The sequence below is a fragment of the Melanostigma gelatinosum genome (genome assembly GCF_949748355.1).
Source record: "Melanostigma gelatinosum genome assembly, chromosome: 14".
NCBI lineage: Eukaryota > Metazoa > Chordata > Actinopteri > Perciformes > Zoarcidae > Melanostigma > Melanostigma gelatinosum.
The window spans coordinates 24304362-24434222 of NC_136647.1; the positions used below are offsets into that span (position 1 = coordinate 24304362).

The 129861-nt window shown below is 42.0% G+C and overlaps 3 protein-coding genes and 1 long non-coding RNA gene across 8 annotated transcripts in view; 3 read left to right on the forward strand and 1 right to left on the reverse strand.

The window, feature by feature from the left end:
* The window catches only part of LOC306788248 (RAC-beta serine/threonine-protein kinase-like), a 15448-nt gene extending 14465 nt beyond the window's left edge, over positions 1 to 983 (forward strand). For all 3 annotated transcript variants that reach the window (XM_079283685.1, XM_079283687.1, XM_079283686.1), the window contains one exon: positions 1 to 983. This exon is cut by the window's left edge and continues 1173 nt beyond it. The gene's annotated coding sequence lies outside the window, so the exon portion shown is untranslated.
* Positions 984 to 25805: 24822 nt separating this feature from the next.
* On the reverse strand, positions 25806 to 27074 carry LOC306788436. The gene is made up of 3 exons (XR_013772601.1): positions 27003 to 27074; positions 26582 to 26684; positions 25806 to 25943 (listed from the first exon to the last, which is right to left on the reverse strand). It is a non-coding gene; the product is annotated as an uncharacterized lncRNA (long non-coding RNA).
* A 4953-nt stretch (positions 27075 to 32027) lies between these two features.
* amot (angiomotin) lies at positions 32028 to 106036 on the forward strand. 3 transcript variants are annotated; one of them, XM_079282989.1, is made up of 13 exons: positions 32028 to 32263; positions 43177 to 43234; positions 44002 to 45013; positions 47188 to 47731; positions 48296 to 48440; positions 54206 to 54298; positions 54556 to 54701; positions 72474 to 72623; positions 73278 to 73474; positions 84213 to 84341; positions 88106 to 88344; positions 94513 to 94767; positions 104958 to 106036. In XM_079282989.1, the coding sequence occupies exons 2-13, from the start codon at positions 43177 to 43179 to the stop codon at positions 105089 to 105091; spliced, it is 3102 nt and encodes a 1033-aa protein (XP_079139115.1). In that variant the 5' UTR covers positions 32028 to 32263; the 3' UTR covers positions 105092 to 106036. The 3 variants fall into 3 exon arrangements, with proteins under 3 accessions (XP_079139115.1, XP_079139116.1, XP_079139117.1); XM_079282990.1 differs by having other exon boundaries at positions 94612 to 94767; XM_079282991.1 differs by lacking the exon at positions 43177 to 43234.
* A 10880-nt stretch (positions 106037 to 116916) lies between these two features.
* Positions 116917 to 126760, forward strand: smfn (small fragment nuclease). Its single transcript, XM_079282959.1, has 7 exons — positions 116917 to 117324; positions 118289 to 118372; positions 119339 to 119416; positions 124064 to 124175; positions 124254 to 124362; positions 124582 to 124635; positions 125114 to 126760. Exons 1-7 carry the CDS (start codon positions 117064 to 117066, stop codon positions 125229 to 125231), a joined length of 816 nt encoding a protein of 271 aa, XP_079139085.1. The 5' UTR covers positions 116917 to 117063; the 3' UTR covers positions 125232 to 126760.
* The last annotated feature ends 3101 nt before the right edge of the window (positions 126761 to 129861 follow it).

Here is a 129861-nt window from a genome sequence, read left to right on the forward strand (position 1 = left end):
TTTTGACTTTCAATTTCCCCAAAGTACTTGCACGGTTGAATGCAGACAACATTTAACAAGAACTTTGGCTTCTATTTTGGTTACATGAAAAAAGTAAGTAGAAACCATAAACAGTAGGTATTAAAGTATATCTACTGAAACTCAGATGTTGTATCAGCACTATTTCTGAAAAAAACACCAAGCAAACAAATTCACAGTGCTTTCAGACCACATGTTCATATTTGGAGTGTCATCCTTTCTTACCATTCAAAGCTACCCCTGTAATATTTCCAGTTCCCGTATACATGTTTTATAATGTATGTTTGTAGACTTTCTATGAAATTAGTCTTTCCTCAGATCATAACTCACCATTTGATACTTAACCTGTTTGAAACTTTACAAGTTTGAATGTCCTCCTGGCTATTGTGTATGTCATCTCTTTGTAAATCCACACCACTGCTGCTTCTCACACTTGACCAAGCTGGAGAGCTTGGTCATCCAGCGAGCTGTGTATATCATGAACATGGTCCATTGTGAGATTTTGTGTTTGAGTGCAATGACTTGCAAGTATGCCTTTTTATTATTTCCAGTTCTTCCCATCTATTATTCATTGCTGCACATCATTAAATGTTAAAAAGGGGAGGTTCACCGTTAAGATTTGCAATACTGGGTTTTATACTGTACATGAATATGTGCCCAACATTGTATTGGTGCTACACTGATGAGTCACTGGTAATAAATAAAAGAGCTGGTGCAGACAACCTGCTTCCTGTTGCTCACAGAGCTTCTATCACATGTGCTCTTTTGAAATCATTTCAGTTTTTGTTTTGGCTCTTTTCCCGCTTCCTTCCTGTACTCTGAACATCCTTCACTGGTAGTCTCTAATTTAGGAAATTCATAATGGTTGAAAGAATTGTATGTGGTTTCAATTATTTTCTATTTGTCTGTGAATGTAATGCTGAAAGACAGTGATCCAATACACATTTTTTAACTGTCTTAATACATCCTCATGTTTGTGTCTTGATTTTCTTTTCATCCCTATGCTGTAAGTTGCTGAAGCACCTGTGAATATCAAGCACATCAAAGCGGTGGTAGGTGAACAACCGTTTACCTTGAGACTGGAAGTGTTTCGTTCATCCTGACTTCTTTGCCCAAAGCAGGTTTCCTGACTTGCCACCTTTCACTCCTGTGTGTTGGAACAGCATGCTCACAATACAGGTGCATCTCAATGAATTAGAATATCATCGAGAAGTTTATTTATTTCAGTAATTCAAAAGTGAAGCTCATATATGATAGATTCATTACACGCACAGTGATATATTTCAAGCATTTATTTCTTTTAATTTTGATGATTATGGCTTGCAGCTAATGAAAACCCGAAATGCAGTATCTCAAAAAATTAGAATATTACATAAGATCAATTAAAAAAAGGATTTTTAATCCAGAAATGTTGACCTACTGAAAAGTATGTACAGTATGCACTCAATACTTGGTTGGGGCGCCATTTGCATGAATTACTGCATCAATGCGGCATGGCATGGAGGTGATAAGACTGGCAGTGCTGGGAGATTTGACCCGATTGACTTCAGATTTGGTCAGTATGCTGTTGAGACCTTGGCATTTAAAAGTTACTCAAAGATCAAAAAGTTATGGTAGCCTACTATGTATCCGTGGCGTCAAAAAACACCATTCGCCATGAAAAAGGAAGTTGTAACTCGACCGTACATTTTCTAATCTTCTCCAAATTTCTCATATGTCATAACATCCTGACCCGGAACACATCTATAAGACAATTTAGAATCATAGTCCCACCTAGTTGTAAGTTGTGTACTTTGACATCCTGCTCCTCATAGATTAATCAGATCCCTCTAAAGTTTTGTCAGAAAAGTCTTAAGACCTTGAGAATGCTTCAGTGTGAAGATTGTAAGAAGTTGTTGAAGGGCGGCGACGTGGCTGCTCGGCAAATTTCAATCCTTCGCCATGAACAAATAAATGAATGTAACTCAACTCCACATCATCAGATCTTTACCAGATTTCACATGTTTTATTAGAATCCTGAAGACATCTGCAGGCCAATTTTGAATCATAGTCATAGTGCCACCTCCTGGTAACAGGAAGTTAAAGTCTTTATACCTTGGCTTGTTTCTCTTAGGAGGTAAATCAAATCAATACCAAATTAGTTCCACACAAACGTAAGAAGTTCATAATGCCAGTTCATTAAGCTTTTGATGTTTTGTCAAACGCCGTTGCTGTGGCAACGCAGTCTTCGCCGTGAAAAACGAAGGTGATCTTGAGGGGCTAAAAATGCTCGAAACTGAAGCAAACTTGGGATACACATTCAAAGTAAAAAATATAGTTATATATTATGGTTTTAATGCTTCAGATTGGTAATTCGGTTCGATATCGCCCCCTACACAATTTCGACGAAGCAGCCCTCACAGTATGTTTCACATAGATTTACACAATTTGGTAAGCACATCATGTAGACTTAAAAAAAAGTCTAAGGGGTCCATGCTCTAAACCCAACCGGAAGTCAGCCATTTTGAATTTTGTATGAATTTCTCGTGTTTTTTTCCATTTCCAGATGCTGTACTACGAACTCCTCCTAGGGAATTAATCCGATCAACTTGGAATTTGGTCAGAACAATCTAAAGACCTTAGCGATTAAAAGTTACTAAAAGCTTGAGGTTTCATTGAACAACATGGACTTGGTGTGATGGCCATTTTACATGGTTCACCATCATCCATCAAGCTTTTGTAACTCAACTGTACTTTGTCAAAACTGTCCCAAACTTGACATGCTTGATTACTGTCATGATTTTAGGACTTCTGGATGCCAATATTAACTCATAGTCATAGCGCCACCTACTGATAAGCACGGACGTATGCAGGATTCTATAATTACAGCGGCCCAAACACTGAACTTATTGAAAGGGTTTGTGGGTACACCATGAGAAAAAGACTTCTCTGATCTAAATATGTGCAAACTGAGATGTTTGGAGAGCAACAGTTAGATAACAGTGGATCTCAAACCATGTCAGTGGGCATGAGTATAAATGATCTGTCCAGAGCTTCTTCATGACAATCAGGTTAAATCTTATAATGAATGCTTCACACTAAAATCTAAACTTACAGAAGAGCTTAAAATGAAAACAGTGTTAAATTAAAGTGTTCAAGTAACAGCAAATGGCACCACTGCTCTGTTACATGAAAGTTAAGTTCAAATACAATCAGCAGGACACTGCAGGGAGTTGAACCCCATCCCAGTAAACTGACAGACTGTTATGTTACAAACACTGAAGCGCATTCACACACATTCATTTTCTTAATGATCTTTAAAGGCTTACATGTATGATTGTATCGGATGTACACTCAAAACATTTGAGGCTTAAGACCTGGCAACATGATCTTGCTACGGTGCTGGTCTACGCAGGAAACGCAGGAAATATTATCTAACTCATGCACGCAGTGTATGTTGGTCACAGAAATGCATGGCCGCGTCAACCAGAGTCCTTTCAGTACCCTCAACGAGCGTGAAGTTGTGAGGGCCCGATCAATACTGCTTGCAGCTTTAATTAATATTAATCTTGGTTGTATAAATTGAGTAAAAACCACTATGTTTTTAATATAGACCCTCACACTTCAATTATTTACAAGCGAGCGTTATAGTTATGCATCCCACTGTCGAGAAGAGTTGAGATCCCAGAAAAAGCCGCCTTGGATACATGCTACACGATCAGGGGAAAGTCAGGATATAAAGGCACGAAGCATATACTCAGAAATCAATAGTTAAAGTGTAATCAAAAGATAAGGTTTATGATCATTATATAACGAATGTGTAAACAGACAGAGTGATTTAACAAATGTAAAAACTGATTATAATAATGCTCTGTGCAACAGAGTTGAGATGTGAAAAGTGTGTGTATGAAAGAAGTTTTGGGGAAATATGGAACCTTCCAGAAACAAGTGAGTCAGGAACAGATGTTTTGGGCGTAGGTCGGAAAAACAGACACGCGGCAGCAAAGTCTGTTGCAAGAGATGACTCATAGAAGCAAGAGGAGAACTCCGGTACTTTCCATACATAAGCACACACACATAAGGGTGGGATGAAGATCATGTGTTCAGAATAGGAGGGGGGGAACAGACAGCCCAAATCAAGGATAAAAGGAGATGCTTGCGATACGCAGGCTGGGATTTCTACACGAGCCGTCCAGACGCTCTGAGAAGAAGATACGGACGATTGCAACTGAAGTATTCGAGGACTTCATCTCTGTTCACGAAAAGAAGACCGCTGTTCGTGGACAAAGATTGAAAGACGGAGATTTTCCTCTCCCCACTGCTCGACTTTAACAACTGAACAACGGAGGAACGCGGCAGTCCTAGAAAGACTTTGTACTGAGCCTTGAGGACTGTTGAACGGACTCTGCTGCGGGAGCAGGAGGGCCGAGGGTCTGGCCAGACCTTCGCTCCTAACAACTCCAAAATAACCTTTTCATTGCACCATCGAAATCCAGCTCCCACTGGGCCGTCTCTGCATCTATAAACCAATGAGTATAATCTAAAGAAGAAAATTAAGATAACGAATCAAGTGTAGTAACATTTTATGTGAGCTGTAGCTTAACCCTTGCTAACTAACTAAATATAACCTGCAATAAAAATCTAATCTGCATTTAAAGTAAATTTCTCAAGTGCATTTATTTGCTTAAGTAGTAAAAGTTCCTCGTGGCAGTAAAAAGTTAAATCCATTGTATGTCTAACAACTGAGTTCTGTAAGGTTATCCGAGAGACCGAATCCACTTAACAATCCCTTGCGGCTTTAGAAGTAATCCTAGCCGTTAAAACCTAACCTGGCATTTACCAAGATCACGGATCCAGAAGAGGGAAGCTGCCATAACCGACGCGACTGGTAGGAGCGCCCGGGGCCAGGGTGGCCTCTCGGCCGAGTGCACTGAGACCGGAGGAAGTAGGGTAGACGTCGGGATTAATGGCAGTTAGCAGAGCCAGGCGAGTTCCCTCGCAAGAACACCAGCTCGACAATCTTTTAATGGAGAGCTGAGTCAGTAAGTAGCCCCGTATCGGGCCAGAAGTACCCCAGGATCTAACACCACAAATCATTAAACTCACTGCTATGTTGCTGTGGCAGGCAGCAGTGTTGGATGAAGTCCTCACATATTTGATTTAAGTAAAGGTAATAATACCAGACTTGAATAAGCTATGCCTATCGATCAACTTTATATATATGCAGTTCAATGCAAAGCTTTACCTAAGCTTTTCATTGAAAATGTTGAATTACATTTAAATGTCTGTTTTTCTACGATACTTATTCTGTAAAGCTACAAAAAGGAAACTATTGCATAAAGTAATTAAAAATCTGAATGCTTCTTTAATATCCTTAGTTGGGGCTAGGTCATTTGAATCTCTTATCTTCAGATTTTTTATGTTTTTATTGTAATGATTAATGAAATGGAACAATATTGAAAGATACTTTTATGCTGGTTATGCTCAAAATAATGAATGTATACATTGAATACAACTGTGACGTTTTAAAATATGGAAATGGCTTATTACTGGCCCAAGATTAAAAAGAAAATGAAAAGAGAAATATTTACTTACCATGTTCTTTTTGACCTCTTCCTTGTTCTGTTCCATCTCTCTTTGGACTTTGAGCATATCCTCCCTGGTGATGTTCATCTCTGCAGCAGCTTTTTTCATGTTGGCTTTTATCTCACTCATAGTCCGAATGGTAGTTAATGTGTCTTTTAGCTTTAGTTCCACCTCTTTCCTGTGTTGTTGTATCTTTACCTTTATGATTTCTACCTCATCCCTCTCTCTCATGGTCCTCTCCAGCCATTGGTCAAGTTCTAGTCTCTTTTTTTTCACTGTAAAATTCATCCACTGGATTTGGCTCTTTTCTTCTGTAAAGTTCCTCCTGCTTCGCTTTGCATCTTCTCTTACCCGACACAACATCTTTCTGATTTCTTCTACTTCAAGAATCCCTCTCTTCATGTCAGTGTTCACTTCATTCTTGTTGCTTGGGTCTATGGTGTTTTCCTCAAAGTGATTTTCTTCATGTTGTATTTTGTCTCTGGTTCTGTCCGTCTGTTGAATCTTCTGCTCATCAAATCTGTCCTCGATATGTTCTGACCTCTGATCCTCAGTCTTAGCTTGTCTTCCCTCCATGTCTTGTTTAGCAGGTTCAGTCTCTTCCCTCATCCTACTGAACTCTTCCTTTGCTTTCCTGCTCATTCTTATGATTTGACCAGTGTTCATCCCTTCCATCTCTATTATCTCTTTCTTTGTCCTTTGTAAGTTGTCGTCTGGCTTCGGTGTTTCCATTTCAGAACTCCCCTGTACAGACGTCATTGCATTCATTTCTGCTTGAGCTACCTGCCTGTCTATCTCTATGTTTTCACTGTCAGTGGGTATTTTAGTCTTGATGTTTTGTATGTCATCTTCTTCAGATTGGACCTGTGCCAACTTGTTTTCTAGGTTTTGATTTTGCTTCTGCATATCAGTCTCTATCTCCATTTCCCAGTGTGTTGTCTTCATGCTTACATCTGTGTTTTCTCTTTGCTTTTGAGAATCAGATTTGATATTTTCCATTCGTCCACTGTCTGTCCAAAGCTCCGGCTTCTCTCTCACAGTCACTTCCAGTTGTAGTTCATCCTCTTCTAGCACCTCCCAAATTGTCTCTATCTCTTCCTGGATTCTGCTGAGATCAATTTTGACAGTTTCAGAGTTGTCTTTGTCTTCTTTCTGCCTTTCCCTGCTTTGAGTTTTGGTCCACCCTTGCTTCATCTGGTTGATATATACATTCATAATATGTTTAATGTGGTAAATGTGATCTTGATGTTGTGAAATAACTTTTTTATTTCTCTTTATCTCTTGCTTTATGTCTGCCGTGATTTTCTCCACTTGTTCTTTTGCCTGCTTTGCTTCAAGCATTATTTTCTTATTTTCTTTAATTCGACTCAGCAGACTGTCGGCTATCATCATCTCTGTTATCTGCTGGGCTCTCTTTATCTGCTTCATGCGTTCCTTACTTTCTTTCGATTTTGTATGATCATAGTTGGTCATTGTGAACTTGTGGCGCTCATTAATGAGCTCATAACGTCGTCTTTCCAGAGTTTCCCTCTCTTGGTATATTTCAGACTGCATTTTCAGAAGTTGCATTTTTTCCTGAGTACCTTCATTTTTACTCTGCTCGAGTTTCTCAACAACATTTTCTATCTGAAATCTCAGTCTCTTTATTAATAAGTGCTGCTCATGGTTTTCAGCTGTCAGTCTGTCAACGTCCTCCTGTTGTTGCTCTGTATTTGTCTTCAGGTAGTTCATTTCATCTCTCTCTCTTTGTGTCTCCTCCAAAAGTTTTTCAATCTCTCCCAATACTTGACATGTCAATTGTCTTTGTCTTCTCATAGTGTCCCTCTTGGTTTTTCTGACGGCTTGTGTTTGTTTGTCTTCTCGTGTTCTGTTCTCCATTATCCACTTATGCTCGGTTTGGGTCATTCTGCTGTTCTTTTGTCTTTGCTCTGTTGGTCATGAAAAAAGAACAGAATATCACTTGCCAGTGTACTGCATCCGATACTGTGTTAAACCAGGCCAGAAAAAAAAACTTTCATTTTGACAACAGATAAGATGGTGGTACAGAGCCAACTGAAAAACAAATGTATGTCCAGCATGTAATCCAAGTGAAACCAAAAGCACAGGAAGAAAACACAAATAAAGGCAAGTACAACAACATGTATTGTATTGCCCCTCTCGGCCATTTAGACACACCAGGGGCGTCGTTCGGCCTATTTTAGGGGGGCTGAAGTCTTAAAGTAATCAAACACAGTCAAATTTGAGCACAGTTTAATTTCTAAGGTTAAACATCGTGTATGAGATCTGTTTAAAATTATTAATCACATATTTCAAAAACTAAATTGTATTTTAAATGCCACTGAAATCAGTAGTTTTTTGGAGTGTCCGCTCCAAACCCAAATATTTGGTTAAAAAAACAGTGGGGAATGTGGACTAAGAAGAGTTATGTCTTGGCATTGCATATACCAATGCCAAGGTATACAATTTGCACGCTAAGATAGCGTGCAAATTGTATTACCTTCCACCTTCTCTTCACATCTCTCAAACAAAAACACACACACAGCGAGCAACTCGGTGCTCAGCCTTAATCCCTGTAACGTCAATTGTTGCAATCCTCAGTCCAAAAGTAAAAATGTATTGAAAAAGATGGATGTAATAATTCGCTAAATTCACAAAATGTTTTTATTTAACGAAATAGTCTGCTTTAATTCATATATGTTGGCATTTAGCCTTTCAGAACTTACATTTGCACTGCGGTCAAAAAGCAGTTTAATCTCCCGCACGCACTTAAATAACATGGCGGTCTACCACCAATCTAACAGCATTTCAATTATATCTATATAACCACAATAACACAAAATCTTATTTTTCCCAATTTCTTCAGGATGATAATGTCATAAAATATGACAACAGACTTCATATTGAAAGTTTCATTCGAGAACACAAATCAAAGCTTTGTGTGTAAAAAACATAGTATTTGATAAAGCCTATCTACTGCCAATAGAGTAGATTAGGAGGGAACCAGATGGACTGCTGAACTCTAACCTCTGTTTCTAAAAGAGGAGGCTGTGGCAGACGGGGGCCAAGAGAACACTCCGAGATGCAAGTGATTCAGAGTTTAGATCATAACAGAGGAGGGGCGGCTCTCCACAGCAACAAATGAGACAGCAATGGCATTTCAATGTGTACAGTAACAAAATAATTACATTTAACTGACTAGTATTTCTAGTTCTAGTATTTCGCTTCATTCCCCACATCCCTAGGTAACAAATTTAATTTTTTTTAAACTATGCTGATATAGGGCTGGGGGCTATGGCCTAAAGTTAATGTTACGGTATAATTTTTAAGCACGAATGGTATCATGATATATACATTTTTCCTAAAATATCAATATACTATCATATATAATATTATAATATTCTGAAGGGGTAAGGTAATTGCATGTCATAATTTCAACCATCCTAAAATCAATATAAACCGACAACAACTCTAAATTTGATCTTTTCACATAAAGGGCTGAGATATTTACATGTGTAAACATCGTATGACCCGCAAAAAAAAAAAGAAATATGACACGGCCGATCATCTGAAAAACGGCCAGTTTTGATTGGCAGCAGATGGATCGGTCCATCTCAAGGCTCTACCAATCAGCACGGTACAGTCAAAAACATTACCATATGGCAAATTCATACTGGTGTACTTACTATATCTTCTATACCATCCATGCCCACCATATCATGCTGAAGTTTAACACACATATTTACAGGTTTGTCTTACCTAAATAAGCTATAAGCTCAGGTTCCTCCTGTGAAAGGATCTGATAGAAATGAACTTTGGATTGGGATGTTCCTTCTTCCACAAGATGAAACGAAAGTTATGACTGTAACTACGGTTCTATGAATCCTGGATGACCGCCAGAGGCAGTGCTTCACACTGGATATCTTCCGTCGCGCGCATGCGCAGGTCGAATATTTATATCAACAAAGTCACGTGTGACCTCAGATGACCCCCGTCGTCTATAAGTTCCGGTGTCATCCTGAGCTCAGTCCTATGGAATCTTCTCGCGAGTTCACGGGATTCCGAGTGACCAAGAACTCTGGCGGTCATCCAGGATTCATAGAACCGTAGTTACATTCGTAACTTTCGTTCTATTTCATCCTTACTGACCGCCAGAGGCAGTGCTTCACACTGGATGACTTATACCAAAAGAGTCACGAGGAAGCACAGTAACTACCTCTTATAGCTCCGGCAGAGAAAATTGGCCAAAGAACCCTCCCCAGTGGGTGAGGGTTGGCAACGTTAACTCTGTAGTGTTTGGTGAATGTGCTCGGTGATGCCCATGAGGCCGCCGCACATATATCCCCCACAGGCACACCACTCAGGCTTGCCCTCGGTGTGGAGACACTCTTGGTAGTGACCCTTCACCCCGGATGGCCGAGCGCAGCCGCTTGCCTTGTATGTATCGGCAATGGCCTCCACTATCCAGTGGGACAGGTGCTGTTTTTTCATTTTTAAAAAGGAGCACAGCCCTTCTTAGGCTCACCATAACTGACTATGCAGGCGGTGGCTTCCACATAAGCTCTGAGGGCCCACACTGGGCACAGCAGCCTTGACCTCTCCTCTCCCGATGGGGGAGGGGTCAACTTTGCCAGCTGGATAGGCCGGTTTATATGTGAACGTATCCACCCCCTTGAGAGAAACACTGCCTTATGCCAGAAAGTGACACCCAAGCCATCTGAGTTCCACCTCAGACATGATTCTTCCACTGATAGGGCATGCAGCTCGCCCCCACATTGAGCTGAATTGACAGCAAGGAGAAAACCGTCTTGCCGATAGCCATCTCGGCTCCGCCTGTGCCAGGGGTTCAAAAGGAGACAAGCATAAGGTGTCCAGTACCAAGGGTAGGTCCCATGCAGGGGAGACCGGCCCTCATCCAGGAGGGACTGTAGAAACTCAGTACAGCAGGCACGGGGCGCTGTACTGGGACCTTGTTCTGAGCCACACACCAGTCGGAGAACAGCTTCCACCTGTTTCTTGTACTGCAGGCAGGTAGACCGCGCACTGGCATTCAGAATAGTCCGTCAGACTGGTTCTATGCAGCCACTCAGCATCCGGTCGGGCCCTCCCGTGACCCCTAATTGAAGGCGGCAGGGATTGGAATGCCAAATCCGACCCTCTAGTTGCGACAGGAGATCCCTCCTGTCGGGGAAGAACTCTGACAAGCTTATAGCAAAAGCAGAGGGAATGGTGGAAAGGCATAAAGAAGATCCTCTGGCCACGTGTGAGCCAGGGCATCTTGGCCCAGAGGGCTGGTCCCCTCCGTCAGGGAGACCCAGTGGGGGCAGTGGGTTGACACGTCTGGATGCAGCCGCCACTCTCACGGTGGAGGCTTGTAACGGAACAGGAAAACCACAACCTTGTTCCATTCTCCTGGTGAGTACATTGCCCACAGGCTGGTCAGGCGAGGGGCCTCCCAAGTCAGAAGGCCACGGTGATCCCCGTAGCAACTTCTGCAGATCTGGTGCCCCATCGATAGTTCATGGGAAATCACAGCAGAGGTGCTGTCCACCGGACAAGCACATGCTTTCCCTTCAAACATGGAAGGAAGTGCTCGAGCGCTAGCTCTAGAACCTGGACCTGCGGTCTTTCAGCAGACAACTGCCCCCAGGCTGTCCTGTTCTGTCACACTGCACCCCGCCTTGAGAGGCAGGTATCTGTTGTGACAATCTCCTGGTGGAATGGAACCGAGCCTGGGACACTGTTCGCCAGATATGCACTCCCTCCATGGGGATAGTGAATAGGCACTGTTTCGATAATATTATTGACCTGTATCTGTGCCACTTGGCATCCAAGTGAAGGCTGTTCAGCCAACCGCAAACCCAAGGGAACGACAGTTGAGGCAGCTGTCAGTTTACCCAATAGTCGGAGAAAAGGATGTAGGGCAACCCTCTGCCCCCTCGGAAGAGGGAGAGGTTGTGGGGGCTGTTGGCCACATGCTGGGGCGACAGACAGGCCCTCCTAGGGCCACACTAATGAAGGTTATGCTCTGAGAAGGGCTCAGGTAGCTCCTCTCCATGTTCACCTTGAGGCCCACGTGAGAGAAGGCGAGCAGTGTCCTGTGGCGCCTGAAGCCAGGATGGCGCCTAGGTCAGCCAGTCGTCTAAGTACGGCAGTATGTTCACGCCCTGCGATTGCAGGGGGAAAGGACAGCAGTAACACACTGTGAACACCCATGGGGAGATGGGAGAGTCCGAATGGAAGCACCCAGGACTGAAAGTTGTGGTGATGCACCATGGGAACATGGGAATAGGCGTCGATAGACGTGAACCACTCTCCCTTGGAAATCCGCTGATGGGAGAAAGAACCCCAACAGCCAGCCTGGAGACATCTCCTGGCACCCCTGCCGGGGGGACGGGGACGTAAGTAGGGTTGTATAGGTAGCGGTCCGGCCTCTCAGCAGGACGCCGAGGCCTGTTGCGGCTACTAGGGTAAGCTGGAGGCTGAGAAAACGGCCTTATGGGGCCAAAGTGGGACCCCTAGGTCTGGGGGTGCAGGCATGTCCCTGCAAAGACCAGAGAACTGCTGCCTGGTCTGGCTAGCTCTAACAGTCCGCTGAAGCGCCTGTATAGTAGCTGACTCGAACAGCTCACCAGGTTCCACTGGGACAGTACAGAGGGTCCTCCTACATGTCTCAGATAGGGGTGACTGCGCCAGCCAAACCTGGCGGCGAGTCTGAACCAGGGTGGACATCATACATCCACGTTCCCTCGATATGAGCGCAAACGCCTGCAATGAAGCATCACTGAGCAGAAGCGTCGAAGTAGCCCGCTGCAGAGAATCTGCGAGGGAAAGCATGAGGTGGGAGAGGCAGTTGTCGATACGGTGCACAGCGCTGCTGTGTCATAAGCCCTGGATAGCAGGTCATCTTTGACCCGACATTGGGTCGAGGGCACCTGGCATCGGGCCTCAGAGTCTGCTCAGGGGAAACTGATGGACGCCATAGTCGTCTAACTGGCTGGCATACGTGCAAGGCCAGATTTGCCACCGCCTGCATGGTCTGATGTAAGGCGGGAGAGAGCCCTGGTGTCTCCACCATGCCCGCAACTCCCTCAGATATTCCTCGGAGGGAGGAACAGAAAAGGTGGTGAGGGCGGGAAGGCGCCTGAAGAAGGCACTCACAGGTGGATGTTCCAGCTGCTGTGTATGCCAGGCGTGCATACAAAGCGCCATACAAATGACCAGGGTAGGTTGGGCTGGATTCAGCTGCCCTGACAGGGGGAGATAGACCTCCCGCATCAGGTGTTCCACTTCGGCCAGCCTAGCAGACCTTACTGCTCAAGGCGTGACGCCGCAGGTCCTGCCTGGGTTCTCCGAGAGGCCCTGCCTCAGAAGCTCGAGGCTAGGGAAAGAGGTCAGGGCCGTCCTCCGGCTGAAGAGGAGCTATACAGGTCCTACAGCCGGGAGAGTTTAACATGGCCGCGATTCTGGTGGAACCCTTGTCCCACTAGTTTATGCGGAATTCCAAATCAGTCCGAGCGGGAGCTCTCTGCTGAATGTTGAGAGAACAGGCAGGGGGCAGTCAGTGGCGAGTGATCCTTTGGACACTCTTCCCTTGGCCAGCCGCTGCGGATATTGGTGACCCACCAGTTAGCCTGAGCGAGAGCACTCTGCTACTGTGGAAACAGGTCAGGCAAAGTCCTTATAGTGAGAGGGGCGAGGACACTCTCTAAGCTCACTCTCTTCACTAAGATAGTTGCTGGAGATATTAGTGTCCCACCAGTTAGCTTGAGCGAGAGCACTCTGCCACTGTGGAAACAGGCCAGGCAAAGTCCTTATAGTGAGAGGGGCGAGGACACTCTTCACTAAACTAGTTGCTGCAGATATTGGTGTCCCCCCAGTTAGCTTGAGCGAGAGCACTCTGCTACCGTAAAAAACGGACAAAAAAGAACACAGTCCGTACAGTGAGAGGGGAGCGAGGACACTCTCTTCACTAAGATAGTTGCTGCCGATATTGGTGTCCCACCAGTTAGCTTGAGCGAGAGCACTCTGCCACTGTGGAAACAGGCCAGGCAAAGTCCTTATAGTGAGAGGGGAGCGAGGACACTCTTCACTAAGCTAGTTGCTGCAGATATTAGCGTCCCACCAGTTAGCTTGAGCGAGAGCACTCTGCTACTGTGAAAAACGGAAAAAAGAACACAGTCCTTACAGTGAGAGGGGAGAGAGGACACTCTCTTCACTAAGACAGCTGCTGCAGATATTGGTGTCCCACCAGTTAGCTTGAGCGAGAGCACTCTGCCACTGTGGAACAGGTCAGGAAAACAGTCCGCATAGTGAGAGGGGAGCGAGGACACTCTCTCCACTGGGATAGTTGCTGCAGATATTGGTGCCCCACCAGTTAGCTTGAGCGAGAGCACTCTGCTACTGTGAAAACGGACAAAAAAGACCACAGTCCTTACAGTGAGAGGGGAGCGAGGACACTCTCTTCACTTGGACAGTTGCTGTAACTCTTGGTGTGCTACCAGTTAGCCTGAGCGAGGGCACTCTGCTAACTGATATCCGCTACCGATATGTCCATAATGTTTACAACAATCAATGGACACAATCCGAGTATTAGCTTAGTCTAGTTAGCCGGAGCGAACTCGACAGCCGTAATGCGTAAAAACCATCAATGGGCACAACCTCAATGTTGATTTAGTATAACTAGCATTCACCGAGTTAGCCTGAGCGAGCACATTCCGCTAACTGTGATCGTTGTAATGCTACAAAGTTGATGGCCACAGCCCCAGTACCAGCTTTGTTTAGCTAGTTTCCCACTGAGTTAACCTGAGCGAGGATGCTCTGTTAACTGTGACAGCCGTAAGGCTACAAAGTTGATGGACACAGCCCCAGTATCAGCTTTGTTTAGCTAGTTTCCCACTGAGTTAACCTGAGCGGGGACGCTCTGTTAACTGTGACAGCCGTAAGGATACAAAGTTGATGGCCACAGCCCCAGTATCAGCTTTGTTTAGCTAGTTTCCCACTGAGTTAACCTGAGCGGGGACGCTCTGTTAACTGTGACAGCCGTAAGGATACAAAGTTGATGGCCACAGCCACAGTCTCAGCTCTGTTTAGCAAGCTTTCCACTGAGTTAACCTGAGCGGGGACGCTCTGTTAACTGTGACGGCCGTAAGGGTTACAAAGTAGATGGACGCAGTCCCAGCTAGCATCTCACCAAGTTAGCCTGAGTGAAGACACTGCTAACTGCGAATTACGTCAGATGTAAAGATTAAATCTCCATGGACACAACGCCAATGCCGATCTAGTGTCTCACAAAGTTTGCCTGAGCAGGAACACTCTGCTAACTGTGATAGCCGTAACACTGTGAAGGGCGGGCCGACAGCGTAATTCTACGCTCTCGTTAGCGCGCCACTCGATTAACTAGAGCGGAAGCGCTCTGCCAACCGTGGAACAAACAACTGTTATAGAAAACAATGTTAATCGATCTTACCGATTGCTGTCATCACGACTTAGCTGGCCCTTATCAGACTGGTGACGACCGATGATAGGGGCGTCCACCAGTCCGGGTGCTCGATGTCCGAACGGCGAACACACCGTTCCCTCCGAAGAGGGACAGCTCGTCGCAGCCTTTGGAGGGCGAGAGAACCGCAACTCCGACCGGTGGTCACAAGGCTACAGCGACGAGCTCTAATATGTCTTGATCGTAGACACATCCTTGTTTATGCTACCATGGTAGCTAACCTGCGTCGCGAGAAGATGAAAAGGACTGAGCTCAGGATGACACCGGAACTTATAGACGACGGGGGTCATCCGAGGTCACACGTGACTTTGTTGATATAAATATTCGACCTGCGCATGCGCGCGACGGAAGATATCCAGTGTGAAGCACTGCCTCTGGCGGTCAGTAAGGATGAAATAGAACAGCGACCTGATTTGCTCCTGTGGTGTCAGAGCTTCAGTGATGGTTGTTGGCTGCTGTGAGATCCAGACCTTTATGATGGCTCCAGCTGATTTCACCCCAGCAATGATCTGCTCCCTGAAGTCCTCCAGGACGTTTTCCACTACAAATGAATTCGAGAATGTGGTGCAATCTGTGAAATGTTCCTTCAGTTTTCAAGGTAGGTTTTCACTTAATCAAACTAAAAAAGAAACTATTCTTTCAAACATGTGGAAGTAGATGCATCAAAGAGTTGCAGTGGAAGTTTGTAACATTTGACAGTATGTTTACTGATGATCATGCGTGAGTAAGAATACATGCATGTGTATGGTTGAGAACCAAACGTAATCATTTTGAGGATGAACATAAACTTACCATGGTCTCTTGATTAATATGTTTCCATATTACAAATTCAGAACTGTTTTCAATGAGATCACAGGCTTGAGTAGGAATGCAATTAAAATTTAGAGAATTATAGAAAACTTGCATTGCATTGCAGAGTTATATTATAAATTTATATATATACAAAATATATAAATATATATATATATTTTTTTCTTACCTCATCCTCCTTTTGTCTTGAGTTGTGGCCAAAAACACAAAGTAAACCACGTAAGGCTCAAAGTCCTTGGCACATTTTAGCTAGTCATTTGAGGGCTGTGCTTGTTTGCCTCGTTGTTAAACTCGGGATATCTGTGGGGATGGGGCAGTCTTGTGCTACTATCTTCAAAACATTGTATATCTCTTCTCTGCAGACGTTTGGTGACCACCAGGTTGGGTTGTCAGATAGATGTTACACCCAGAAAGTTGTTAATTATTGGATGGATGGTGGTGCAACATCATGCTCTGAGTCTGGCCTCAGCAGATATGGTTGGGGTTCATTTTTTTGGGCTTGGTGGGTTTCCCTCACCACTCCTGATGTAAACAAGCATTGGATAATCACGGATGAGCAGGCAGCAGCTCCCATACTTGTGCATGTATTATATAGTAGTACAAAAAGGTGGCATTAATTCTTGATTTTCAAATGTAAATATGGTAATAAATTGGCATTATTGAAACGGTTTCCATCAAACATTTCGCAAATAATATGCAGCAGTCTTGGTTTTCAAAGTAATCATGCATCAGAAATACCAAAAGAGGGGAATATGTGGAAATGTTGGGATTGAACCTCACTTTTTGGGGACCGTGTATGGAAATAAGCTGGGTCGTCATGTCCATATAACTAACAGGTCAGTATAGCACATCGACTTACTTTGGCCATTGGTCATTTAGGTACATTTACACAGAAGTTAACCTGACATTTCTTAAAAAGAAATTGTGTCAGATTAACTTTCATTTCACACTACCAATTCAATTCAATTCAATTCAATTCAATTCAATTCAATTCATTTTGTATAGCCCAGAGTCACAAATCACAAATTTGTCTCAGAGGGCTTTACAATCTGTACACATGCGACATCCCCAGGACCCTCACATCGGAGCAGGAAAAACTCCCCCAAAAAACCCTTTAACCGGGAGGAAAAAGGAGGAAACCTTCCGACGAGCAACAGAGGAGGGATCCCTCTATCAGGATGGACAGAAGTGCAACAGATGTCATGTGTGCAGACCGCTCATCTCGGCTTCATTTTACTCCCGTGCTTAATTTAACTGTAACTTCCAATGTACAGCCTACTTTAACCGTCAGCTCTTTGATGAGCAGCTCAATCATTTAAGCAATGAAATGAAATGTTCATGAATGAAAAGTGAAAGTTCTGAATAATATATCACCGTCACTGCCACCGTCTCTCTACAGCAGTGGCGGGCCGTGCATTTTATACCTGGGCCTTCACTGCTGTCCTGTGTGGTGGAAATGTATCATATGGTTCTTTTAGTTATAACTTGTCTCACTTAAACCTGCATATACCAGCCTAATGCTGCGTTCACACCGGTCGCGTTGATTTTTTGACGCGCGTCAAGATTACATACAAAGTCCATGCACAGACGATGGCGCAGCGCGTTGGACGCGTTATTGCAGTGCGGTGGACGCGGTGGACGCCGCAAAATCGCCAACGCGCGAGTTGACATTTTTCAACTTCAGCGACATAATCGCGTGACGCTGTGGCGCGATAGCCTATCAGCGTTGAGTTGCTCCCCCTGTCATCACTGGCTTCCTGCCGTTGTTGAATCAGGAAATAAATCCTGTAGCCGTCTGTGTTCACCCAGAGCTCTACGATACCTCATATCAACAGAGACCGGACCAAACTATGTGTATACATGTGTGTGTGTAAACCATACGGTACAAACAATGAATAGACGCTGCCGTATTTACGTCTACGTGACGTTATTGAGTGCTGGTGGAGCTGCTACGATGTTAGCATAGCCTAGCACCGATCCATCAGAGCTCCATTGAGAAGACCAGTAACCTACAAATCGGTATCATTACGTAGTTATTTCGGAGTCCCTTTTTGTCGGAGAAGACAAGTACAAATCGGCATCATTATGTAGTTATTTCGGAGTCCCTTTTTGTCGGTTTATTGCCGTTGTATCACAGCCAAATCAGTTTATTTTGTGTTCCTACAGCTGTAGTAAACAGCGACCGGTGGCTTGCTAGACAGTGAATACAGCTCGATACAATCCACGGAGCTCCTCTGAACAATATTATGAACCAGACATGACGGCGTTTGGCATTCCGATGTTTGAGGGACTTCCACAACACGTACAAAGCAGCAATTGTAGCGGAAATAAATGGCGGCCAGGTGAACAGCTTCCAGGACGATAAACCACGCCCCCTCTCCGGCGCTACGAGATTTTGCGGCGTTTGGTGTGAACACGACCGGCGGCTCGTTGGATGCGATTGTGCAGTGCGTTGGACACGATTTTGCAGTGCGTCAAAAAATCAACGCGACCGGTGTGAACGCAGCATAACCCTGTTCCCACGAAAAGGCTGGGAAGCTGGCCTTGGTGGGTGAAGCGGCCGACAACATCTGTGAGGGGGAGGGTGAAGGGAGAGGACACGAGATAACGCACATATATACTCTGTTTTGTCTTTTTACTGTTGTTAGATCTCTGAACCATCCGTGGGGAAAGAGCTCTATCCATTCAGCTGAATTATTATTGAAGTGTCTGTTCATTAAATATGTTTTTAGTACTTTAAGAAGTTCCATCGTGATTATTTCTCACAGAGAGGTTAAAGAGATTTTTTTTCCACCACATCCTGCAGCTGACACACAGCTACGGTTGTTATTTGTTTCGTGTAAAAATGAAGCCAACACCTGTAGATACACTAACTGCTATTGATGTTACGAGATGTGCCGACGCTTCGAAGCGTGTGTCGAGTAATGGAGGGGGCGTTTCCTCGAAGCGCGTATCGAGGCTTGCTTCATTTAGGGGAGGAGCCAAAAATGATGACGTCCGAAGCATCGCTGCCCGGCTGTACCACGTGACTGCTTAGGGAAGTGGTACAGATTTTGCCGGGAGGTTTGACAGCAATATAAACCCCTCAGGCTCCATTCAAAATGTGGGTTGTTGGTGGAGAGTTGCGGTCAGTTGAGAGTTTGGATAGTTTGGACAGCGTTTATATAGTTTGGAGAGTTAGGAGAGTGAGGAGAGAAGGATAGGTGATAAGATGGAGCCAGCTAGGAAGAGGAGGATTTCTCCTGTGTGGGAACACTTTGATTTGATAACTCCTAATAAGGTAAGCTAAATCTAACTCTATTTCAGACACATTAGGTTTGCTTATCAAGAACTGTATTTTTCACAGTTTCTTATTTTATTCAAAGGTGAGGTGTTTATTGTGCTCCAAGGAGTTGGGGTACAGTAACAACACCTCATCCATGTTAAGGCATTACCGTGCCGTGCATGAGAATAAGGAGGAAACTGGAGCTTCACCCAGCCATGGTAAGTCATTACAATATTACAAATGCACCATCACAATTTTTCCCTGTTCACTTTTGTTTATTGTGCAAATAAAGACAGGTAACAGACACTGTATTTATTCTCTTTTAACCAGCCACCAGAAAACAAGAGCTGGATGAAGCCCTCGTCTCCATGATAGTGAAGGACACACAGCCCTTCAGTATTGTGGATGATGTTGGATTCAGGGCATTTGTGTCCAAACTGGATCCTAATTATGTTATCCCTACAAGGCAGGTATGTATGGGTGCATGCATGAAACAAATGAGTACTTTATTGTGTCTCACAGTTCAGCACGATATATTTTTTCCTTTAGGCTCTGAAGGCCATGGTGGAGGCCAAGTATGAGTCAGCTAAGGAGAAGGCTAAGGCTAAAGTGGAAAAGGTGGCTGCTGTTAGCCTTACTTCTGTATCAAAATTTATATCGACTTGGTCTTGCGTTTTTGTGCACGCCAGCATCTTCTGTACCCTGTGAAAGGGTGTTTTCAAAGGCCGGAGAGGTTGTGTCAAAAAAAAGGAATAGTTTAAAACCAAAAACTGTTGAGAAACTGTTATTTCTGAATAAAAATTAATACAATGTCCCCTGTCCTGTACATCACTGTCCAAGTTACACAAGCATATTCAGTCCCCGCTTCCTAGTTCCACAAGCACTTTCACTGTCCTCTGCCTGCTTACGCCCATGCCATTTTCCTAAAGTGACATAACATTATTACACAACCTGCCATATCATATGATACTACCATTTTGGGAAAATTTACACACACAGAATACATTCAAAAAATATTTTATTATGCACATGTGTGATAATTTATGGACAGAAATTATTTGGTCATACATTTTTGTAATTCATAGTCATTCCCAACAGCCATAACAGACACAAAAATTCAATGCATCACATTATGTGGTTCAGATACAGCTGCCTGTGATTATACACTTGGCCAGTAGGTGGTTTCGTGTGCACATGAAGCTTCGAGAAATGAACCCTTTCTCGAACCAATTGGTTGAAGTGGTTCGATGCCTCATGAGGCTTCATCTCACCATCACTACTAACTGCCGAGAGTGCGTCTCCTCTTTGCTCTGACTGCAGAGCGAGGCTTCTGTGGGCGGCGGCGGAGGGGCTCACGGCAGCTCCCGCTGCTCGTTCACGACAGTGCAGAACGTACATGCTTTAACGTCAAAACACCAGAAAATTCTCCATTAACACCAGAACAAGTCGCTAGATTTGTCACTAGTAGCTTTTGACAAAAAAAAGTCTCCATGAGGGTTTGGAAAGTCGCCAGATTTAGCGAGAAAGTCGCCAAGTTGCCAACAATGCCACCTGCTAAATATGTCCCCAGAGCAACATTGAACATAACAATGGTTCCTCTCACATATAAAACCAAACAAAAATCTTCATAAAAAGAAGTTGTACAAATAATAATATATAAACAAGCCTATTAAAGCTACTGCAGATGTAAAAACAAACGCATTTAACATACCAGAGCTGCTGTTCACTATTTAAAGACAAAGTGCGTCCTCCTTTCTTTGTTAACAAAGAGTTTAATCTCACGGTTGTTCAGTACATCCATGCGTTTTAGTTCCAGTAAGAAGTCCTTCTCCATTCATGGACGCCAGTGAAGACAGTCGAGCCTCCCCACTTGTATTTCTTGAATACGTTTTAATGTGTTTGAGGGCTCCACAGAGGCAGCAGATATTGGGATTGTCACCACCAAACACGTCAGGCTAGCCCACTGACCAATCACGTACTTGTAGGCCAGCTAGCAGGCTCTGGCACGTCAAAGAATACGCCCAACATGTCAAACTAAAGATCTGATTGGTTGAAGAATATGACAATCAACAATATCGTCCCCATTCACTTAAAGTGCACATGGATTCACTTGAGAGTCTGCAGGCCTCGGGCCTCTCTTCTTACCTAGAGACACAGAGGTTGTAGAAGAAAATCAGCATTATAACTGTGAATTGAACTTGAATTGAACTGAATGCATTTGGGCTCACACGTAAACAGTTACATAACGTGTTATTCTGGTTCTCAGCATCGTTTTTGGGAAATGATTCTCAGGGCCAGATAAAGAGTGATTAATCTCTCAAGTGCACCAAAACAACTCCGTACATGGAGTTGTGTTCTGTGTGCCCAGAACAAAATAGGAACCTGCCCAAATTAGGAGTCCAGATGTGTCCTGTTTTGATTGAACAGACAGGTTTGAATGATGCAACACAGCAGAAGAGGCGTGCATTTAGACTATAAAAGTGGTCCTCGGACAGTAAGATTTTGAATCTGTTTCCATATGCCAAGTTCGTGTGATGTTAACGAATGTGCATTAAACGATTCCCGCTGGTTTGCAACTCCAGTTCGTCGCCTGTCATCTCCTCATTTTCGCTACGACATAATGAGATCTGATTGGATAAAAGCTCTACTTAAAACAAGCTGCACTGGAAGCAGAGCAACTGAGGAAGACAGTAGCTGTGCAATGAGAAAATAAGATAATGGGAAAAATATTTTTTTAAATTATAATACATATGGTGTATTTAAGAAAAATTATTAAATTATTAAATAGATATAGCTTTGTGATTCTGTTTAGGCCAGCCGAGAAGGCCTTGCAGGCCCTGACGGCCCACCACTGCTCTACAGAACATGTGAACAAAAAAACAGTGCAATCACATTTTTTCCTTGACTTTAGCAACTTTAGCAGTTTGCTTTTCTATAATCCACCCTCTGCTGGACACATTTTAGATCTAAAAAGTAAAGTTAAATATGATTTAGTTAATAAATTGTCGCACTAAATTTTCATCATTATACATTATACTATATTTATTTTTATAGCTTTACTTACTTATTACTTTATAGATTAAAATTGTATTTAAATAGTATGCGCGTCACACTGTACCTGAGATGGTAGTAAAATGGTGCTCTGAAACACTACCATGTTCATTCACAAGGACCGCCAAAATAAAAACAACATGAAGGTTCTTTGCAGTAGCTTTAAATAATAAAATGATTTCAAGATATCTTAAAGAGTAAATAAACCCCAGAGTTTTGACTGAAGTGCCTCTACCCTGGTAATAAAAAACAAAAACGCCTCTATAACGTGAAAACATAGGCAGGGCTGGAAGGGGGGCAAAGACACACCCTGTCCGGTGTATCTTTGGTGCATTTTCCCTTACCAGTGTAGCATTAAAATCACAGGACAGCACACGCCTCTTCTCTCTTTCCCGTGGACTTAGAATTAAGCCATTCATGATTTGCTAAATCTTGTGAATTGGTGTTGGAGACTCATTATGTGGCGATACCATGTGTTTTAATCCTACATTCTTCATTTAGGGAGCTGGCTAGTTATCAAGCTAGCATGCTAATTCCTTGCTATATTCACATTACAATTATAGAACATAAAAAGCACCACATGAACTGCTGAGCTTGGTTTACTTTACGTTAACATGTAGACATAAAACATTTACAAAAATGTGTCTCCATGACTTTACATGCAATGTTGGAATATGTGTATGCTAGCAATTAGCATTAGAGCTAGTGGTTAGCATAAGCAATTACCAGGCTAATTGAAAGGGCAACGGCTACTCTTAACTGATACTCTTCTTTCCACAGTCTGCAGAGACGGGTGTCGGAGTTTGATTTATCATAATAGAGTAGCACCATCAATTATATCCAAATGTTTAAAACTCACATATATGACATATGCATACTGAAAACTAGTGTGAATATAGTGTGGTTTGAATGGTTTAACATATAACCTGTTTGATGTAGTAAGGATTAAACGTTTTTTTTAAACCACTCTCCAGTAACCCTATAGCTATTGGGGTCTAGCAGGTGTGAGGAAGGCTGCTCCAGGCCGGGCTGGAGTTTTTCAACTCCAATTAGAAAGATGTTATCTAGGGGGGGGGGGGGTGGGGGGGCGGAAATCAATACAGCATAGTATCGCAAAATCTTGATCTGGTATCGATACACCAAGGCTGATATTTTAATATATAAAAATAATGTAAATAGAGATTGCATTGTCAGGGATGGGTGACTTAAAAAGCATTAATGCTCCTCTTCAGCTTGCATTTTTTATACTGATTATAGGTCGATAACAATGGGCAGTAAAACTTTATTTCACAATTTGATGGTGTAACTGTGTAAATGTTCACATGACTCCCTGGTAATTTTTTCTATCCAAAATGTTTACACATTGCCAATTGAAGGCACTTTTTGGCAGATATAAAGGTGGAGTGTCGCTCTGACATTATTATAGCGCATTATTATACAATGCTTCAGTTCTCTCTCTCACACACAGCAAACCTGCGCTCACACACATGTAACGTGACTCACACAAGAGGAGATTTCACTGCAAGTCATGGTCCCCTTGACTTGGTCAAATGCCAACTGTGTTGTTCCTGCAGGTCTGAGTGAAAATGCCCCCTTCTTGCCTTTTTCTACCACTTGAAATTATATTATGTCTGGTCATGGTCTTTCCTTACTTTTTGTTACTATACTGTATAAAATGCTTTCTTTTTATCTGGGATGATAATATGGATAATGAAGATGATTTTAAATGATTTATGTGTCCTGATTTTTGATGTAATGTTTTACATTTTTGACTCATTTGTATTCAAATATTCATCTTTTCAATAATTTGTCATTTGTTTCAACAATGTAACTTTTCAATCATGAATACTATAAAAGTGATTTTAGTTGTAATAAAACTCCTACTCTGCACTGTGTGTTATGATAGTAATTGTTGTATACAATATGTGTGCATAACTGTTCAATTCCATGCATCCGGTGGTATTTTCAAAGTGATTGAAATGAGATGAATTTACAAAACATCCAACGGGTGGTATACACTCAAAATGGAAATTTAGGAGCTTTAAATGCATAATTTGGAGTTGTTTAAACATATCTTATTGTAAAGGACATAAGTACAGTCCCAGATGTGTTGACATCATTGATGTGTATCTTGGCGACCCAGGAACAACTTAATATCCCCGAAAAACCAGCAGCGCCCAGTTCTTAATTAAGAGGATATAAATTACTCCAAACCGGGACATGGGCAGCACATGGCTAATTCATCGGAGTTAGAATCTTTTGCAGACTGAGGTAATGGCAAAGCTAAAGTTAACAATTATTATTAGCCCACTCTCCTCTGCTGCCCATTGCAACCTGCGCAATCTAGGGATTTTCTTTGATCGATCCATGTCGTTTGACCCCCATGTTAAGCAGCTGTCCAGGTCATGTTTCTTCCATCTAAGAAATATCACTAAACTGAGATCTGTAGTATCAACACCTGAATTAGAGATGATCATAAAGACGGAATAAATGAATGAACACAGTCGAGAGGTTTATTTTGAAGCCTGGGATCTTAGTTCATCACTGGAGAGGGGCTGTCAATATTCACTCTGTAGATATAATTCACCATTCATTTATCTCTTCTCGCATTGACTACTGTAACTCACTTTTCACATCACTCAGTGTATCTGCTCTTAACCGTCTGCAGGTCATCCAAAAACGCTGCTGCCAGATTACTCACCAGGACAAATCGACGGTCTCATATCACCCCCGTACTCCGATCTCTCCACTGGCTCCCTGTAGCATCTAGGATACACTTCAAAATTCTCACCATCACTTACAGAGCACTTCACGGTCAGGCTCCGACTTATGTAGCTGATCTACTTCGCCCCTATTCACCCGCCCGCACTCTCAGGTCAAACGCTCTAGGTCTTCTGTCAGTCCCACGCACACGATTTAAGACCCGTGGTGACCGAGCCTTTGAGGCAGTGGCCCCGAGGCTCTGGAATGCTCTGCCTGCAACTCTACGCCTCGCAGATACTGTGAATACTTTTAAAAAACAGCCGTTTGAGTAAAAAGTAAACCCATGTCCTAGACCTGCTCTTAAAATATGTTTTACATTTTTATTTTATTTTAATATTTTTTCTCGGTGTATGTAATTTATTGACCCTAGGGTCACATTGTGTTTTTTATGCTTTTAAATTTCTGCTGTTAAGCACTTTGTGACGTTATGTCTGTGAAAAGCACTATATAAATTAATTTCATTCGTTCATTCATTCAATTAAAACTATAGTTAGAAAGAGAAGAAGTTAGACGTTGAGCTGAAAACCATGAAATCAACTCAAAACATGACATGATCATTATAGTGGATTATTATTGGAGTGTGTTTAATATAGTAAGTGTATTCCCTTTGGTGTACCAAAGAGAGTGATCATGATGTATTCACTTAAAATGTATGGCGAACAAGACATATTTTACATAATACATTTTTTGCTGATAATTCTTAAAATGTAGGGAAACTGCATATGAATAGATGTTGTAAAGCATTTCTGGATATACAGTATGATGCTAGCTCTGGGAAGTTATCCCTTTCTTATTTTCAAAATGTTTTATGTGCATAGTACAGAAAAACATGAAACATTAACAAAAAAAACTTTTATTTGAAAAAATAACTAAAACAATAACTACCAACACAAATTATTTAACATCCTCCTTGTGCTCCTCCCAGACCTCCATTTCATCCTCCCATCTCTGTTTGGCTGCCAGCATCACACACATCTGTACACAAAAATACAGACACATTTTTTGTGTTGGTTGCATTATAAAAGAATTAACATGAAAAAAGCAATGTCAAATTTAATATCAACACTGTCCATGTTACCCTCCCAATTCACACCCAATGTGCTAAATTGAGATACATTTGTTAGATATTCAGTTGTGTCTAATGTGAATTTTCCTTTTACTGCTACCATACTTATTTTTGCCGAAGAAGCATATCATATTGGGCTATGTTTGAGTTTGATAATTGAAGATTGCTTTAATATTCTACTCATTTTGAAAAAGTAACAGCCAGTGTGCATACTCCAGCCGACCAATGATGTAACTTCATTCGTCCCTCAAACAGAGACAGACTTTTGCGTGTATAGAGCTAGCCAGCACTTTCCTGCAGTCCAAAAATCTAATTTGATCAAATACAATATTATTACACATCAAAGGCTGTACCTTAACTTATTTTATACACAACACTTGTGCTACTAAGGTTAAACGTTTTGTAGCACGAGGATAAAATGCTCAAGTGAATCCACTGCCGATGTGTTTAGGGCGCCTGCAACATACAGTATATGTCGCACTGTACAGCCCTGACAACCATCACAGTCATATCTTTGACAACATTCAAACTACAAAAAAACACTTACCATCAGCTGCATAACCTCTAAGCTGCAACTGCAACACCTCCAGCTCAGCCTTGCTGGCTGTCAGCTCCCTCTGCAGCAAAGCCACCTCTTCCTCCGCCGCCATCTGACAAAGACAAAAACAAGAAAGAGATTCGCAAGAACCAAAATCGGTTCTTTATTTGAGTTTGGTTCTCTCGCTTTTTCATTTTTGGATCCAGATAACAAAAACGGAAAAAACGGCTGTGCATTTCCCTTTACTCCGTTTTTTTCGTTTAAACGATAAAACAGACGTAAAATCAAAACGTACACGAATGAGATACCATTACAGTAATGCATTCCTGAAATTTGCAGTCACACAAAGTGGAAAAACACAACAACAATTATTTCGAAACAACAAACATGATTAAATAAAATACTTCATAAGCAACATACGCTTACTTACAAATATGCCTGCTTTCCGCTGCTGAGTGAGATCTCCGTAGAAAAAACAGCGTGTCAAACCTCTTCTTCTTCTTCTGGTTCTCCGGCGGTTGGCATCCATCTCATTGGTGCATTACCGCCACCTTCTGCTCCGGAGTGTGGATCAGCCAATAGACTTACAATATTTCCCCCAAACAAAACGAACTAAATAATAATAATTAAACAAATAAAAATGTCTAGTGTTTTCTATCATTTCAGTGTTTTGTTTAGCGCACTATGGCAATTTAGGAATTTAACCTGACCTCCCTAATTAGACATTCTTGTGCCTGACTGAAGGACTTCATACAGTTTGTCTTGACAGCTGTTCAAATGAAAATACCTTAAACTTGCTAGGGCTGAAGATGAGTAGTTGAGAAGATGAGCATATCAACACCTTTTCCTATTTGTTTCCACCCATCGTGGAGCAACCAGCACTGCCAGCATCTCCACTGTGTAAACCCCGAGATTATCGGATGTTCTTCTGTTGATTCCTATTCCTTTAGCTGGTATTGCCACCCCATATCCTGTCACTTCTGTCTCCGATTTCTTAGCACCATCCATGCAAATCTGTGTATAATCACTGTACTCTTTCATTGCATAACCTTACCAATAACATTACCAATAAAAATATTTGGCTGCTGATCCATATGTAAGTAAGTAAGTCAAATTAGTAGTCACAATTTGCTGAACAGGAGCAGAATTACAAACACAAAAGCACAATGTGGGCCAATGATTTACATTAAAATGCACAAAAACAGAAAGTAGAAATGTAAAACATGGTTTAAAAGCAGGCTTAGGACATGAGTTGTTACACAAAAAACAGTCTAAACAGGTGTGTCTTGAGCTGATTTTTGAATGCGTTGTGGGACGAGGAGCAATTTAGTACAGATAATGAAGATGATTGTTTATATTAGGACGAGCCATTTTACTGTGTAGACAGTAATGACAGCCTATAGGCTGTCATTACCTGTCATAATCTTCTTCACTCCTATAGGAGTGAAGAAGATTAAAGGAGATAGTAGTTTGACCTGAGGATCGACTTCTATGAAATTCATTGAATGTAATGCCCTGGTCATACAATTAGGTGTTAGATGCACCATATAAAAAACAATGAACAAAAAGACCAAAACGAATTAAATATACAGGTTACATGGCTCTCTGTGGCTCTTAATAAGCCGATGGTATTATTTCTTAAGTGCAGGTCAATATACACACAGACCAGGACAGGACGCTGCACAGAAACAGGTCATGGAGGGCAGGCTGCAGGTGTGGATCGGGGACGGAGTGATTAATTGGGTCCATCTAGCTGGCGCCATGAGTAGTTGTCTGATATTCAACTTCATGACATGTTTTTCTCCTTGGCACCTGCATCGAACACCAGGGCCTCTGTATGACATACGCTCGCGTGTACAGCTCTTATATCATGCTAGGTACACGTGATACTGACACACACATACATAAGACACACGCAAACTTGTTAATCACCTTTAACTCATTTATGTTAATTTACTATAATCATTATTGCTTGGGGATGCGACTCTACCTCGAAAGACTGTAGAGCCGACAAACCTTGCTGAAAGAGTACATATATTTCAAAGATTACTCTGGTATTTACTCTATGCTTGGCAAGATTGTATTAATACAAGAATCTAGATTTCTAACCATACAGGTGCATCTCAATGAATTAGAATATCATCGAAAAGTTAATTTATTTCAGTAATTCAATTAAAAAAGTGAAACTCATATATCATATAGATTCATTACACGCAGGGTGATATATTTCAAGTGTTTATTTCTTTTAATTTTGATGATTATGGCTTACAGCTAATGAAAACCCCAAATTCAGTATCTCAGAAAATTTGAATATTACATAAGACCAATTACAAAAAAGGATTTTTAATCCAGAAATGTTGGCCTTCTGAAAAGTATGTCCATGTAAATTAAAACACAGTAAAACGGCTTTAGCCGACCCACTTTAGTCAGCTGTAGTTCGCAAGTAGTATGCTCCCCAATTGGCAGGAAAACTGATTCTTCCAGACCACAGCGAGATCTCGACCGCGGTCTGTCAAACACGGAGTACCAATGTAAGAACAATCCAGAGGGCATAGTTAATTTAAATGGATGGTCCGTTGCCAGGTTTAGTCAGAAATAAAAAAGCCAAATTATGACTTGTGAACACAGACTTTGCTACAGAGTGTGCATTAATCAGACACATTTTAATGGGGGAAGACACATGTCGTCATCAGCACAGGAAGCTTTGGGGGTATGTGCGATAGGACGGATCACTCGTGCAACACGGTACAATGCTGCCGTAATCCATAATAATGATGAACAACTGGCTCCCCATTCCCGACCCTACCAGTCACACATCTCATCACATGTTCCAACCCTTTCTAAGTATCTCCTATACATCCTTAGCTTCATCTCATTCTTGATTATTTTCCCGGTGAAAAAGACCATTTGCGTTTTTTCAACGAGAACCTAAAACCCCAATCATACCCGCACTCCACCACCTCATCAATTGCTTCTTGTAATTTTCTGACTGCATGTTCCATGTTCCTTCCTTTTTTCCACAAGGCCCCATCATCAGCAAAGAGAGACCTACCTATATCTACAATCTGAATCATTACTGCCTCTTTCCAGAGAAAGGGCAAGCTCAAATCATGGCAGCGGCAGCTAGTAGAGGCACTTCCTGTTGCAAGCTCAGTTGCCGCGAAGTTGTGGCAGCTGCTGCCACAACTTCTCTCGGCAGTTTCCACTGTTTGTGGCAGCTGCTGCTGTTTGGGAGAGGTGCCGCAGCAGTTTAGCCTTTATTTGTCATTATTTGACAATATGTGACAATACATTAAGGTCCTTGAAGGTATGACTGTTGGTAGTTGTAATTGGTTTAGTAAATAAATGCAGAATTGTAATAGTATGGAGCCTCGTTTTTATTAAGCTAAGCTAATATAGGCTAACATTCTGTCTCAGTGATTACAATTACATTTATTTTACTACTTAACTCTGGAAGTTGTTACTCCCATACACTGTGATGCGCCATTATTTTTACATCATGTCGAGTGGGTTTGTTTTAGATTGCAGAGAAGCACAACTTTGAAGTTTCTCCTCATGTGCCTAAATCTGTTAGGATTTTAAACCCCTGTAGTCTGAGCCCAGCTTCAAAATATGCAAGATTTACTGTAACCTAAATTTGTGCAAGATTTATGGAAGATTTACTGTAACCTAAATTTGTCATTTACTGTAACATAAATTTGTCATTTTTATTTAAAGGTGTACGATACAACACCAAAAAATAGTACAGTTTGCAATTTGTGGCCTGAGGATATCAGCAGGCAAATTAGTACTCATAGACATAGCGCCATCTACTGGCAACAGGAAGTCAGCGTCATGTGACAAACAGCAGACAATTTACAATACATTTATATTATGTGGACTGCACTTGATATCGAGCAACATAATGCATGTTTAGCGCTTGTTATGGAGCAACATAGTGGTGGGATATTGCAATACATAATTTCCAGCCTCACACACAAATTTCTGCAAGTAGCGATGATAGTGCAAGGGCTTTAATTATTAGGGCCCGATGACCGACCAGTTGGCAAAGGCCCTATTGAAAATGCTTAGATTAGTATAAGGGCCCAAGCACCGGCCAGGAGTCGGCAAAGGCCCTGAAATCGCTAGGATTATTATTAGGACCCGAGCAGTGAAAAACGGTCTGGCTGCGAAGACCTTATTGAAACTGTAAAGATTATTATTAGGGCCTTAGCTCTGACAAAGAAGACCTATTCTTCTTCTAAGGATTATTACTGGTGTTCTTTTATGTCTTTGAACACAAAAGCAAGGTGCTTGGGCTACTGGAAAACTTTGGTTGCAAATTTGGTGCACAAGTCAGTTTTGGCAAAACAGTCGTTTGATATGGGTATTGAGCTCAGGTTTGACAAAATGACTTGATAGCGCCCCTTTTTGCGTAACTCCTACGCTGAGATTCACCTAGCTCTATGAAATTTTATATGTAGAAGAGGCTAAAATGATGAAGAATCACCTGCTAATTCAACAGTCTGTGTCTGTGTTTTACAAAAAGCTTCAGCATAATATTTTATCATTAAAAGTAGGCTAGTATAATAATCACCATAATTACTGCACCACCCAATGAATAGATAAACCATTGCAACTGATTTCCACATATGGCGCCATGGGGCCGTCACTAGTCTTGGTAGTGTCCATGTTGTTTCAACATTACAACTTAAAAGCTAATGAACACACCGAAATTGGAAGAATGACTTTCCAACTCCAGAGATGGGACCATCCAAGAAGCATGTGAATAATACGTATGACATGAGAGCTAGCATTGCAGTTCAAAAAAATGAATTGACTTAACATGAGAGTCTATCAGTGCAATCTGGGCAATTTTCATTCAGACTGAAATCCTCTGGGCTCAAACTCACAAAAGCCCCTTAGTAATTTTTCCTTTTTCCTCCTTTATATATATTCATTTTTTTCTAGTTCAAGATGAGCCTCAAAACCGACATAATAGCTAGATTAACTAGATTAACTATATTAACGGACTCACTTTATATTTCTCAGATGTCTTTATTCTTTAAAAGATCACGTAAAACAAGTTAGCATCCTAAGTGAGCCTTTTAGTGTTGAGAGTTTACTGAAATTTGACCATAGAACACATTTGATTTGATTTTATATTTAGGCACATTTTTTGGCTAAACCCACTTAGTGCTTGAACTCAACCTATAGTTTAGTCTTGTAGGCTATCTGTTACTTCAATAAACCGGGTCTGATAAACATCTGTTTTATAATAATTACATGTATTTGATGAAAAAAACACACTCGAGAAGATGGGAGGAGGAGGGATTTCCGTACTCCAAAAAACTTTTCCTCCAGATTTCATTAGCTGCGACGAAGAGGCGGGACTGGACATTCTTCTCATACTGCAGACCAGGCAGGCAGTGGGTGGGGGCGCTTCCTGTTCTCTCTGTTACGCTAAAACATGAGCTTTACATGGAAAGACGAACACTTTGTGGCAGCGAACACGCTCCTTTTCCCGTAGCAAAGATTATAACTCGCGGCGACACCCTCCATTGACCGGCGGCAGCGAGTTTTCTTGTTGTAGAGGGAGATTATCTGCAGTCGGAGGAGTTGCTTCAGTCCTCAGGAAAGGAGAAAATGACCGGAGTGATGTTTCGCTGAGATGAAGGACCGCGAAAGTAAACGGAAGAACTCCACTGAAAGGTAATGCGGTTACTGGCATATTGTTTGGAAGTTAAAAAAGTTTTCCCCCACGCGGAAATCAGGTTTCACGTATCTTATGTTCCAGTAGCAATATTGTGATAGCAATTTTTCTTTGGTATCAGCAAGACTACCAGGACGAACACGCTGTTTCAGAAAATGCTTGAGTTTTATCGATAGGCCTATCTAATCTTCATGTCAGTCACACATGGTTCATACTTCATCCTGTGATGGGTGCTACGAAATAACTTGAGTATTTTTTGAAAATACTGAAGCTAGGAGTATAAGTGTAGGTGGGTGTATCCATCACTGCATCCTTGCCTTTGTTGCCTTCTGTTAGCTGTTTATTTTGCGTCAGTGTGAGTGCCACATTAGTGAAGTGGTTCCAGGGGTTTGTCAGGGAGAAAGAAAAACATTCAAGTTGTTTTAGTTGCCACTGGTATTACAAGGTGTCCCTGTGAACCTTCACATGCTCAACTGGAGAGTTATCAGTAACTACAGTAGACAGATGTAGTTCAGGGGTGTAAGTAGATTGAAGTTCTTACTGGTTACTAATACCCCCTTCATGGCTTTATGTTGTTCTCCTCTCCTCCTCCTAGCTGCTGTAAAGTCAGCAGATACTCTAATCTCTGTGGTCAAATCAGCCGACACTGGCATTTTAGTGCACCTAACGTTATATACTAACATTCATGGTAAACTCTTTCAAACGGCCCAGGTCGGGAGCGAGCAAGGGACGTTAAGAAGTTAGCTGAGGGATCGACGTGAGACAACTTCCGGTTTTCAAATTAAGATATCAAGAAAGCATATGTGTGTATATATATTATTATTATTATTATTATTCTTGATATCTTATTTTACATATATACATATATACATATATACACGTATATACATGTATATACGTGTATATACATGTATATATGTGTATATACGTGTATATACGTGTATATACGTGTATATACGTGTATATACGTGTATATACGTGTATATACGTGTATATACGTGTATATATGTGTATATACGTGTATATATGTGTATATGTATATATATGTATTTATGTATATATATGTATATACGTATATACATGTATATACATGTATATATGTATATATATGTATATATATATATATATATGTATATATGTGTATATACGTATATACGTGTATATACATGTATATATATATGTATATATATGTATATATGTGTATATACGTGTATATATATGTATATATGTGTATATACGTATATACATGTATATATATATGTATATATATGTATATATGTGTATATACGTATATACATGTATATACATGTATATACATGTATATATATATATGTATATACGTATATACGTGTATATACGTGTATATACGTGTATATACGTATATACGTATATACGTATATACGTGTATATACGTATATACGTGTATATACGTGTATATACGTGTATATACGTGTATATACGTATACATGTATATACATTGTTAGATCCTGGGGTACTTCTGGCCCGATACGGGGCTACTTACTGACTCAGCTCTCTATTAAAAGATTGTCGAGCTGGTGTTCTTGCGAGGGAACTCGCTTGGCTCCGCTAACTGCCGTTACTCCCGACGTCTACCCTGCTTCCTCCGGTCAGAGCGCACTCGGCCGAGAGACCAGTCCTGGCCCCGGGCGCTCCCACCAGTCGCGTCGGTTATGGCAGCTTCCCTCTTATGGATCCGTGCTCTTGGTAAATGCCAGGTTAGGTTTTAACGGCTAGGATTACTTCTTTCTAAAACCGTAAGGGGTTGTTAAGTGGATTCGGTCTCTAGGATAACCTTTCAGAACTCAGTTGTTAGACATACAATGGCTTTAACTTTTTACTGCCACGAGGAACTTTTTACTACTTGAGCAAATGAATGCACTTGAGAAATTTACTTTAAATGCAGATTAGATATTTATTGCAGGTTATATTTTAGTTAGTTTGCAAGGGTTACGCTACAGCTCACATATAATGTCACTACACTTGATTCGTTACGTTAATTTTCTTCTCAGGTTATACTCATTAGTTTTAGTTGCCGAGACGGCTCGGTTGGAGCTGGATGTTCAATGGTGCGATGAAAAGGTTCTTTTGGAGTTGTTAGGAGCGAAGGTCCGGCCGGACCCTCAGTCCTCCTGCTCTCGCAGCAAAGTCCGTTCAACAGTCCTCAAAACTCAGTACAAAGTCTTTCTAGGGCGGCTGCGTCTTCTCCGTTGTCCAGTTGTTAAGAGTAGAGCAGTGGGGAGAGGAAACCTTCGTCTTTAAATCTTATTGTCCACGAACAGCGGTCTTCTTTCCGTGAACAGAGACAAAGTCCTCAATACATCAGTTGCAATCGTCCGTATCTTCTCATCGGTGCATTTGGACAGCACCCGTGTTGAAATCCCAGTTTGCTGTTTGCAAGTCACTTCTTTTATCCATCATTTGGGCTGTCAGCCCCCTCCTGTTCAATACATGATCTCATCCCCCCACCCTCTGGAAAGGGTGTTGGGTTCGAACATGTCCGGACATGTCCAGGCTTCATCCTGTATCATGCCTCTATGACTCATCTCTTGCGACAGTCTTTTCCTATTTTCTGCAAAGTCATCCTGACAAAACACTTTTATCGCAGCTCCGGTTACACAGGACATTTGTTAAACACTTATTACAATTGTTAAATCACTCTACTTAGTACACATTTGCTTATCAAAAGATTATTGATCTCATCCTTCATCATTATTGTGCTTTGTGTCTTTTCTTCTCAACCATCATTATTTCCCCATCCCTTGAAGCAAACACCCTGCTTACTTCCTCTTTCTCCGTACTTTCTACACTCAGACTGCACTATACTCAGATACACTTATTATTATTATCAGGTTTACATTTGTTAAATCACTCTATGTATTAAACATTTGTTATGTAACGATCATACACTTTATCTTTCGATTACACTTTAACTATTGATTTCTGAGTATATGCTTTTTAGATGTACATATACATGTATATATACATGTATATGTATATATACATGTATATGTATATATACATGTATATGTATATATACATGTATATGTATATATACATGTATATGTATATATACATGTATATGTATATATACATGTATATGTATATATACATGTATATGTATATATACATGTATATGTATATATACATGTATATATACATGTATATGTATATATACATGTATATGTATATATACATGTATATGTATATATACATGTATATGTATATATACATGTATATATACATGTATATATATATGTATATATATATGTATATGTATATATATATGTATATATACATGTATATATACATATATATATATGTATATATATATGTATATATACATGTATATATACATGTATATATACATGTATATGTATATGTATATGTATATATATATGTATATGTATATATACATGTATATATACATGTATATGTATATGTATATATACATGTGTATATATACATGTATATGTATATGTATATATACATGTATATATACATGTATATGTATATGTATATATACATGTATATATACATGTATATATACATGTATATGTATATGTATATGTATATATACATGTATATATACATGTATATGTATATGTATATATACATGTATATGTACATGTATATGTATATGTATATATACATGTATATGTATATGTATATGTATATATACATGTATATATACATGTATATATACATGTATATGTATATATACATGTATATATACATGTATATGTATATATACATGTATATATAAAAACAACAGTATTTTCTAAATAATTCCAGACAATGAATCAGATGTACAGTCAGGGTCATAAGTATTTGGACTATGACACAATTTGTCTAATTTTACGTATTTACACAACTCCAATGGATTTTAAACTAATCAGTCAATATGTGGTTGAAGTGTATACTTTCAGCTTTAATTCAATGTCTAAAACAAAAAAAATCACAATAACCGTTTAGGAATTACAGCCACTTTTACACAGCCATCCATATTTTCAGAGGCTCAAAAGTAATTGGGACAATTGTCTGACAAACAGTTTCATGGCCAGATGTGGCCTATTCTGTCACTATTTCATGACAAATGATGCCGACAACAGGATTCAAAATGTTATATTTGCAGTTCGTAGTTGGTCCTTGGAACTCTCAGCATGCGGACCAAAAAGGTGTCAATGCAAGTGAAGGAGGCCATTATTAGGCTAAAGAAATTGGTACAATTTGTCTTGAAGAAAAACCCCTTCATAACATCTACCGAAGTCAAAAAAACTCTGGAGGAGGTACGCGTGCCATTGTTAAAGTCTACAATCAAGAGACGCATGAATCTAAATACAGAGGGTTTACAACAAGTTACAAGGTGCAAACTAGTGCTGGGCGGTATGACCAAAAAGGCATATCACGGTATTTGTAAGATTCTGGCGGTTTCATGGTATATCACGGTATTTCTTTTCCGCATTAAAGCATTAATTAACTAACGCCGAAAAGAACCGGCCAGCGAGCGGTGAACAGCTGTTTGTGTGGCGTGTCTTCCGTTCCGCCACTTCAGTGACCCCAGTACAGCTTCTTATCACCCTCTATGTAACAACGTGCATTTATAACAAATACCACACATATTACACGGTCTGACCAAAATACCTTTTGTTGTTCAGTCTTTGTTCATCCTGCATCGCTCTTTTCTGTTCTTTAATGTAATGTTACTGGAGCGACAGAGCCTCTCCCAGCTGACTGTTGTTAGCTTGCTGTACCCAGCATGCAGTTCGGCGGGGACATTTTATAAATTTACACATCCAATCAATTTCAGCAAACATCCCAGTATGATTTAATGCAAAAAAAATGTAGGTATCAAACACGCATTACTGCTTTGCAGTTAAATATTTAACCTTTATTCCAACATGAAAAAAGCAGTAAATAATACTTTGATAAACACATCAGGACATCTTATTTTTGTCACCCTCACAGGGAATTCAGTATAATATAATAATATTAGTGCTGGGCAACCATTACAATTGTTTATCGCGATTAATCGCATGGTTTTTTTGTGATTAATCTCATTGTTATGGCAAAGATCAATAATGAATTAAAGAGTAGTGTATTGTGCACTTTTATTTTAAAAGTACTGCTGTATGAACAAAAGGGCAATGACATTTGGTTTGTAAACACTTTAAACACATCAGCTGCTTTTTAACAGTAGTATTCCTTTTACACAGCAGCAGTTCTATCTCTTCACTATCTGTGCTCAGTGTGTGACTGTATGTGAAACGAAAAATGCTGGATCTATGCATCCCTAGCAAGATCCCGGAAAGACAGATTATTCAATTTTGCACATTGAAAACCGGGAATAAGGCCAGAGATAGCTTGCAGGTGAGGCAAAATTAAGTAGGTTGACAGAAAGGTTGCTTTGGTTTGAATTGCCTTAGCAGTGACCAGTGTGGCCTTTCAGCAGCTACGCCGAAACTGTTCCGTGAAGTAGAAATTGTGGTAAGTAATGGACAGCACCCCGAGACTGAATATGATGCAGGGAGTTTCCTGAAAGTGAAAGCAGAAAGTAATTGAACTTTTCCCAGATAAAGATGTTTTTATTGTCCGAGCAGCATCATTAATTGAATATGTAAAGACGAGATCGTCATCCTACCCATTGTGTGAAATTTTGGGAGCTTTCTTGTTGAACCTGTATCATCTACCTGTCAGTTCAAATACCTGAGGTTGGGTTCCCATCTATGTAATTTTGTAATTACACCACCCAGCTTGACTCATGTCTTTGTTTCTACTGGCTTCTGTCACTTTAGATGTCAATAACGCAGGCTCTGCACTCATCTTGGTGTCAAGTTTCATCCTACATCCTGAAAACTTTCCTACTTAAAGGCTAATTTCGGAGTGGGAACAACAATCTTTGAAATTGGTCCAGTGTTGAGCAAGAGCGCTGCAGCCGGCTCAAAACAGGTTGCAACGTCAATGCACATCTACTAAAAGTGTTTTGGCCACTGACGGGCTCACATTGTTATGTCACTCCATCTGGTCTGTTTGTTATTGTATCTAACCAAGCATTTTACTGATACAAACTTATCACTGGCTGTAAATGACAATATTTACAATACCAGTGATATGAGCTAAATCTCTCAAAAGTTTACTTCATAAATAGATTTTGACAGCCGGTACAATACAACAAACTGTCAAAATACACTGGGGCACCATGCCGAGGTCAGCAGTTTGAATTTGGTTTGTGAACATAAAGAAGAAAAGGTGCAGAGGTGGAGTGTTTCAACAAAGAGCTGCAGAAGCCTTTTACAATTTGGGCAAACTGTCAACATGTATTGACGCTGAGCCAGGTGTACGGCCTTCTTTTTTTACGGTCCTACAGACATACAGAGAGGAACTGTGCCAATTATATGAACAAGACAAGACGGTCATGATGGTGTGTCTGCCCTCAGGCCAAAAGACATAATAAAGATTTAAATCCACTCAACTCAGTTTTTAGGGTTATTATCAGTAATTTTCTGCTCCACAATAATTATTAAACAAATAATTTGAGAAATCCATATACCTTAAGACCATAGTGCATCCTCTGCAGCTTTGACTACTCTGTGTCCAAATGACAGGATTTGTATACAGGAGCTGTAGGTCATGTGACTGTATATCCCATGTTTTTCTGTCTGAATCAGCTGTCTATGTCATCATGTTAAGATTTGATGACTGTTTCAAGCACATGTCTAGACACTGTTTGCTGCATCAGATTGAAACAGTCTTGAACTGGACTGTCTTCCTTCTGAAATGAAAATAAACAAAAGAGTATGCGTAGTACAACAGCTAAGGGGAACGTCAATCTCTGCCTTAGACATATTTATTTTTTAATCCCAGAGAATAAGAAGGAAAAATTACCAAGTAGTCCATGTGGTTGTTGTTTAGGTCACAAGCAGTGAAAAGGGGAAGTTTCAGTCTAAAGTATATATGTCATTGACGGTTGGCAGAGTAAACGCCAGTAAAGCAGTTACACTGGTGCACAGGTATGAAGGAGTGGCTCAGTGCTGAATGGTTGCCAGATCCACCTGTCTCTACCTCCCAGCCCCACCTGTTGGAATGAGGTAAAGAGGGGGGTTGGAAATGGAAAGATAGGTGTGCTGCCTCAAACCTGCACAAGGTAGATGTTAATGAAAGACACTTGGTGAAGCAGATAAACTCTGGATTACCACCTTATTTTTCTCTACGGTTGATTTTAGGAGAATATACAGAATATACATACTTGAGGAAGACACAAAGGTAAGACACTTCTTTTAACTTTTGAGCCCGTTTTCGCCAGTGATTCTAAAAGAAATAGCATCAGGATGAATACAAATGTATGCTGTGGAAGTGAAAACAGTGTAGGAGGTTTAGTTTGGGCTGTAAGGTGTTCAAACTAAGTCAAAGAAAATGAAAAAGCCATCAATTAACTTGTTATGGTGTGACTAGAAGATTGAAACACTAAATGTATTTCAACTTAAGCTTTCATCAAAAACATGCAAATGTAAGATGAACTTCCATGTTTCTTGGAAACATTTTCATTTCCAGCACAAACAGGACAATATCAGTATGTTTACATTATCTCATGTATCTTGTTTTATCTGTTGTCATTGAAGTATTTATTCTTACATTCCCACTTTCTGTATTTAATTATTTTTAAATTTAATTTTTTTTCCAGAGCAGTCAACAATATGTTCTCAGCAAGAGTGTCTAAAATACTAAAAGAAACATCTGAAAAGTTTTGAAGAGAAACAATAACAACCAAACAGTAAGCCTAAGATTAAATGAGTGATGGCCAAAGAATGCAGTCGTGTGGAAAATCATGTGCATACTTGCAATTTAAGACTAACAAGACACCTGATTTTGGTTTTACATTTTCGATTCGGAATAAGTTGCATGCAGGTTACAGTGTTTTTCTAAACTTGTGGATTGACTTATTGAATGGATGGATATATACAGCATGTAGGATTGATACTCACAATGATATGTCCATGTTAAAAGCACTCTCATTTCAACTGTAAAAATATAATCCATAGTGTTAGTAATTCGATGTTTAAGTCTTAGGGTTATCGTGCGTAGATTGTTTCTGACACTTTATGATTGAGTATAGTGATGACCTGCAGGTAGAAATTGTTCTTGTGTCTAGTTCAGTGCTCTTTTGCGCATATTAGAGGGGAGAAGTTGAAACATGTTGTGTTAAGGGTGTTAGATAGATATGTACTTTATTAAGGGTATGGACTAGATTTTTCTGCTATTGCCTGACTCTGAACATGTAGTCATGAATGGAGGGCAGCTTGGCACCACTGACTTTTTTTTTTTCTGCTTTCCTGTTCTGTTTCAGGATTCACGATTAAACAACAAGTTGTTGTAACTCTACTACCTTTAATCTGACCCAAATATGACATGCTTCATAACAGCACAGGCCTTATGCCGTGTTCACACCAAATGTGGCGCGAATTTATTCGCGTACGTTGATAACATACAAAGTATATGCACAGACGCGATGATACTGGAGTGATGCAAATTCACTATCGCGCCACGATTGACGTGAATGGTGCGAGTAATCAATGTTTTGTTCCTTTATAGTTTCTGTGTGTGGACTTCACAATAGGTGTGCAGAACAAAATAAGCATTAATAAAGACAGGAAAGTCCCCCGTTTTGTGTCCATCGTCCTCCCTAAAGCCGCTCCGTAGGTCTGATAACCGCAGGACACGCCGCTCACTGACCGCTCCAATAACAGCTGCTTCCTCCGTAATAATGCAGACTTTAACAGCACAACAGCTGCTAGTAAAGACAACAAGGTCAGCAACGCCTGTAATCAGTTGTCCATGTTGAATTAACCTGGTAGTCGATCGGTAATCAATGTTGTTGTTTGTGATCGTCCGGTAAAGGGTCACATGATAGGGGAGTGACTAATCAGGGAAGGACACATCATGACTGCTAAGAACCAATCAAGTAGCGAACGCAGGTGTGGGCGTCATCGTTTCTAAACGTATCCATTTTTGCAGCCCCGGAGTTTTCAAACTTATCCGTCCTCGGGAGTGTTTTCAAACTCCTCCGTTTTCGGTGCTTTAAGAACACTTAAAGCAAAGAACTTTGGGCTATAGTCTTACATGAAAACAAAAATATTGAAGATGTCCAATTTGAAACAAAATAAAATCAATAAAAATAATACATTCAAGAATTCTGTTAAGTTTAAGTGCAACATGAGGTCTGTTGATATCCTCGTCCTTTGATCAATATTGAAAGAAAGAAACAGCCAGTGGGCTAGCTTCCACTGTTTACACTGAACTGAACTGCTCAGCAACAACTTGGGTATATGTTTACTTCCTGTCAGGTTATGCCATTCAAATACACAATAATGTTTACCATTACTGTGACATTATTTTCAAAAAGATGAGAATATCTCCATTGTCTGGGGAGAAGGTCGACCTTTCTGTGGTGACTGGAATATTATTGGGCCTGTCTAGCTTCACTCTGATACTTCTGTCAGCACCTGAACCAGGTGTGTGTCTGTGTGACTCTCACAGAGGGGGCGTGTCTACAGCACCTGCCCCAGGTGTGTGCGTGACTCTCACAGAGGGGGCGTGTCTACAGCGCCGGACTAAGAATCACTCCGCCGTGGTGAAAGCAGTCTCTACAGTCTTTTCCTTCTCATAGAGGTCTGGAACAGCTTCACACTGAGTGGGTGTGAGTGGATTTCGTAGCGTGGCTCAAGCATTTTAACCAGATTTAGAAATCCTTTGTTTTCTACACCGGAGTGTCCCCGTCGCTGACAGACGGGATGGTGGCTCTTCATATGTGTGGACATGCCGATGTTTTGCCGTTGTCCTGTGTCTTTCTCTTTAAATAACGCCGACATACCGTAACTGTTTTGTCCACCACCCTCATCCGTCATTATACGTTACAGGGAAGACAAAATGCTCCCAAACTTGCGACTTGCGGCTTCTGACGTTCCTCCGCTCGCCATGACTTCACCGTTGAATGCTTCTAACCTGCTCCGTTCACGTGAACACACTACTGCTTTATATCTGTTCACTGACACTCTGCATTGATATTCGGGGACTTGTTACTTGAACAGCAGCAGTAGAGCTTTACACACTATGATGATTACACTGTAAAAATAAAATTAAAAAAAACTCTTTTGATCCGCGGTTCACGAGTGATCTGAACCGTGAGGGCTGATCCGAACGGATCACGGATCGATCCGTGATCCGTGACATCACTAATATCTATATTTTTTATTTTTCAAACGTATTCGGTTCGTCATGCGTACCGAACCGTGAGCCTCGTACCGAACGGTCAATACGAATACGCGTACCGTTACACCCCTAACGTATATATTTTTTCTCTCATATGTGATTGTGGTAAGTCATTTTGTGCAGTTAATGCCTTGACAAGTTGCTGTGATATTAAGTATAGTTATGTTGACCACTATGTTGTTTTTGTATTTCTTGGGTAAATAACAGTTTCTTTCAACAACTCCTGTTTCATTGTTGCCTCACTACTTGGTCACTGACAGTTTGCAAGCCTAAAAGTTGGAGAACTATCCCAATATTCGAGCAGCTAAGCAAAACATCACAATAGTCCGGCCGAATGAACGGATGCGGCGGCGTAGATGAAAGCTTGTAAAAATCTCAAAATGAAAGTTTCTTATTGTGTCTTTAAGAACGCCAAAGTGTATCTGTAATGGAAAGGTTTGTAACCTTGGAAGTTTCCTTGTTTTCTAATGTTTAATTTTGTGATAGTCCCTTTTTTGGGAATCTGAACTTCCTCTACCCGTCCCATTTTACTGTGTAAATAAAATTTTTGTCTTTTGTCTCTTCAGCTTGAAGATAATTGACCAGTAGCTAACATGTTTCCTTTTGTCTCACTTTTTCTTTTTTACAGATGTTTCGGAAAAAAGCATCTTCCTCCTTGAGAATGAGAAGAATGCTAAATGAGAAAGGTGCTAGATGTAATAATTTCTTTAATCTGTAGAAAAAGATGTAAAATTGTGTAGTTAACATTCAGTGTTGTCAGAAGAAACCACATGAATCAACTTTAAAACTAAAATTAAACATAAAAATAAAGAAGGCATATGAAGAAAAATGTAAGAAGAATTTAAATGTATGTTAATAGGCAACATCACTTTTTTCACTTGCTTCTCAAGATTGGAAAGAAGATGTTATAACAGGCCCCTTTTTAAAGGAGTAAATTATCCTCTTTGATTTGTACCGTCACAGCAAATAAATCCCAGGTGGTTTCAGCTTTGACAACATATGCAACTGAGAACACATTGCTTGTTTTGTGGCCGATGTGGTGTTTCATTTAATTTAAGCCAAATTGCAAATTGTTCTTTGGTCCCAGCTTCTCCAATGACAGGGTTTGCTACTTTTTTCCGTTTTATATTGGCCAAATTGTAAACTTTTGGTTTTGGACTCATGATTAGACAAAACAAAAACAATATTACATTTGATTTTACCTTGTGCTTATTGATTGATTTTTTGTGGTATGGGTCAGAGCTGTTGGGTTTTGTTTCGGTTTGGTTCACATGCATCTTTTTCCCTGGTATTTTTTGCAATAAATTCACTCTGTCTTTCCTGTCCCTCTCTTGGATAATTTATCTTTCCATTCCTTCACATTCTTCACCCTTGTAAAACTCTAATTCTCATCCCTTTGTCACACTGCTTCCCTTTCCTTTTTCTCTGTCTTTCCACTTTCTCCTCTTCTCAGGGAGTGTTGACCGTGGGCGGAGCTTGTCCTTCCATGAGGTGCGTGGACAGCGTCAGGCAGAGATGAGGGCCGCAGCCGAGGAGTCGTCCAACAACAGTGTTGGAGGTTGTGGCAGCACAGTCCTGCAGCGCCTCCTGCAGGAGCAGATGAACCGGAATTACGTGCTGCAACAGCAGAAACAACAACAAGGAGGAGCAGGGTCTGGGATCGGAGGAGGTTACTCAGGGCAGGGACAGATAGGCCCCTCTGATGATCACTCCATGACCCCGCACATTGCACGTCAGGAGCCCCAGGGACAGGAGCTGCAGACAGACAACTGCTTAGAGAAACTGGGCTCAACCCAAGTAGGAGAGGGTGGGAGCAGTGGAGGGGGAGGAGGTTTAGTGACTGGAAGTGGAGGAGCAGTAGGTGGCAGCAGTGGAGGGGGTGGGAGCGTCCAAGGGCAGTGCCCAAACCTCGAGGACCTCCCTACGTACGAAGAGGCCAAAGTGCAGTCACAATATTTCCGTGGGCATGGTCCTCCTCCTCAGCCTCAGCAGCAGAACAATCAGCCCCAGCAGCCTTCTCTCCCCGCTTCAGTGGGCACCGCCTTCTACGTCACCGGGCTGACCAGTGCCAAGGTGCGCACTGAGGGTCGCCCCATGGTGCAGCGAGTGAGTGGAACAGGGAGGGTGCACCAGGATGATGGGCTGAAGGATCTGAAGCAAGGACATGTTCGGTCTCTCAGCGAAAGACTTATGCAGCTCTCCCTGGCCACCAGCGGCGTAAAGGCCCATGCCCCTGTCACCAGCGCCCTGCTCTGCCCCCAGCTGCCCCGGCCAGGGCCGCCAGGCGACTACTACAAGCCGCAGCACTGGGGTCCGCCTCCAGACTACCCCATCAAAGAAATAGGCTCTCCTACCATGCAGCAGGAGCCTGGAGGCCATTTTTACCAGGAGCAGAGAGGGAGGGAACATTCGAGGGAGGTGCCCCACGTCAGATACCAGCCCCCGCCTGAGTATGGCTCGTTTAGGTAAGGATTATATACAGACACCCAGCCCTTCACCTACACACAAATATATGCACTTAAAGATGCTTGAGAATAAATATTTGTACTATACTAAATAATACTTTCACAGTAAATCAAATATCTGCATGTAATGTGAAAGGTGTCTCATAAAGTTTTAAACCCAGAGAACAATGGCACAGTTAATATATTGTTCATAGTTAAAACGTTTGAAGCTGTAGTTTGAAGCAAAGTGTTTTGTATTTATTTATATTTATAGTATACTTTAAACAGTTAATATATTGTTCAATTTGAAGAAAGAAGTATCGGTTCAGGCACCGTTTAGGCACCGGTATCGTTTTAAAAGTATCGTTTTAGCACCGGTATCGGAAAAAACCCAAACGATACCCAACCCTACCTAGGATAGTAATAATGTAATAACATGTTTGTATACATAAATGATTGAAAACACATTTGAAGTTACAGAAAATGGGACAGGCAGTGAATACAGTGGGTGAGAGAGAACAGTTGCATGAATATGTTTTACACTTTAATTAAACACTTTCAGGATTCATTATCAGCTGTTTTGGGATCATTTTAGCCTTTTCTAAATTTTCAAATTGTAGTGTGGATCATATATTGCAACATTTAAACTGATTCACATCTCGCAATGCTGTCAGATCATTTATACTAATGCCCACTGACACGGTTTGATAACTATTCAAGAAAAAAACAACATGCAGTACATACACACAGACTCCTTTCCATCATAATTTGATTTTGGAATTCTAGCTTTCTACTAGTGCTGGGCAACAATTTCTTTTTTTTTTATCGCGATTAATCGCATGATTGTTTTGCGATTAATCGCATTGTTATGCGCAAAACTCAATAATGAATTCAAAGGTAGTGTATTGCGCACTTTTATTTAAAAAGTACTGCTATATGAACAAAAGTGCAATAACATTTGGTTTGCAAACACTTTAAACAAATAAGGTGCTTTTTAACAGCAGTATTCCCTTTACACAGTAGCAGTTAAAATAAAGTTATAATGATTCTGATAATAGATATTCAGCCGGTGTTCAAAACTTTATCTTCATGTGTGTAAGAGATGCAATTTGAAATATACACCTTGAAAACTGCAAAGCTATCTACGTCACGTTTTTTTTGTTCAATTCTCAGTAGTGATAACTAAATGATGCTTATTCTACAAATTCCAAACAAAATAACTTTAAAAAAAGAATTTAAATGAATCATTGCTTTTTTGCTTTTGTTGGTATTTTGGTCAGACACATGTGCAACGCTGATTACCGTAATATGTGTGGTATTTGTTATAAATGTACGTTGGTACATAGAGGGTGATAAGAAGCTGTACATGGAGGGACTTAGGACCCAGGGGAATGTAGGTGAAGGAAACAGGAAGAGACGCCACACAAACAGCTGTTCACCGCTCGCTGCCAGCCGGTTCTTGTTAAAAATGTCCGCTTAATAATAAATAAATAAAAAACTGCATTAACGCGCGATAAAATAATTGTCGGCGTTAATTAATGAGTTAACGCGATAATAACGAGTTAACTTGCCCAGCACTACTTTCTACTATCTTCTCTTTTGTGAAAGATGCTGTATAGATCATGGTTATTATTATGTGTAGCGCACTGAAATATGTCATTTCATATTTCTTGCTAATTTACTATCAGTGTGTCTATGTAAAATCATTTGGTTTAAATATGTGTTTAAGTTCATTCATATTTGTATTACTTCAGTAGGTAATGTTATTAACTACTGAACTATATGCTTGCTAACTGTAAAGGGAAGAAAGTTTGTGTACTGACCCTTTCGAAGAAAGCGCTTTCGCTTTAAGAGAGAACGTGATGTATGCAGGCTGAAGGCAAAATGTGCTTGTGCTTAACCGTGGGGTTTGTAAATAAAAGTTGCAAAACGAAGACGGACGTGTTGTTGGACGGTTCATTTTAAGGGTGCAACATATGCTTAACTTATGGCCAATGACGCACCAAACTCTTATTGTTTCTATCAGTGAACAAAGAAAAAGCACCCACAGTCCACTTTTGCAAGCGGTTTTCTCTTTGAGTCAAATTTGATTGAAATTAGCCAAAACAGCTATCGTCAACCTATAACACTTACATCAACACAAGACACCAGCTAAGGTTGAAAACGGTGTAAACACACAGCTGATCTCTCCTCAGGTCCAGTAAGGAGAGTTCGGCTTACATCCAGAGGCCCCTTCATCAACACAGTCCCACCTCCTCTGTGGGCTCCTTGTCCCGCACCCAGTCCTCCACCCTAAGCAGCATGCTCAGTGCCACCCACTCCTCCCATTTCTCCTTCCCTCACCAGCACCCCCAGAGCCAGGGAGAGCCCTTCCCTGGTATGGGACTCCATAGTCTGCAGATTCCCAGCTCCCACCAAGCAGGCGAGCTCTTCAGCCTGGGGCCCATTCACCCGACACAGCTCGGTTTACCTCATGACCCCTACGACTCCACCCCGAGGGTGCACCATCAGTATCAACAACATCAGCAGCAGCAGTTCCAAGGACCTTCACCTCCCCAGCCCCAGACACCAGTCCAGGCCGGACATTTCCCTCACCCGTACTCCTACTACCACCTGCAAGGGGAGCCTTTCAGCATGATGGTGCGCGCCCACCAGATGGCAGATATGCTTAAGGAGGAGAACAGGATGCTCAGGCAGGAGATGGAGGCCTGCCGCGAGAAAGTCAACAAGTTGCACAAGGTAAGCTTTAAATGATCATAGACACATTCTCCCTAATTTAAAAGTGATACTGGACACATTTTTGATCTTGCGAAGTAGAGTGGAAATGCATACGAGACATTGGAGCTGTGTCCTTCAAAGATCACATATTTGAGCAATAAAACTCTCATGCAAATTCACTTGTTATCGTGTTTGGAGTGCTGTTCATCATCCAAATTTGATGATATCATTTTCAGTGCAAAGCTGGTCTAACAGTTGAAGTTCAGTTGACCTGAGTTAACTCATTTAAAATAATTCACTCAACCCTTTTTTTTGGACAAACACAGAATTCTGTTTGACTTTAGATTCTTAGATTGTTAAGACCAAAACACCCAGACATGGCAGGGTGAATAGTGAAGACCTCACTATTGGTGAAGATCAGGCTGTAAACGGTGTTTAGGTGAGGCCAGATTTGACCCATGTCATTAGTTGGATGTGAATATGGATATGCAGTGTAAAAATAAAGGATGCAACATTTGGATAACAATTTTATACATCTCCCTGTCTCCACTCTTTTTCTTTCATTTCTCCTGTGTCTGTGGGCAGTTGGAGACAGAGATCCAGCTGGTGTCAGAGGCATATGAAAACCTTGCCAAGTCTTCCTCCAAGAGGGAGGCCCTGGAGAAAACCATGAGGAATAAACTGGAGCTGGAGGTGCGCCGGCTGCACGACTTCAACAGAGACCTCAGAGGTGAGAGAGCAAGGCAGTACAATAACCATGCAATAACTGTCGAAATCTGTCTTTATGCAAATTCAACATGTTACTACACAGGTGGAACAGGCATACATTATGCTTTGTTTTAAGCAGGAATTGAAAAACAAAATAAAAAACAAGATGTATTGGTGAAAAGGGTTGACAGGTTAAATGTCCCCATACATGAAAAACATTTCTACTGTAGTCACCTCTGAGAAGCTTATTGAAAGGTTTGTTGGCCAATTGTAATGAAGTAGGGATTTAAAAATACCATTGTTCTTTGTGTACATGCACAAGTGATGTTTTGATTTTATTGGAAAAAAAAGATACCATTTATTAAGTTGAAGAATTATTTAGGTTTATTCAGGCTATTTTTTAGAAACTGAGTTTTAATTCTTTATCATATCACAAACATCATATCATAAACATCCTATCATGAACATTCACAACAATTAAAAGAGGCAAGGTACTTTTTTTTTTTTTTACTCGTTTATCGCCTATGTATGAGATATTGTCTCATACGAAGTTATGTCATACGTACAAGATTATCTCCTATGTATGGACGAGATCAACTTTTTTTTAAGCCTGAAGTAAATTAATGAAGGTCATGACTTTATTTGTCAAAAAGCAAATTTGCTCTGATAAAACACACACTCCCTGCAATTCGATTAATCGCCTGCACTCAGGTGATGAGTTTCACACCCTCTTCTTCCTATTATAACCAGAGAACAATGCTTGGTAGATTAGGTCCGACAGCTTTCTATTTTTAATAATTAGCCATCAGTTTGTCTGAGAAGTGATGGAAGATTCACTGTGAACATGTGAGGTAAATCTCTCATTATTCTATTCCACTACATTGGACATTTTTCAGTGTAAAACGAGTTACTTTCAGTGTGGCGCTGGAAGATAGAAGATGTAAAACAGTAGTAAGGTAATTATTTCTGGTGAAATACACTGATAATAGTACAAAAGTAATCACAGTAATGGTATATTGATTACTGAAGGAGCTGTCCCCACACACACACACACACACACACACGTAAACCGATAAGGGGCAGCAGTAGCTCAATCCGTGGGGACTTGGCTTCACTCCGAAGCGTCCACCTCCCTGATGAATTGCTGGTGGGGGTTTAGGATAGCGAGAATGAGAGGTGCAACTCTCCCTCAGTCTGCGAAAAGCCTGATCAGTTTGGGGAGTCCACTGGAACCTAACATTGGGAGATTTGAAAGCATGCACGGGAGAGGCTAGCACTAAAGTTGTTTATGAACCGTCTACAAAAGTTAACGAACGCCTAGGAACCGCTGAACCAACTTTCGGCTAGTAGGCGTAGGCCAAACAGCACTGACCCTGTTATTTTACGGTGCAGCTACTGTAATTTATGTTAACTGTGTCTTATGATATATTGGATTACAGTATGTGATAGTATAATAATAATAATAAAAGTATTTAGGGTAATTTTAAAGTATATACTAGCATGTTACCCCATGTTTACAAAGGGTAATAACATCTGCTACTATTGCATTTAATTCCCCACAACAAAAACAGTAGGAAACATAATAATTCATGTACAATACAATATTGCTGTAGATTATTACATGTCCTCAATCATTCATACAGCTGACTTTGTAAAACAGATAATATTAGGAACATTTGTATTCCAAAACTGAAGAGGTACTGCACGTTTAGAAGAAAAATAAATAATTACACACACATTTTACACATGTAAATGTGAACTGCATGAACTACATGACAGTGTTAAGGAGAGATCAAAGAGTGAGAGAGGATTTGAATGCCTCACTTCTTCATCTTCTTAGAGACACACTTTGGCAACTCCAGGTTTCCACTCCCTTTTCAAAATCGTCTCGTTCCTTCTGGTTTGCAGTTCTACAATCAGCTCTATAATAACAGAAATAAAAACATCTTCACACTTGGTGATAAACTTTACTAATGTTAACTATACTGGTACTAACGTTTCTATAATTGGTAATAGTAATCGGTAAATGTATCTTCCTTTATCTGTTCATTGTTCACACTCACTTGTGTACAGAGTATTCTGTCGTTTCTCAGACAAACATAAGCACATGGCTAATTAATACACAGAATTATGGCACGGTCAGATATTTAATCCAATATTCATTCTTCCCTGGTTGTATTCCGAATTAACTGGGAAAGAGGGTATGAAGAGGTAAGGCCGACTGCAGGTGCTGATTCTTTGTTATTGCAGAAATTATTATTTTGGGCCGAGCAGAGGACCTATTCTTGTAATGATTATTATTATTATTATTATTATTATTAGGACTCGAGCACCGATGTAGTTTGAGCGGAAGACCTACTGCTCTTCTTCTGCGAAGGCCCTATTGAAATCGCTAAAATTAGAAGGGTTGACAAGGTTGGTGAAGGCCCTATTGAAATAGTTAAATTATTTTGGCCCGAGCACCGACCATGGTCGGCGGGGACCTAGTGAAACTGGAGGAATGATTCGGAACTCAGCACCAACTATGTCAGAGCAGAGGACCTATTCTTTTAATGATTGAAAATTGGATTTTTGAAAGGCCACGCCTCTCACCTCGTCTGCTTGACTTGAAATTGTACACCCATGTCCAGCTCAGTCTGCTCTACAAAAACACCATTTTGACCATATAACTCGAATTGAATTTTCTGCCATATTGAAGTTTTTTTTAAACTAACTAATCAAAAGATTGTTGATATCTGATGTAGTTTTTAGGATATTCACCAATGAACTTCAAAAGAGCATAAACTGTGTGGCTCAGCACAAAACCAGACAAAAGTCAACAACCCTTGGGCTAATCATCACAAATGTTTCAATATATATATATATATATCAATAAGAGTAGTACATGAAACATACCCTGAAAGTGTCAAGAAACATTAACCACTAGGTGCCGCAAAACCGAAAGGCACTTGCCACCCTCGCGTGATAAGTCTAATTGAGTTGAAATGAACACAAATGTCCAGCTGAATGTGTTCTACAAAATTGCAACTCTGAATTCATCGGTCCGCCCACTAGATTTTCCACCATTTGCGACCAAATTTTCTGAAGATGATTGTTTGAATAGCATTGTGTCAGGTTATCAAATGCTTTTTGATATCTTATGCAGTCTTCCAGATATTGACCAATGAACATAAAAAGGTCGTGGCTCATTACAAAAGTTGACCAAAGTCAGAAACCCTCGGGCCAATCACCGCAAAACATGTAGAATATGTCCACAAGAGGGACTGAAGCATACTCTGAAAGTTGTATTATAATCAACCATAATGGGGCCCTACAAATCCATAAAATGGAACTTGTTGCTAGTTATTTTGAATTAGCTGTTAAAACAACAGAAAAGCCAAGACATATGACCAGCGGGACTTTGAGTGTGCAATTACTGACAGGCTGCATACATTGTCACGATGAAACAAGAGTGTGATTGATCTCAGTCTTGCCATCAGTGTATGAATGGGGGTGAATGATGACATGTAGTGTCAAAGTGCTTTTAGTGTTCGGAAGACTAGTAAAGAACTATACACATGAACATCGAACAAAAAGTTCGGAAATTTGTGTTTGGTCGATTATTTCTCTGTTGTAACAATGCTTCTTGGCAATGAATTTTATACAGTTGGAAAGCCTGCTTCAAACGGTGCCCCATTTGTAAGGAACATGCATTTCTGGGATGAGCAGCACAGCTGAGTTGCGGCCATGAAAAAATTTGCCAAATCTTCTCTGCCGGTGTCGGCAACACCTGCACTGGAACCTGAACATGTGGAGGAACGTTATGTTCAGCGATGAGTCCAGATTCTGCTTAAGGAAGTTTGATCGTAGGGTCAAAGCGTGGAGAAGACTGGGAGAACGCTATGCTGATTGCTGCACCGATAGAGGAACACCTTCTGGTGGAGGCAGAGTGATGGTGTGGGGCGCCATCTCCATCACTGGAAAAACGAGGCTTGTCTTCATTGGAGGCAATCTCAATGCAGAGAGATATCGAGATGAGATTCTGCAACCAGTGGCAATCCCATTTCTCCACAGTCTGGGACTGAACTCCAAGTCTCAAAGATGACAACGCTCGCCCCCACAGAGCGGTTTATCAGAGACTACCTCCAGAATTTGGGAGTAGAGAGGATGGAATGGCCTGCCAGCAGTCCTGACCTCAACCAAGTGAACACTTGTGGGACCAGCTGTTCGTGCCAGAGTGACCAACACAACCACGTTGGCTGACTTGCGACAAATCCTGCTTGAGGAGTGGAATGCCATCCCACAGCAGTGTGTGACCAGGCTGGTGACCAGCATGAGGAGGAGGTGCCAGGCTGTTGCTGTGTATGGTTCTTCCACACGCTACTGAGGCTCCTGTTTGTTAAATGAAAATTGCCAATATGTCTTGTTTCTTCCTAGTTACTGATAGACTTCAATCATCCAATCCACCAAACAACACCAAACAAGAGTCGATGGCAGAATACGCTGTTTGGCATTGGCAGAGAAGATTTGGCAAATTTTTCATGGCTGCAACCCACATACTCAGCTGTGCTGCTCATCCCACAAATGCATGTTCCTTACAAATGGGGCACCGTTTGAAACAGGCTTTCCAACGGTATAATATTTATTGCCAAGAAGCATTGTTACAACAGAAATAATCTACCAAACACGAATTTCCAAACTTTTTGTTCGATGTTTACAAGTCCATTTCCCCTTTACCATTTAACACAACAGACTGTCAAAGTAAATGCAGGTCTCAAAATCTCTAAGTGTTGAGGAGAAATTAATGTACAGCTCCAGATGGGAAAACATTTGTTAGTGGTGAAATAAGTTCAGGCTAAGAAGGGAACTTATGTAGTATAATCTAAAATATGAATTAGGTTGGGTGCAGTTTGATTTTATTGAACAAATGTCACGTTGCAATAAATGACTTTACATTGCGACGTGGTTCCAACACGAACGAAAACAATTCACTTTAGTATTAATTAGTGCTGGGCAATGATGAAAATATTTAATCGTGATTTATCGCATGCATTTTTTGCGATTATCGCGCGATAAAATAATTGTCGGCGTTAATTAATGAATGCGTTAACGTGAAATTAATGCGTTAACTTGCCCAGCACTAGTATTAATGAAAACTTCATGTGCAAGGGAGATTTGAAAACTATTGATGTCCAATTTTTGTGCACATATTTAGATCAGAGAAGTCTTTTTTTCCTGGTGGGGTGCCCACAAACCCTTAAGTATCCTTAAAAAGGTTCAGTGTTTGGACCGCTGCATTTATAGAATCATGGTTGCCAGTAGGTGGTGCTATGACTATGAGCTCAAAGACATACGAGAATAATAATAATCCTTAGAAGAAAAATAGGTCCTCCGCTCCGACTTCGTTGGGGCCCGGGCCCTAGTGAGAAATAGTTTCTCCAATCAAAATAAAACTGGTGAGATATGTTGCATGATAATGTTAAATCACGTATGTAATCTATTTTGAAATCGCTCAATAGGTGGCGCCAATCGTTCCAACCCTGTGCATGTGAAAAACATGTCCCCATTATGCCAAGACTTCTTGTCTGGCTAGACCTTGAGTGTACAAGTACTGACAGGCTGCATACATGCAATGATAAAAGAAGTGAGTGAAGAACTGAGGTGACTTTCATCAGCTTAATGAAGCCCAAATCCAGCTTCATGCTTCCTTCTTTTGAGCGAAAAAAAAGGTTAGAACTCGGAATGGCCACTTGTGATTTTTCTGTGCGTTTGTCTGAAATCTAAGCATGTCTGTTGTTGTTTTAAAAGAGCGTATGGAGACGGCCAATAAGCAGCTCACTGCAAAAGAGTGTGACTGCTCAGAGGACAACCGCAAAAACATCTCCCAGCTGCTTGTACAGAGTGAGTGCCACATAAACACACACAGCCGTCACACTCAACATGCCATCCCAGGTGTTTTTCAGGCATGATGTCAGTGACAACGCATGTATCTGACTGGATGTGTCTGAAGAAACACAAAACATCTGATAGTTCTTATATCAATTTCTGTTGCATTCTAGCCATGCATGGATTAAAATGTAACAAGTGATTTATAGTGTGCATAACAATAACCTTAAAAAATATGGAGGAAAGACATCGTGTTTGTACATGTGTTCAAGACAAAGAGACAATCCGTGAGAGGGAGAAGCTGGAGATGGAGTTGAATGCGCTGCGTTCCACCACAGAGGACCAGAGAAGACACAGCGAGATCAGAGACCAGGCACTCAACAATGCCCAGGCCAAAGTGGTTAAGCTTGAGGAGGAGGTAACAGCATCAATCTTACTGGATATAATCCTGGTCGTTGGATTTGGGTTTGACTTCTTGTTCCCATTTTCATCAGAACCAGAAAATCCTGATTTAGATGAAGAAGCCTAAGTGAAGCTGAACAATTCCAGCCATGATGTGTTGTTATTAAACAAGAGACACAGAATCTTAACAGCTAACAGTAGTCTAAACTTCTCAGGCCAGTTATGTCGTGTTGATTTTATCTGAAATATGTATGACAACTTTTTACATCCTACCAGATGGGAGGGGCACAAACAGTTTATGTCCAGGGTGAGAGGGGTCATCTACAATCCTTCTTGCTCGCTTCAGGGTCCTTGAAGCGAACAAGTCCTGGAGGGACGGCAGATTGCAGCCAATCACCCTCTCAGCAGAACGAATGATGCGCTGCAGTCTGCCCTTGTCCTTGGCTGTGGCTGCAGCGTACCAGACCGTGATGGAGGAGCAGAGGATGGACTCAATGATGGCTGTGTAGAAATGCACCATCATTGTCTTTGGCAGGTTGAATTTCTTCAGCTGCTTCAGGAAGTAAACTCCCTCAAGAAGGAACTCTGCTGAGCCTTCTTTATGATGGAGCTGATGTTCAGCTCCCACTTGAGGTTCTGGGATATGATTGAGCCCAGGAAGCGGGGGAGTCACACAGTGATAGGGGCTGGTGGGGCTCCATTCTTCCGGAAATCCACAACCATCTCCACTGTGTTACGACCCGGCTCAAAAGGCCGCAACATGAGGGAGACAAGGCGAGGGGTAAAAGTAATAAATAGACATTTATTTAAAGAACAAATAACCACTAAAGCAAACAAACAACCAAAGAATTAATCAAACGAAGCCGCTTCCGTGAGAGGAGGTGAGGCTTCTTTTCCTCCCCGATGGGAGCGTGCAGGCCCGACACCTGAAAGTTCAGCACGTCGATGTCGGACGCTCAAAACGTGGCCTCCACCTTCACCCGCTCGTACAGGTGAAACTGCATCTTCTTATTGGCCATGGCCAGGAGATACTGGAGGAAACTCTCTCTCAGCACGGATCGCAGGTCCAGACACACTGAACAGCAGGACTGATCCTGGTCCAGGTCGACGCCGCGCTCCGGCTGCTGCTCGGCCATTTCTGGTGAGTTTGAAGTGTCTCACGTGCCGAGGAAGACATTCAGTCCGGGTCGCTTCTGAAGAGGAGCACCATGCTGGTGGAGAAGCTGAAGAAGTCTCTCTTCAGATGGACGCTTCATCTGCCTTTTACCAAGAGGAGGAGCTGGGGCCTTTATACCTGGCACTCCCACCAGGCTCAGGTGTGTGTTGGCAGCTGATTAGCAACAACCTGAAAGACAAAGACAAACAGGACATAGACCCCTAGTGGAAGGGATGTAGTCAGTCTCCCACCTGTAGGCGGACTCATCTCCACCAGAGGGTGGTGTCATCCGCGAACTTCAGGAGCTTGACGGACTGGTGACTGGAGGTGCAGCTACAGGGAGAAGAGCAGAGGGGAAAGAACACAGCCTTGGGGGGAACCGATGCTGATGGTCCTGGAGGCTGAGACGTGCTTTCCCAGCTTGACGTGCTGCTTCCTGTCAGACAGGAAGTCTGTGATCCACTTGCAGGTGGAGTCGGGCACATGCAGCTGGGAGAACTTGTCGTGCAGCAAAGACGGGATGATGGTGTTGAAGGCAGAGCTGAAGTCCACAAACAGGATTGTAACAGGCTCTCTGCTACCCGGTGGGTCTTGGGAGCACAATGATGCCAGCACACAGTTGAATGGCGTTTTCAAATGTTCTTTATTGTCACACAATCAGACTGGACTTGGCCGTGTGCTCTCCTGCCTTGCCTCCGAGCACACGCCGCGGGAGTTTGCTGCGATCTCCCGTCCTTTCCGTCCCACTGCACGACTGTCGCTCGTCCCGAGCTGTCTCTCGCGCCTCCGTCACTACTGGTGATTAAATACATCAGAGAGTGAGACAATTAGCATCTGTTTCAGCTGCGCTGCGCTTAATTAAGTCTCTTGCCGGCAACGTTCCCTGAACCACTCCCACACTCAGTCCCCTCCACAGCTGAGCCCACACACGCCCCGCCACCACAAGGATCCTGGCGTAGGTCTGGGGAGTCCAGATGCTAGAGGATGAAATGAAGGGCCAAGTTGACTGCGTCGTCTACAGACCTGTTTGCTCTATAGGTGAACTGCAGGGGGTCCAGGAGTGGGTCAGTGAGGGTTTTTAGGTGGGACAGGACAAGGCGCTCAAAAGACTTCATGACCACAGAGGTCAGGGCGACTAGCCTGTAGTTGTTAAAGCCTGTGATCCTTGGTTTGAGAGCGAGCGAGAGAGAGCGAGGTCTGAAAAATAAAACTTTCCACGAACTGCAAGCAATCCACTTCCTGTTTACAGCATCACGCGCATGCCCAGGAGGCTGGTATGCCCTCCTCAGTGGCCAGCAGAAGATCTGAAATCCCCCAGAGCTTCAAACTCTTTTGTCCCCTCAAAGTTACATCTGTCAGCTCATTGATTGGCTGAAGTCCAACAAGCCCCTCCTGGGCTGTTGCCCCATTGTTACACTTCACACCTCACCCAGCCACTTTCACACAACCCCCGCTCCAGCACATTCCTCAAACCTGATCACACAGACACTCAAAACACACTACTTGGTTCAAACTCCGACAAGTAAATACACTGTCACATAATATCCATAATTAGGAGCTTTAAAACTTAAATCCCTCACAAAACAGATTCCTCCATGCACCTTTCGATTTGCCGGAGAGCTCTGTATCACGGTCCGCTCTGAACAGCTGGAAGCCAGCCAGCTGGAGAAAAGTCTCTGTCTTTCCCCACCAGTAGCTGAAGTTCGTCCAGTTAGTTGCAAAGTGAGCGGACGTTTGAGAGAAAAAGTGCAGCTTCGGGTGGGTCAAGTGCAGCTTGACCCACCCGAACATGGTGCAGCCAAAGGGAATACTCTCCTCCTTGTTTGTTTCCACGCACCTACAACAGAGTAATAAAGTAGTCTTTAATAATGAAAGGTTGTGTTTGATACTTAAGATCTTCCTCTAAAATATGCCTCTATAAACTCAAACAGACACAGTTCGTGGAACGTTTTAGAAGTTTTATTTTTCAGACTTAGTTACAGCGCTGTGGGTCTCTCTCTCACTCACTCACTCACTCTCTCTCTCTCTCACACACACACACATCAGATTTACTTTAAAATCAACACTTACACGCTCGGTTTCGTTGTTGTCTGCTCCCGTGGCTCTGCTAGGTGGCTGGAAGTCCCTCTCGTACTGCAGAGCAGCATTTATGCATTGTTCGCTAACAGTTTCTTTGTGAACCTCACAATAGTTGTGGAGCACAAAACAAGCATATATGACAAAGGGAAGGTCCTCCAGTGGATGTCCATTGCCCTCCTTAAAGTTGCAAATCTTGCCTTCAAATGTCCGAATGAACATTCAATCACCATGCGTGCCTTGCAAAGTGATAGCCCATGATGCTGCTGCTGTGGTGTAACTCCGCCATTGGGGTATTCCTTCATGAGATACGGCATCAGGGGATAAGCTGGGTCACCCAGCAGGAAAACAGGGACAGCATCTTCACCCTCTATCAATTCTTTAGGACATGGGAGAACTGCTCCATCTTTTAGGTCACAACTAAATTGCGAGTTGGCAAATTCGCGTCGTGAACACTTCCCGCCCATTTCACAACAACGTCCATGAAACAGTATTTGTAGTCACACACGGCCTGTACATTCAAAGAATGTTTCCCCTTTCTGTTGATGTAGAGTTAGCACGTGGTTGTTTCACTTCGATATGTGTACAGTCAATGGCCCCCAAGCATTGTGGCATACCGTGTGTTTGGAAGAAGTTGACCACAAGGTCCCTCACTTCGGGCTCGGTACTCGGTTTCCGGATGTACTTGGGACCCAGGAAGACAGTGATGGCCCTACAGACTTGTCGGATGATGACTGAAACAACTTGTCGAGATAGTCCAAATGCATTAGCGGTTTTCCAGAGTCTGCCCTCGTCACTCAGGTAATACAACGTGCACGCGACCTTTGTAAGTACATCCACGGGCGCCCTCATCGTGGTTGTTGCTCCCTCCACATGCGGACGTAATATTTTGCTAAGGTTGATCAATGCCGATCTGGACATTCGAAAGTTTTCTCGCCATTCTTCGGGAATCATAACTTCATTGATGAAATTATTCCACCAGGCGCTCGTTCTTCCTGGCCTCACCCAAAACCGGCGCTCCATGTACGGCTGATAACTCCTCTGGACTCGGGAATTGTCGCTCATCACTCGAAGAATATCTTGCCTCCTCCGCATGTAGGCAGTAGCAGCATTGTAAAATGACAATTTTAACTCCACAATAGCTGCTAGTACAGATAACAAAGCAAGCAAGGCTTGCCATTCGTTATCCATGTTGAAATGAATCACTCGTAGCCCTGGCTGTTTGTTTTCTTCTGGGTACGGGTCAGGGAAGGAGACGTCATGGCTGCTAAGAACCAATCCAGTAGCGAACACGGGTGTGAGCGTCATTTTTTCGAAACGCAACAGTTTCCGACCGTCCACACTCAAACGCAACCCCCGGAGTTTTCAAACACCTCCAACCTCGGGGGTGTTTTCAAACTCCTCCGTTTAGGGTGCTCCAAAACTCCGGCGTAGTGTGGCCGCTCAGTGTAAACGTAGCAAAACATATGTTTTTCCAAACAAAAACGAAGTAATGTGGACATGACCTTAGTCCCGATGGATAGTGGCACCTTGCATGATACCCTGCCATCAGTGTATGAGTGGATGTGAATGGGTGAATGATATGTAGTGTAAAAAGTGCTTTAAGTGGTTGTAGGACTGTCGTAGGGTCATCAACTCTGGTTTGGTTGAAATTAACCCTTTATTTACCAAGTAAGATGTGAAAAGAAATGCCTGGCATATGTGCTCTTCACAGCTACCAGACTCTATTATTTGAAACAGTATTTTTACTGTTTATTGTAAAAACACACCATTCAAACTCAACAGACTAAATAAAACTCATCAAAACCCACTTTGTTTGTCTTTCCACTGTTTTAACAATCACCAAGTCGTGTTCGACAGATACTGATTAATAAAAAAATATATATATATAAAAAAGATGATACCAACCTATCATTTTCACTGTTTACTTACCCCGTTTTCTGGCGTTTTCATGACATTAAAATTAACACACCAGAAAAGATGTAAAAAAATATAAAGTCATACTCATCTAATGGTTATGGGGAAAGAACAATGGGAAGTAAATCTGCCCACATGCTGATTTTGGTGGGAAAAGGGTATAAGACAGGCCTAAGGTGGGATATAAACACTGTCCAAAATGAACAAGGAAAACTCCTGCAGGGAATAAACTGGATTACTGTTCATTAAAAAAGAGATTATTAAAACTCAGCAGTGAGAAAACTCCAATAATCGTGCTTTGACCTGGTAAGGTCCTTGGTAAAATGAAATAGCACAAAATGAATAAAACCTTTGCCTGGCTGTGGACCACGGAAAGTAAACATGTGTGAACACAGCTGTTCTTAGATCCAGTTAAAACCTCTTGTTGCTGAAAGTCCCCTTTTAAAGGGGGACTAGAGGGGGGGGGGGGGTGACAGAGTACACAAGTGAAATTCACTTTTGCGAAACGAATAAAATGATATTTTATGACATATCATATACCTATGTAACAAAGACATTCTGGGCGAAACAACGATGGGAGCCATTTTACACACTGCAAAACACAATTATACATGAACTAAGATCATATCGAGAAGATATCTATAAGATTTACCACAATACCATGTTTGTTTTTGGCCAAAAATCTGCGTACGATACTCTTTGTTTGGGTCTCTCATGACAAAGCCGGCAGCGATCATGGCGGAAGGACACATGCAGTAGGGGCGTGATTCGACCCGGCGTCGACTGGACGTGTCCAAATTACTCTCTTTCAAACCGTCCAAAAGTTATATGAGCAACGCCAACCAACAACCCACCGCTGTAAAACATATTGTGCTATGACTGTGGCTATGCCATTGACATTTTTTGGCATTATTGTGCTACGACTTCATATTTCTAACCTTTAAACTTTTTGAATTATTAAGCTTTTTGCAATTGTTATTTTCAATGGGATCTCTATGGAGAATATTTTCAAATCCTCTTCAGCTTCTTCAACTTTCAAATCCTTCAACTTCCTCATACTTTCAGCTACAGACACCATTTCAACTTTCAAATGTTGAGAAAACCCTGAACTATTGCCGCATAATTCAGCTTTCCGATATCTTTTTAACTTTTTGAACTGCAGCAATTTAACTTTCATGTTTTTTCAGCACTTTTCTGACTTTATAATGGGTGTGTATTGGGCAGCTTAGAGTGCATGATGTCACCGCTAGAGTGAAGAGCAGCTTGAGATTCTTGTGAAAAAAACATTTGTGTTTTGCCACTGTGTCCACAATCTTCACTCTTCATGCATAATTTCTGGATTGAAAAGTAGCTAATCTTGTCCTTGTCGTAGACAAATGACTGGAATCCCACAGATTTCCACATTTGACACAGAAGCCGTTAATTGAGAGGAAAACCAACTTTCGGCTCCATAGAGACCAATGTTAAATTTTGCTTCAAAAACATCTTCCACAGAACACGGTACTCTATTTCTAGATCGCCAGTTAAGCCACATTTTTTACACTACAGACACAATTTTTACAAAATCTGTTTCTCAAGTCATCCATCCTCTCAATTATTAATATTGTTGTGAAAAATAAAGCTATCTTTCACTCAGAGCGGATTTAAGAGGATAACGAAAGCTCTCAAGAGGCGTATAGTTATATCAAAGCAATAGATTTATTTATCAACAGAGTTATTCAGCCCAGCAATCAAACATGCTTGGGTACTAATGGTTGAACTTCGCAGAGATTCACCATGAGTCACACTTCAACACAACAGTGTGAAACTTAATATAGGGGTCCACCCCTTGATACACATTGGTCAAAGTCAAAGAAGCAGGCGTGGCACATTTGTATGTGTATGACACCTGGATGGAAGCCGTGGACGTCCGTCCACCTTGGCCCCTCCCAGAAGGCGTCTTCTTCTATCAGTGTGTAGTGAGATTTTGAGGCGAGAGGTTGTGTGAAGAGGGGAGTCTGCTGGGGCGATGTCCCTGTATCTCACTATCTATTGTTCCTCCCTTATCTATTTAAAGATGGCGGCCTATTCCTTGTGGCGCAGTTAAGCCAGTAATCTTCCACTGTTTCTCCCTTGCCCTAGCGTGTACTGTGTGTATTGTATTAGTGGTTAATAAAGCTGCATAAGCTAATGGTTATTAAAACTACAAATAAGCTAGTGATTAATTAAAGCTGCATATAAGCTAGTTGCTAATTAAACTGTATATAAACTAGTTGCTAATTAAACTGTATATAAAATAATTTTCTCAACAAATCCCTCTCGTGACGTCTGAAGGACGTCACTTTCTTTACCTTCCTACCCTGTTCACACGCTTGTGTCTGGCTCTGCCTCACCTGACCCTACCAGGCTGGTCTGCTCTTCCCATACTGGGTAAGCTCCATAAGGAGGGGGTGGTGGTGGTTCCTTGGAGAGGGCAGTGGTGATGAGACGGCCAACCAAAGAATGAATACAGGGTATTATACAACATCCACATGAGACCAGTATTGCAATGAACACTCCCGCTGACACTGCTATTGACAAGATCAGGTGCTTCCATTTTCCAAACATGTTTTCCATCCAATCTCCAAATGGATTGTTTACACCTGATGCTTCCTGCATTTCTTTTGACAGTGCCTTCAGACTATTCAGTGCTTTTGTGACTGAACCGTCCGGCGCAGTGTTGTTGGGGATGATAGTGCAACACAGGTCTCCAAACATTGAGCAAAAGCTCCAAAGCCATTCTGTTTTGCATAGAAATCAAAGAAGTTGGGGCCAGCTGCTCAGCCAGACCCTCTATTGCATCCCTAGTATGATTAGCCAAACGAAGAACATTGTAATGCACATAATTGATACGATCAACATTTTTATTCACTGTTATCCATTGAATTATACTCGCGATACTCTCAAAACCTGCTGCAATTTGGTCTATTAATTTGTTAGGCACTCCTCTGGGCACTCCGATTGCATCTATGTAGGTTGGACCTTTGTCTAGACTGAACTCAGTTCCAGCTGCTCTTTTTGCTAAGATATGTCTGCGTCTGCGTTGGGTCAGGTTTTGTACTTTAAATATGGATGCCAGAGTCGTGCAATTTGGTGGAGTAGCCATTTTAGTCATATTTGTCATGCACGCGTATCCTGTTGGGTCAGATTCAGGATATAGTGGTGCTGGTTCGGTGAACATAGCTGGTCTAGCTGCAGCACAAGCTACACAGCTACTCATTTTGTTTTTTATAGCTTTATCAACAATCCAATTTAACCAAACATTGTCGTTTCCATGTCCTGTAGCTAATTGGATCACCTGTTGGGGAGTCCATTCAGAGAAATCTTCTGATAAGACAATTGGTGGGTGCGGTGGTGGCGGTGGTCTCTCTAGGGTCAGGATTTTGTTCACTACTGGTGGAATTATGTTTATCTGAATTCCTACTCGCGGGTCTTTGCCGGGGACTTCCACTAATAGGGCGAACCATATTATGTTTTTCCTGTGCTGCTCTTGGTGACGTTGTCCAGAGACAGAGATAAGGGATTGGTTGTTGCTGAAAAGTCAAATTACAAATTACAAAACAAATTATGCATTTTGCGTCAGATTACCTCGGACCTCTGCTAGAGGTCTGGACGGCTCAGGTGCTGGGGCACAGTGTGTCAGGTGGTGCCAAGGTGCTCCTGCTTTACCTATGACTTGGACCGAGTGTGAAGTAACCTCCTTCACTTCGTACGGCCCTGTCCACCTGGGGTCAGTCCACTTTCTCTTATGAACTTTGACCCTGACCCAGTCCCCCACTCGGATGAGATTTTTTACCTCTTCCTGGTCAGCTGCTCTGGTTCGCTGGACCTGTTTGGAGAGAGCCTCCGTGAGAATGATTAATGCAGTCATATATGCCTTCATTTCAACTTGCTGCACATCTAAGGCCTGTTGTAGTGATGATGCCATATTGATTCCTCCTGTTTCATAAACAATGTGTGCTCTTGTGCATTCTTTTTGAATATTCGATTTTCTTGCAGCTTCGAACGTGAATTCTTTGCTTAGGAGGATTCTTTGATCGAATGTGACTTCTTTGCTTGGGAGGATTCTTTGATGAGTCTCTTTCTCCCCCTTTTTTCTGATACAAAACTGCATTTACCATCCCTCCTTTTTGTTCAGAAACATCTAGGTGGAAAGGGAGTTAATAGTCAATTCTTGAAGTGCCGATGCATGTGACAGAGTCTGAGTGGTGAACGCATCTTCTGTTTCTTGTGTCCAAACTAGTGGGGCTGAGGTGTTTCATGATGGAGGATGCTTTCTCTGTGGGCTGTTGTTTACAGCTAGGCCGCTTGATGAGAGAGTGCGGCCCAGGAAAGTGACTTGTCTCCTACATGTTTGGACCTTGGTTCTCTTTTGAGGCTAATAGTTGCAGCAGTGTCTCTGTTGTTGCCAGGCATGGGGTGAAATATATTGCTGTTCAGCTTGATTCTGGCTTCTTGGATGCTGATTGCCTGTCCCTCTCTGGCAATTTCCTCTTCTTCCACGTGGTGGGCCTTGTTGTTGTGGCTGGCCACGCGAGCGGGAGCGGCAGTCACGTGCGTAGTGGCCTGGCTTTCCACAGTTGTAGCAGTAGAAAGTTCCTCCTTCCTGGTTCTTTTTGTCTTTTGCAGTCTTTTGAGCCACGTCAAGCTCTGCCAGCTGTCTCTTCATTAGTGACACTTGCCATGCTTTGAGCTCCACATCTGATCCCTCTACTGCTCCTCTGTGCTTATCATAAGTGTGTTCTTTGCCTGCCATGTCTGCAGTTTCTGCACTAATCTGCAATATAAAAAGTCTGAATGCAGTATTCCCAAATGTCCACCAGATGGAGCCAAAGCTCCTGTCCACTGTTCTTGTTGCAGTTCCTGAAGTGGCCACAGAAAGAGCCAAACCTCCTGTCAAATGTTCCTTTTTTTTCTCAGTTCGTGAAGTGCCAAAGCTTCTCCCAACTTTTCTTGTGCTGTTCAATTCAAATGGCCTGATGGACAGCTCCGGACAGCTTCCTCCACACTGTCTCACGTCCGAACCCTGCCTTCTCTGGAACGTCTGTGTGTGAAATGTTGATCTACTTTATTATTAACACCTAAGGTGCAGAAAATGAATTGAATACAGTTCTAAACTTATTTCGGAGTCTCTGTGTGTCTCTGTGCGTTTTTGACCTACTTACAGTGACCTCACAACTCCGCAATATAAGCTTTACAAGTATCGCTCATATTATTTAACAGTGAATGAATATATTTTATTTACAAATCCCCCTTTTCACCCCTGCTAGGTGTGTACTTCTATGTTTTTGGAATTACTCATTCAATGGCTGTAACTCGATGTTTAGGTCATCTGAATCGTCTAGATCAGAAGTTGGTGGAGTGTTTTGTCTAGTTCCATTATAATTTTCTTCAGCTCTCTGTCCTTGGAGCCGATACACTCCCTACGGCACCTGTTTTGTTATCAGGAAAGCTTTCCTCCTTTTTTTCCCAGCGCCTGTCTGGCTGAATGAATGCTCGCTGTGTTTCCGCAATAAACTTTGCTAACGGTCCCTAGGGAACACAATTTTCCAATAAATCAGTAGTTTTTTAACTACGCCAGTAAAACTGACACTTATATTAACCCTCAGCTGTCTCTCAGTCTATTCTAAGTTTTTTTATGTTTGTGTGTGATTGCAACGCCTGTGTGTAATGCGTGTTTTTTCTGCTCAACTGACCATCAACTTTGAAATCACACACGAACTTGTTGCCACACATCAACTCAGCTTCAGCTCTCAGCTCTCAGCTGTCTCTCTCTCATATGTACGCTTCAAACATCAACTCTCATTCATACCAAATAATCAAAATCACACGCTGCCGTCTCTGAACACTCGACAGTTAATCCACTTTCTCCAAACTCAGCAAACCGACTGCTGTGCTGACTGACCTCTTGGCCACCGCACAAATGACAAACTGCTTCTCAGCAAACAAACACAGTCAAATGATAAACAATTCTTTCCCTAACCAACACACAAAACAAACAGCGCTACTTTAATGCATCACAACGGCCGCTGCGTATCATAAAACACAAGTACAATATCTGCTTTGGCTGGGGCTCGATAACGGGCCTCCCGCGTGGAAGGCCGCTGTGCTAACCATCACACTACCAGCAGTACATCAACAACACACTTTAATACACTTTAAGTAACCTAGGACTCTGCGGGTCCTTTTCGCTTCTGGTTACTTTATTACACAACGTCCGTTATCAACGACACATCGATTAACTTCAATTCTGCGCTCTCGTACAGAAACTACGTCTAGGGTACTCTAAGCAGAGATATCATGTTTTTACACTGCACGCCACTCACGAATTCAGTGTCCTGGGATTTGATGGTCTTGATAAGGTAATTTTTCTCTTCGTCCGCTATCAACGATGCATCTGCTAACTTAAAACCTGTGCTCCCGTGCAGAAACTATCTAAGGGTTACTCTAAGCAGAGTTAACTTGGTTTTTACACCACACGTAACACACTTGATGTCTTGATACGGTAATATTTCACGGTCAATTCTCTCAATACAATTTACAGTTTATCAATGACCTCTAACACACATATATCCCCGTCATGTTATACAGTTTCTTCGTAGTCCAAAACGTCTTATAAATTACGTTCAAGATCACGCTATTTGTGGCATGGATTCGAGTGCTTCGTGATCCACGCATGTGTGCGTTTCACCCTACTTCACATCTACAAGGCCACAGGTGCGTTATCTTTCGCCTTTTATCATACGTTTTCTGCTGGACTCATTCACTCATGTGTACAAAAACCCCCCCAAATGCTGGGCTGAACAACCCTGCTGCTGTGTGATTACTCTTTACAAGTACTCTATGACTATGCCATAGTCACAGTTCGGACAGTCTGATAAAATTTGGATTATGTCTATAAATAGAATATGCAGAATTCAGTTAAATAGGTTTCTGCCTACCTTGTTAGTTGTGTCGACACTATCAGACTCCCGAGCTGCTCGCACGGCTACCGGTGGCAATTACCAGCAATCCCAGCCTCAGAGGGAAAAACGCCTTGTGGTTCTGAAAAGATAAAGAGAGGTTCATTATTTCTCTAATCCGAAGCTCTGTATTGTTTATGCCCACATTCTCCACCATCTGTTGTGAAAAATAAAGCTATCTTTCACTCAGAGCGGATTTAAGAGGATAACGAAAGCTCTCAAGAGGCGTATAGTTATATCAAAGCAATAGATTTATTTATCAACAGAGTTATTCAGCCCAGCAATCAAACATGCTTGGGTGCTAATGGTTGAACTTCGCAGAGATTCACCATGAGTCACACTTCAACACAACAGTGTGAAACTTAATATAGGGGTCCACCCCTTGATACACATTGGTCAAAGTCAAAGAAGCAGGCGTGGCACATTTGTATGTGTATGACACCTGGATGGAAGCCGTGGACGTCCGTCCACCTTGGCCCCTCCCAGAAGGCGTCTTCTTCTATCAGTGTGTAGTGAGATTTTGAGGCGAGAGGTTGTGTGAAGAGGGGAGTCTGCTGGGGCGATGTCCCTGTATCTCACTATCTATTGTTCCTCCCTTATCTATTTAAAGATGGCGGCCTATTCCTTGTGGCGCAGTTAAGCCAGTAATCTTCCACTGTTTCTCCCTTGCCCTAGCGTGTACTGTGTGTATTGTATTAGTGGTTAATAAAGCTGCATAAGCTAATGGTTATTAAAACTACAAATAAGCTAGTGATTAATTAAAGCTGCATATAAGCTAGTTGCTAATTAAACTGTATATAAACTAGTTGCTAATTAAACTGTATATAAAATAATTTTCTCAACAATATCGGAGCAATAGGTGGTACGGTTATGGGAGTTTTGATGATTTGTTTGAGAGGTGTTTCCCTGTTTAATCTCCATGAAATGACTTCAGGCACACAGGTGTTCGCGATTGAGCCAATTAGTGATGTTGATAAACTCACAGACACACGCGCACATACACTCGTCTCCCTCTATCTCTCTGTGTCTCTACTACAGTCATTCAGGTCTTAGGGATCTTTAGAGGTCTTTCCCCCCCACACACACACACACAAACGCCATTTTAAAATAAAAGCCCCAGAGAGTGAATTCTAACTGAACTGCTTGTGATGAAGCCTGTGTTGGGAACGTAACGGAGCGTGTTTGGGTTATCAGCATTTAAGAAACTGAATTCTTGACATCAATAGAATTATTAATGTATGTAACAATTATTAATGATTGTTAATAACAACGGGGCACCACCCTGCGAACAGGGACCAATAACCAAACGATAAAACTAAGTCTCATAATTAGTAGTCACTCATAATGTCAATAGTCTGCGTATGACTATACATTCAGTGACAGTGAAGGGTTAAGTTCGTACACAGGGCTACGACATACAGTTTCATTACACACATTACAAGTAATCACAGACGACTGCTCCTTAAAGTATAACAGAGTTTATTAAATCAAAAATAAATGATCAGATCAATTAATACTGCAACCAACAAATGCTATCATACAAGTGTGTGTGTGTGTGTGTGTGTGTGTGTGTGTGTGTGTGTGTGTGTGTGTGTGTGTGTGTGTGTGTGTGTGTGTGTGTGTGTGTGTGTGTGTGTGTGTGTGTGTGTGTGTGTGTGTGTGTGTGTGTGTGTGTGTGAAGAGGGAGGAGCCTTAAGGAACAACAGCTAAAAACTACCGAGATGGCGGAGTCGCGTGATGTAGACAAAATGGCGGAGAGGTTGCTGTATGTAATCACGTGTGCCGGCGCAGCACGTGTGTGTGTGTGTGAGGCAATCGATTGCAAGGGGCTTCCCCAGGGGCCCTGACTGTGTGTGTAGGTTAAGAGAGAGAGAGAGGGGGGGGGGGTCAACTCTGCTGCGGTGTCTTCTGATGATGAGAAAGAAACAGGAGGGAGAAATCGACATGCATCAAACTCTGTTGTGATGTTATAAGGAGCATGAGTACGCTGGTTTTATCATGCATAAGTATACCGTTGTCGTCTTTGAACTACCGGCAGCTTATGCAGTGATAAGCCACACCTCTCAGCTTATTCACAGAGTCGGGTTAATGAAGAGAGAAATGCCACACGAAGTGGAATAAAATGAATGAAAATAATCCCCAAATAAAACAGACCTTTATCACTGCGGTGAAATGAGCGTATGGTTTTCTTATCACATCTCTCAAGTAATAATACACAAACTCTGCATCCACTCGCAGTGACTGATCTAATGCAGACAGTTACAGCTGTTAAGTACAACAATACAGCGGAGCTTGTGGTCCGCGATGGAATACGCAATACCTTGATATCACGCGAGAGTAACTTAACACGACAAAAACACGGGAATAATAACACATAAATGAATAACCTGAATTGAACGTAGGTTATATTAAGCTAAGCTATGCCCAGACGCCATGAACCTTACTTTGTAGAAGCTTCGGAAAAAAGGGAAGTGTTCATGGAAGAAGTGTCCTCTTCCTCCAGAAGCAAAAGGCGGAGGGGGCTTGCTGGTCGGCGCGGCGTTTGCTGGCTCGGATTTGGTCCGTTGTGGCGCGGCTCGCTCTGGAGCCAACACAGGTCCGATCTGTCGTCGCTGCAGAGGACAGTTTTAACTTCGGTTGAGACGACGTGGTCCGTGCGTCTCCCGGGAATCGTCGGAGAAGGAGTGAGGCTTAGCATCTTCCTTCTGTGCACAAAAAGAAAATGCGTAGAAACGGATCGCGGAAGTGATTCGTTCTCGCGGGAAAAGGGGGGCCTTACTCAGAATAGAAACTGCTGTTTCGATCAGCGAAATGGCTTGTGACCTGTCAGGGTTTGAGGAGGGTTGAAGGCCGTGGCTTCCTCGTGGCCTGCGTCGCCAGCGTCGTGCTGGAGGGGGGGAGAGGCCGATGTGTCTTCATGTAGCCAGGACGAGGTCCGGGGCGAAGAGACAGATTCTAGCTGTTTAAGCTTATAAACCTGGTCTCAGACACAGCGGGGGCATTTTCTCGGCCAATGGAGGGGTCAGTGTTAGGTTTGGCCAGAGCCGGGAGGTGTGGTCATGAGGGTGGACATTGCTCTGACTCCAGGTCAGAGCTGTGTGAGGAAGGAAAGCATATGAGGAGCTCAGCCAGCCAGGAGGTGGCGCCAGACCCCAACACCTGTCATTTAATAACCTCTGTTTATGTGTGTCAAACATTATGATTATGTCTCCTCTCCCCCTCCCTCCCCCACGCAGTCCCACCCTTTCAAAATAAAAGCCTCATGGATTAACTGTATTTAAACGTTGAGCTCAAAATACGGCTTTTTTGTTGAAATAATGAATGCTCTTACTAATACTGCGACAACTACTACTGCTAATATTTCTAGTATTACTACTACTACTACTTCAACTTTTGCTGTTGCTACTATTACCACTACTGCTATTACTACCACTACTATTATTACTTATACCACAACTGCTACTACTGCTATTCCTGCTACTACCAGTACTAATACTACTACAGCTATTAGTACGACTGCTACTACTACAACGACTACTGCTACTTCAAACACTGACTTTACTATTACTACTACTACTTATTCTACTACTACTGTTATATTAAATACTACGACCACTACTACAGCTATTACTACGACTACTGATACTACTACTGCTACTACTTCTTCTTCTAATTACTAATACTTCGTCTACAACTTCTACTACTACTGCTACTACAAATATCACTACTGCTACAACTAGTACTTATTCAAATGCTACTAATACTTATAATGATAATAATACTTTTACTACAACTACAACTTCTACTACTACTACAACAAATATCACTACCGCTGGAATTCTTTTAAGCTACAGAAACCATTCGAATATCAAAATGTTCAGCTCTTTCAGGAGAGGTGTGATATGACTTTTCATATTTGTAGTTTTTAAACTTTTTGAATTATTAAGATTTTTGCAATTGTTTTTGAATTGGATATCTATTTTCAGCAATGTTTTTGAGATTCATTTCAGCATTCCAACGCATTTTCAGCAGGAAATGCATTTTCTAGTTTTCATGTAGTCTGCTTTATTCACCAAATACACAAAATAACAATGGACATCTTTAAAACAGGTGCAGATGGCACACTCATTAATGCGCTGTGAACACTTTGGCTCAAGTTCAAGAAAGTGAGTCAAAACAATAGATAAATTATACAGTGCTTTGATTTCCAGAAGATAAGCAGAAAACATATTGTTAACATCTTTAAACAAAGTTCTGCACAAATGTCTCACCTAAATATTGAACAAAAATATCTAACTATACCATGCTACAACTAACCAGCAATTTATTCCAATGATCTTAACCACTTTATTGTGGAGGTCAAAGTGAAATAGGGGTGTAACTGTTGTCCCATACAGGACAGGAAATAGGCCGGGGCGAATGCCAGCCTATGACTCACAATGCTTGCTTGCTGTCGGGGAAAAAAGATCTGCAATTTTTTTTATTTTTTTTTAAACCCCATCTCTTCTCTGTCTCCCTCTATTTTTCTCTCAACTTTCTCCTTTTTTTCTCCTGCTTTTGGAGATAGTCACTCAGATCTGAATCAGTGTAGTGAACAGCAACAAAGGCTGCGGGGAGTGGAGAGACTTTACGGACACAAACCCTGGATAATGCGCTCTCATCATGTGAGGAGTGCCATCTGTAATCTGTCCAACAGATTTTCAATTGTCTGGACACAACATTTTACTCAACAATTTAAAGATACTGTTAATGTACCAGAAATATATCATTAATGTTATGTGATCAATGCAGATATTTCAGAAAGTGAAGGAGAGGTCACCGATAACTTCATGTGGAATGAAGATTATTGAAATTTGGTTTTACGAGTTTATATGTGTGTGCATATATGATATACAATGTTACGAGGCTGGATATTTTAGAACTGAACTTTTTATAGAAGAGATGACAGTAGCAGTAAATATACTGTAACAGTTAACTTCACTGAAAATGTAGTTATTTTTAGACCAATAAAACCAAAAGGTGAAGAAGGAAAGTCGGTCAGTAGTCCGTCCTAAATATTTCTTTTTGGATATGTCAACATGTCTGCAAATGTGTGGTTAACCAAAAATATGCATATTTCTCTGAATCATGAAGAAATGGTTAACCTTAAGTACACATTGATTTTATGTATCAGCTGAATCCATATGTTTAATTAAAGTAAAACTTTAAATGACAGATTTCTATAACCTCAGTAAAACATATTTTACATCAATCTCTAATGGATTAACACTTGAAGTCTGATGTTTTTGGTTGTCTTCATTCTCCTTGAACAGAATTTCTGTGGATATTTGCTGCATTGAAACATGTTTTTGGCCAGATTAAGTCGACAAAGGAAACAAAAATATTCAGAAAACAAGGATTCTGGTTGTTTGGCAGAAGTGCCTGCTAAACCACTACAACTTTTGAAGATTCTCTGTCCTGTATTTCTCATAACTTGTTGGTGTAATGCAAATTCCTTGAACCATCAAATAACCTCAAACACAAGATTGAAGACCAAGACCATGATGTGTTAGATATGTAGATTTAGATGTGTTGAGGTGAATTAACATAGCAGAGTTACCATGATGTAACTGCCCCCCCCCCCCCCCCCCCCCCTCTGTGTTTGTGTCTGTGTGCGCAGCTCAAGAAAAAGCAAGTCTATGTGGAAAAGGTGGAGAGGATGCAGCAAGCTCTGGCTCAGCTCCAGGCGGCATGTCAGAAGAGAGAACAACTTGAGCATCGCCTCCGTATTAGACTGGAGAGAGAGCTTGAGTCGCTACGCATGCAGCAGGTAACACCCTAGGCCTATGCTGGTTGACGTTTACCTAGACCATCTATGAATAAAGAGACCATCAAGGTGTGCTTATGCCCCTTCCCATTTTAATACAATTTATTTATTTAGTAGGCCCTGTGGCAACATGTATTTATGAATTGTATACAAATCCTCATCACTCTACTAGTTCTAGTAAATCCCTATATCTGTGTTTTACATTTGAAAGTAGAAGATAATATAATAGCTGATAAAATATTATACAAGACCCTCAGCTCACAGAAGTGTGTGTCTCAGTAGGTTTCAACATTTGACTGAGGCTCCTTTAGTTGTCACTCAGCTCAGTTGGTGAACATAGTGGAGCATTTAGCAGCTTTAGAGACAGCTATTTGTGAGGAGTTGGTGGACCAAAACTGAACAAACAGAGAATATTGGACATGTATTCAAGTCCAGCATATAAACTTCAGACGATTTTCCCACACATACTAACACATATATTGAAGATGTTGCAACACTGTTCTCCCAATACAACTTGTATCTTTTACAAATGAATGTTGCCATAACAGACAATCACTAGTACTTCTGGAATGTAACACAGTTAGCAACAGATTTAATGTTGAATCCACAAATGGCATGTCCTCTTACTATGTTCTGTCTCCCTCATTTCCATCCCAGCGTCAGGGAGGCACTCAAAGCAGTGGTTCAGTACCATCGGAGTACAATGCCACAGCGTTGATGGAGCACTTGAGGGAGAAGGAGGAGCAGATCCTGGCTCTGGAGGCTGACATGACCAAATGGGAGCAGAAGTACTTGGAAGAGAGCGTGATGAGGCAATTTGCCCTGGACGCCGCCGCCACTGTCGCCACTGAGAGGTACATGTACATGACAGTTATTGACATTTCATTCTCTGAGCCATTGTTTCAGACACTGGTGCCTCACATATGTTCAAGGTAAGAGGTTAATTTATGGTCATACTACAACTCAGGGTTGCTCAACGTAATGCAAGTTGCAGTCCCTTCATACTACATAAAAAACAACAGAGTAGGGTAAACAGGCTGTTGTTGAGGTGGGTATTGTCTCTCAGTATACTTTTAGCACTTATTTTTACCATGATTGAGATGTGTCACAAACCGGGCCGAACGGCCATGACAAAAAAGGGAGATGCACTCATCGAAGCAGTTTAACAAATTATTTATTAAGACACCCATAAACTAACAGTGACATGTGAAGTCAGTAATTTCAGCAGTGTAAGTGAGTGTGTGCATGGAAAGTGTATATGCAGTGTTGTATGTGTAGAAACAAACCATAACCGCAACCAAAATCAAAATGGGTGTCTCAGGAAGGAGAGATAGACCAACTGAGAATCCAGAGGGTTTTTATACTGGCACACAGGGCCAGTGTTGTTAATGGCCTCAGGTGTTTACACTCTGCCTGACGACCCCCTGCCTCACCCACCTCCACGCCTGCAAGGAAAGCAGCCAAACAACCAGGCAACAGGCAGAGAGGGTCGTCACAGATGTGTGATGACCATTGCAGGTTGTCTCTGATGCTGATTCCTAAAGGTGCGTTCACACCGGACGCGTACATTTTTTGACGCGCGTCGAGATTACATACAAAGTCTATGCACAGACGCGATGAGACTGGCGCGCCGCGATTTTGCGATGGTGCGTGAGTTGAAATTTTTCAACTTCTGCGAAATAATCACGTGGCGCGATAGCCTATCAGCGTTGAGTTGCTCCCCCTGTCATCACTGACTTCCTGCCGTTGTTGAATCAGGAAATAAATCCTGTAGCTGTCTGTGTTCACTGTCAAGAAGAGTTGAGCTCACAGAGAAAGCCGCCTTGGATACATGCATACACGTTCAGGGGAAAGTCAGGATATAAAAGCACGAAGCATATACTCAGAAATCAATAGTTAAAGTATAATGGAAAGATAAGGTTTATGATCATTATATAACGAATGTTTAATGCATAGAGTGATGGGACTTGGAATTCTGTTGCAAGAGGAGAACTCCGGTACTTTCCATACATAAGCACACACACATAAGGGTGGGATGAAGATCATGTGTTCAGAATAGGTGGGGGGGGAACAGATAGCCCAAATCAAGGATAAAAGGAGACGCTTGCAAGCCCCAAACTGGGATTTCTACACGAGCCGTCCAGACGCTCTGAGAAGAAGATACGGATGATCGCAACTGAAGTATTCGAGGACTTCGTCTCTGTTCACGGAAAGAAGACCGCTGTTCGTGGACAAAGAATTGAAAGACGGAGATTTTCCTCTCCCCACTGCTCGACTTTAACAACTGAACAACGGAGGAACACAGCAGCCCTAGAAAGACTTTGTACTGAGCCTTGAGGGACTGTTGGCCGAACTCCGCTGTGAGAGCAGGAGGAATCCGAGGGTCTGGCCAGACCTTCGCTACTAACAACTCCAAAAGAACCTTTTCATCGCACCTTTGGAAATCCAGCTCCAACAGAGCCGTCTCGGCATCTAAAACCAATGAGTATAATCTAAGAAGAAAATTAAAGTAATTAAAGCTGCGAGCAGCGATGAGCGGGCCCTCGCAATATGCACGTCGGGGTGCATGCACGTCGGGGTGCCGGCGGGACTCCGGCCTGCGTGGCCGAGAACGTCCGCGACCGTCGGACGCCGCGAGGACTCTGGCCGATGCTGCCATTCAGTTCTGTGACCGTCAGACACTGCATGCAGGTTTAGAGCATGGCCCCAATATACCTTTATTTCAGTCCATATGTGATACATGTTCCTACCAAATTTCATACATCTAGGTGAAACGTACTGCGAGGGCTGCTTCGTTGAAATTTTGTAGGGGGCGCTATTGAGCCGATTTGCCACTCTGAACCAATAAAATCATATTATACAACTACATTTTGGGCTTTAAATGTGTATGCCAAGTTTGCTTATGTTTCGAGCATTTTTAGCCTCTCAAAATGACCTTCGTTGTTAACGGCGAAGACTGCATCGCCACGGCAACGGCGTTCGACGAAACATCAAAAGCTTCATGATCTGGCATTATGAACTATTTGTGTGGAACAAATTTGATATTGATTTGATTTACCTACTAAGAGAAACAAGCCAAAGTATCAAGACTTTAACTTCCTGTTACCAGTAGGTGGCGCTATGACTATGATTCAAAATTGGCCTGCATATGTCTTCAGGCCTGGAGTCTAATCAAACACGTGAAATTTGGTAAAGATCTGATGATGTGGAGTCGAGTTACATCAGTTTATTCGTTTATGGCGAAGGATCGAAATTCCGTCGCCACGGCAACAGCTTTTCACGAAACAACAAGCTTTGAGTAACTTTTCATCACAAAGGTCTTTAGACTGTACCGACCAAATTTGAAGTTGATCTGATGAATTCCCTAGGAGGAGTTCGTTAAAGTGCAGCGCCTGGAAATGACAAAAACGACATGAGAAATTCATAAAAAATGCAAAATGGCTGACTTCCGGTTGGGTTTAGAGCATAGCCCCAAGAGACTTTTATTGAAGTCCATATGCGATACATGTTCCTACCACAGTTCATACATCTAGGTCAAACGTACTGCGAGGGCTGCTTCGTCGAAATTTTGTAGGGGGCGCTATTGAGCCGATTTGGCACTCTGAACCAATAAAATCAGATTCTGTAACTACATTTCGGCCTTGTAATCTACTTGCCAAGTTTGCTTATGTTTCGAGCATTTTTAGCCTCTCAAAATGACCTTCGTTGTTAACGGCGAAGACTGCATCGCCACGGCAACGGCGTTCGACGAAACATCAAAAGCTTCATGATCTGGCATTATGAACTTCTTGTATTTGTGTGGAACAAATTTGATATTGATTTGATTTACCTACTAAGAGAAACAAGCCAAAGTATAAAGACTTTAACTTCCTGTTACCAGTAGGTGGCGCTATGACTATGATTCAAAATTGGCCTGTAGATGTCTTCAGGCCTGGAGTCTAATCAAGCATGTGAAATCTGGTAAAGATCTGATGATGTGGAGTCGAGATACATCAGTTTATTCGTTCATGGCGAAGGATCGAAATTCGCCGAGCCGCCACGTCGCCGCCCTTCAGTAACTTCTTACAATCTTCACAATGAAGCATTATCAAGGTCTTAAGGCTTGTTTGACAACATTTGAGAGGGATCTGATGCATCTGTGAGGAGCAGGATGTCAAAGTACGCAGCGTACAACTTCCGGTTGCCACTAGGTGGCGCTATCACTATGATTCTAAATTATCATATAGATGTGTTCCGGGTCAGGATGTTATGACATATGAGAGATTTGGAGCAGATTCGACAATGTACGGCCGAGTTACAACAACTTCCTGTTTCGTGGCGAATGGTGTTTCTTTGACGCCACGCCACAGCCACATAGTTCGATAACTTTTTGATCTTTGAGTAACTTTTCACTGCCAAGGTCTCAAGAGCAGACTAGCCGAATCTGAAGTCAATCGGGTCAAATCTCTGGGAGGAGTTCGTTAAAGTATGACGCCTTGAAACGGTCAAAAAACGTCATAAAAGCAAAAATGTCCGACTTCCTGTTTGGTTTAGAGAAAACGTCCAAGAGGATTTTTTGTGCGTCTCATCACGTTCCACATACCTACCAACTTTCATACAGCTGGGTGAAACCTGATGTTGGGGCTACTCAATAGGGGGCGCTAGCGAGCCAATATTTCATACCGCAGCTGGGCACCCCAATCAGACTGCAATTTTCGCAAATTCTGGCTTGCGTGCCAAATTTCACAGACTTCCCAATATCCCAAGCACCTCCTTTTTGCGACGAAACACTAAAAATAAGAATAAGAATAAACATTAGAAATTCAATAGGTCCTCCGCTCCGACTACGTCGGTGCTCGGGCCCTAATAATCAAGTGTAGTAACATTTTATGTGAGCTGTAGCTTAACCCTTGCTAACTAACTAAATATAACCTGCAATAAATATCTAATCTGCATTTAAAGTCAATTTCTCAAGTGCATTTATTTGCTCAAGTAGTAAAAGTTCCTCGTGGCAGTAAAAAGTTAAATCCATTCTATGTCTAACAACTGAGTTCTGTAAGGTTATCCTAGAGACCGAATCCACTTAACAATCCCTTACGGTTTTAGAAGTAATCCTAGCCGTTAAAACCTAACCTGGCATTTACCAAGAGCACGGATCCAGAAGAGGGAAGCTGCCATAACCGACGCGACTGGTAGGAGCGCCCGGGGTCAGGGTGGCCCCTCGGCCGAGTGCACTCAGACCGGAGGAAGCAGGGTAGACGTCGGGAGTAACGGCAGTTAGCAGAGCCAGGCGAGTTCCCTCGCAAGAACACCAGCTCGACAATCTTTTAATAGAGAGCTGAGTCAGTAAGTAGCCCCGTATCGGGCCAGAAGTACCCCAGGATCTAACAATGGCGAAGGATCGAAATTCGCCGAGCCGCCACGTCGCCGCCCTTCAGTAACTTCTTACAATATTCACAATGAAGCATTATCAAGGTCTTAAGGCTTGTTTGACAACATGTGAGAGCGATCTGATTAATCTGTGAGGAGCAGGATGTCAAAGTACACAGCGTACAACTTCCGGTTGCCACTAGGTGGCGCTATCACTATGATTCTAAATTATCATATAGATGTGTTCCGGGTCAGGATGTTATGACATATGAGAGATTTGGAGCAGATTCGACAATGTACGGCCGAGTTACAACAACTTCCTGTTTCGTGGCGAATGGTGTTTCTTTGACACCACGCCACGGCCACATAGTTCGATAACTTTTTGATCTTTGAGTAACTTTTCACTGCCAAGGTCTCAAGAGCAGACTAGCCGAATCTGAAGACAATCGGGTCAAATCTCTGGGAGGAGTTCGTTAAAGTATGACTCAACGGTCAAAAAACGTCATAAAAGTAAAAATGGCCGACTTCCTGTTTGGTTTAGAGAAAAGTTCCAAGAGGATTTTTTGTGCGTCTCATCACGTTCCACATACCTACCTAATTTCATACAGCTGGGTGAAACCTGATGTTGGGGCTACTCAATAGGGGGCGCTAGCGAGCCAATATTTCATACCGCAGCTGGACACCCCAATCAGACTGCAATTTTCGCAAATTCTGGCTTGCGTGCCAAATTTCACAAAATTCCCAATATCCCAAGCACCTCCTTTTTGTGACGAAACACTAAAAATAAGAATAAGAATAATAAACATTAGAAATTCAATAGGTCCTCCGCTCCGACTACGTCGGTGCTCGGGCCCTAATTAAAGCTGCGAGCAGCGATGAGCGGGCCCTGGCAATATGCACGTCGGGGTGCCGGCGGGACTCCGGCCTGCGAGGCCGAGAACGTCCGCGACCGTCGGACGCCGCGAGGACTCTGGTTGATGCTGCCATTGAGTTCTGTGACCGTCAGACACTGCATGCAGGTTCAGAGCATGGCCCCAACATACTTTTATTTAAATCCATATGTGATACATGTTCCTACCACATTTCATACATCTAGGTCAAACATACTGCGAGGGCTGCTTCGTCGAAGTTTTGTAGGGGTCGCTATTGAGCCGATTTGCCACTCTGAACCAATAAAATCATATTCCATAACTACATTTCGGCCTTGTAATCTACTTGCCAAGTTTGCTTATGTTTCAAGCATTTTTAGCCTCTCAAAATGACCTTCGTTGTTAACGGCGAAGAATGCGTCGCCACGGCAACAGCTTTTCACGAAACAACAAGCTTTGAGTAACTTTTCATCACAAAGGTCTTTAGACTGTACCGACCAAATTTGAAGTTGATCTGATTATTCCCTAGGAGGAGTTCGTTAAAGTGCAGCGCCTGGAAATGACAAAAACGACACTAGAAATTCATAAGAAATGCAAAATGGCTGACTTCCGGTTGGGTTTAGAGCATGGGCCCAAGAGACTTTTATTGAAGTCCATATGTGATGCATATTCCTACCACATTTCATACATCTAGGTCAAACATACTGCGAGGGCTGCTTCGTCGAAATTTTGTAGGGGGCGCTATTGAGCCGATTTGCCACTCTGAACCAATAAAATCATATTCTATAACTAAATTTCGGCCTTGTAATCTGCTTGCCAAGTTTGCTTATGTTTCGAGCATTTTTAGCCTCTCAAAATGACCTTCGTTGTTAACGGCGAAGACTGCATCGCCACGGCAACGGCGTTCGACGAAACATCAAAAGCTTCATGATCTGGCATTATGAACTTCTTCTATTTGTGTGGAACAAATTTGATATTGATTTGATTTACCTACTAAGAGAAACAAGCCAAAGTATAAAGACTTTAACTTCCTGTTACCAGTAGGTGGCGCTATGACTATGATTCAAAATTGGCCTGCAGATGTCTTCAGGCCTGGAGTCTAATCAAACACGTGAAATCTGGTAAAGATCTGATGATGTGGAGTCGAGTTACATCAGTTTATTCGTTCATGGCGAAGGATCGAAATTTGCCGAGCCGCCACGTCGCCGCCCTTCAGTAACTTCTTACAATCTTCACAATGAAGCATTATCAAGGTGTTAAGGCTTGTTTGACAACATTTGAGAGGGGTTAGAGAAAACTAATTTGGTTTAGAGAAAACTTCCAAGAGGATTTTTGGTGCGTCTCATCACGTTCCACATACCGACCAAATTTCATACAGCTGGGTGAAACCTGATGTTGGGGCTACTCAATAGGGGGCGCTAGCGAGCCAATATTTCATACCGCAGCTGGACACCCCAATCAGACTGCAATTTTCGCAAATTCTGGCTTGCGTGCCAAATTTCACAAAATTCCCAATATCCCAAGCACCTCCTTTTTGCGACGAAACACTTAGAATAATAATAAGAAAGAATAATAATAAACATTAGAAATTCAATAGGTCCTCCGCTCCGACTACGTCGGTGCTCGGGCCCTAATAATAAACATTAGAAATTCAATAGGTCCTCCGCTCCGACTACGTCGGTGCTCGGGCCCTAATAATAAACATTAGAAATACAATAGGTCCTCCGCTCCGACTAAGTCGGTGCTCGGGCCCTAATAAACATTAGAAATACAATAGGTCCTCCGCTCCGACTACGTCGGTGCTCAGGCCCTAATAAACATTAGAAATACAATAGGTCCTCCGCTCCGACTACGTCGGTGCTCGGGCCCTAATAATAATAAACATTAGAAATACAATAGGTCCTCCGCTCCGACTAAGTCGGTGCTCGGGCCCTAATAAACATTAGAAATACAATAGGTCCTCCGCTCCGACTACGTCGGTGCTCGGGCCCAAAATAAACATTAGAAATACAATAGGTCCTCCGTTCCGACTAAGTCGGTGCTCGGGCCCTAATAAACATTAGAAATACAATAGGTCCTCCGCTCCGACTACGTCGGTGCTCGGGCCCTAATTAGAAATTCAATAGGTCCTCCGCTCCGACTACGTCGGTGCTCGGGCCCTAATAAACTAAAATCAATTACAGTCTGTAGCTGACAATACACAATAGTTCGATAATAAAAAGTTAACAATGGATAAAGGAATCTCAAATATATATATAAAAGAAACTAGAAAAATATCAGTGTAAGGAAGACATTTCATATTCATCATATTGCACACAGATATATTGCACATAAGGGCATTAATTAATTTGCACATTTAAGGTTTCATTCATTGATATAACATTGGTACATCACATATCCATGACACTAATACTGCTAACCCAGGTTAAACTATATGTGCACAGGTTTGGGTGGACAACAGCCATCCCTTCATGTGCTTTTTGAAAGTGCTGAAGTTTGGGCACTCCCTAACGGAGGATGGTCAAGTGTTCCAGAGGGCGCCGCCTTTGACAGACAGAACCGTCTGACCAAAGGTGGTGCGCCTGTGTGGGAGGCTCTGGTGACTCTAGTCGCAGGGCCGCAGACAGGTCTCTGTTTGATGTACTCGTTCAGCGGAGGAGGTGCCAGACCATTTAGGACTTTGTAAATGATGCTGGCTTCTTTAAGGCTGATAAGGTTGTTAAAACTTAAAAACGTATGTTTGTTCAGGATGTGGCAGTGATGATGGGTTCGCGGTTTCTTGTCAAAGACTTTGAGTGCTCTCTTATACAGAGATTCTATGGGTTTGAGTATTGCTGTGCACGTGAGTGACCAGCTGGTCAGACAGTACACTAAATGTGCGAAGATCATGGAATGTAGGAATGTCCTGGCTGCGTTTTCTGTCACGCTGTTTCTGATGTGCCTGAAGTTCAGAAGGTTGAATTTGATGTGGGTCGCTACCTTTTTGACATGGCTCTTGAAGGTCAGGGTGGAGTCTAGAGTTACCCCTAGGTACTTGAACTCAGTGACTAAGTCTAGCTCTGTTCCCTTTACAAATATGTTCCAGTGTGTTATTTTTTGGGCACGTTTGGAGAAAATCATACACTCATTTACAGTTACAATCATTTTTGTATTCAACAGAAGGCAGGATTTAGTGAGCCAAGCTTTGACATCAGACATAAAGGCTATATTTGGGCAATAGCCTTTTTTATGAGCAAATTTAAAGTATGCGCCGCACAATTTGCATGACACAAATGAAGCTCCCTGGCACAACCACCCATATTTGCTGCGCCATCAGTCACACGGCAAGTAACTCTGTGCAATACCCCACTCAGACATAAGTGCTGCTTTCACTGTTGCCAATTTTCAGCAGTATGTGCCTCAGGGAAATGCTGCACCCCTAAAATAACTGAATGCAAAGAGGTACTTTCATCTATAAAATGGCATGTCACAGCTAGATACGCATCATTGTTGATAGGTCCACATATCTGATGTTAAACTAACTGCAGATGCCTTCGACACAATGGCTTTGGCTTTCTCCTTGGATTCCTTGTGCTGCATCTGTCCTCTACCATAGCTTTCAAAGCCTAAAGGAAAGAAGAGAACACTCTTGGAATGGCAAATATTGGGAAATTAGGAAAAATGCTTCATGTGCTCACATACGCACCTGCCTTGTGGGGAGAACATGGGTAGGGTTGAAAGCGTTAACAATCTTTCTGAACCCTTTGTCCTCCACAATAGTGAAGGGCTGGGAATCCTCAATCACCATATTGACCAAGGCCTCATCCACATCATTCTTCTCTCCTGATGACAAGGAAAATGCAGTATTCAATTACAGATCTCATTAATTACTCACATTTAAAATATAAATGAATGTTGTCTAATACAAACGTACCATGTACTTTTATGTTTGTATGCTGTTTTATCATTGCATCCTAAAATGACGTACCTGAGCTTGGTCCACCTTAGTGCGTCTCCTTGTTTTCATGCAGGTGTGTGTGTGTGTGTGTGTGTGTGTGTGTGTGTGTGTGTGTGTGTGTGTGTGTGTGTGTGTGTGTGTGTGTGTGTGTGTGTGTGTGTGTGTGTGTATATAATCAAGAGATTTTTTTTGATGAGGATATTTTTGTCATAAATGTAGTTAAGTCTGTGGGAGCTACTGTGGGAGCTGTCCGGCCGCCGCATCTGTTTATTAAAATACACACATAAACAAACACACACACACACACACACAATATTTTCATATACAGGTCCTGTAGTGTGGTGTGTCTACTGCTAGTTCTACGTCTGAATCATCTGATTTTGCTTTCTCTCTCTTTTTTCCATGTCTTTCTCTCTCTCCATGTGACTTTTAACAAAGAGCGTTTGCATATGGAGTTTTCATTTGTGTAAAATTAGTTGTTTACAGTTTTAACTCATTTTGGAGATACGCCATAATTAGGGGTGTAACTGTTCACAAAATTCACGGTTAGGTTCGGTACAGTGGAGCCACGGTTCGGTACGTTTCGGTACAGTAGAAAACTATAAATGCCAGAGAAATGTACTTGATTTTAAAATATATTTATTCATTACAACTAACATCATAAAGTTATTCTTTGACTTTGAACAATGATGGAACTATACCTGAGTGACTCATCTTCTGGGGTGTCTTCTTAGCAACACATAAGCATAAAAAACAAAAACTGCTCCTTAATGTTATGTAGTATTGTTACTTACATCTTGCTTACATCTTGTATTGTTACTTACATCTTGCAAAAGAGATTTTTAAATAAAGGTTTAAAAAAAAAAAAAAAAAAAAAAAAAGATTTAATTTAAAATTATTATTTTTTTTATTCAAACGTATTCGGTTAGTCATGCGTACCGAACCATGAGCCTCGTACCGAATGGTTCAATACGAATACGCATATTGTTACACCCCTAGCCATAATGTAAGTCATTTTATGCGATGTGAGGTGTGTACAATAAAATCAAACGCCACCTAGCCTACTTTATATATTATACTAGATAGGTTCACCTCTTAGCTTAACCCTATAAAAAAGGGGGCTCTGCCTGAGTGGTGGTTGCGATAGGCGGCAACTCTGCAGTGTTTGGTTGGGGGCTACCCTCAGACCAAATCCCAATAGTCTCTTCAGTTTTTGTATCAGGATTCAGCACCAATGACTTGAATGTATGAGCATCACCAATTTTTATATTTAATTATGTTTTATTTTATTTTATCATTATTGTATTTTTGTTAATATATTTTCCGTGCACTGTAAGTGACCACCTATCTCAGGGTTGACAAGCATTCAGAACAGGTCAGCAATTTATTCTTAAGTCCTGTGAACGAGTTAGTTTTGAACTCTGTCCTGTTTTGCAGGGATACATCTATAGCAATGATGAGCCATTCTCCAAGCAGCAGCTATGACATCTCGGTGGAGGCTCGAATTCAGAAGGAAGAAGAGGAGATTCTCATGGCCAATCGCCGCTGTTTGGACATGGAAAGCAGGTAAAGCACTCTCCACATACATACAGCCACCCTGAGTTGCCATGGCAAGGCAAGTTTATTTGTATATCCCATTTCAACAACAAGGCAATTCAAAGTCCTTCACATAAAAACACCAAAACATAATGCAAAAGAAAAGGAAATTTGAAAACAATTAAAGCTGCAAGCAGCATTGATCGGGCCCTCGCATATTCACCCATGTCGAGGGTACTGGCAGGACCCTGGTTGATGCGGCCATGCATTTCTGTGACCATCATACACTGAGTGCACGAGTTAAACGGTATTTCCTGTCGACCAATGGCATAGCCAGATCTTAAGCCTCGAATATTTTGAGTGTATCTCCGAATACAATCATATCTGTAATTCTGTAAAAATTGACAAAAACTTGAATGTGTCCGAATGCGCTTCAGTGTTAGTAACATAACATACTGTCAAAATGAATGCAGGTCTCAAAACAGACTGTTTGTTTGTGCAGGTAGCTCTGACAATCTCAGAGACTGAAAGCTGGAGGAGGAAATAGGAGAATGTACAGTTCCAGAATGTATAGTTCCATGTGGAAAAAAGTACATATTTTTGTAAATAAATAAGTTTAAGCCAAAAGGTGACCCAATGTAGAATAATCTATCATATAAATTAGGCTGGGTGCAATTTAAAAACAATTAAATTTACGATTAATGAAAACTCTACGTACAAACTCCACGTTGGAAACCTTTTCAATCCAATTTCTGCTCTCCAAACATCTCAGTTTGCCCATATTTGGGTCAGAGAAGTCTTTTCTGGTGGTGTGCCCACGAACCCTTTTACAGTAATAAGTGTTTGGGCCGCTGTAATTATAGAATCCTGCTTGCATCCATGCTTATCAATATGTGGCGCTATGACTGTGAGTTAATATTGGCATCCAGAAGTCCTAAAGTCATGACAGTCATCAAGCATGTCAAGTTTGGGACAGTTTTGACAAAGTACAGTCGAGTTACAACAGCTTGATGGACGATGGTAAACCATGTAAAATGGCTGCCACACCATAACCACGTCATTCCATGAAACCTCAAGCTTTTAGTAACTTTTATTCACTCAGGTCTTTCGATTGTTCTGACCAAATTCTAAGTTGATCTGATTAATTCCCTAGGAGGAGTTCGTTAAAGTACAGCACCTGGAAATTGCAAAGAAAACACATGAAATTCATACAAAATTGAAAATGGCTGACTTCCGGTTGGGTTTAGAGCATGGATCCCGGAGACTTTTTTTAAGTCTACATGTGATACATCTGCTTACCAAATTTTATACATCTAGGTGAAACGTATTGCGAGGGCTGCATCGTCGAAATTTTGTAGGGGGCGCTATTGAGACGATTTGCCACTCTGAACGAATAAAATCATATTGTATAACTTAAGTTTGGGCTTGTAATCTGTGTGCCAAGTTTGCTTATGTTTTGAGAATTTTTAGCGTCTCAAAATTATCTTCGTTTTTCACGGTGAAGACTGCGTCGCCACGGCAACAGCGTTCGACGAGTTACATCAGTTTATTCGTTCATGAACACAATGAAGCATTATCAAGGGCTTAAGGCTTTTCTGACAACATTTTAGAGGGATGTGATTAATCTGTGAGGAGCAGGATGTAAAAGTACACAACCTATGACTTCCTGTCGCCACTAGGTGGCGCTATTACTATGATTCTAATATAGATGTGTTCAGGGTCATATGAGAAATTTGGCGCAGATTAGACATTGTACGGCCGAGTTACAACAACTTCCTGTTTCGTGGTGAATGGTTGGCACGGATACATAGTTCAATAACTTTTTGATCTTTGAGTAACTTTTCACTGCCAAAGTCTCAAGGGTATAGTGACCAAATCTGAAGTCAATCAGGTCAAATCTCTAGAAGGAGTTCGTTAAAGTACGGAGCCTTGAAATGGTCAAACGTCATAAAATAAAAAATGGCCGACTTCCTGTTGGGTTTAGTGAATAATAGGGGGCGCTATCAAGCCATATGTCATACTGGACACCCCAATCAGACTGCATTTTTCGCCACGCCAAATTTCAAGAACTTACCAGCATACCAAGCACCTCCTTTTTGCAACAAAACACGTACGATAATATTAATAATAAACATTAGAAGAACAGTAGGTCCTCCGCTCCAACTACGTCGGTGCTCAGACCCTAATAACAAACCAGCCTATAGGGTTAGAACCCTAACAAAAGGCAAGAAGCACCTGCAGGAACAACACACAATTGACATATGACAAGATCAAGGGGTCAAGACAGTAGGGGGCAGGAAGTTGCTCCCAGACAGCATTTGATTAGCAAGCCTTTACTGCCCAAATGTGTATTTCTTCTACATGAGTTATGAGCCATTGTTCTAGTTTGATCTCAATTATTAAGTGATCCTGAAGTGAGCAAACACAACATTTGTATTCTCTTCAATTAGCTGTTTATTTACAGAATATCTCCACTAATCCTGGCAAACCATGCATACACAACATAACTATTCTATGGGTCTTTCTCATTTCAATCAGGAGAGACTTCATTAGAATGATTTATTATACATGTATTACAGGTACCAACTGGTACCAAATAGACAGATGATAGTTTCTGCAAACAGGACAAATAAATTAGACAGGGTAACTTCACTCCTGTTCGTTTAGTCTCACTTGGCAGAATCAGATTTATTTACCATATGCAAAACAAATCTATTTGATTCTATTCTATTTGCCAAACCTTATGAACACCGGAAAATCAAGCTACTTACTTACAAACACATTAATATATCTTGACAGAAATCCATTTCCTGGGTACTTAGCTACTAAAACAATATGTTCATTTAGCAAGACTCATTTAACTTAGATTACTTCCTCCCCCAACCGCAAACAGGAGAAATAAATGAGACAGGGCAACTTCACTCCTGTTTGTTTAGCCTCGCTCAGCATAATGAGGAAAACGGCATCACAATGTTATGGTCGTAAATCACTCTCCTGTCGTAACGCCTACCTAAAGCAAAGTAAAGCGCCACCCTGGCTACAGGATGGAATGTACATTCCATGAAGGGATGTCAGTCATTTATAAAACTATTGCTAGAATATACAAGTGTGCTCACTATAAAAACATGTTGGCTGTACATGAAAACAAAATACATTAACACACATGTGACAACACATTGGTGGGCGTCACACATGCATAAGAATTGAACAGTGCAAAGTCTTTGGTGATCGGACTCCATCCTGAAGTAATATAACCGAGGGTAGGGATGCTGAGGTCAGATAAGCCCTAATGCCCCTGGAATCCAGACACTGGTGGTGGCGGTGATGAAGATGATGAGGAGGAGCAAGACTGTGATGATTTTCAAATCACAGTGATATTACAGTGCACAATGCTGGTTTTTAATCCTAGTTTTTGTCTGACTGTTGTGGATGACAAATGAGGTCCAGTTGCAGTCTGGATGTATCATGCTCATAATCTATAATTTCTTTGTTAGCTCTTTGTGACACCAGAGGAGATAAACTAAGCAAGAGCTGGAATGAGCTGCAAGAACTGTTGTTGGTCTCTGGACTTTCCAACTGTGTACATGTAGCTCTGATGATGCAGGATGACATCATAAAAACTGTTCAAATTAGTTACCTTGTCAGTCCATCTGACTTCATGTTGACTTAGTCTGGATCAATTGAAGAACTAATGGTGTAAACGCACTTGCATATCTCCCAGGGTTTCCTTGTCTGTGGAAGTTGTGGTGACTTTGGTTTCATTATGGTCCTCTCTCTTTTTCTGCCTAATTCAGGATAAAGAATCTCCATGCTCAGATCATAGAGAAAGACGCTATGATCAAGGTGCTTCACCAGCGCTCCAGGAAGGAGCCCATCAAGTTAGATGTGCAATCTGCCATGAGGCCCACCAAGTCCCTGATGTCCATTTCCAACACTGGCTCTGGTGGTTCAGGAGTGCTCTCTCACAGCCTGGGCCTCAGTAGCTCCCCCATCACCGAAGAACGCAAGGACACCAGCTGGAAGGGCAGCCTGGGTAAGAAACAGAACCAGCGGTCATTACAAAGTATTTACTCCATGTAACACTTTTAAGCAGGGGTGTCAAACTCATTTTCACTCCGGGCCACATCAGCATCACGGTCGCCCTCAAAGGGCCGGTTGTAAATGTAAGGCTGTGTAAATGTAACTTCTCCTAACATATTGTTAAATAACTGTCTCTGCATTTGATTGTTGTTTATTCAAGTGTAAAAATATTGTACATGTAGTTATATAAATGTAAACATATATTTAAGCACATTTCTGTTATTATAACTTAAATCCTTTTTAATTGAGGGTTAAGAAACCCACATTACTCTATCAAAGATCAAACTATTAAAGAAAATAGCAAAGACAAATATCAAACAAGTTATTACAACAACTTTGTTCAAAGCTTAAAATCCTTTCAAGGGTGCATTTGAACAATCCCACATGAAGTATTTCATGTGTTTTAAAGCCACGTTTGAAGTAGTCTTCAATGTACTCACAATACATTTCTATTTCAAATGTACAGTAACCAGCCAAAGAGCTGCTTCTGTGACTGTGTGTTTAAGTATCTCATCATTATGTCTTTCTATCATAGTTATGACTTTCTATCTCATAACTTCGACTGTCTATCTCATAATTTCGACTATGGGGATATTTTTATTATCAAGTCTAACTTTTTTTTTAAAAGAAAGAGAAAAAAGATTTTTTACTTTTTTGTTTTTTTGTGCTGGCGGATTCGCGGGCCACATAAAATGACGTGGCGGGCCGGATTCGCCCCATGGGCCGGGAGTTTGAGACCCCTGCTTTTAAGGGTTACATGGGGTTTAAGGGTTTAACACTTTTAACGAGCACACCTGTTTATCCTGCCGGGATCTTTCCGTCCCGGCGCGGTTAGCAGGCTCGGGTTGGTCTTCTCCGCTAGCCACAGCCGCACCAGACCGCCATTCTCCGGGCAGGATCGTCCGGCAAACAGGCCGGTAGCCCCTCCAGGCCACCACTCCTTCCTCACCGGACTGTTGGCGTCTTGCCGCTGTTATGCTGTGGATCATCCCGTTGATACTCCTGGGTCGCACATCGCTTCTCCACTCACGGACAGCCGGCTCTTGGTCACCAGCTAATGCTAGCTTATCGCTAGCGCTCCCCAACCGGACCATGCCGCCGCTGTACTCCACGTCAGATCTTCACAACTTCAACAACCACCTGCGTCCGGACTGCATGGACATTCTCAAAGAACATGGAATACTTCGCCGAGGCCATCCTTCACACAGAGGTTCTGGCCGCATGTTCTCTTACAACTTCACATCCCCAAACTCCATCCCATCCCTATGGTCCTGTCGCACCCGAACTTCCTTGTTACGTCACCACAACAAGCAACACGTGAATCTGTCCAATCTTCGTCCCCTTCCTCAGTCCTCACAGCCTATCGCAAAGCAACGTCACCTGAAACTGGCTTTGTTCAACACTCGCTCACTCAACAATAAAAGCCTCATTCTGAATGAATTCATAACGGACAGTAACCTTGATTTCCTCTGCCTCACTGAAACATGGCATAAACCCCTGGACTACCTCTCACTAAACCAGACCACCCCCACAGGATTCACATACATTGATAAACCTCGTCCTGAGGGGCGGGGAGGTGGTCTTGCTGCTGTTTACAGGAAGGACATTAAAACAACCATCATTCCCATTCCTGCCATTCATTCTTTTGAACACCTTGCCTTCAAACTCTCTGGTCCCACTCCTTTTGGTTACTGCTGTAATCTGCCGTCCCCCCAAGCCCAATCCCTCCTTTCTCTCTGACTTTTCAGATGTTCTGACTCAGCTATGTGCCATCTGCTCCACTGGTCTCACAATACCGCAACTCTCCAGCCTCAACCTCAACATCTCTGACCACCTGGTGTCGAGAAGAGTGGAGCTCACGAGAGCTGCCTCGAAAACATGCATACACGATCAGGGGAAAGTCAGGATATAAAAGCACGAAGCATATACTCAGAAATCAAGAGTTAAAGTGTAATCGAAAGATAAAGTGTATGATCGTTACATAATGTATGTTTAATACATAGAGTGATTTAACAAATGTAAACCTGATAATAATAATAATATGTGTATCTGAGTATAGTGCAGTCTTTGTGTAGAAAGTACGGAGAAAGAGGAAGTAAGCAGCGTGTTTGCTTCAAGGGATGGGGAAATAATGATGGTTGAGAAGAAAAGACACAAAGCACAATAATGATGAAGGATGAGATCAATAATCATTTTATAAGCAAATGTGTACTAAGTAAACTGATTATAACAACTGAACCTTTAACAACTGAACAACGGAGAAGACGCGGCAGCCCTAGAAAGACTTTGTACTGAGTTTTGAGGACTGTTGAACGGACTCTGCTGCAGAGCAGGAGGTCCGAGGGTCCGTCCGGACCCTCGCTCCTAACAACTCCAAAAGAACCTTTTCATCGCACCATTGAAGATCCAGCTCCAACCGAGCCGTCTCGGCATCTAAAACTAATGAGTATAATCGAAGAAGAAAATTAAAGTAACGAATCAAGTGTAGTAACGTTTTATCTGAGCTGTAGCTTAACCCTTGCTAACTAACTAAATATAACCTGAAATAAATACCTAATCTGCATTTAAAGTAAATATCTCAAGTGCATTCATTTGCTCAAGTAGTAAAAGTTCCTCGTGGCAGTAAAAAGTTAAATCCATTGTATGTCTAACAACTGAGTGCTGTAAGGTTATCCTAGAGACCGAATCCACTTAACAATCCCTTACGGTTTTAGAAGTAATCCTAGCCGTTAAAACCTAACCTGGCATTTACCAAGAGCACGGATCCAGAAGAGGGAAGCTGCCATAACCGACGCAACTGGTAGGAGCGCCCGGGGTCAGGGTGGCCCCTCGACCGAGTGCACTCAGACCAGAGGAAGCAGGGTAGACGTCGGGAGTAACGGCAGTTAGAAGAGCCAGGCGAGTTCCCTCGCAAGAACACCAGCTCGACAATCTTTTAATAGAGAGCTGAGTCAGTAAGTAGCCCCGTATCGGGCCAGAAGTACCCCAGGATCTAACACTGGCTATCACCATGGACATTGACATCCCTATCCCCATCCCAAAAGCTAAGTGCAACATATCCTTCAGAAATCTCAAATCTATCTCCCCCACAACTCTTTCAGCCTCTCTTGCCAGTACCATGTCTGCCTCCCCTGCCCCGCTGTCTGATAATCCCTCCGATCTTGTAGACTACTACAATAACACACTCTCCTCCTGTCTTGATCAGCTGGCTCTGTTGTGGAATATTTCTATGAATAGTCGGAAGAAGAGTGTAAAATGTTTCTCATCAATGTCAAATGAAACAGAGTCTGGATGAACGATCAAAGTTGTAATAGTCAATTTATTTGCTTGCAAGCAAAGAGAACACAGTCTCACAGATACATCACCATCATCTGCAAGAGGTGCTCTGACGACACATTCAAATGCATGGACATTTATACCCAGCAGCATGCTGTTATCTTGGTTCGCAAACAAGAATAAACAGAAGAAGGAAACCAGTCAAGGCAGATGTTTTTCTTTGAAGCACAGTGTCCTGTCTTTACGATACCCTGAAGGCGCTTTTACGGCCTGTTTACAAATCCCTTTGTTATCAGTTTGCCCCACAATAAACCATGGATACACCCAGCCAGATGCTTCCTTTGATGTCACTGTGACCTGGTCAAAGAGTTAAGTCACAGTATTGCAGAGACGGAATAAACCTGTGAACCATCACACATCATATATGCCTGCAGAGGGTCATGCCCTTCAGCTGATGCCCATCAAGGGAAATACCGCAATCATGAGCCTGTGTGTGTCCCCGTCTTTAAAGACAGAAACAATGCACAGGAACAAACAGATAACAAGATAAACAAGGTTTAGTGCCTGCACTTCTAAAACTTACATTCTTTAACCCTAAAGCAGTAGACTGACATATTTTCCCATAACAGCTCCCATCAAAACCAAAACTGTCTCATTCACACATTCAGCTCCCTGGTACACTCCCGAACTCCACCAGATGAAATCTCGAAAGCACCAGCTTGAAAAACTCTGCAAGAAAACCGGTTTAACAGTCCATCTCCAGGCCTTCTCCGACTACCTTCAACAGTACAAAGACGCTCTCATCTCAGCCCGGTCTACCTACTACTCACACCTCATACACTCTGGCTCTTCTAACCCAAAGGCTCTGTTCTCTACAATAAACAAGCTTCTCAAACCCAAGGACAACACCTCCACATCCTTCGCAGTGAACAAATGCAACTCTTTTTTTCATTTTTCCAAACAAAAATTGACACCATCTACAGCAACCTGAACACCTCCCCCGCCTTTTCCATCTCTCCACCTGCCCCCCCCTCCACCCTCAGCCCCTTTCTCAGTTCTCCCTTGTGTCCCCATTGGAGCTGCCTAAATTCACAACTGGAATGAGAAGCTCCACCTGCATCCTGGATCCTATCCCATCTAATCTGGTCAAGGACTGTCTCCCAGCCATCTCACCACTCATCACAGTCATCATCAACTCCTCCCTCAGCTCCGGTTCAGTCCCCGACACACTTAAACTGGCTGCTGTCACCCCCATCCTCAAAAAACCTGGACTTGACCCTGACACCATGAGCAATTTCCGTCCCATTTCCAATCTTCCCTTTCTGTCAAAAATACTGGAACGCATTGTCGCCACACAACTCAAAGCCCACCTCATCTCCAACGATCTGTTCGAGCCATTTCAATCCGGTTTCCGCTCACAGCACAGCACTGAAACAGCCCCCTTCAAAGTCACCAACGACCTCCTCCTCTCTTCAGACGCTGGTCACCTCAACATTCTCATCCTCCTCGACCTCACTGCAGCTTTTGACACCATCAACCACAACATCCTTCTCTCCCGCCTCGAATCCTCCCTCAACATCACCGGAACTGCTCTCTCCTGGATTAAATCATATCTCACAAACAGACAACAGTTCATCAGTATCAACAACTGCACCTCCTCCACTGCTCCTCTGTCTCAAGGCGTCCCCCAGGGTTTGGTGCTTGGTCCTCTTCTGTTCATCCTCTACTTGCTCCCTCTTGGTAATATCATCCGTCAACATGGACTTCACTTTCACTGCTACGCCGATGATGTCCAGCTCTATATCTCCACAAAGGTCATTACCATTGCTACTCACTCCACTCTCACCAACTGCCTCACTGACATTAAATCATGGATGCAAACCAACTTCCTCAAACTGAACTGTGATAAATCTGACATGATCATCGGTCCCAAATCCCTCACTAAAACCTGTCACAACTTCTGCCTCACCATCGACAACTCCACTCTGTCTCCCTCCCCACACATCCGCAACCTCGGAGTCATGTTCGACAGCAACCTCTCCTTTGAACACCACGTCAAACAAATCACCAGAACTGCCTTTTTCCACTTAAAAAACATCGCCCGTCTCCGCCCATCACTCTCCTCCTTCATCACCTCCAGAATTGACTACTGCAACAGCATTCTTCACGGCACACCATCCAAAATCCTAACCCTAACCCGACCGTGGCTTACTGGGTAGAGAGGGTTGTCCGCCAACCGAAAGGTCACCGGTTCGATCCTCGGCTGCACCGTGTCCTGTGTCGAAGTGTCCCTGAGCAAGACACTGTACCCCCGGGCGCCTGTCATTGGCAGCCCACTGCTCCCTATATATACAGGGATGGGTCAAATGCAGAGAATAATTTCCCCACTGTGGGACTAATAAAGGAATGTTTCTTCATCTTCTTCTGATGCCAACCTCCTGTCCCTTCCACTCAGGACCGGACATGGGGTGACAGAGCCTTCTCCATATCTGCCCCCTCCCTCTGGAACTCTCTCCCCAAAAACATCCGAGATTGCAATGACCTTTCCACATTCAAATCACAAATCAAAACTCACCTGTTCAAAACTGCTTTTAATGTGACTATTATTGTGTACTTTATGCTTTTAACGTGTGACCACTATTGTGTATTTTATGTTTTTAGTGTATTGTTTTTATATATGATGATTTTAATGTAAAGTGTCTTTGAGTGTCATGAAAAGTGCTCTATAAATAAAATGTATTATTATTAAGAACAGCAGCTGAATATTACTATGATTGAGGATAGTCAGTCACTTGTAGCTACGGTGCTTGTAAGTAAAGATTGCTCTCTTCTCATGTTCCTCCAGGGGGTCTGCTGGGTTACGAGTTTCGCACAGAGTCTCTCAGGACCGGGTCAATCTCATCATCTCCCTCACCAGTGCTTCCTTCCACCCCCATGACCGCAGGTCACTCGAAGACCGGCAGCAGGGACAGCTGCACGCAGACCGAAAAGGGACAGAGTCAGGACACCAGCAAGCCCAGCACTCCAGGCCTGCAGAGCATGACGCTGCCTGCTCGCCTGTTCAGTCCCAGCCCAGTCTACATCCCGGACCGCATAGCAGGTTAGCTCACACTGTCTGTCAGACATATCGGTATGAGCTGATGAATGTCAAAGGCTCTGAACACACTCACACTGTCTCAGTTGGGCAGTGATATCTTGTGGTAATCAGGAAATAATTCAAAGGCGAATTCACAAAGAATTGATTGCAGCATCTTGTACATCACTTGCAACTGATATCTGCGCCCTTCACAAGATACCATTCACAAATGATAGTGCACTAATGATATTGCACTGAAAACACAACTAAGTGCAATTTGCCTTTTTTTGCATCTGATCGCAGTTATCCATGTGGCAAAGTATAAATGTTGCCTTGGCACCAAAAACAGTAGGAGGAACAATGGCAAAGAGATAAAGATTAATGAAATGTTAAGACCGCAAGCTACAGGTCCCAACCGAGGACGTGTATTCCTCAAAACTTCCTGTAAGGAATTCAAACGTGACTGAGAGAAACTCTATTTGGGATTTAATCAAACGAAGATTGTTATCAAACGCACACCTTCACACTGTAAAAGATGGCATGATTTGAAGCATTATAAATCGCTTATAAATAAGATCTCCGTCTTTCAATCTTTGTCCGTGAACAGAGACGAAGTCCTCGAATACTTCAGTTGCAATTGTCCGTATCTTCTTCTCAGAGCGTCTGGACGGCCCGTGCAGAAATCCCGTTTTGGGGCTTGTAAGCGTCTCCTTTTATCCTTGATTTGGGCTATCTGTTCCCCTCCCTCCTATTCTGAACACATGATCCTTTCCCCACCCTCTTGTGTGTGCGCTTGTTTCTGGAAAGTACCGATTGTCCCTCTTGCCCGTGTGAGTCATCTCTTGCAGCAGAATTCCAAGTCCCATGATTGTTTTCCTGACTTACGCCCAAAACATCTGTTCCTGACTCACTCGGTCTGCTGACACACTATGACAAACACTTTTTCCACATCTCAGCTCCGGTACACAGAACATTATTATAATCAGTTTTTACATTTGTTAAATCACTCTATGCATTAAACATTCGTTATATAATGATCATAAACCTTATCTTTCGATTATACTTTAACTATTGATTTCTGAGTATATGCTTCGTGCTGTTATATCCTGACTTTCCCCTGAACGTGTATGCATGTATCCAAGGCGGCTTTCTCTGTGAGCTCAACTCTTCTTGACTATATATATATATATATATATATATATATATATATATATATATATATATATATATATATATATATATATATATATATATATATATATATATATATATATAAATAAATATAAAGTTGGGCGTGCTCCGACAAAATGCATGGCCATATGGATGGAGCAATGTTTGTTTGTGACCGTAATATAATTAAGTATCTTAGTAGTTAGTCTGAATGGACATTAGCCTCGTCCAAGTTTGTACCTGGCCTATGCCAATAATAATCTTAACTCGCCATCAATTCAAGCTCACCACAACAGACTCTCAGAATTCAATAGACCACCTCACCATTCAGCCAGTGTTCTCTGATATTAGTTACTCTTCAGGTGATGATCCCTGCTATGTATCACGATCGCTGTTGTTCCCCTTCTTAATCTTCCGGATGAATTATTCAGCTTGGGCTGGTGAGGTGAAGTGGTGCCAGGTTTTATCGTGTAGAATTCGCAGTTTTGCTGGGAACAAAAATCCATACACCATATGCATTTGGCGCAGGCTCTGTTTCGCTCCGTCAAAAAGTTTCCTCTGTCTTTGGACCTCAGTTGAAAAGTCCGGGAAGAACATGACACGGCCACCGTCAACTTTGATTTCATCTTTCAGACGTGCTGCTTTCATAACTCTGTCTCTGTCTCGGTAGGTCAGGAATTTCACCAGGAGATTCTCACGTGGTCGTATTCTGTCTGGACCCTGCTGATCCTGGGTCTGCAGTGGTATTCTCCCCAGCCTGTAGGCTTGCGCGACGATTACCGGTTGTTCTTCTGCATCTATGTTAAGAGCCTTGTGCAGCCATGCCGTTAAGAATGTACGTGCATCTCCGCTCTCCGCTCCCTCGGGTAATCCAACCAGTTTTAGGTTGGAGCGACGTTGTAGGTTTTCCATCTCTTCCATCTGTGAAGTGAGCTTGTGGACTCTTTTCCACGCGGTGTCGGCTTGCTTTTTTAGCGAAGTGATCTGGTCTTCCGCAGTGCAAATGCGAGATTCTGCTTCTGTGAGTCTTTCAGAAAATGCCCCTACAGCTTCTTTTATCTCTCGGTTGGAGGAGATGACTTCATGTAGCTTTGCGGAAAAATCGTTCCTCATGGACTGTATGGCCGATAGAGTCTGGCTCTCATTGCTGCTGGTCTCCTCATGAGTTAGCATGTCGCTAGTTACCTCTTCCGTGTCTTCCTCAGGTAAAGTTTCAAAGTCTGTCTTTTTGTCGATTTTAGGAGGTCGGCCTTTCCCTCGTTTTTTCGACATCGCGTGAAAATGTATCTTAAAAAATATTTGAGGTCACAAGTAGCTCGATTTAATTCGTAAAATATATTAATTTCGCCGGAGCCTTGCTCCACACGTCTGCTCAGTTGCGCGTCATAACCCATACTGACCAAATTTAAGTCAATCGGGTTAAATCTACAGGAGGAGTTTGTGACAACAGGTCCTAAAAATGGTTTTTAAAAAAGCCCCATAATTAAATTCAAAATGGCCGACTTTCTTTTTGGTTTACGGCATATCTTTAAGAGGCTTTTATGTCTCAAAGTTACATATACCTTCCAAATTGAATACAACTACATGAAACTGACAGATGGGGCTGAACAATAGGGTGCGCTATCGAGTCATTTTTTACGACTTTGACAAACACCCATATCAGATTACAATTTTTTGTTTGCTTCCAGATTTTCTGAGGATCAGTGTTGGAATAATATTGTCAAAATGAATCAAACTTGTTGATATCTTTTGTAACTTTCAAGATATTGACCAACGAACTTCAAAAGGGCATAGCTCATCACAAAAGTAGACCACGGTTGTCAGTGCTCGGGCCCTTATAATAACAAACCAGCCTACAGGCTTAGCACCCTTGTATAAATAACAATAATAAACAACAGAAGAACAATAGGTCCTCCGTTACGACCTAATAATCCTATAATTTCAAGAGTGCCCTTTGCGCCCCAACTTTTGGTCGCTCTTCGGCCACCAATAATCCTCGTGATTTCAATAGGGGATTTGCGTCCCGACCATTGGTCGCCAATTTTAATAAACATTAAAAGAACAGTCCGCCTTAACTTCACCTGTATTCAGGCCCTAATTATAATAACTAGAAAATGCATTTCCTGCTGAAAATGCGTTGGAATGCTGAAATTTGAAATTAATTGCAAAAACATTGCTGAAAATAGATATCCAATTTTTTAAAAATTGCAAAAAGCTTAATAATTCAAAAAGTTTAAAGATTCCAACTATGAGAAGTCGTATCACCCCTCTCCTGAAAGAGCTGAACATTTTGATATTCTAACGGTTTCTGTGGCTTAAAAAATTTCATCAGTGGTGATATTTGTAGAAGTTGTAGTAGAAGTATTATTAGTAGAAGTATTAGTAGCATTAGAATAAGTACTAGTAGTAGTAGCAGTAGTGATATTTGTAGTTGTAGTAGAAGGATTATTAGCAGTAGAAGTATTAGTAATTAGAAGAAGTAGTAGAAGACGTAGTATCAGCAGTCATAGTAATAGCTCTAGTATTGGTCGTAGTATTTAATATAACAGTAGTAGAAGTAGTAGTAATAGTAATGGCAGTAGCAGTAGTAGTACAAGTAGCAGTCATACTAATAGCTGTAGTAGTATTACTACTTTTAGTAGCATGAATAGCAGTAGTAGTAGCAGTTGTCGTATAAGTAATAGTAGTAGTGGTAGTAATAGCAGTAGTGGTAGTAATAATGTTGATGGTAGCATTTCAATTCGAATTCACTCTTTGGAGAGAGAGGGAGCGAGCGAGCGAGAGAGAGAGAGAGAAGAAAGAATTAGAGAGAGAGAGACACTGATATCTCTGGAAAACTTTCTCATTTGGAGATTGTACTATGTTTTATCTTTTACAGCTTACATGACTATTGTCCTGCTCTGCCATGTCTTTCCTCGTCTCTCCCTCTTGTGTTGCGGTGTGTAAATGTCACTCGAATCAGGAAACTTATCAGAATACTCATATCTGATTGGCCGAGCTGCAACACGTAACAGCTGCAACAAATCATGTGTGTGCGGCTTTTATTTTAAAATGGGGTGTGTGTGTGTGGGGTGGGGGTCCTCTAAAAGTCTCCAAGACCTGAAATGACTGTGTATGAGAGAGAGGAGTGCACGTGTGTCTGTGAGTCTGTGTGTTTATCAACATCACTAATTGGCTCAATCGCAAACACCTGTGTGCCTGAAGCCATTTCATGGAGATAAAACACGGAAACACCTCTCAAACAAATCCTCAAAACTCCCATAACCGTAGCTCCTATTGCTCCGATATTAATAAGTGCGAGGAAGGATGAGTTGAAGAACAGATCCTGTAAAAATTGTGTCTGTCGTGTAAAAAATGTGGCTTAATTGGCGATCTAGAAATGGGGTACCGTGTTCTGTGGAAGATGTTTTTGAAGCAAAATTTAACATTGGTCTCTATGGAGCAGAAAGTTGGTTTTCCTCTCAATTAACGGCTTCCGTGTCAAATGTGGAAATCTGTGGGATTCCACAGTAATTTTTCTACGACAAGGACAATATTAGCTACTTCGACATCCAGAAATTATACATGAAGAGTGAAGATTGTGGACACAGTGGCAAAATACAAATGTTTTTTTCACAAGAATCTCAAGCTGCTCTTCACTCTAGCGGTGACATCACGCACTCTAAGCTGCGCAATACACACCCATTATAAAGTCAGAAAGGGCTGAAAAATCATAAAAGTTAAATTGCTGCAGTTCAAAAAGCTGAATCGTGTTGGCAATAGTTAAGGGTTTTCTCAACATTTGAAAGTTGAAATGGTGTCTGTAGCTGAAAGTATGAGGAAGTTGAAGGATTTGAAAGTTGAAGAAGTTTAAGAGGATTTGAAAATATTCTCCATAGAGATCCCATTCAAAAATAAAGTTGCTGAAAGCTTAATAATTCAAAAAGTTTAAAGGTTAGAAATAGAAAAAGTCATAGCAGAGATGAGCTGAAGGAGCTGAACATTTTGATAGTTGAACGGTTTCTGTAGCTTAAAATATGAAGAAGAAGAAGCGTTGCGACGAAAAACAGGGGGGGACAGAAGAAATAGAGGAATAAAGAAACAGGATAACAATAGTTGGAATGCTTAACAGCATTCCAACAATAAAGATTCGAAGAACAATAGTTGGAATGCTTAACAGCATTCCAACAATGAGAGCGAAAGACCTCTAAAGATCCATAAGACCTGAATGACTGTATGAGAGAGACACACACAGAGAGAGAGAGAGAGAGAGAGGAGTGTATGTGCGAGTGTGTCTGTGAGTCTGTGTTTATCAACATCACTAATTGGCTCAATCAAGAACACCTGTGTGCCTGAAGCCATTTGAAAATATTCTCCATAGAGATCCCATTGAAAATAAAAAGCTTAATAATTCAAAAAGTTTAAAGGTTAGAAATATAAAAAGTCATAGCAGACCTCTGGTGAAAGAGCTGAACATTTTAATAGTTGAACGGTTTCTGTAGCTTAAAAACGGAAGAAATAGAAGTTGAATAAAGAAACAGGATAACAATAGTTGGAATGCCTAACAGCATTCCAACAATAAAGAAACAGGATAACAATAGTTGTTAATTGCTTAACAGCATTCCAACAATATTGACTGTTGACGAGCCATACTTTAACGTAGAAACATGATTCCAAGTTTAAAACGTAGACAGAACGCTGGACTTTATTGAGCCAAAGGGACATTTTGATAGCTAGCACAGTTTTCATGAAGTCGCAGATTCATTTTCAGGAAAATTTTGGGTCTGTTTCAGGTTTTATAATGGGTGTGTATTGCGCAGCTCGTTAAGAGCAAGAGTGAGAGCATAACTGTCAGGAGCGGAGCAGGAAAATATTCTGTGATTTTTCCAAACAAATTGCTCTAGCTCCCACAGTGTTGGGGTCTGACCATATGGCCTCAACATGTGCTGTGGACAAAGAGAATCAGGCCTTCACTTTTTCAAGCAAAGGTTTCATCCTGATTTGTAGTTTAATAAGAGCAAAGGAATTTCACACTCGGGTGTGAATTCTCCCCCCCCCCCCAAAAAACTATGGTTCCTGAAGTCACCTGAATGCACCGCTGCAATCTCATTGGCCGAGGACCAAGAGACCCCTGTGGTTCAACCACTGTTCTACAAAACTGTAACTCACACCTCAAGGCTTTTTCCCTTCGACCTCGGTTGAGACAGGGAGCACACAACGCTCTCTTCGCTCGGACCCCCCGTCCAGGCCACAGAAGATCCAGCTTTCCCCGCCAGCACGACGCTGACCACGAGGAAGCAATGGCCCTTCACCCCTCCTCAAACCCTGTCAGGTCACAAGCCATTTCGCCGGACGAAACAGCCGTGTTCCACGCTGAGTAAAGGCCCATTCCGCCCGCGATAACGAATCCGCTTCAGCGATCCGTTCTCCGCTTTTTGCTTTTCTTTTGTGCACACAAACCGGCACAGAGGAGCCCGACGAAGCCTCGCTCCTCTCGTGACCGAGGATTCCCGGTAAGACGCGCAGACACGCCGTCAGCCGAAGTTAGATCATCCCCCCTGCAGCGAGGATTGATCACGTCTGCGTGTGCTCCAGAGCCACGCCAACAGACCGAAGCCGCACCAGCAAAAGCCGTGCGACACACAGCGCCCGCTACAAGGCCGCGCTGAAAGCTCCCCCTGACCCCCCCTTCCTGACGAGGAAAAAGGAACAACTTCCCCACGAACACTTCAACGTTGCAACAAAGCATCGACAAGTAAGATTCTTGGTATCTGGGCATAGCTTAGCTTAAATTAACTTAAGTTTAATTCAGGTCATTCATTTATATGTTGATATTCCCGTGTTTTTGTGTGTATAAGTTACTGTCGCGTGATATTGAGATATTGCGCAACTCCTTACGGAGCAGAGAAGCTCCGTTGCATTGTGTATTAACTGCTATGACTGTTTGCTTGGGATTTATTTTGATTTATTTTGATTTGTTTTATTACACTTCGTGTGGTATTCTCTCCTCATTAAATCAGCTCTGTGAGTGAAGTGTGGAATCTCGGCTATCGTACATAACTGCTGGCAGTTCTACCGACAACGGCACTTTGTGTACGATACGGCCAGCGATCCCCATTCTCACTACAACGCGGACCGCACGCAGAAGTTTGATTCATGACCCCCACCTTTGCTCTCTTTCTTGTCTCTCCCCTAACTCACACAGCTCCTATCTCTGCCCCTGGGGAAACCCTGTTCAATCGATGGCCTCACACACACGCGTGCTGCCCAGGCACACGTGATTACATACAGCAGTCTCACTGCCATCTTGTCCGAGTCACTCGACTCCGCCATCTTTGTAGTTTAGCTGTAGTATCTTAAGGCCCCTCCCCTTTTGACCCGCGTCACTCGATGCCGCCATCTTTGTAGTCTTTAGCTGTAGCTTCAAGACTCTCCTTCCTTTACACACACACATACACAGACATACACCCTCATCCATTTTATTCATTCTTTAGTTTTGGCATATAAAATTGTATGATAACATTTGTTGGTTGCAATATTAATTGATTTGATCATTTATTATTTTGATTTAATAAACTCTGTTATACTTTAAGGAGCAGTCGTCTGTGATTACTTGTGCATATGTATTTGATAAACCTGTATGTAGTAGCCTGTGCTCGAACTTAAAACCTTCACTGTCACTGAATGTATAGTCATACGCAGACTATTGACATTATGAGTGACTACTAATTATGAGACTTAGTTTTATCGTTTGGTTATTGGTCCCTGTTCGCAGGGTGGTGTCCCGTTGTTATTAATAATCATTAATAATTGTTACATACATTAATAATTCTATTGATGTCAAGAATTCAGTTTCTTAAATGCTGATAACCCAAACACGCTCCTTTACGTTCCCAACAACAGTCTTTACTCTTTATACACCATTTTTGGCCAAAAAGCTTGGAAATGTTGTGCTGTTAGCCATTTTGCTCAAAGAGCCGCAGAGCGACATGAACTCCAACCAACTGCTCCATGAGACTCCATGCTAAATCTGACCACTCATTTCTCAAAGAAAGCAGACGGTACCAGTTTTGCATATTGCTCTGGAGCTCACATTGTTAACCACAAACATAAAAAACACATTACTGCGTTTGCCAGAGTGTTATCTCTCTCACGGTATCCATATTTTATTGATTAGTCTCATGGTTTTGGTTTGAAGGGCATATGTTTGACAGGTAGTTTTGTTGAAAATCACTGTTCACTCTCTCTCTTAAGTAGCCTCTAACACACAGGTGATCCAATCACCAACATGCACACAGGAGTTTGTATGAGCTCATTAGTGATGTTGATAAACACACTGAGGCACTGAGACACACGCACACACACTCCTCTCCCTCTATCTCTCTGTCTGTCTCTCGCTCTGTGTGTGTGTGTAAGAAATTTGAGCATAGAACTGTGTGTTCAGTAGATATAATAAAAGTGTTTAATGATTCATATTTAAGAATTCATAATTAGTTATAATCATAAGCGTTTTGGAAATGCATCATTAAGATAAGCATAAAGTGTTTTAGGATTAGTAGCTAGATGGAGAATTTGAGACATGAAGCTTTTGCCAAAGTTGCAAAGTCTGATCTATTATATGGAATGTTTATCATAGAGGGATTAAACCATAACTGACAGTCATTGAATGTGTTAGTAAACGCAGGGACAGAAAGCTGAATGTGTTAGTAAACGCAGGGACAGAAAGCCAGACAGACAGAATACACTCCTGGAAGTTAGCCAATAGGAATTGGGATAAACGGAAGGGGAGGAGTTTCGGACGGATATGAGGGCGGGGATAGGAAGTGTTTTTCTCTGCCTCTTTTAGCGTGTGGTCCCCTGAGACGGCTGTGTCTCATGGGACCAGAGGAGAGTTTTTTCCAAAGTGGGGTAATATTGTTATATTTCAAGAAGTAGTGTACTTCACTTTAATCGTACTGCATCAGTGGGATTAAATTCCTTTTAATTGTAAACCAGTTTTGGTAGATTTATTATTGCAGCGTGTCGACTGTGAACAGCAGCCGGACACGTGCTCTGGCCTCCTCGCTGTGGAACAGACTCAAACTTCCACTGTGTGTGTGTCTCTCTCTCATAGTCATTCAGGTCTTGGATACTTTTAGAGGACTCCCCCCCCCCCCCCCCCCCCACCCTTTCAAAATAAAAGCCCCACAAATACAAGTTTCAATCCAAGAGTATGAATCTAAAATGCATAAAAGAGAGTAGCGCTATCTCAATTGAACCTGAATGACACTACCGGTAACATTGGCGTGTGTATATATTGCGATTTCTTCGGGCAGTAGAAGCCACACTGTCAAAATTTCTTTAGGAATTTTCTAGTTAGTTCTCTGATTCATCATCTGGTATAAATAAATGTTCATTGTAGACTGAACAAAAGGACCACAAACAACTTTCTTCATTTATTAGAAAGATTTGTCTTTTCATGATCTGATATTTCCCTCAATAACTTGTATTATGGATACAATTAAAGTCAGAGGGAGCTGAGAGACAAAACGCTTTTTACATAATTTATCATCATTTTCATTCAGTCACGTGAGGCTGATCATTCTTGAGTGTCGGGTTTGATAAGTTATGTCATTTCAATTCAACCTGAAACATGGAGCCTGATAAATTAATTACACTGTTCAAGAGAAACCATAATCATATTCTGGGTTAATTAATTGTGACATCACAATCAGAATTTCAAAATATGCAGACACAAATAATTAATAAATAAGACAAACGCATTCTGCCGGTAGAAATCTCATATCGCTTAAAACATATTTCCTTGTTTCCTCTCTCCTCGCATGGTTTTCCAAGGAAAAGATGCAAGTGAAGGAAACAGGGATGCAATTAAGAGACTTGGGATGTACCCCAGGTCTAACATGACATCTGACATCTCCAAGGATCTTTATTACTATACTGTATAACAGACACAGATTAACCTGTGTTTAAACGTTTATAAAACAGACTGGATCATCAGAAATACTGGACTGATCATTTTTTCAACTTCTGACATGTTTACATGTTCTTTTTGTCAACTTTTGCAGATGTGCCAGTGTTTCAAAGCAGCACCCTGGAACGGAGGCTCCCCGTCCAGTCCCATCCACATCAACAGGCCCCTCCTCCAGTCCCGCCCACCCAACAGGAAGTGGAAAAAGACATGGTGGAGATCCTCATCTGACCACTTGACCTCTGGGGAAACAACATCCATTTGAGTGATTGGAGGGCAGCTCCATCGACAAACACAGCGACAGACATGTAAATCATCACGAGACATTTTCATACTGTTTTGTTTACATATTTAATTTAAGTTCTGATGCAACTTTGTATGGTGCTTTTGGCGCCCTTTGTTTACAGTGATGAATTCAACTGTTTGAGGTTAAATGGAAGTTAATTAATCCAAATTGTAGACAAAACCTTTTTTACTTAATTCAGTCTCTATGCATGCTCATAAATGTTGACCAAATTATAATTAATGTGATGAAAAAAATATAAAAATGAATAGGCAAACCTGATATTCAATGTCTTCAACAAACATATAGAGCAAACACCTTCACAAATCCACTTTTAACTTTTACATTTAAGGTAAAGGAATGTTCTTTATGTCACAGTTAAATGAATGTTAAAAGCTGTGGTCAGGGACTACGTCTTTGTTTAAATGCACTACCTATTGACCTGGGAAGGGGGGCTTTCGCCATAGCAGCATCAATGGCATTTCAGCACATTTGGGCATATGCAATTTTTTTCTTTACTACATGCAAGTAAATAATAAATGAGAAAAAAAACTGTCCTTGCTACAAGAGCTCAGCTGTAAGAGAAAGCAGCATGTAACTTGGACACATGATAGAGATATGTAAATTCTCCAATAGTGTTGGTGGACGCTATTTAGACCAAAGATATCGGCTACCGTTTTGTTGCATATATTGCACTACTTTTTGAAGGGTGTTTCTTTTTTTCTATATTACCTTATGATGTCTGACGCTAGCTATTGTATTTATGTGCAATGTTTTTTTCAAACTGTTGTCAGACATGGCACTAGTGTAATGAGAAATGATGTAAACTGTAAAACATTCTTAAGGATTTATATTCAGTATGTGTTAATTCAATAAATCCAGCGACAACTGTACATGTTTCAGACTACTTTAATACGTATCCACGAACAACTGTTACACGTCTTCCGTTCCTCTAGAACAAACCGCGTCACACGCATGTGCACTAGTTAACTCAGGACTTAACACACTCCCCTTTCTCTTTAAAGAAAAACAGTCACAAAAACAAACATTTGTTTTTTAGAACCTTAAACATATAAACACAGGTTTAAACTTGCAACTTTAATGACTAGAGTTTGAGGGTAGTAAGGCTTTTGTTGATTAGCTCGTTTAGCCTTTAAGTTGCCATACACCTTCGCTGAGAGCCCTCAGCAGAACAAGTGCAGATGTCCCCTTCTTAGTCAAGCAGTCAGCGAGCTGTTCCTTGGAGGCTGACCACATAATCTGCTGGATGGTCCCAGAGTGGACGAGCTCCTTGACGCTGCTGATTTCGAGGCGGAGTCTCTTTTCAGTGACTGTTTTGGTGGACTTGACAGCATCAAGAAGAGAGTGATTGTCCGTTACACACACAATGGGCAAATTGTTCCGTGTGCAATCACCTGTGGTAAGTTCTGAGTAGAGTGTAGCCAAAAAGACTGCACTGTCAATGCCATCTGCAAGTGCCAAAGTCTCTCCTGCTAAGGTGCTTCGGACAACTCTCCTGATCCTCTTTGACTGCCAGCATATGGGTGAAAATCTTCCATTCTCTCCCATAAGCATGACCAGGTGTCCGCCTTGAGTGCCTCCGTCTGGAAGGTTTCCCATCGAGGAATCACTGAACACCACTAGTTTCAGCGAGCTGTCTCTTCCCAAGTGCTGAAACCTCAAGATCACCTCTTCTGATCTCAGTTTCCTGACAAGTTTGTTTGCAGAGTCTGAACAGTAGCATGCTTTACACTTGATGCTAGGATGGATATGTCACACATTATGTCTGGTCTACTCTGCCTTGCTACCCACAATATTTGGCCAATCTTCGACTTTAACATGTCAGTCTCAGTGTCTGTTAGAGGAGCCTCTCGCTGTGTGGCTCTGTTGGGTCCACAGGAATGGGTTGTAGATTCTTTATGTAGATACTTTGTTGCACTTGTATCTCATCCTCTAAAGAGTGAACCTCCATTCCAATGTAGCTGAAGCTGTTGTGCTCTTCACGTCCAACTTGAAAAGCAACTTTCAAGTGAGGGATGACTGTTGTGGAGAATGTTTCTGAACCACCCCAGATGAAATCATCCACGTGACAAGCAAGGAGTCCCATCACATTGCAGGAGTCATCCAGCCAGTAGAACACTGCTGGATCAACTCGTGACACAGTAGCTCCCAACTGCTGCATAGTGTCTTTCACTCTGTTGTACCAATACAGAGATGCATCTGCTAGGCCATAAACACACTTTTTTAACTTCCATAGAATTCCCTTGCTCTGAGCTTCTTGGGGAGGACGGATATAGACATTTCGGGTTAACGCTTTGCCTTGTAAAAAGGCTGCTTTAATGTCCATAGAGTTTAGCTGCCATTTCTTTTGACATATCACTGCCATAATCATTTTTAGAGACTCCGAGGCACATGTAGGTGAGTCTTTAGGGAGCTCCTGAGTGTTCATTTCTTCAAAGCCTCTTGCAACTAATCTCGCTTTAGGTACAATACCATCAGGTGTCTCCTTGAGTGTGCACACCCACCTCGTAGAGATGAATTTCTGGCCTTCATCATTCACCTCCTCAAACACATCATTATTTTTCCAGTTGCTGAGTTCACTGTGTTTGGCAGACATGAAGGCATCATCATTCACAATAAGTATGTCTTCTTCAGGATGGCTAGCACCTAACTCAACATGCTCAGATGGGACCACTTGAAGATTGTGTACTCGTCCTAAGTCAACAGAACCGGTAGTGCCAGAAATTTCCTCAGGCTCAATGTACTACAAATTATACCAGTATTTGTATGTCCCAGTGGCTTTTCCTGCCCTGCTGAGGATTTTTCCAGTGTGTGCTTGGCCACTCTCACTGTCTGTGTATGTAACTACCTGTCCAGTTTTCAGACTAAGGCCCTCACAAGTTGTGGTTGAGTTGTTCTGTGATGCGTCCGATTGACCATGGCTACCTCCTTCTGGCTGTCTTGGTGTGTGAGGGGGTTCACTGTTCTCCTCAGTGAATGCTGGGCTATCCAAGTACTCATATCAGTACCTTCCAGAGCTGGCGGCTTATTAGTGAGAACTGAAGGCAGATTTGGGTTTTGTCCAAATACCAGCTGATAGGGACTGTAGCCATGCACGTTGTGCATAGAGTTCTTTGCCATCAGGGCCCAGTCTAGGGCCATCCTCCAGTCACATCCATTGTCCTTCTTCACTTTCATCAGGATTTCAGTGAGTGTTTGATTATGCCTTTCCAAAAGCCCATTGCTCCATGGGCTGTAAGCTGCAGTTGTTTTCACTTCAATGTTGAAGCTTTCAGCCATGTTCCTCATATCTTCGTTGTTGAATTCACCCCCATTGTCACTTTATACATTGCTGGATAAGTGTTCATGGTCCTCCACGCGTCTGCGTGGAGGACCATGAACACTTATCCAGCAATGTATAAAGTGCTTCACAATCTCTTTGGGTTTCTTGGTGGTGACGATACTCCCTGCACTGAATCGTGTGAAGTGGTCAATTGCATGCAAATACCACACTCCCGGCTCTAGCTCATGCAAATCCACAGCTACAGTTTCATTGTAGGTTGAGGCCATGGGCAAACCCACCGCAGGCTTTGGCTTTGGTTTGCTATATCTGATGCACGTCTCACAATTCTTTACAATGTCCTTAAGGATTGTGGTGCATTCATCATCAGCATTACCCGAGCAGGCCAGTAGTTTTTTCAGTCTGTCAACAGAGGCGTGTCCAAATTGCTTGTGTAGTTTCAACAGAACTTTCTGTTTTTCTTTTGTTGTCATGTTTTCTGTCACAGTGAGAATGTCATCCTCATTCTGGAGCTCATGTTCATCTGGGTTACTCACATCTCTGATGTTCACACAGTAATGTCCTGAAGATGTTAGTTCAAGTTTCACTGGCTGTTTAAACATTGTGGCTTTGTCCTTTTCAATGTCTAAAACAGCACCTGCTCTTTTCAGTGAAGTTTTGCTTAAAAGCAATGGGATATTTACTGGGACCACTTCTGTTTCAATGTGACATCTAGTCTGTCCTATCATAGCTGGGATTTTCACTTCCTTTGTAGAATGAACAACTCTCCCATCACCAAACTTGAATGCTCTTACACTCTTTGTGTCCCCCATTTTCAGTAACTCACGTTGTGTTAGTCCACTCATGTAATGATCAAGCCATTTTTCTCCACACAGTTCTAGTGCAAGCTGTGTCAATGACGGCTGATCCTAGAGACTCCACCATGAATATCTCTGTGTCAGACAACGATTCTTTTGACAACAAAGTAATGTTGCATTCTTCAACATCTGTCACTTTATCATCCTCTGTTAATTTTTACATGTTCATTTTTGTGAGGACAATCTTTTGCCCAGTGATATGTGCTTTGGCAGACTGCACATCTTGATCTTCTCCCGTATCTGTCCAGTGGATTCGTCCCTTGGACAGCCGTATGGATCTGTGGGCTTGACCTGACATTACTTTCACATTTGCCAGTAAACCGTGTGTAGTAGGCACAGTCAGCAGCACCCCCACACACACGGAGGTCAACAGCTCCGTCTTGTGGAGAATTATCGCCAAATACTCTTTTCAAGGCTGACTTCATGTTTACAAACGATAGGTTTGGACACGCGGTAAGCGCTAATTGTTTGTCTTTAACATTAAGTCCTGCAGTATCAAGTAGCTTGAAAGCTAACACAGCATCTGGAAGCTCCATCTTGAACTTACGTATTCTGTTGTACCGGCGCTCAAACTCGACAATGTAATCGACCATGGAGACGCCATTTTCTCTTGTGATCCGGTCAAACTCTGTGTACGCCTCGTACTGGCGATCCGTTTCCTCTTTCAAAAACACAGCGTCCAATTTCGTGAGAAGTACATTCATTCCTTCATCGTCGTTCAAATCCACTGCGGCAATTTCTACTGCACTTTCCCTCGCTCTTCCCGTCAGCGATAAAGCGACCGCCAAGGCCTGCTTCTTCTCCTCGAGGTCCGTCACCAGCCTCCAAATTTCAACCTCATTTTTCCAGCTCTCGTAGGACTTCTTCTCGTCAAACGGCGGCGGAACTTTGTAATTGCCAGCCGCCATCCTCTGCTACCATGTTAATTCAATAAATCCAGCGACAACTGTACATGTTTCAGACTAGTTTAATACGTATCCACGAACAACTGTTACACGTCTTCCGTTCCTTTAGAACAGCGGTTCCCAAACTTTTTAGGCCGCGCACCCCCTTCTACATCCCGACCGGGTTCGCGCACCCCCCCCCCCTCTTAATAAAAAAGAAAAAAAAGAAGCAACAGAGCCTTTTAAGCCTTCATAGCCGCATAAGAATCGGACCAATGAGAGAACAGTTTGCTCGCGCGTGCATTTGTTTACAAGATTTAGTCCGCTGTTAAATGTTGCAGTGTGAACACAAACCGAACAAAGGAGCAACTGCAACAAAGCAAACGAACTGAAGGTGTGAAAACGCCCTGAAACACTGCAACAAAGTTCCAATAACTTTCAGTGACACAAGGCGTCACTTTTAAAGAGCAATACGGATGCGAGCACACACGCACAGGCTCAGAGGCAGATTATCACATTTAATTTACAATTAATGAGCGACTAATGTAGCCAGGATGTCTTCGGACAAAGCATCGATGCGGTGCGACACAGTGTTGTTGGACACCGGGATCATGTCCAACTTTTTTGCTTCTTTCTCCCCAATCATACATTCCACCATCTCTCTGGCAGCTGCTCTCTCGTTTCCTCTTTTTTCATCTTGACTCCGCGATGGGCCGATGTGCTCCCGATTTGTCTGTGCTATCCCTTCCTCCTTTTCAGTCTCCGCCGTCTCATCTTCCTCTGACTCTGGCTCGATTTCTTCTCCCGGTCTCTCCCCAACGCACCTCTCCGTTCCCCTCGCCTCCGATTCCTCTCTCTCTCACTCTCGCTCTGTCTCTCTCTCTCTCTGTCCCTCTCTCTCTCTCTCTGTCCCTCTCCTCTTTTACGACTGATAGCTTCAGATGTCCCACCTGACAGTTTTTAAATAAAAATTACATTTTTTTTTATATTTAATATTATTACACCATCAGACCGCCATTACACTTTTCCTCTCGCGCACCCCCTAGAGGCAGCTCGCGCACCCCACTTTGGGAATCCCTGCTCTAGAACAAACCGCGTCACACGCATGCGCACTAGTTAACTCAGGACTTAACAGTATGTACTGTAATGGCCTGTGTGCCGTGGAGGGATCTAAGAGCTGAGCCTTTGAGCTGTTACATTTCATGAGCGATTGAATTATTGAGTTGCCTTTCTGATAGCAGTACCTGAATTTTCGACACAACTAGTGTTTGTGACATGTTGATTTCAGGCTGAAGAAGCTCCCTAAGTTCAAATGCAAAACCTGGGCCCTGTACTACAAAGCAAGTTCAACATACCCGGGTATGTTTTGGTTACGTGGCTTAACTGACTCTTAACAACCACGATCCCGCTTAGCTGGTCCTACAAAGAAGTTAAACACATAATTCAAGCTGAAACTAACACAGTTTCAACTGCCAAAATCAGGAAGGACAGCTTGCAATATATTGCCTACTGTGTGATGTTGTAAATTCACAGGTTTATAATATCACTGCCCCATCTAGGGCACGAGTAGATCTGACTGTGTATTCTGTCAAAAGAATGTGTTGCTTGTGGCGTGTATAACAATATTTAAGCCTAATTCTTTCAGCGGCAACCCCGGCGGTGTGAAACAGACTTTGCATAAGTCAGACATTATTAAAAATGATAAGAGGATATCCTTCCATAACAGCACTGCAGCACACGGCTTAAGAAGTTGACATATATGAGTGAATATATGGTAACCAAATATTTAGTGATTTTCTTCTATTTGCTCCCAAGTCCAATTCACACCGCCGGGGGCTGCACCTGAAAGAATAAGGCTGAAGTCTAGGTGGGCAGTGAATGTTATAAACCTGTTAATCTACACATTCACACAGTATGCCATTTCTTGCCAACTGTCCTTTCTGCATTTGTAAATTGAATCTGGGTTGTGTTTAGTCTGGATTATAATTAACATTTCGGTGTATTTGTGTAATATTACCTAAACTTTGATTGGACAGTATGGGCGGTGCTTTTATACGAAGTGATTTCTTCTCTCCAACATAACCTGCTCCGGAGCAAGTTAGGTGTTCAGTGAAAATGACCATAGCAATCTACCCCCAGTGAGAAGGGAACCTCCATCGTAGGACTGAAAACACAGGGTTAACCCCAAAATGACCTTGTTGACCCCTAATCCTGCTTAGTGGTACAGGCCACTGATGAGCTTTTCCTTTATTGTTATCCAACTGACCTAACCCTAACCTAAGAATCCCGAAGTATAACATCTGCCTTTCTTGTATGCCGCCTCTCTGTGATGACGATTTCTCTTTTAGTAGTACATCCTGACATAAAGTTGACATTTGCACACCATATTGTGAATATATAAAATTGCAGCCACTATCCTTACCACCCATCTGACTTTTTAATAGATCAAAACAAACCTTGAAATGAATGTACATGCACCATTTCAATGACTTGAGGTTTTATTTGAAGTAGTTGGTTTGGATGTGAACATGGAATTTATGCAATGATCAAATCAGTCTACTCTTCCTTTGTCCTATTAATTGTCATTTTTGTAATTTATCAGGCATAGTAACTTTTCATTACTTTACTCTATGCATAGTAAATTACTGTGAATGTCTTCTATCAAATTACATCAGAGGTAGCCTCTTAGATCAACATCCCTTACTTTTGACCAAAGGTAATAATGAATTGGTGCTCACCCCTGTAAACATCCTTGTGTGAACTCAAGAAAAGCTCCATCTTAAAAACTGCATCACATGTCCAGGCTTTAAATCAGGTGAAATAATCTCCTAGTGGGGTAAGGTCACCCCACGCCCCCCCCCCCAGTCTCAGCAATAATCCCAAGACATTGGCATGTCACACTTTTTTCAGACATCTAATTGTGTGTGGATTAATGGAGTGTGCAAAATCAGCTATGAGTGATTTTTATGGGGATGACAGGTGGTGCTGGGTGAACCTGTTGCAGGCTGCAGCAGCAATACAACAAAACTCACAAGTCCAGAATAACTAAGCCTTTGAAAATGTGTTTTATAAATTAATATGGTTAAATATTAAATTTCCAGCAAAGTTAATATAACTAGATTGAAGCAGTCACTGAAAACCAAAAATATTGGACTGAAGAAGCTAAGAATGATCAGCCATCAGATGTTATTGCAGAGGGTCATTGGTATAACATTGGTATTACTAAATGACTGTGTTTCATCAGAGGATATAAAAATGGAATGCATCGATATGTAAATGGTTATACAGCACCTGACATTACATGGTTATGTAAAAGCCTTTTGGAACAGAATGCTAAAAGCACAATGCTCGTGTTAACAAATATGTTTACAAATGTTTGCCATCACCAACACATTAAGTGTCCTTAATGGTGGTAGTGTAAAATATCTTTCTGCTTGTTATGACTCTTGCCAGGTTCACCTTAATCTTGAAGACAATGGACCCTGTGGGAATTGTAAAGCCTCAGGTGGGATCGCTGCAGGATTTTGGTGGTAGACTACAACCTCCACACATCATTGCTTTTGGTTATCAATGAGCCCACACCCACATGAATCGTTCCCTTTAAATAAAATAAAATGCTAAAATACATTTTTTCTTTTTTTATTGTCACAATAATAATCACATTCTGAGTTATGAAAGAATGACTTCACAATCAGAATTTCAAAACATACAATATAACAGCAGCGGGCCGTGCATTTTATACCTGGGCCTTCACTGCTGTCCTGCAGCTGAAACATCAATAACCTCATGATGGTGCCACAGCTTAAATTGTAGGAAATATAATGTTTTCTGCGCTCACGTGGGAGACAACTGGCTGTGTGACCTCTAAACCGCAACAAAAACAAACAAAACCAAAAGCAGCTGAGGGACTGCACGAGGCTACGCTAAACTAGCTTAACGGGAAAACAGTAGCAGCAACACGCATTCTGCTATAGACTCTAGGGCCATTCAGATATTACATGTAAAAAAACAAATGCAGTTGACTTACCAAATGCTGTTTTAAAGACAAACTCCATCCTCCTTTCTTTGTTGACAAAGAGTTTAATCCCAACTCACAAATCCGTTTCTCCTCCTTCAGCCATTGAGTGTTAAAAAAACAACGCTATGTAAAAAAAAAAAAAGAAATAATAATAATCTACACCAGCGGTTCCCAAACTTTTTAGGCCGCGCACCCCCTTCTACATCCCGACCGGGTTCGCGCACCCCCCCCCCCCCCCCTTAATAAAAAAAAGAAAAAAAAGAAGAAGCAACAGAGCCTTTTAAGCCTTCATAGCCGCATAAGAATCGGACCAATGAGAGAACAGTTTGCTCGCGCGTGGCATTTGTTTACAAGATTTAGTCCGCTGTTAAATGTTGCAGTGTGAACACAAACCGAACAAAGGGGCAACTGCAACATTGTATCATATTAATCCCTGAATCAGAACAAAGCAAACGAACTGAAGGTGTGAAAACGCCCTGAAACACTGCAACAAAATAACTTTCAGTGACACAAGGCGTCACTTTTAAAGAGCAATACGGATCGCGAGCACACACGCACAGGCTCAGAGGCAGATTATCACATTTAATTTACAATTAATGAGCGACTAATGAAGCCAGGATGTCTTCGGACAAAGCATCGATGCGGTGCGACACAGTGTTGTTGGACACCGGGATCATGCACAACTTTTTTGCTTCTTTCTCCCCAATCATACATTCCACCATCTCTCTGGCAGCTGGCAAGCACACATCTTCGGCGATTGTGTGCGGTAGCCCCTTTCTCGCTATTCTGTAACCAGATATGATGCCCGTAGTGCGTCATTTATAGACCCAACACATGAATTGCAGTTGTTTTTGGCTGTTTTGTAACTCCTACAATTTCGATATTAAAATATGTAAGGGGCTTTTGACTTGCACTGGCATGCTTGGTGTTCAGGTGGCGACGTAAATAAGAGCTTCAGACTGTTAGCCAGAACCTCGCTGCACACCACGCACTGTGGCTTTGGGGAATCTGCGTTGCCAATCCAAGTCAAGCCCAGACACACATACTTTTCATCATATTTCCTCTTTTTTTCCCAGTCTACTCCATCTCATCTTCCTCTGACTCTGGCTCGATTTCTTCTCCCGGTCTCTCCCCAATAACGCACCTCTCCGTTCCCCTCGCCTCCGATTCCTCTCTCTCTCTCTGTCCCTCTCCTCTTTTACGACTGATAGCTTCAGATGTCCCACCTGACAGTTTTTAAATTTAAATTACATTTTCTTTTTATATTTAATATTATTACACCATCAGACCGCCATTACACTTTTCCTCTCGCGCACCCCCTAGAGGCAGCTCGCGCACCCCCAGGGGTGCGCGCACCCCACTTTGGGAATCCCTGATCTACACCAAGCAAAATGCAAAAAATGTCATAATTTCTTCCATATCTTTCAATTTGAACTCTTACACTCCGACTAAGCCTCCTAATGGCTACTTTAATTAAGTTTTGTTTCACGATAGTCATGTGCTCGCCCACTGACCAATCACAGCGCACGCTGCACCTCACTGCAGAGCTGCACCTGGACACTGAGCTGCACGTAATGCTGACGTACTTGTAGGCCAGCTAGCAGCTCTGGCACGTCAAAGAATACGCCCAACATGTCAAACTAAAGATGTGATTGGTTGAACACTCTGACAATCAACAATATCGTCCCCATTCACTTAAACTGCACATGGATTCACTTGAGAGTCTGCAGGCCTCTGGCCTCTCTTCTTACCTGGAGACACAGAGGTGAGATCTGATTGGATAAAAGCTCTACTTAAAACAAGCTGCACTGGAAGCAGAGCAACTGAGGAAGACAGGAGCTGTGCAATGAGAACATAACATAATGGGGAAAATAGTTTTATTAATTATAATACATGTAGTGTATTTATGAAAAATTATTAAATTATAAAATAGCTGTAACTTTGTGATTCTGTTTAGGCCAGCAGAGAAGGCCTTGCAGGCCCTGACGGCCCGCCACTGCAATACAAATAATTTATAAAAAAGACAAACGCATTCCGCAAGTAGAAATCGGTCATGACGTCATGTTCTATTTGAGGTCAAGGAAACATGTTTAGGACACAGAACACAGTATAAATACCACAGACTGTATATAAATACTCAATGCAGTTTGTTAAACAGGTACAGAGAGAAAACACCTCTACTCTGGCAGAGACTGTCAGAGACTATATAACTGTCTTTATTAGTATTAGTACAGTGCATGTGTGCAGGGATTCATGTTGATGAATATGAAGACAGTGACAATCTTTTCGTTTCATTTTATATGTAATTATTTACTAAAAAAAAGAATACGAAATAAAATGAACAGTAAATATAGCAAACTTTCAATGAACAAATGCTCGTTCTCAATAACAAGAACCATCAGTAAAAAACAAAACAAGCTAGGCATAACTCTTTAAAATATTACCAAAATACATAGCAAATTATAACCGAACCGTTCAATCTACATTATTGCAGAAGGGAAATATTGATATTAAACAGTTTCATTGATATTGTATGAGTGAGTTGTTTCTACTGAAGCATGTTGATTGTTGCGTGACAGCAGCAGGAAGGAAGGATCTCCGGTTTCTCTCCTTCACACCATGAGTGAAGCAGCCTCCCACAGGAGAAGCTCTTTATAAAGCCTGCATGCCATCTTGCATCAGATTTCATGGTGTCATGTTCTATTTGAGGTCAAGCAAACGTGTTTAGGAATAAACGTTAAGAGGTCATTCTTGGACTTTTCGACCGCAGCCCTGGGATGTACAGGGACTTGTTTTTTTTACTGTTGACCATAACAATTCTGATTTATTTACGACAGTTCAGATCGGAAGCCGACCCAGGATGCCAGTGTGTACGCGAACTTCCGCATGGGGCATTTTTATTTCGGAGGTTCTCTGCAGGAGGAGACAGCGTTTCCTTCGGCCCAGCAAGGCAGCGGTTCATTCCTACTGCAGTGGTGTTTTACCGGAACGTGTACCGTTTAGCCGTGTAATAAACCCATTCACGTCCAGGTCCGGTTCAAGAGTTGACGTTCAGGTGTCCAGGCACATCAGCATGTCGTCCATCGCGATGTCTCAGAGAATGGTTTGGGTGGACCTAGAGGCAAGTTATAGGGCTAAAACCGGCTTGTATCTGTTGTTAATTTAAAATGCGACTGTTGGTAAGTTTGCTAACATAAGCTAATAACATTTACCACACCAAGCTAACCAGACCAAATGATGCTGGTGAGTATCAGTATTACGTTGCAATGTGCATAACTTGGAATGCGCTAAGTAACGTAATCTAGGGACTATGGCTTACTGTTACGTGTACTGAATGACGTTACTGGTATGTTCCGGTTGGCAACCGGACATCCTGCCTTCCTCGCTTCTGCTAACGTGAACGTTACATGGCAATGTAAACAGCTAGTTAGCATGAGGGCGTGCTAATACATGTTAGCTTACCAAAGATGAGACTCAGAACATCTCCATCATGCTAAGCTAACGAACTCCTTCTGTTTCCTGTAGTGTGTAGCATCGCATCGTTAATGCACGGCGAGTACAAAAGAATACCCAGAAACATGCCTCTTTAAAATGTGTAACATCTACTTACAAATACTAATGTGTACACATTTGTAGGATATTACGGGTAAAGTTCTGTGAATAACCGAGCGGAATTGAACAGTTAGTGAAACACCGTTAAGATAAAGACGCAAGTCTAGTTGACTTTAATTTAGTACATCGCACATGTGGTCTCATATTTATTTCACTCCAAACCCGAAAATAAAATCAAAATTTCCCATTATGTGACACTGTAATGTGTGACCGCAGTCTCAGAGTTCAAGTTGTGGTCTTTAGGAAACTCCTTCACGAGGAGTAGTAACTCATTTAACTGTTTGTTTACTTGTTTTTTCTTGTCAACATCTCTGAATAGCGAAGTGATCTGTGCTGCTTGCATGTCAACATAATAATAACTAAATAAAATAATATGTAATAAGAACTGTAACATGTAAAGAAATGCTGTTGTCGAGGACCAGACGCATGTTATAGATCTATTTTTGAGAACTAAGTCTTTGTGTGTTTTTTAGATGACAGGTCTGGACATTGAGAAGGACCAGATCATTGAGATGGCCTGCATTATCACAGACTCTGACCTGAACCTTTTGGCTGAGGTAATATAAACATGAACCTACTTCTCTTCTGTTTGGCATGTTAGGCTACATCCACACTACTATGTTTACGTTTTAAAACGATCTCCGTCCACACGGCGTTTCAGCATCGTTTTCATAATGATCTCCGTCCAGACTAACACGTCTGAAAACTAATATCACGTGACTCTTCACGTACACCGGGCATGCGTGGGTGTCGATGTAAACAGGAAGTAGATTGGTTGCTTTGTTAAAAACAATACGACAGAGTAATAAAGTAGTCTTTAACAATGAAAAGTCGTGTTTGATACTCAAGATCTTCTCTAAAATATTCCTCTATGAACTCAAACGGACACATTTCGTGGAAAGTTTTAGAAGTTTTATTTTTCAGACTTAGTTACAGCGCTGCAGGTCTCGCTCTCTCTCATATATATCAAATTCACTTTAAAATCAACACTTGCACATAAAGGTTTACTAGATTATGGATCCATAAATGTGGTCAACGAGCTCTGCTGGTGGCTGAAGTCTCTGTCGTACTGGAGAGTAATTGCTGCTGTGTTTATAGTTTATGTGTGTGGACTTTAACAGCACAACAGCTGCTAGTAAAGACAACAAGGTCAGCAACGTCTGTAATCAGTTCTCCATGTTGAATTAACCTGGTAGTCGATCGTCATCAATGTTGTCAATTGTTGTTTATGAGTTTCCGGGGAAACGGTCACGTGATAGGGGAGTGACGAATCAGGGACGGACCCGTCGTGACCGATCAAGTAGTGAAGACGTCATCGCTTCCAAACGTATGCGTTTACGCCGTCCACACGAAGACGCAACCCGGAGTTCTCAAACTTATCCGTCCTCGGGAGCGTTTCCAAACGAAAACTCCGGTGTAGTGTGTACGCTCGGTGTAAACGTAGCAAAACATACGTGTTTTCAAATGGAAAGGGAGTAGTGTGGACATGGCCTTAATTAAACTCATCTGTTATGTGTTTGCAGGGTCCCAACTTGATCATTAACCAGCCAAACGAGCTGCTGGAAGGGATGTCAGAGTGGTGTAAAGAGCATCATGGAAAGGTAAGCCTTCTTTGTGGTCAGAGGCTAGTAAGAAAAACAATGTAAAATCATTATTTTTGCACAGATCTCTGGGTTGCAAATTTGTCCCATTTTGGCTAAGTGGAGAGCAGGGCCATCCTTCAATCAGAGGATCGGCGGTTAGATCCCCGGCTGTGCTAGTCGCATTTCGATGTGTCCTTGAGCAAGACTCGTAACTCGAAAATTGCTCCCGTAGCTGTGCCTACGGTGTGATAGGATCTGAATTGTAAGTCGCTTTGGATAAAAGCGTCTGCTAGATGACTAACGTAATGTTACACCCCAGTCAGTGACAGAAAACAATCCATCTATCCATCCATCTTCTATGCCAGCTTACTCATGTTGACAGTCACATGGGGCTGGAAACTACCTCAGCATGCAATACATGAGTATGAGTAGAATGCAAAGACACACCATATTTAGGTCGGCAGTTCAATGCAGAACTAATACACAGTGCTGACAATGTGAACGAGGGAAACTGAGGGACTCTGAATGTGCTTTTTCCCTCTCCTTAAAGCAAATTCTGCATGTTTGAGTTTTCATTCTGACAGATTTCAGGAAAATGTCGGTTGTCTGATCGATATCGTTGCTCTGTATATATGTATACATCAGTGGTTCTTAACCTGGGTTCGATCGAACCCCAGGGGTTCGATGAGTCGCTCTCAGGGGTTCGGCAGACACACACTGCGGTCAAGTGAGCCGCCCCTTTAAAAATGAATGACCGTCTATTCCTTAAGGTGCGTTCACACTGAGCGCCCCGTTCGGTGTGAACGTCAAGTAGTTGCAGATCTGATTTCAAGCCCAGCAAAATTCAGCCTCCAACTCGATGAGACCACCGACGTTTCCAATCTCAGCCAGTTTGTTGTATTTGTGCGCTATATGAAAGACGACGAGATAAAGGAAGATTTTTTTTATTTTGTAAGCCTCTTACAACAACAACCAAGGCAGTCGATGTGAAGAAACTCATGGATGACTTCTTCAGAGGCAACAATCTTTCGTGGAATATGGTTTCTGCAGTTTGTTCGGACGGAGCTCCAGCAATGCTGGGACGACACTCTGGTTTTGGAGCGCTGGTGAAATCCGATGCACCACACATCATTGTTACACACTGTGTTCTGCACAGGCATGCGTTGGCAACAAAAACCTTGCCTCCAAAACTGGCAGAAGTACTAAAAATCGTAGTTGAATGTGTGAACTACGTGCGAAATAGTGCTATGAAGCACCGCATCTTCAAAGAGCTCTGTCAGGAAATGGGCTCTGAATTCGAGGTACTTCTGTACCATTCTAACGTTCGGTGGTTATCCCGGGAAAGGTGCTGAATCGGGTTTTTGCCATGCGTGTGGAATTAGCCCTGTTTTTGCGAGAGCACCAACATTGTCACGCAGATTGCTTCGAAGATTCTGAGTTCATTCTCATCTTGGCGTACATGGCCGATATTTTCGATGCTCTTAATCATCTCAATCGACAGATGCAGGGCGGTGGAGTCAACATCATCGAAGCAGAAGAAAACCTGAATGCGTTTAAAAAAAAAGCTACCTTTATGGAACCGACGAACAGAGAATGACAACTTTGCAAACTTTCCCCTGCTGGACGACTGCGTAAGTAAGATCGAAGACGTGTCTGGAGTTGGAGACATTTCTGTACCTGGGGAGCTGAAGCAAGCGATTGTCATGCACTTAGATGTGCTCGCAAAGTCCCTCGACAGATACTTCCCCACCACACAGTCATATCCAGCATGGGTGAGACAGCCGTTCACGTTTAGTGTTGCGACAGCAGATGTCAACGATGAATGCCTCGACGAAATCATTGAACTTCAGCAGAGCCAGCTTCAACAGCAACTCTTCGGAGCAACGCTCTCAACGTTTTGGTGTCACCAAATCGTACCATACCCTCGTATTGCCAAGAAAGCCCTTGAGAGACTCACACCGTTTGTTACAACGTGTCTTTGTGAGCAATCCTTTTCGAGGATGGTGGACATGAAAACTAAGAAAAGGAACAGACTTTGCTGCCAAAATGATATGAGAGTGGCACTTGCCAAGGTGAAGCCGTGCATTTCTGAACTTGTATCTGAAAGGCAACAGCAAAAGTCACATTGATTTGCAGTAAATATTCACTGAGTTATGTTTTTGTGTGAAATTCATGTTTTGTTTGTCGACAAACCGATCCTCACAGCATCGTACGAAGTTGCGTACCTGATCGCAAATCATTCATTGACTTTTGTTTTTGTGTGAAATTCATGTTTTGTTGGTTTTGTTCTTTGCACACAGTGATTTTGTGTGCAACTGATGCATGGTTCATTTTGTGCACTAATAAAATATATACCTATGTTTTGAAGAAATCACATTTTATTTTTCCAATTACGAAGGGTTCAGTACCTCCAATAAGGTTAAGAACCACTGGTATATATCGGTACTATGTACATATATCCATTCCACACTGTAACTTGGACATGTTTGAATGTTGTTTTTTTCCTATTCTGCTGCGGTTAATGCAAACAAATATTTCTAATGAATTGGAATATAAATATTTGTTGGCCATGGCTTCCCATATAACTACATATCTTCATATCATATAAAAACTTGGAGAGGAAGGTTTTGGCCACGAAAGCAAGAAACCAGATTCAAGACATTACTTTTAGACTTGTCTTAGACTAATCATCATTGTAAAATGAGTAGTCCTAGTGCCTGACCCTCAGTAAATCTATCATTTTTACAATTTTGTTTGTTTATGGATTTTAAAAAAACAAAACAAGGTACAACGTGTGTTGGCTGTGTATTCTTCGAGATCCCGCCTCCTCAAACTCACTCACAAGGCTGACTTCTCGCCATTCCTATAGTTTGCTCCAGTTGAATATAATATGTCGGTTGTCGTCATTCAGTGTTTCCTATTACAGTGTTTCAATTATAATTCAAATTCAGTCCATTTAGCGAGAATTCACTCCGTCAAAGGTCCAGAATACATCACAATAATGTCTAACTTGCACTGTGATTTAGTACCATATATATTGAAGTAGCCAACAGTATTAACGTCTCTCTGTAGTCAACAAGTGACTATCTAATCAAATAAAGAACGTTCAATTGAATAATATCTCAACAATATCTATTGTCAGTTTTCAAATTGAACTGGATGAATTATAACTAATACATTATCTAATAATAAATCAATATTCTCTCATTTCAAGTAAAATAAGGGATGCATTTAAGAATAAATTAAATAACCGAAAGATTTTGAAAAATGTGACTTCAAATAATTGGCCTACAGCTTCAAATTCAGTCCATTCAGGTGTGAAGTGATGTCAACCAAGAAAACCACGATATATTCTTCTCATCTTGTAAAAAGAGAAATGTGTGTGCAGGGACTTTATGTGTGGTTATCAAACCACCTGTTTCAGCTCTATTCCTCTCCGTTAATATCATTGTTGGGCAGTTAATTCATGTTAGGATTGTGATCATACTGGGCTGTACCTTCACTTCAGATGTGAGATGGTGCGTTTGCTCAAAAGAGTTGTTCTTTGTCTCATAGTGTGGCTTCACATCACCGCTTTTAATAATCGCTACAGTCTCTGAACGTATGAGACATACCGGTTTTAAACTGCCTGTGGGAAGAATTAACCTATAAGAGTCTGTCTATTCTTGGTTTAAGACTCTGGTCTCTCTGTCCTCTTCTCTCTTTTTGGAGAACGTCATGTGAAATAACTTCTCTGACTCACGTACTATTCTCTGACTACTCGGTCTGTGGCCAGTCTCTCATATGTGTGTAAATCTCACTCGAGTCGGGAAGCATGTCAGAATACACACATTTGATTGGCTGAGCTGCATCACGTGATGTGATTTAATCCGCATGTAATTGGTCGCCACAGCTTCATAATGAACTGAAAATATTATTACTAGTGTTAACGTGTTATTATTGCATTAATTCATTAACGGCGACAATTATTTTATCGCGCGTTAACGCAGTGTTATTTTTTAAATTATTATTTTGAAAGTCCGTTGCTCTCTGGCTCTGAATACACAGACAGACAGACCACGGGTCACAGGAGGGGCGGGATGTTGATCAGGATTGGCTTGGGATGGGCGTCATCACGCGTCTCAACCAATGACAGCATTTAGGGTGGGCGGCGCGATAGCCTATCAGCGTTGAGATGTTCCTCCTGTCATCACTGACGTCCTGATGTTGAATCAGGAAACAAATCCTGTATCCGTCTGTGTTCACCCAGAGCTCTACGATGCTTCATATTAGTGGAGACCAAACCATGTGTATCAATGTATGTGTATATACCATATGGTACAAACAATGAATAGATGCTGCCGTATTTACGCCTGTGTGACGTTGAGTGTTGATGGAGCTGCTACAATGTTAGCATCGATCCAGACTATTGAGAAAACAAGTATTTTAAAAGTTATTTGCTTGTCGTCTTGTGGAGAGAACTAACTAAACATGAATTCAGACCGTTTAGAACATTGTAATACACATTCCTACCAATCTGTTTACACTATTCCAATGATTTACGACGGTTATGCGCCAAGGTATGCTGTAAGTGTGCCAGCAAAGGCAGACAAGAAGAAGAGTGTGTGACAGACTGTATCTGTTGAAAGGGTTCAGTGATATATGCAGTGGGTGTAACTGTCTCAGTCAGGACTGACGCAGGCTGTACAGGACAGTAACATCACCCTGGAACAAGCAGAGTATGACTTCCTGTCCTTTGTCAGACAGCACACCCCGCCTGGACAGTGCCCCCTTGCCGGTGAGTTACTTTTTAGCATTAGCTGCAGAATTGTGAGTTTACTCCTACAGTCGTGTCCCATGATGCCTCTTCCTGCAGGTAACTCTGTGCATGCGGACAAGAGGTTCCTGGACAAGTACATGCCACAGTTTATGTATCACCTTCACTACAGAATCGTTGATGTTAGCACCATTAAGGAGCTCTGCAGGTCAGTATTTAATATACAGGAGACAGCTGATCTTTTTAAAGCCTTGTTATTTACTCAACCATCCGTTTGTTTGTCAGTTTGCAAGTCAAAGGCCCAGTTTTAATATTGCAGTGCTGACTAGCTTTTGTAACTCAATGACTGTGTCTACTTAGCAGTCCATATGTAAGCTTGAATGCATTCTCTTCAATGTGACTATATTTTTGTTCTAAATGCTTTCAGACGGTGGTTTCCAGAGGAATACAAAATGGTGCCTCACAAGAAAGCAGCCCACAGGTAAACAATAATATAAGCTCTTGTGTTTTACTTGTTGCTGTCAATGAGATATTTGAACACGGGGGGCTTCACTACAACAAAGTCAGATGAGGCAAACACAGTTAATCAAGACAATCAGAGGTTGGAAGCAAACCAGCAGTTTATCCAGGTAATCTAAACCATTTTCATGAAGGTCAACATGAGTAAGTACAGTTTAAAGTTGAAGCAGGAAGTGGGTCTGTCAAATTGTGATACATTTTACAACCGACAGTTTGTGTAATCATTTTACCTGTCTGGTCATGTCTCGCTCAGCTCACTTGTTTTTAGTGGTATTGTCATGCTCTAAGATTTCAGTAAGTCCATTGGTATCATAACGACATAACTGATCTCAACCCGTGAAAATAAGTTCCCACGTTAAAATTACTCCAAATGATCCTTTAAGGTCACTTTTAAGGTTCAAAGGAATATAAATAATTCAATGACTGGTTTCCTCCTTCAGAGCCTTGGGTGACATCCAGGAGAGCATTAAAGAGCTGCAGTACTACAGAGCCAACGTCTTCAGAGCCTCAACAGAGCAGAAGAAGCACAAGAGTGTAGAAGACAGAGGCAACTTCTGAAGGAGGCCATGGGAACTTCAGTGTTGTGTTCCCTGATTTCTTCAAGGAAGCAGTTTCTCCAGTCAATTCGATTCATGGGATTGTTCTCATTGGTTTTAGTTTTCATTTATATTTAGCTACCCAATGATCCTTTGTTTCAGTGTTGGTCAAAAGTTAAATATAGAAGTTTCATCAAAGGGAGCAAGATTGTTATATAAATGTTGTGAAAGCATCAGGTTTTCATTAAAGTGACATGAAACTGCTGTTCTGAGGCACTTTCTTGAAGAAAATCATGTAAACTATGTTTTCTGTCACAAAATCCACTTTTCAAAATTCGCTTCGCGTTTGGTGTGAACACATCATAAGAGGTATTAAACCAAACATATTCGACTCATGAACTACTTATGGAAGAAAGAGTGTTTATTCCACATCAAAGTTGAACAAAAAATCCTATTCTTGGTCTCTGGAAGGGACTTGGACATTGGATTATTCAAACAGTACTGAGCAAAAGCAGTTTATAGGATATGTGCAAGTAGTTTCAGAAGTAATGAGTCCAAAAATATTCGAGTAATAAACTATGGAAAAAAGGGTTTTTATACTACATCAAAATTAGACAAAAATGCATATTTTTTGGAAGGGACTGTGACATTAGATTACTCAAAAAGTACACATTCAATCTAGTCCTTGGGCAAGACACTTAATTTTAAAATTGCTCCCGTGCTGGCGCTGAATGTGTGTCTGATTAGAGTTCTGATGGTGTAATGGGAAAATATTCCTATACCTGCTTTGCGTGAGTCTTTTCATGCTGAAATACATAATACCAAAAAGCAGGTTGTCTTTAAGTTAAATTCTCTGCTCAGAGAAGGTTCAATCATCACAACAGAATGCGTTCAGTCTCAGTGAGGAAGAACCAAGAAAAAAGTGAACACGCTTTCTTTATATAGAATGAGCAACGGTGGGGGCCCACGTTACAGACATTTCAGTCTCAGACTGAAAGGAAGCAAAGCTTGCATGTAGTTATATGAAGTAGGGTTCTGGCTACCCTCCGGCCTTAGAAACCTCTTTATGTCACATGCTGGACCTTTTGGACTTTCCAATATTCTCTGTCTCTTCACATTGTCACTGCCATATTGTTCCAGTTTATTTATTTTATTTTTGGTTGATGTGAAGATCCAAGGAAAGATGGCATCAGATGTTGAGATTGTAAAGCCCTCTGAGGCAAATTTGTGACATTGAGCGATATAGATGAAATGGACTTGACTTAGTTTTGAAGCTCATGAAGAAACAGAAGTGCAGCACCTCCTTGTGTATAGTGAGAACAGTTGAACAGCAGGAACTACACGTCAATAGCCTCTTCGATTGCAGACCATCCTCAGCACTGGATAGAACATCTGCAACGACCGCGGATGCTCCTCTCGACCCCAGTCTCTACTTTCACACTTAGTCACACTTTGTTGACAGTGAACAGTACCAAACTCACACACGTTCGTGTGCATTAACCTGAAAAAACAGTTCACAGTCCAATACTGCACAACACACACTATCTGGTCTGCAACAACCAAAACCCCAGAAAGAGCACTGGACTGGGAAGCACATTGTTTTGATCCTAACTCTTGCCACGAGTGACTGGGATGCATTAAAGGAAACCCAACAGATGCTGAAGATCTGGGTTGTTTTTTATTACTCAGAAGTCGAGCCATTTTGGCTTCATTTGCCATTAGGAAACTTTCATAGGAAAGAACAGCAGCCCGCCTCCATCACTGTAGCCAGCTGTCTCAGTGTTCAACTCTCTGCTCTTTCTAATCACTGTCCTTAATTACCTGGAGTTCACCAGGAATTCAAAACTCCTCCCCAGTCATTAATTCTCTAAAGTAAACAAAAATCATTCTTAAGCTTTTTTAAGTACAGAACAAGCCTGAAAACATATTCAAAACATACAGTGCATCTACTGGTAATTACTAAATCACTGTCTGAACAGAGTGATAGATAGTTGACTGATAAATCAGATTATAAATGCACAAAACAATGAAATATAACCCATGCACATTGATAAAGCGGGCAGAAATTAAAGCTCGTCAGGCTGCTGTGAGTAAATCAAAGCAGTGGACCAGTGAAGCTATGGCGGGTCTTCAAGCATGTTTGGGCTGTACAGACTGGGAGGTCTACACAGTCCGGATCAGTACACAGAGACTATGACATCATACCTCAGCTTATGTGAAGACAGCTGTGTACCATCATGCACCAGGGTGAGTTACTGTGTGCTCTCCACCATCATCCCAGTCCCAGAAAAACCAAGGATCACAGGACTTAATGACTACAGTCCCGTCGCCTTGACCTCTGTGGTTATTAAGTCTTTCGAGCGTCTTGCCCTGTTCCACCTCAAAACCCTCACCGACCCACTTCTTGACCCTCGCCTACAGCGCCAACAGGTCTGTAGACGACACAGTCAACTTGGCCCTTCATTTCATCCTCCAGCATGTGGACTCCCCAGGAACCTACGCCAGGATCCTGTTTGTGGACTTCAGCTCTGCCTTCAACACCATCATCCTGTCCCTGCTGCAGGACAAGCTCTCCCAGCTGCAGGTGCTTGACTCCACCTGCAGGGAGATCACAGACATCCTGTCTGACAGGAAGCAGCACGTGAAGCTGGGGAAACACATTTCTGACTCTCGGACCATCAGCACGAGTTCCTCTCTGCGTTCTTTCCCCTCTTCTCTACTGCCTGTACACCAACAGCTGCACCTCCAGTCACCAGTCTGTCAAGCTCCTGAAGTTCGTGGATGACACCACCCTCATTGGACTCATCTCGGGTGGGGATGAGTCCACCTACAGGCGGGAGACTGACTAAACAACTTGGAGCTCAACGCTCTAAAGACAGTGGAGATGGTTGTGGATTTCAGGAAGAATGCAGCCATACCTGCCCCTATCACCCTGTGAGACTCCCTGGTCACCACTGTGGAGTCATTCCGCTTCCTGGGCTCCATCATTAACCAGGACCTCAAGAGGGAGCCTAACATCAGCTCCATCACCAAGAAGGCTCAGCAGAGGATGTACTTCCTGAGGCAGATGAAGAAGTTCAACCTGCCAAAGACAATGATGGTGCATTTCTACAGAGCCATCCTCTGCTCCTCCATCACCATCGGGCATTTCATTCGCTCTGCTGAGAGGGTAATAGGCTGTAATCTGCCGTCCCTCCACGACTTGTTCAACCTTTTTCTACAGAATTCTTCTCTTTAATGTCAAGATTACCCAAAACTGGAATTTTTCTAAAATCTAAATGCAACTAAAAATCTAAATTCAGAAATAAATGAAGTAGAAGATGGAAGTAAAGTCAAGAGGTAAAGTAAAGCTAATCCACCATTGAAACATCACTTTTAGACACAGATGAGGAAACTTTTATTTATACTATAGCAGCAAAGCTATTAACTGTACTAGCATAATTGTCTCATTGCCGTTATACTCAGTTATGGTACACCCACACTGTATCTTGAGTCATTTCCGGTAGAACACTGCTCGTTTTTTGAGAGGAAGAGGAGTTGTGCGGATTTATTTGGGAGTGGCCTTTAGTCCACCTTCCTCTGTGGCTGCATCAAGCCACTAGCATCAAGCAATAACAATACCGGACGTTAGGCCAGTTTGCCTTCAAAATAAAAGCATAAACAGATTTTACTTTGGGATGCAATGGGAAACGAGAATGCAATTAAGTTAAATTGAGTGGAATTCTGACATATACACAAATGCGGGGAGACTTTTTTTCAAACGGAAAGAGTGGGTGGTACACAGCTAAAAAGGAGACTAATTAGAGAATATCCCGCTGCATCACCATCTGGCCTGGCACCACACTCAACTGTAAGGCTCTACAGTGGGTGGTAAAAACTACACAGCACATCACCAGGACGGAGCTCTGCACATGAAGGACCTCTACACCAGGGTGGCCAACAGGATCATCAGAGACCCCAACTATCCAGCCATAGGCTGTTCTTCCTTCTGCTGCCTGATGACTACCATTTGGTCCCGCACCACCAGGCTCAGGGACAGCTTCACATGCAGGCCATAACACTTCTTGAGCTCACCCCTTTGATAAAAATATTACTGTCACTTTACCTTTCAATACTTTTACTTACTATCTCAACCTCTTAACATCTCTGTAGCCTACATATGCCAGGCCTACATTGTCTACGTTCCGGTTTACAATCATTGTATTTACTTTGCAATTACTGTACACCTGTCTACCACAAATTTTGTACAAGTTTATTTTATATACAGGTATGTATATTTAAACTCTTTTTTTGATAAAGGACATTTTTACAATTAAGAAACATGTAAAAAAGTGTTTCGGGAATGTCATTAACACATTAAACTTGCGTACACATGCCCATTTGGGCCTAGATTTTGTAAACATAATTAACAAGATAAATACTATCTATCGATGACAACAAATGCCTTTCACTGTTTATCCTTTTATCTGTTCGGTGTCGGTGCTTTATCCATACTTATGCCCAAATGTGCTTTTGTAGTAATCATAATACAGAACCAATTAGGAAGCCTATTTGGAAATCACTAAAAAGCTTATGAGGGGAACATTGAGGACCATGTTGTTTCAGTGAACCTAGAATCTGAATCAGAATCAGAAGCGTTTATTGCCAAGCAA

Excerpts from the sequence above, each read along its gene's own strand:
- amot (XM_079282989.1), top strand. The coding sequence starts at position 43,177 with ATGTTTCGGAAAAAAGCATCTTCCTCCTTGAGAATGAGAAGAATGCTA. Across the intron at positions 43,235-44,001 it reads AAGAATGCTAAATGAGAAAG|GGAGTGTTGACCGTGGGCGG; the intron begins GTGCTAGATGTA and ends TCCTCTTCTCAG. Across the intron at positions 72,624-73,277 it reads AGTCGCTACGCATGCAGCAG|CGTCAGGGAGGCACTCAAAG; the intron begins GTAACACCCTAG and ends TTTCCATCCCAG.
- smfn (XM_079282959.1), top strand. The coding sequence starts at position 117,064 with ATGCCAGTGTGTACGCGAACTTCCGCATGGGGCATTTTTATTTCGGAG. Across the intron at positions 117,325-118,288 it reads TGGTTTGGGTGGACCTAGAG|ATGACAGGTCTGGACATTGA; the intron begins GCAAGTTATAGG and ends TGTGTTTTTTAG. Across the intron at positions 119,417-124,063 it reads GTAAAGAGCATCATGGAAAG|TCAGGACTGACGCAGGCTGT; the intron begins GTAAGCCTTCTT and ends TAACTGTCTCAG.